Below are 144,179 nucleotides of genomic sequence, written 5' to 3'. Positions count from 1 at the left end.
AAGACGAGCTTCGGCTCCTGCCAGCGGGGCTCCAGTGGACTTCTCCTGTCGAAGTTGCGTACAAAAACGAAGTTTCCCGGTGTGATCTCGTGCGGCTTTACCTCGGTGTTGTCGGGAAAGGCTGCAGCTACCTGTGAACGACATGATTGTAGTGCAGACATCAAGGAGGCAAGGTAATCTGTCAACATATTACTATCAACATCAGTAATTTTTCGAGGCATAGGCGTCCCCCACATATTCGGTGGCCTGCCAAAGACCACCTCGTACGGGGATAGCCCTGTTCGGGAGTGTGCAACCATTCTCATGTAAAACAATGCAACTGGCAAGGCGACTATCCAGTCTACCCCTTTCTCGGCACAGATTTTAGCAAGACGTGTTTTCAATGTCTGATTGTGGCGTTCCACGAGACCTGCTGCCTCGGGATGTCGGACGCAGTGGAATCTCCACTGATATCCTAGCAGGAGTGAAACCTGCCTCATTAATTCGGACGAGAATGGTTGGCCGTTATCTGAGTACACGACACGAGGCAAACCGTACCGTGGGAAGAATTCACGAACCAGCTGCTTGGCAGTGGTCGGAGCAGTGTAATCTGGGACTGGATATGCTTCTGTCCAACGGGAAAGTGCACAAACAACTACGAGGACATATTTGAATCCTCGACATCGTTCCATCTGGATATAATCCATCTGGAGGACTTCAAAAGGGTAATCGGGAGGATTGAATCCACCTTGTTCTACGGGAATGCTTTTACCTGGATTGAACTGACAACAGATCATGCAAGTACGCACTTTCTGTTTTGCTGCTGCTCGTAAATGTTTGTTGTACCAGAGATTCTGTAAACTGTCTAACATGGCTTTTTCTCCCAGGTGCGCTGGACTATGTGCAGTGTTGATCATAACTTGAACCATAGAGTCGGGGAGAAACCATGTGGCTTTTCCCTTTGTCACCCATCCCTGATCTGTCTGGATCCCTCCTAATTCAGTCCATTTCTTTATTTCATCTGGAGTAGCATGTGTCTGTGTAGTGTAGTTCCTAGTTTCCCACTAGGCCCTGCGCATTGGAATAACATAAACAGTAGTATCGACATGGAACTGCGGATATTCCAGGCCTCCACTGACTATGCTAAACTTAATTGGGTTGTGTTACCAACTAGCTCAGAGGTCACTGGAAACTTTCTTCTCTGCATAGGAAGTGATCAGTTTCCTTGGCACAGACAAGAAGGGATTCAGTTTTCCAACAACCGTGCAACATGACAACTTTGCTCCTCAGATCAAGAGTCGATCTCTAGGGTCGTGTGAAACAATAGACATAGATTTCACTCAGTCAGTCTAGTGCAGTTTACTTTCACAATATGTAGAGAATAGAGAGACGGGCGTTTATCAATAAAGGTTAACATTTATTGAACAGTCTTTCTTCTCGTACAAGAGAAATGTATTGCCACAATTGCAATAACTGTTATTATAAAAAGTACGTACAGTAAGATAAGTATTGCGAAATAGAACTGTAAAAGCATTGATATGGTTTCTTAGCCATACAATGGTTTAAAAGTAATAAAACATATATACAGTCATATATACATTAGGCTAACATACTCAACTGGTGCTTCTAACTAAGCCTACCCCAGTGTGCCTGACCTAAGCCTAACACGTGAGAAGGGGAGTAAGTAAGTAGCTTAAGTTAAGTTGGTTTTGCCAAGGTTTGTTTCAAGAATTCTCTTCTAAGGGTTTAGTCAACACCATACCTCTGAATAGAATGATGGAGGATTGGTATCTCCTTCAGGGGTCTCTCTCGATATCCCAGTCACCTGCGAGGGTAAACCGGAAGCGCCGGGACTGGATTTCTCTGCACGAGAAATGCAGCGGCTTCTCTCAGCGCGTCGAGGAAGGAGGGGTGACAGCGTCCGCGGGCAGCTGGGCTGGATGTCTTCGCAGAGGACGGCTGCACGGCTCCTCAAGCGTACTGAACCACAGTTCGCGCTGTAGCGGCGATAATGGTAATCAGTAGCTTCACCACCACAGGATAGCAGGCTGCAGCGACAGAGTGCTAGTTGTTACCAACACGGGGTCATGCAGGCAGCTGGCATCAGCAACAGGTTCGCTCATTGCTTAAGGCAACGTTGGTAATATTTATACCTGACAGGTGCCGGGTTTGACGCAAGTTTGCTGGACATAAGACGTCAATTAAAGATGTCACTAGGAAGTGACAGTTATCAGTTGCTCATTAGAGTTCCATTACTAATCAAAACATAGCAAGCGGGGATTTCCAGGTTTGCTAAGTTTTTATCTTGTTGAAGAACTCGGAGTGTTATCTAGGAATATCAGATAGTGACTGCTGCTCTGTCATTGCACTAATTGGTCGCAAAGGAAGTAGCAGAGAGTCATGCTGGAATGTGGCTCTGTTCGTGTGAGGCCAGAGATGACTTTACAGAAAATCGCACTTGAACGGTTATGCCAATATAGGGAATAAAGGGCTTTATAGCCGAATAGGGGCATAAGGTCACAGTATCGATCAGGAACCTAGATAAGCACGCAACACCCACTCCACGTATACATGTCCATCAAAATTACTAAAACTAAGCAATTAGATGTATGTGTAACATTGCCCACCCCAAAATACATAAATGCATTCGAAATAGGCGTACTTGCAATACATGGAATTTAGGTACTGTACGTTTTTTTAAAGCATAGTAATCATTCAAAAGGTTATTGCATATAAAATCAATGAACGATTATGCAAAAAGAATTACACATGAAGTATCTCTGACAGAAGAAATGCGAGATAAATCATCACATAAAAATGCATTGTAATAACATGTGTGCTAGAGGCTGGTGTTATGTTGTTATGTCTCTAGATGTGTTTAGAAATAGAAGTGTGAAGCTTCTGTTCTCTAAGAATAGTTTTTACGTTAAGCAAAGAATTGTTCGTGCCAAAAAAAGGGTCAATATTAAAAAAAATTGTCCAATTCAAAGAAAATAGATTTCCAAAGCTCCTGGCAGTTTTTTGTTGATCAAAACTGAAGGCCGAATTCAGAGTTCATGGGAACGCTGTGTGTCGGAAAGCTTTTCAAAAGTTATTGTTTCTCTATGGGTGAGAACATCGTATCAGACAGGCTCGCAAAGAATTGGTCTACAAAATCAGGTGATAGTTCAACCAAATTAGATAGCGCTGTAACTTGGCAGGTGTGAGAATGATTGCTGTCATCGAAGGCAGGACCAGCAATGCTCACAGAACGTTGTACCTGGATGATGTTGCTTTTGTCACTCGCTCCACTGTTACCACTTGGCTGTAGTACAGGAGTCTCCACGAATGCCGTCATCAGGATTGGTAGCCGCTGGGGACAACACAATGCGTGAGCCGTTATTGGACTTAGCAAAGTATCGACGTCCATTGGTACTGCTGATGGAAGTGAAAGACAGATGTCCAACACGCATTCCTCGCCACAAAGCATACACCGTAGCACAGGTAAAATGCAATTTTGCCATATCGGTCTGAATGAAAGGAACCAGGTCATGTTTAGATCTCTCAGCCTGGCCAATCCGAGGACGTTAGTTATCCTGTCCCTGTAGCGCATTGCTAGGATTGTCTCTTCCATTCCCATGGGAGCTATGTCTGAGCCGAGGCTTGCCATAACGTAGCAGGATGGTCAAAAATAGAATCCCTGCGATGAGTCCCAAAAATAGTGGAATACCACCAAAGATGGAGTGCACAAAATTAGGAAAGATTCCCAAAATTGCCTGGAAGGGTGTTAGCAGTCCCGTAAAGACTGTCTTAAATATGCCTGGGATGCTTGTTGCACTAGACATGTTAAGGAGTTGGCTAAACATTTCTACGAAATGCACGGGGCAATTTGTTGATAAAAGGTCATGGACCTCAGTAGCCGTCCTTGCGACTAGAAGATCATACGTCTCTTTAGATGACGTTATAGGCACTGTTGTCTGTAAAAGCACAGATTTCATTTTGCTTAATGTATCAATTCGTATAGAATAGAGATTCAGACGAGGCCAGAGGGGAGTCACTATGTCTGGAGGCCCGCTCGGGAACAATGCTTGCATACAGCATTTGACCATGGACGTTACTTGTACTAGATAACTTAGTCCGGGCGCGAGGCCACAGCACCTGTGATCCGTTCTAAGAATGTAACTCCCGTTTGAAAGTTGCATAAAGAAGGGCTCTATCTGAGTTGCAGGTGTGACTAGCTGGTGGCATGAGAGGTTGTTTGAATTTCCATCACATGCTCCGTGTAAATTAATACCCTGACACAAAAGTATACCGCTTAGTGAGTGTTTACAGTTGTCACCACTAAGAAATACATTTTTGTCGCTGTCACTATAGCAAGAATGAGTGTATGGTAATTTCCATTCGGATTTAATATATTCCTTACCCAATTGTTCATACTGGCCAGCAGGTATGTACTCAAGGCATTTATGAAATCGGAAAGTTGTTATCGGAATTGTGATAATTCCGTGTATTATCCATTCAATGACAGGGCTCTCTGACATTGTCAATGGTAATCTCTCGAGTTTCTCGATGCTCAAGATTGTATAGTCTGCTCCTTTCTGTGCCAAACTGATCTGTTTATCAGTAAGGTTAAAAATGGAAAATAATGACGTTGTGTTTATCAAACGCCAAGGCACATAGCCTGAACGAAGATTTTGCAGCGTCCAGCCTAGTTCTATAATAGAGCGTAATTGAGACTGGCCATGTTGTAACATTAGCAAATCTCTGTCTATCACATCAAAGGCAGAGGATACAATATTGTCCAAAGAATATATTCTGGAAGACAGAGTCATTAACCCATTGTCTACCACAGAAAGTGATTTCTCCAAATTAATACGATCAATTTCTCGTATTTTTTCAGCAGTTTCAATTTGCTTTACTTTCCAAGCCTCGTTGTAAGCAGCATAGATACTGGTCGCTATGAAACGCTTTTGACGCTGTTTGCGTGGTCCAAGAATGAAATCGCGCAAATCAGCACCATCTTTTAATAAAGACAAGTGTTGCTTAATTTCAGCCAGTGTGGATGTAGTTAGCCATTCTAGGCAGAGTTTCCCTACACTGTATGTGGTTATAATCCCTGAATGTTGTCTCTGGGAGTATCTAGGGTCTAATCTGGTCATTTTTAAACCATGTGTTTTATTCAGGAACCTATCTTGACAGTTATTTGTGTCTGTAGGCCTGATTAACCACTTATTCCAATCAGGATGTGTTCTGTTGAAATGTAAAATGTGTGACACGTCTAACTCATTATCTGCAGTTGCATTCTCAGCTATTGGCTTTGGTATAGACGGTGTTTTAAGGTCTTTGTTCTTAGCTAGGCCAAGACAAGATGTTTGGTGTACAGTGTCATTTAAAAATAACATTTGTTCTGGTATCATGCAGGTTCTAAACAGTGCTTCTAAGCCTTGCACCTGCCAATCTTTTGTACCCCAAATTGTTTTCGTTTCAATATTATTTTTCCAATAATCAAAACCAAATGTCATCATTTTATCATAAAATGCTTCTGAATATATCAATTTTGAATTTGTCAGCATTGTTTTCATTCCTGTTTTATCTAACAGTTTGTAATAAAACGTTTCTGCATCACTGGTGTTAAACCCTGAGAAGTATTTGAATTTCTCAAAAAATGCTTTAGAACTGCTTTTAGGTGGTGTAGAACAATGTTCCCATTGATTATACATAAAAACATTTCTAGGCTGTGCAGATTTATGCAAGTAATGATCCCCATAGTGGGTGTAACAGAATAACTGCTCATAACTAGATGAACCTTGTAAATAATCATGATCTGTGAATCTAGCTGACATTACTAAATCAGACATCATGTCATTAATACTGTTAAAGTCCCAATCATCAGAAAATGTACTTGGTGTCACAAAGTCACTTAAGGAAACCTTTAGTTGATGAGGATACTTCAGGATTTCGACCGGACCATAGATCTCATAGTCTGTTTTCTCCCATACTACCCCACCAGGTATTGGAATTGCTGTGACATTTACTGTTGACAGTTCTCTTTTCTTCACGTGGGATGATCTGTGTGGTTTCAGGACTAGGTTGATGTTCTGACTTGCTGTGTCCATTCAATTGTAATGAACTTCCCTAAAATTAAAACTAAAATTAGGCATAGTAGGAGTATGAATACCCCTGAGATAATCCAATGCTCAATCAACGGTGAATCCAGATATAATTCTTTGATTTGTTGAAGGAGTCCTGTTGAATTTTCTTTAGAATACTTTTTTGTTTCTGGCATCACTTCGTGGTCGTTAAAATCTTCAGAGAAGTTGTCGAAGTTGATGAAATAACCAGAGGCAGTTCTGTCAATTGATGCGATTGTTCTTTCAATCTTTCTCTCGGTAGCACTTTCTGATGCCACATCATTGTAGACTGGTGTTGTTTCCTGACGAACTGTTTCAATCTGTGTTTCAAGAGGCACGAGTTCCATGGCATTATTGCATAGTCCTTCATTGTGCACTGCAGGCTGATCGAATGTGATGAGTCTTTCAGTTTGAACCTCTTGAATTGTTGCAAGTTTGGGTATTCTGTTGTTTCTTGGGAGTCCACTGGGCCTACTGTTGATTATAGGCCACATGCTTGTGGTTTTACCAGATCGATGGACACGATTCTGTTCTCCTTTTTACCAGCAAGGGGCGGTAGCACAACTGATCTTGTTCCGGTGACTGCCAAGACAGGTACTGCTTTTCTGTAAGAAGGCCCAAATTCCTTCTTAACCGCGATCTTTTCTCTGACTAGATCCCCAATCTTTGGAATCCAGACAGGCCTTGCTGGGGCTGTTGCGGGTGGTGCCTCGTCAGTGGTACTTGGCTGTTGCTTTAACTTTATGTTGCTTAATGATTTTCTTGTTTCATTCAGTTCCTGTAAAACAGCCAAACGGTCTTTTACTTCAAACTGCTTTTTTTCTTCTTGTACCACTGACATCTGACTATCGAGGTCCTGAACGTTCATTCTAATTCCGAACAATAGTTCGTATGGGCTGAAACCTTTTAGAGAATTTCTTGGCATGTTGTTAAGACTAGTCTGGACACTTATTAAATGTTTGACCCACCCAGCGCCTGAACCTAATACCTTCGCTGTTATAGATTGCTTTATGTCCCGGTTTTTTCTTTCTACCACACTATTCCCTTCGGGATGCGACGGACAAGAATACCGCAACCCAATTCCCATGCTGGCCATGGCCTCCCTATAGGCTCGAGAGCTGAAAGCAGGACCCTGGTCAGAATGGAACGTGGTAATTGCGTATGTGCCGATATGGACTCGCTAATCTTTTATAACTTTTCTAGCGTCAGCCGAGCGCTGGAGGCCTCATTATTTAAGTGTATTTCGTCTTAAACGTTGTACACAGGGACGCGCTTCTCTTCTTTGATTGCGCAGATAGACCGCCTTATGCTGTCTAGAAGGGATCCTGAAACTACACTGGCCTGTTCATTACTGCGATCTCTGTTGCAGTCTTCACAATTTTGAGCAAAACATTGAATATCTATACTCATTCCTGGCCACCAGTACTCTGATTGCAATTCTTTCAGAGAGGCTTTGATTGTTTGGTGTTTCAGACCCAACCCCATGTGTGCTTCCAGTAGGAGGAAGCCCCTCCTGCTCCTGTTTGGAATTACTCTGTCCCCCACTCCAGGGATTCGAGCAAAAGGAACGGAGTTTGCATCGATTATGTATGCATAATTGAGTGGATAGTTTACGGGTAGTGCTGCACAGTCGCCTTTTACGGTCGTTCTTACTGCCAGCATGGTTTCCCCGTCTATGTACTTATCTGTACGCTTTTTTGTGGCTACGGAAGCCGGTTTAGTTGCTTCCGCTTTGGCTGTATTAGCCAATGAATTCCCTGCAACGTGAACGCCATCACGTTGAAGACTCTGTGCGTGAATCACGTGAGTCTTTTGTAGTTCTTTGTGAAAAAGAGCTACTTGTTCCCAAGGCAATTTATGCTTTATTGTGGCACCTGTGTCATCTTTGTAGTCGTTTTCGATCCAAGTCTGCAGCTTATTGTTGTAAGAGTTGATGCAAAAATGAGAATCGCACACTATAAGTGTCGGGAATTCGCGTTCTGCATTTTCGAGCGCCACCTTTAAAGATCTGATTTCAGTTCTTTGAACCGAACAGTACTTTACTGATTCAGTTTTTGTTACTTTCGGTCTGAATTTACCGCACAGCCAACGACCTTTAATAATCGCACATGCTGCATCGTAGGATTTTCTCTCTACGTTGAAATGCTGTACAAAGCTATCTGTATAGATTATACAGGCGTATTGTGGGAGAGGCAGGATTTCGATTGGCAGAGGATATTCTTCTTCATATTCTAAATCATTCAGTTCTTCGTATTGAGGGGCAAAATAGTATTTCACATCTTCCGCTCCTAGAGAATCTATACACTGTATCCATTTCGGATCCAATGACACAGTAGGCAGGTTTACTGGGCTGAATAGCGCCTCGAAGGCGGATTCCGCTGTAAGGATATTAATCCGTTTGCCGTGTGCTAGTTCTCGTTCATTTGCTAATGCGATCTGCACTGCGTTCACAGTTCTTTCTGTGTGACTGAATGTTTTTTCTGCTTGTGTGTACAAGTGAGATTTAATTGAAATTGGTACCTTTTCTCCTTCATTAGAGGTTAGGGACGTGAATCCGCATCTTCCTGGGATGACTCGGATTACAAGATCACGTGTGTTGTCACGTGTGTCTAATTTTGTTTTTGCTAACATGTCTGTTTGCAGTGATCTCAAAATTTCAGTGTGTTTTTGAGTCCAATTGATTTGTTTTAAATCAGGTTTAATTAGTTCGTAGAGAGGTTTAACCCTCTCTGCGTAATTTATAATGTAAGTTCTTCCGAAATTCAGAAAACCTAGTATTGATTGTAAATTCTTCAGCGTTTTTGGAGCTTGGAGTACAGCGCACTTCTCTAAGAAGTTGTCCGCTAGGCTTTTCCCTTCACTTGATAATTCGTACCCTAAAAATAGTACTGTCAGATGGGCAATTCGGGACTTTTTAAAGTTGAATTTGTAACCCTCTGCTGCGAACCCAAGTATGATGGTGTTCACTCTTTTCAAGTGAGTATCCAAGTCGTCGTCTGTGAGATAAATATCATCTACGTAAGATAATGCTTCATCATCATAGATTTGTAGTAACTCTGTTACCCTAGCTGAGAATAGTCCTGGGCTGTTCTTGAACCCCTGTGGGAGTCGACAGAATTTTTTCTGCGACCCAAATGCGGAGAAAGCGGTCAAGTATCTGCTTTCTGGTGCAATGTTTTGACAAAAGAAACCATTAGAAATGTCTAATGTCGTTTTGTATTTTTTCCTAACTATGTTATTCATTAGGGCTGCACTATGCGAGTTTTGTACTGCAAAAGTTTTGCAACATGTATTAAGATGTCTGTAGTCCAAAACTAGACGATATGAATTGTCTGGCTTGGAGACAGGAAACAAAGGATTGTTCATTTGAGAGGTGCATGTTTCAATCACCCCCTGGTACTCAAGTTGATCTAAGATCTCCCTGACTTGTTTTTTAGCTTCTTGCTTTATGGGATACTGCCGTTGGGCAGTTGGTTCACTTTTTAGCTGGATTTTGTGAGGCGGAGAGTCCTCATCCCATCCTACATGATTTTTATACAATGCAGGTGCCTGGGCTACTGCCCATTTCCTTGCATATGTGTATTTTTTATGAATCGGTATGTGATTCGAGAAGGCAGGCATAATCACTTCTTCGCCACGAGGGCACTCCCTGACAAACTCCGGGGGCCAATCTTTTTCAGCTAACAGAATATCATAGCCTTTTGAGAGCTTATCCCAAAATAGACCCTTAATTTTCCTAGTCTTATCACCCTCCATACGCAATGTTATTTCGTATATTTTATGGGGCTCGCTAAGTCTGGCGTCGGCAGTTTCAACCTGAATGTATTCATTCGTGTCCACTGTCTCCAGATGACTCATCAAGTTCTTGCGCGCTATACTGATTTCTGCTGCACTGTCCAACATTGTCAATGCCCACTCCCCGTTTTTCAACTGTGTCCTCAGTATTCTTGGCATGGTTGATTACTCTAATACTGGCTACCTTCTTTTTCTGAAATTGAGATTTCTTATTTTGAGCAGGTTCCTTGTCTTTGGACTTGGTGTGCTCTCCTGGGTCTGACCGTCCTCTTCTTTCCGAATTCTGTGGAGAAGATCGAGAGGGACGTGTATCAATACTTTGATATCTGTCAGGTTTTTTTATATTATCCCTATTTCTAAGGTTATATCTTTTCTCAGAGGGCTCCCGTTGGGGAGACTGGCGTTCTCGAGTCGGAGTTCTTTCCCTCCGTCGAGGAGACCTTCCTCTGGACTGGAAAACTTTTTCCTTGGGAGTGGATTGTTTATTTCCATCCCAGCTCTTTTTAGGAGTGTTTAAATTATTTTTAATAAATAATTTTTCAGGATTTTCGAGCAGTTGGGGCTTAACTGGTTTTCCACCCAAGCTGTCTCTACCTAATTCTTCATAGCATTTTTCTATGATTTTTGCTAGCTCAACAGGATCTTTTATATCTGTTTCCTTCAACTTCTGGCGGATCGCCACAGATGCTGCTTCTCCCTTTACGTTGGCTAATAATAAAGCCGTGACCTGCTTGAAGTCTTTCAGTAATTTCATACCTAGATTTAAAGCGGGCTCTGGACCGAATTCATTTTGAATCTGTTTTAGCACGTCTGGTATTACCGCCATAGACGGAACACCGTGTGTTTTTGTGTAAATGGAAGCAAAGACTGTACCCCAAGTGTCGCAGTCCTCCACGTGTGGTGCGATTCCCATAGGAAGGCAGATGGTCAAGATTCTGTGTTTCTCAATAGGGGTAGTATCAGGAAACACTGCCTCTATTTGAGTGATTTTCTGGGCTAACCAGAAAGGAATTTGTTCCCGTTTTATGGGTGTTTTACCAAGACATGACTGTATGTTCTGTGGTGTAATTTTATTTGTGTTCCCCTGATGAGGGGTCAGCTGGTGTGAATTAACAGCTGGCTGGACTGTTGCAGTCCGTATTACATATTGGACTAATTGCCTATGTATTTTTATTAATGTGTTTAGCTGTGCTAACAGCTCTTCTCTAGACATTCTTGCAATGTCAGGATGTGGTGTGTAGCTGGCTAGAACCGGCCACGTGGCTCCTGGTCTACCTAGTGGACCGAGCCTGGTAATGTGATCATTGTGTTTTAGGGCGCCATTAAACCAGAGCAGGTGCTCTTGAAATTTAAGTGGAATTTCAACCTCCTCGAAAGGGGCGTACTCATCCGGAGGTTCCTCTATTTTGTAATAGTGAAACTCTTGTGTTATAGCGTTTACCGCTGGAAAGTTTATCCATGAATAGAATACCTCTGTCTGCCGATACTCGTGAGCCTCTATCACGAAAATTACTGTACCACCTTGAGGTGGCAGTCCGTTATCTATAAGTTTTAAAGTTATAGATCTTCTTAACTGGACCGGGATGATAATAGCATCCGGGTCTGTGTATTCGGGACCTTGCTGAGTCGCATCTACTGCGGCCCCAGAGGTGCCGTTGTTTTCTACTGACATTGTATGAATGCAGTTTTTGCAGAGTAGGTCTCCAAGGAAACAAAGATTAGGTGCACAATATTTTGGAACACTGTATCCTTCAACGTTGAATAAACCAGAGCTTTACATAGGAATCTCTTCCTACTAAGGTCGGGCGGATTTTAACCTTTCACCCACTCCAGACGTCTATTGGAGTATTTACGGGAGAAAGGGGTGTGAAATATGCACGACTGAGTTACTCTACAAGTCTTACGTTAGTTTATCGCCTTACCAAACGTTAGGGCGCCATGTAGTGTAGTTCCTAGTTTCCCACTAGGCCCTGCGCATTGGAATAACATAAACAGTAGTATCGACATGGAACTGCGGATATTCCAGGCCTCCACTGACTATGCTAAACTTAATTGGGTTGTGTTACCAACTAGCTCAGAGGTCACTGGAAACTTTCTTCTCTGCATAGGAAGTGATCAGCTTCCTTGGCACAGACAAGAAGGGATTCAGTTTTCCAACAACCGTGCAACATGACAACTTTGCTCCTCAGATCAAGAGTCGATCTCTAGGGTCGTGTGAAACAATAGACATAGATTTCACTCAGTCAGTCTAGTGCAGTTTACTTTCACAATATGTAGAGAATAGAGAGACGGGCGTTTATCAATAAAGGTTAACATTTATTGAACAGTCTTTCTTCTCGTACAAGAGAAATGTATTGCCACAATTGCAATAACTGTTATTATAAAAAGTACGTACAGTAAGATAAGTATTGCGAAATAGAACTGTAAAAGCATTGATATGGTTTCTTAGCCATACAATGGTTTAAAAGTAATAAAACATATATACAGTCATATATACATTAGGCTAACATACTCAACTGGTGCTTCTAACTAAGCCTACCCCAGTGTGCCTGACCTAAGCCTAACACGTGAGAAGGGGAGTAAGTAAGTAGCTTAAGTTAAGTTGGTTTTGCCAAGGTTTGTTTCAAGAATTCTCTTCTAAGGGTTTAGTCAACACCATACCTCTGAATAGAATGATGGAGGATTGGTATCTCCTTCAGGGGTCTCTCTCGATATCCCAGTCACCTGCGAGGGTAAACCGGAAGCGCCGGGACTGGATTTCTCTGCACGAGAAATGCAGCGGCTTCTTTCAGCGCGTCGAGGAAGGAGGGGTGACAGCGTCCGCGGGCAGCTGGGCTGGATGTCTTCGCAGAGGACGGCTGCACGGCTCCTCAAGCGTACTGAACCACAGTTCGCGCTGTAGCGGCGATAATGGTAATCAGTAGCTTCACCACCACAGGATAGCAGGCTGCAGCGACAGAGTGCTAGTTGTTACCAACACGGGGTCATGCAGGCAGCTGGCATCAGCAACAGGTTCGCTCATTGCTTAAGGCAACGTTGGTAATATTTATACCTGACAGGTGCCGGGTTTGACGCAAGTTTGCTGGACATAAGACGTCAATTAAAGATGTCACTAGGAAGTGACAGTTATCAGTTGCTCATTAGAGTTCCATTACTAATCAAAACATAGCAAGCGGGGATTTCCAGGTTTGCTAAGTTTTTATCTTGTTGAAGAACTCGGAGTGTTATCTAGGAATATCAGATAGTGACTGCTGCTCTGTCATTGCACTAATTGGTCGCAAAGGAAGTAGCAGAGAGTCATGCTGGAATGTGGCTCTGTTCGTGTGAGGCCAGAGATGACTTTACAGAAAATCGCACTTGAACGGTTATGCCAATATAGGGAATAAAGGGCTTTATAGCCGAATAGGGGCATAAGGTCACAGTATCGATCAGGAACCTAGATAAGCACGCAACATCTGTATGTCAATTACATCTAGTGTGGGATCCTTAACTGTCATGCAATGTGTCGGTGTCGGAACTATTGTCTTTGTCATGTCGGCAGCATGTGTATGAGTCAGAGCTGTGTGTTTCGCGGTTTGGTCTGCCAGGTCATTACCCTGGGAAATGGTGTCGGTAACTTTAGTATGTGCCTTGCACTTCATGATGGCTATGGCAGAAGGCAAATGTATTGCTTCCAATAATTCTTGAATGAGGGGACCATGTTGTATTTTGGCTCCGTGAGAGGTCAAGTAACCTCTTTCCTGCCAGAGTACACCGAAATCGTGAACGACTCCAAATGCATAACGTGAATCTGTGTATATGTTAACATTCCTATTTTTGGCTATTATACAGGCTCGGGTCAGAGCAATAAGCTCTGCAGCTTGAGCAGACAGTGTATCAATGCGGTGTGTTTCTTTGACTTCAGTTTCAGTGGTCACTGCATATGCGGCCACTAATTCTCCTGTGCTTGTTCTCATACATGAACCATCCACGTAAAGTGTCAGGTCTGGGTTTGTCAGTGCAACATCTGTCAAGTTTCGTCGGGGCTTTGTTACTGCATTAATAATCTCTATACAGTCATGTGGAACTGGATCTGTAATGTTCGAAGGTAACAATGTGGCAGGATTGAGTATGCTACAGCGTCTGATTTCTATGTGTGGTTGGAATAATGTCAATTCATAACCTGTCAGTCGTGCTATGGTCAAGTGTTGAGTCTGTGTTCTGTTTAGAAGAACTTCCACAGAGTGTGGAACTTGTACTGTCAGGGGATGTCCTAACACTATGGAATCACTTTGTCGGATTGCTAAGGCTGTTGCTGCAACTGATTTCAAGCACGCAGGCAGAGCCTGGGCTACTGGGTCTAATGTACTTGAAAAATAAGCACAAGGCTTATGTGAACCTGCCTGATCTTGTGTGAGGACAGATAGAGCTGTGCCATCACGTTCTGTAACAAAGAGTGTAAAAGGTTTGCTGTAACATGGTGTTGCTAAAACTGGTGCTTGACATAATGCTTTCTTTAATTCATCAAAAGCCTGTGTGTGTTCCTGAGTCCAAGGGAGGACAGTCGAAGTCGCTGCCTCCTGTGTTGTCAACTGTATAAGTGGCTTGGCTAGAAATGCGTATTGGGGAATCCATTGCCTGCAGTAAGAGGTGAGGCCAATGAAAGCCCGCACTTCCTTTTGTGTCGTGGGTTGCGGTAAGTGTGCAATTAACTTGATGCGGTCAGGTGTTAGCTGTCTCCCCCTCTTGGACAGCAAGTGCCCAAGGTACACCACTTGCTGAACACAGAATTGTAACTTTGAAGGGGAAACCTTGTGTCCTTTGTCAGCCAGAAAATGTAAGACTGTCAGTGATGCATGTTCACATTCAGGTTCGCTACGAGCGGTGATCAGCAGATCATCGACGTACTGCAGTAGGGCAGTGTTAACTGGCATTTGAATACTGTCAAGTTGTCTTTTCAATGCTTGGCTGTAGATGCTGGGGCTTTCTGTGAATCCTTGAGGTGCGCGTGCAAATTTGAAGCTTCGGCCATTTAAACAGAATCCGAAAAGATATTGGCTCTCCGGATCAATGGGGACACTGAAGAAGGCGTTCTTGAGGTCAATTACAGTAAAGAACGTCGCCTCTGAATCAATAGCAGTCAATAGGGATGAGATGTCGGGGACCACAGGGTACTGTGGCACAATGCATTTGTTTAGTTCTCGCAGATCAATCACCAACCGATAAACTGGTGGTGCATTCGGATCAGTACGTTTAAGAATCGGAATGATAGGGGAATTACATAGATTGGAGTCGGTTTCTACAACCACTCCCTGTGCAATGAGCTCTTCAATTATTCCCAGTAAAGCCACTACAGCATCGGGTGGTAACTTGTATTGTCGGATTCGGGGCAGTACAACTCCTGGCTTGAGTGTCACTCGGTATGGTGTAATGTGCATACAACCTACATCAGTTGGGCCTTTCGCCCACAAATGTTCTGGTACATTTTTCAATCTGTCATCAAAATTTCGTAATACATAGTGACCTTTAAAGTCACGTAGAAATAGTCTAACTCCTTCCGGAGAACAACATATTACTGCTCCTAGAGCCTTCAGTGTCTTGATACCTAACAAGTTTTCCGGACATGACTTCGTGAGTAGTAAGTCTGTAGTGCGTGACAATGGACCAACTGTTAGGGGGACTGGTTCCGATACTTCATTAACAATAGGCTGTCCTGAAAAACCAAGGGAAACATTCTGTGAGCCTGAGAGGGGTGCCCCTGGAACCTCATTGTGACTTATTGTGGTTCGACTTGCCCCTGTGTCAATCAGAAACTTTCTATCCTTTCCTAATACTTGACTATGTACATAAGGACCCTCTTGATCTACAGGTATTTCAATAAGAGGCAAGCCAACCTCCCTCTCTAGGCTGTTTCATGTGTATCGCTGATAATCGGGATAATCAGATTGTGCATACTGGTACATCTGTTGTGATACTTGCTGTGTCGCGGCAATAGGCTGTGGCTGTGGTACCGTTACTGTCTGTACTGTCTGTTGGGGAACATGCATTGGCTGGGTGTTCTGTGGAACATGTTGCTGGACCTGATGTTGGATCTGGTCCTGTCTAGGCTGACGGGGTCTTTCTTTAGTTTTACCTGTGGCTATGTTGTGTTTCAGGACTGTACATTCATTAACATAGTGACCTGGCTGTTTACAATAGTTGCATGTCCCTTTAACGGGAGCCGCCAAATTATTAGACTGTGTCATACCCCTTTTCTGACCGTCAGCTGGGACTGACTGAGCAACTAGCATTTTCATTTTCGTATCTTTCATACGTCTTTGTTCGTGATCTTGTTCTTCTCTGATTCTATTCTGGTGGTACTGTAACATATGTAACATTTGGGATGGCGTATTTGCTTGCCATGTGCTTTCGACCTTATATACACGGTTCTTAACCTGTGGCAGGGAATTCTCGACTAATTTGGTGACAAAAAGGTGCGGGTATGACTCGCTACTTGGTTTCAGGCCACTATTAATAATAAAACATTTCTCGAATCTAGAATAGAAGTCACTAGTGTCTTCATCGTGTTTCTGCTTACAGGCTGAGATTGCGTCCCAGTCTTCCTTTTTCGTTGTCAATAATCTTGGCAAAACCTGTACAATTAATCCTGGTAATGCTTTAGCTTTTTCCCCAAGGCCTAACCCTGGAGTGCGACCATTTTCCTCGTCTTCTATTTCAGTCCAATTAATCTTTTTATCTCCCACCTCCCATTCTTTCTCTTTGAGTTTCTCGTAAATGCCAGCTGGCAACAGTACTTTTAACATTTTCATAATATCTGAGTACGTGTAGTCACCCATGAGTAGCATATCTTTAATTTCTCGGTGAAAACCTGCAGTGTCTTTATCGTGACAGGGTACTAGTTTCTTCATTTCTAGCAATTCTATTTTAGTGAGGGGTGTATATACATATACCCGTTCTAGTGTGTCATCTTCTTTTCTTACTGGATGTACTTCTCGTAAGGGATTCTGTCTGTCGAAGTAAAACATTTTTCTTTCTGGGGGTGGTGGAGCTGGCATGAACTGTGGTTTCAGAAAAGTACTATACTTGTGTCTATGTTCTAGAATTTCTTTAATTAAATCAGTACCTAGGCCTCTCCATCTATTAGAGAGCAGTTCTATTAATATATCTGGTAAGGGACCTGGATCAGAATGTTGGCTTTTAAACAACGTAATGAGATGCTGAATCATGTATACACTAGCTAATTTCTGTTCATCAGAGGAAAGGCCCAAAAACGTCTGAACTACTGCATCATCATTGTACGTACTAGAATTGTCAGCCCATTGTACGGCGGACCGGGCTAGTTCTTGTTCATCCATGGAATTGAGTACATGGTACCCCATTCGGTCTTGAAGTATTTTATCGGTAGCCTGAAACAAATGTTCAGGAGTCCTCGGATTTGACATGGCTGCTTGAAAAAGTCTCTTACTTTCTGGACGTACCGGACGTGTTGTATTATTAAAGGGTCTTCCCTTACCTACGTATGCTATCATTTCTCTAGCTGGTAATTGCAATGTTTGTGCTGTGGTCTCTGGTTGTTCCTCCTCCTCCTCCGAGGATTCATTCTTGTCTGTATCTATTTCTCTTTCAGGCTGTCTTCTTTCGTGTATTTTTACTACAGCTTTTCGGATCCTTCTGTACATGTTTTCTATACAACTCTGTTTATCATGCTTTCCGTCTGCTATATTCTGACCCCATTTATTAAGTGCTTTCATCTCTTCCTTGTCTACACCAGGCCTATCTTGATCTCTTATCAAACAGTTTATGAAGAAGCGTAATATCATACCTTGAGTGTCAACTTTCTGGTATGCCATGGCCTCGCCAATACTTTCAGGACCTTCCCCCGTTTGCACAAAATGATATATTCTGTCTAGATGATCAATCATTCCTGGTAGTAACATTAAATAGTTTGCAACTCGTCGTAGACGTACTGATGCTAGCATCATTCTGTCTTCTTTACCGGGTACTGGATTATATCTACAGTCTGTGAGAGGCTCTTTAAGTACGTCGTAACTCGCTGTTTGAGGTGTACGTTGTTTTGCTAAATCCCTATAAGTCAGTCTATGTGTTTGTGGCGGTGTTTGGAAACCTCCTGTCGCACCCCCTGAGGTGCCAGGTCCAAAAGGATTTAGTGGATGTATACCAGGAATAATAGGTGCGGGAAGGGCTGGAAAAACAGGCGCAGGATGTGGAACGGGAGGAGGAGTTTGTTGTTGCGGAAGTGGGTGTAGATCATCTCGGGGTGGGGTGCCGTCAGCAGGTGGTGCCTGGACACGTGGATTTGTATATGCGGGAGCTACGTCGTCTAAATAGGAAGAAAGGAATATGTCCTTTGCGGTCTTGTGGCGTAATTTAGTCGGAACTAATGGAGGGGGCAGATCTTTCGGTACTTCCGGGGTGGCCTTAGGTAAACCCTCGGCCAAAAGAGGATACATACCATTCGCAAGAGTATTTCGCTGTCGGTCTACTTGTTCTGTTTTGACTCGTATACCTTCCTCAACTAATTCATTTTCTCGGGCTTTTTCTGAATCTTCCCTATGTTTTTCTGCTTTTCTGAATTCCTTTTCTGTTCGTTTATGTGATTCTTTACGCCACAATTCTATGGCATCTTTCTGAGATTGTCTGGCTTTCTTTTTCCATAGTGCTTCTTCTACTCTCATGATGCAATCTGCATCCCATGTCCCTGTAACGGGCCATCTATATTTCTCTTCTAGGTTCTTAGTATAATCGGCCCATAAATCTAGGTATAAGATGGCATCTAAGCCATGCTTATGGTACATAAAATTTCCTGGAGTATCCCTGGGTGGGACAGGAATTGCTTCCTTTAGTATCCCTTTCCTAGTTCCTATCTGTTTTAATTTACTGAATAATGGCATCTTGGTACTTGATACTTGATACTTACTTGAACCTGAACACACCTTTGACACAGAAACACAGTAATGTATATCAAACAGTCACTCATACCATGACATTAATCACATAAAAACATTTTGAACACACATAGACTACCCTAGAACTCTAAAACGAGAACAAAATCGAACCCTTGAATGTCTGAATTTCTTGATATACTGCTAAACAGTACAGATACACTGCTAAAACAGTGCAGACCGGGTCTGTGTACCCAAACCCGTCTTTACCGGATACATAGTAATGCACCCGTCTAGATGCGTCCCCAGCAACGGTACTCACCGGGAAGCACGGAACGGAAGGCCTCGGAAACTCGACTGGACTGGACCGGACTGGACTCGACTCGACTCGTGACGTAGATACTTCGGAACTGGTGGGCCTCTAGATACCTCGGACCTTGTTCTCTTTGGCTGGGCTCTGGTCGGGATCCTCCGCACTCCTCACCGCCTCGTCTGGGTGCTGATCGCAGTCTTCGTCACCTCCGTAGGCCTGAGGGAGATACAGGAAATCCTGCGGGTACGCGTAATTGTCCGTCTTGGCTGGGGCAGGGGGCAAAGCCTGCAACGCACATACCGGCGCGTGGGGTGGGGGAGGGTCCCTGTTCGGGCACCAAATTAATGTGGTAAATAGTAATTTACCGTCGGAATTTCTATGCGGTAAAGTTCAATAAAAATAACTCAATCGGAAATAAAGAGACAAAAGCCGTGGCATCTGAGTTCCAAAATGGGTTTTATTCCATAAAATGGAATGGTTCGAACCAGGATATCATGTTCCTTTCACCATAAAGGATCAGGAAGGGATAGAGCATACTTTATTGACAGAGTACAACTTATATAGTTAATGCACATAATGGTGAGAAATACAGAGGGCGTAACAGCTGAGAGAAACGAGATAAGAACACATGTGCGTAACAATACGTAATCAGAAGGCGTGCACTAGGGCGTACACAGAGGTGTGTGCTAGAAATGTCACATGAAAGTGTCACAAGTGGGTGGATACGTAGCGGAATCTTGCATTGTCAGCAGAAATCTGTAGCAAGGATGCGCGCGCAGCAGCATGACGTGTGACTGACGTGAGGCTGGAGGGTGCATGGGACTTTGACATTTAGCACTAGAGGAAAGAGACAGAAGTCTGGCATGTCAGATCAACTCGTTCCTAAATCATATCTGATATCTTGTGTTTGGGGAACTACATTATCTAGAAGGAAAGGTCTCTCGGGCAGAGGCTACTCTATACTGACTATTAATGCGTGCATATGTGGCTACGTGTCTGCGTGAAATGCGAGGGGCCATGGGCCTACCATGGTAACAGGAGCAATGAATTACTTGCATGGAGACAGAGAGGCCGGGCCCTTTGCTCTGCAGCCGGGGAAATGTTTATCTATTCTGCTAGACTGGAATGTGTTTTCGAGGAGCTGAACTCTGCTATACTGATAACTTGAAGGCAAAATACTGTCTTTGGCAGGCAAGCAGGCCGAGCCGGGCACCGCTCGCCGCGCAGGGAGTAGGACAGAGGTCAGGGAGGTATCCCACGTTGCAGCTTTCAGGAGACAAAATGCAAGAAAGGGCTCAGTGGCAGAAATCAGGGCCTAGCTCTGCAAGACTAGGAAAAACGTGAAAGTGTACCATGGAAAGACGTTGGCAAGGCATACTTAGTAACCGAATTATCGATCCATTCATGGTGGATCTGAAAGAGGACATGTTAACGTTGGACGCAAATGTATTTGCGTCTTCATAGCAGGTCGAGGAGGGAAGTTACATGCACTTTAAGCTCGTACATGGAGACGGCGGGGTTCACGTTAGGGGACACAATTGGCTATAAAAATTTATATTACCTCACCACGAAGGATTCCGAGTACTAAGGGGTCAGTGTCCGGCGGGAGCACCAACAAGCCTTGGCAAATGCAACCAATGCAGGAATCAAAGAAGGAGCAACGTCGGGATCAGCAAGGTCCTGGGGACTCACGGACAGCAGGGGAGTCAGGGCAGGACCGAGCAATCAGGAGAGTCCAGACGAAACAAGTGTGACCCTCAAGTGGACCCACAGGCGGGAGGCTCTTGAGTCGAGAGAGGACCTCAAGCAGTTCACCAAAAGATGCAGGTCACGATGCACACAATGCACTCAATGCAGTGTGGCTGAAGAGCGTGGTCACTGGAGGTGCTCGAGCTTGGAAAAACCTGAAGCCCGTAGATCTTCTTGGAAGAAAGCCAACAAGCCTTTGCAACTGCAAGTTGGACGCAGTGCACAGGGGTTAGGTTATTGCAACTCCCACAAGGGATACTGGCCTCAAGCTTGGAGAGAGGCCAGGGCAGGCCTCTGAAGATGTGGAAAACCACCACCTGTGTTTCAGAGCCCACGGAGTGCAGAGGATCTCACGATCCTTAGACCGTTCAACTTAGTTACGGTTACTGGGAATGCAGGGGGGTGACTCCTGACCCCTTCACTCCAAGGGAGATTTCTTCAAGTGTCTTTGATGCTTAACAGACCTTGGAAGGCTCCTGTATGATGCGCAGGCACAGACGATCCAGCAGACTGGAAGGGAGATGAAGTCAGGCCCAAACGAAGTCCAGCGAAGTCTAGAGGGCCCAGACAGTAGAAGTAGAAGTGGTGTCTGATCTGAATCTTATCCCACGACAAATCTAGGGACCTCAACCCAGGTAAGCCCTTAAGTACCCTAGGTAAAGGGTTGGGAAGATTCAGGGGACCCTCCCTAGGGAGGGCCTGGACAGGGGAGAGGTTACTCCCATGTCCATTGTCCAGTTTTGCACCAGAGCGGGAGCCAACCAGGTTCCAAAACACTAAATCCTGCCTAGGAGGTCATCACACCTCCCTGTTACCGCATGCCTATTGTTCCACCTTCCTCTGATCAAGCTTGGCATAGCAGCATGAGGGCAGAAATGTATCTCTGGTTGGCAGCAACCATCTTGTGCTACCTGGGTCTAGTAGGTTGGCACAGAGAACACTGAGAGCCTAACGGAGGGCTCTTCCAGTGCTTGGAATTGTCCCTTCCACACTATTACTGTGTGGGGGTATGATTTAACATGTTTGATAGGAAACATGATAGGATTCGTTGCAGCCGTTTTTCTAGATGGTCATCGCATAATTACGCTATGCTCCTCCATATAGTAAATGCATGCTTCACTGACAACCTGGATGAATGGACTCTGAAGGCTGCAGGGGTGCCCTGATCATGCAGGGGCACCTTCTCACCAAGCACCCTGCCTTCAGGATTGCAAAGGCCTGCTATAGGGGTGACTCGTCGGTTTTAAGTGCAGTGACCCTTAGATATAGGAAACCTATATCTTAAGTAAGTGGTGCAAGCACCAACTTACACAGGCTGCAAGGGAGGGCCTGTAGTTCCATTTTGCATGGTCTGCCATGGGTGGCAAACAGGGCCAGACTGGTAACTGAAACCAGCCCTGGCAAACTGCTTGGCAGGGGTACCCCCAGGGGGGGATTGGGTAGTGTTGCTGAGTTGTATGTTAGGACCAGTTTTGGCAGATTTTGTTTCAGGGGGCCGATATTGCCAGCCCCGGTAACAAAGACGGCCCCCAGGGGCCCAAAACCGGTCCCCACCATGGCGGCCAACCGGGGAAATGCCCTGTGCCCGCTACGGCCAGTCCAGCCCTAGTGGCATAATGCATGCTTCAGTCCTTTGGAGACACCTGGATACCTTAGTACCATATACTAGGTTCTGATAAGGGTACCCTGGTATCCAATCTGGGATTGTATCTAGGTACTAACACAACATTTTAGGGAGAACACAGATAGACTGGGGTACTGATTAGCAGGATCCAACTCAGACTAGTCAAAAACAGCATCACATCAAGCAAATTGTGGGGGCAACCATAGAAGCAGATCCGACTTTCCAACAGGTACCGATTACCTATGGGGGAGAACCACAGCCTTTTTGAAAGTTGGATACATATAGTGGTTTTTTGCAACAAGTTTACCAGCATATATCAAAATGCCTCAACTTTCAGGGATGTAAAAAGCTGGTCTTACAGTCAATGGTCGAAGTGCACACATAAAAGTATGGGAATTGTGATGCTGCACAAAAACGGGGCAGTGTGAGCGAGCATGGACGGATTAAAAGGCGTAGCTAAAAAAAAAAACCATTGTTTCGCTCTTCCCCCTTCAAGTAACTATATACATAATAAGGCACAGCTTAAATGAAAATTACATACAAGTTAAGTTATTCGATGGGAAATGTACTATGGTCCCTTATGAAACCTCTGTTAGTTAAAGCATTGCGGAGATCTGTGTTTCACAAAAGGTTAGGCAAGTCGTAATTTCTTATACTGCACAACAGAGAAACAATGCCATATGTAGCGCCACAGTCATGTATTTACAAGTTAAAGAATAATGCAGTGCGTATCACCATCAGCATGCCCTGTACCAGGAAGAAACAAAGCAATGCGTCACGCTGCAATCCTGACCAGTGCAATAAAGTAATAATACACTGTGCCACGTTATACTCAGATACTGTGCACTGAAGAACTAATGGAATACGCCACGTTACAATCAAGTAATATGCAATGGAGAAATAACGTAGTGCGTAGCGCACCAAGCATAAAGTTTGTCAGGCACAAATGTGGTCAGGCGTCATACGACAGTTAAATAGCAATTATACAAAGTGTAATACAACAGTTTTATGTGCTCCGTTAGCAGTGCCCCTGTTATGGATCAAATGTTGACACACTAAAAGTACTGCTTCCCACTCCGTCCCCAGTACTGCCCCGTCCTGACTCAGCACGTGGTGGGATCTGAGCTGAAGCAACGGCTTGCGCAGCTGACTGAAGCTGGAGGCCGAGAGTGTGTCCCTCCAGGCAGGCACCCCACCCCAGGTGTTGATCCACATTACCTAGGGGGGCGTGATCCCACTCTCCTCCCCGATGTCAGCGACTTGGGCCTTGATCCAGAACTCTGTCACCGATTGCAGCGGATTCGGGCTGGCGGCTCAGTTCTTCAGTGGATGCCGGTACTGGCCGCTGCTGACTGACTCTGAGTGCCCCAATCAGTTGGCCCTCACCCCGGCGGTCTCAGACCACATCAAGACCTGCCCTCGGCACTGTGGAGACTTTACGTCAATTTGGTGCACACCCAAACCTGGCACTCCTCACCAGCACCTTCGGGTTCCACTTCGACATGCACACCGCACGTCCGAGACTCGCCTCTTCTTTGGTGCTCCCGATGATCCGGCGCTCTTCACCAGTGCTCCGCTTGCACCTCAACACGCACCCTGTGTATTCGAGCCTCTCCTCTTCTCCCAGTGCACATGATGTCTAGGTGCTCTTCCCCAATGTCCTGGCTGCACCACAGTGACAAAACCACATTCACAGAAAGATGCAATATGACACTGTGAGTCCATACATACCAAACTTCATCTCTCCATTATAAACTGACTGGAAACTAGGCTAACAAACACAACACCCCGCCTCCCCCATTCTGTCCTATGGGCAGAATGGCCTTTCAGCAGTAAAAAACGAAAAGGAGAGTTTTTCACTGTCAGAACACAACACAAACACAGTTTATGTTCTGCCTTTTACCTACACTGCACCCTGCCCAGGGGTTACCTGGTACCTACCACAGGAGTGCCCCATGTGTATGTAAAAGGGAAAGTCAGGCCTGACAAGTGTTTGCACGTGTCAGGACAACATGCTAACTTTGAATTCTGCGCGCAAGCCCTACACTGAAGGCCTGAGTTCCCTTCTCTGCGCGCCCTTGCATTACTAGCCCTTGCACACACAGTTCACATCACTAGCGACTTTTACTAGTAAGGCAACATACCAATCATGGCCAACCAATCACCATTACAGTTTACATAGGGAACTCCTGTACTTTGACACTGATCAGCAGTGGCAAAGTACCCAAAGCATTTAAATTGGCATCTCTAGGTCAGGAAAACGGTCTAGTGAGATAGCAAAAGGTTTAGGGAACTTTAAGCAGAAAGACCAGTCCTACAGGTCCCATTCGGTGATAGAAGGCACTGTGAATATATGTCATTATTTTAACCCCTTGTGTGCTTATGACGGAACCGTTCCGTCACGAGCCTCAGGTGGGCTGTGCTGGTGACGGAACGGTTCCGTCACGGCCCGCTCGCTGCACCTGCGCTGCGCAAATTCCGCACCTGCGCAGCGTGTTCTTTTAGGTGGGCGGGGCCGTGACTGAACCGTTCCGTCCCAAGCACAGCCCACCCGAGGCTCATGACGGAGCGGTTCCGTCACGAGCACGGGAGCGCCACGCCGCCCCCCCCTCCCCCTTAGCACTGCGGCGGAATAGCCGCCGCAGTGAAGGGGTTAAACATGCCTTTTTTTAAGGAGCTTTATATAGCGCAAACGTGACCCAAAGATATCGGGTATCAGAGCGCTTTACAATGAGCACCAGTTACGTTACATGAGGACACATTCATTTTTGTTGGGCACACGGATATTAAGTGATTTGCCAAGAATCACAGGATGTTGCTCGTTCCTGCCAAGACTCAAACCCAGCTCCCCAGATTTGATGTTGACCACCCCAGCCGTTAGGCCAACTCCTCTCCTCTTGCATTACACACAGTATAATAGGTTGCTACAAAATAAGCAAAATGGTTTAAGTTAAAGTGCTTCCAAAATATAGATTTTAGCCATACCTACACTGTACATAATGCAATGTTTTATAACTGTCCATTAAAAGCACACACTTCACAGGTCAGCTGGTAAACCCTTTGCAATTACAATCAAAAAGAATAAATCTGTGTCATCAGGAAGCTTCAAGTGATTCCATCAATTAAAGCAATATCGGCTTCCAAGCATCCTTTCCATTTGCAGATTAACCAGTTGTGCATATTTAGATTTCTTTCAGTCCCGCAGGCACATTGGAAAAAGGCTTGTTCAGCTGTCTGTCACCTACCTCAGTTACACAGCAAAGGAGAGTCTCTGCCTTACATTTCAGCTAAGCATTTCAACTCTCGGAACTAACCATCCCGGGATGTTGATCTTTTCACAAAAAGTAGGGGAACTGTTTTTCTCAAATTAGAAAAGTATGGGCAGGTCGTACCCCTCAGGTCCGGCCTACTTCGACCAGTGCTTACAGTGCACTTTGGCCTCAAGCAGTGCTTAATTTTAGCTAGCAGGTCCTCTGCACCGGCACTTACGACAGTCTGCCACATGGCAGCGCTGTTCGTCTACTTTAGAGATGAGCACCACGGTTGTTTAAAAAATCAATATACATAAAATAATAATTCTCTTCCTCAGTCCTTGCGCACGGAATCGTGCTTTCTGAAATTCCGTAAGGGAATAAAGACCTGGCTTTTCAACAACTAACGTTCCTCCCCCCTTTCACTGATCAGTTTGCTCTAGCGCCGGGAAACCTCCGGGTAGCTGCGCGCTTAATAAATGTAATAATAAATAAATAAATAAAATAAATAAAGCCGGCCTCACAGCCGCGAGAGAGCTCCGAAGCTGACCTTGATGTTCTTCGCCTACAGGAAACATCTAGCGTGAACCGGATACATGCTGTGGGGGTTTCTTCACATTCTTTAGGCGCTATACCATCTTTTGCTGGGCGGGCTAAGGGAGGGTTACAGATTCGCATTTCTAATAGGCTCCCTATACATTGTTAAAAAGAGCACAACTGTAGGACCTCATTCCCAGTTGATGTGGCCTAATATCAAGGGAGGGTGTGATCTGGTCTTGATCAATTTTTATATCAATGTGTTTGATTCTACGCAAAGTAAGGTGGCACATGCTCTTGACCTCGGTCTGGAAGCCTTTCTCCGCCCTATTCATTCCAACTTTGTGCTACTTTGGGCAGGAGATTTTAACCAACAGGTTGTTCCCTTGCGGCATCTTCCGTGTGTGGACTCTGATAAAGACGGGGTGGGTGACACAGACTTTTGTCGTAATGAGTACGGGAAAGCCCTTAATTTAATTATTGCCAATTATGATTTTCATTTATTGACGGGGGAGAATGGGGATTTAATCCCTACTTTTAAGGGAAGAAATGCTGCCATGATTATTGATCGTAAAGTGGTGCCTGTCTTTCATAGGTGAGGTACCCCTAGTGTGGTTTAGACCTCAATTAGTGACCGTAACCCTGGTATGTTGCCTTTTTTTATTTTGGGGAAACACAAATGCTATTTCATCTGTAGTTAGTAATATCATTCCCTCAAAGCCAACCGGGGTGAGAATTAAATGGGCAGTTGATCTGATTAGTTTAACTCAAGACATTTAATTAGTAATTTTATGGAATTTAACCATTGTTTAAATGATGAGCTAATACCTTATTTGTTATTGGATAATTTTAATCACAAAGTAAGTTCCATTAATGCACTTCTGATATTTAAAGAGCATCCTTCTCGAGTAAAAAATAAGGGATGGTTTGACCACCCATGTACTCTGACATCCCGGTGACTGAAGGTCGCCTTACATAGTTCTCTTTGGGATAATATGTTAATTACATCTCTCTGCATTGAATATTATCAGGTAAGTGGCATAACGAAAAAATCTCTCCGAGAAGAGGCATAGGCTAAGAACTCAAAGATAGTAAACTATTCTGGGACACAGTTAACACCACATTCTTAAAATAATTATGACACTCCTGAGTTTAACTCGTTTGTTTCTTGTGAAGCGTGGGTGGTACATGTTTCTAGTATTTTACAATGTAGACATAAGGAAGGTAGAGTAGAGGCTTTTGTGGCGATGCTTAATCAACCCCCTTCCACAAAATATTTCAGTTGCTGAGGTGATCTTGGCCCTGTTTGAAGATGCCAGCGGAAGGGCTCCTGGACCCAAGAGGGTGCCTGTAGATGCATTTAAAACTGTCACAGATTCATGGGGACTTGTCTTGACCAGGGTGTTTAATGGTGCTGCTATTTGTACGATCCCACCTTCATGGGGCATTTCAATTGTGGTGCCAATTTATAAGAAGGGTGATAGGTCAAACCCAAAAAACTATCAACCTATCTCACTTCTGGACTCCTCAGTAAAAGTGATGCACAGAGTTTTATTGATGAGGCTAGAGGACTGGTTAGAGGAGAATTATGTTCTATCCCCAGTACAGTTTGGCTTTAGAAATTGTTTAAGGACAATAGAGAAATGCGTTAACTTGGATCTGCTGATATACCCGGGCCAAATCGGGGTCCCTTTATCTTTGGTTTGTGGATCTAAGTAGCGCATTCCATCTAGTTTATGGTCAATGTTTTACTTTGCTTGCTGCTCCAGTTGCAATTGTTAGTTTTCTTGCACGTCTGTACTTAAATGTATCTGGTAAAGTATGCTACGGAACACAGAGTGAATGCTCACCCACTTTCAAAGGGGAACAAGGAATTCAACAGGGAGCATTATTATTTCTTTTTAATTAATGGAGTATACCATTTTTTACAGGCCCTACAAGTCGATGCTCCTTGTGTTGATGAAGCATCCTATACAAGTGTTATTATATGCTGATGACGCAGTTCTGTTATCTAGGACCCCAGTGGGCACATAGAAATTTATGAGTGCCTTTGGGGAGTTTATGGCCTCAAATGGTATGGTGATCAATAAATCTAAAACTGTTACAATGATCTGGGGTTACAAACCAAACAAATGCAGATCTTTCTTCATCAATAATACGCCTATTGTTGGTGTAAACACTTTCTGTTGCTTGGGAGTCCTATTTACAAGCAATGGATGCTGTACCCAACATGTTCCTAATGCTAAATCTAAAATGGCCAGAAATATTAATGGATTTTTTTAGTTTTCAACTAAGTTGGGTAGCTGGCCAATTATAGAAATGGTAGGGTTAGATAAGGCTAGAGGTGTGGCTACTTGCTACCTATGGGGCGGTCTTTGGAGATATACCTCTAGTAAGCAATTACAACTAGAGAAAAATAGCTTTATCAAACACTTACTTTGTTTACCAACCTCTGCTTCTAATTTTATTGTCCACCAAGAGCTTGGATTACATTAGTTAGAGGATCTGTTTTTGGGTAAACCTCTGCTTCTTTGGCTTTTTATCTGGTCAAAAGCGGAGACTAGTTTTACTAAATCGATCATTTTTTAATGTTTAACCTTGGATAATGCTTCACGCATTTTGCGATTGTCGGATATGAATTCTTCTTTTAGCCCCGTTTTTAAATTGTCATTGTGGGGCGATCCTGTTAAGGTCCTGACATTTACCAAGAATCTGATTAAAGTTACTTTTATTAGGCATAGGATGGATTTTAGAGTGAGTTCGGAACTGATGAAATCAACAGTCCGCATGCATATGTATTTCTCTTTGGAGGAGGCATACCAATACTATTTGTCCTAAGTTACCCATAATCATCATCGATATGTGTTGATAAGGCTCCAGCTCGGCATTGTGCACCACCTGGTAGCTTTCCCCTCAACGAAGTTGTGTCCACCTAAGTCTACCCCATACACATGTGATGGTGTAAGTAAACAAAGCATGATGAACTTTACTTTTTTTCATAGTTTTTATTATTATAGGTATAGGTGTTACTATTTGAAACCAATTTTTGCCCACAGATTATTAGGAATTACACAGTGACCTTGCATTTTTTATATTTATAAATGATCATCTAGTGTGTTTTAATGTCACTGTTTTTATTCCGAAGGCTATCAATTTGAGGAAGAGAACTATGTACTATGTATTGGACTGTGTTGGTTGTAGGAATTAGCAAATTATGTATTAGAGTTATGTGCTGTTTCCCATGCACTTTATTTAATTATGTTATATTGTGGTGTTTTAAAATATGTTTTATGTACTTTTATGGCTGTTTTTTAATCAGCCGAATAAAGTTTGAAACTGACTGACTAAAACCTATAGCCACACCAATCTTATATCTATGGGGGCCTGAAATAGGCGGAATTGTCACACGATTAGGAGTGGATAGTTGTGTTGGTACTGTGTCATTGGCGATGGTGCAAGCTGCAGTGGCCTCCTGACGAGGGCCTTGGCACTTATTTTTTTTTTTACAAATTAAGCACAGCCCTCAAGTGATGGGAAGAGCAATCAGTGAACATTGAATGGATAATAATGAGAAAGATACCAGCACGCTACTGACTTCTTTACACTTAGCTTATTTTTCCATCAACTTGAATTCAATATTGGGTCTATTTTACAGAAACCCTTTAAGGACAATGTCTCTATGTTCTACACAATTCTCCTTACCCAGTGTCCTTGAGTATATTTACACAGGCATGTTTAATGGAAGAAGGCAGACCCCTATATTTGAAATCTGTTGCAGTGTTTTGCCAGTGGGCAGCATTTGTTGCCATTTTTGCTTCAAAATTGTGTACTGTCATGTAAAAAAGTATGCAAATATGCCTATTGTCTTCATGGTAATGCAATCAACACTAAGCATTATGCAACATTACTGTTAACTCAGCATGTGGAGGTCTTTCCTAGAAACACAAAAAACATTGCCAATAAGTCTGGCTTTAAAAGATAGCTATATGGTAATGTGAAGCATTACAAATAGATAGCATGGGAATGGATATGTATTTGTGTGGGAGCAAGGATAAATAGTGAGGTGACAGTTGTAGTTTAATGATTGTACTCTTCACATCTGTTCTGCTGCTAGAAAAAACGCCATAAATTATCTAGTTCTCGAAGTTACTTTAAAAGCATTACTATCATGTGTGTCTCTGAACGTTCAAGTTCAGGCAACTGGATATATAAATGCAAAGATCACAGCTGTGTGAGTGGTAAGCATTTTTGAAGAAGCACACAGCTTCTGCCCTATCAAAACATATACTCCTGGGTCCAGACATGTGGGTGGAGCCAAAGCCCCTCTTCTGGCGATTCTCAGTTAACTATCAGTTCGTCTGCTGTGCAGTCAATCCAGACCCAAAAAATACTAGCTGAGGGCAATTGATGAGCTGCTGATCTACAGCTAATAATTTCTTTGATGTGTAATCACAGATTTTAGGTTGTGATGTTCCATGTATGCCTCAGCAATACTTGTGAACCGCGCACGCTGGAATTCAGTTCACATATCTGCTGGTTTGTAAGTGTTCATAAGTGTCTAATCAGAACATTGCTAAGTTAGCTGCAGTCGATTCCCCCCCCCCCCCCCCCCCCCCACTTTATTGTAAGCAAGTGACTGACATGTGTATCTGCCAATCTTGTGGGCTATTGTTCCATCGTTCTCAACACATTGCTTGACTTTGGGTTGTCTGTTTAAGCCCTGAGTTGTGTAACAAGCTATCAAACGTTCTTAAAAGGCCCAATGATGCACCTCCCAAAAGTGTAAAAGTAGGAATGCAATGAACAAAGTTCTCTGGTTGCAGGATCTCTCTGTTAGGGGCTGTACATTTCCCAGTGCACCACAAACACTCACTGCCAGTCTTTCATGCTGGGGTTAGGCACTTCGAGGAGGCCTCTCAGGGTCAATAGTAGAGTCAGACTTACTTTTCTGTGGTTGAGCTAGACTTGATAGAGTGTTGGGCCCACTATTTAAACTTCCCTCACACTCCTTCACCATTTCCAGGGCTAAGGGGTTTGTTTTGTAGTCCACAGGCACATGGTCTCGCTGTCGTAGGTTACACACGTTCTTCAGCAGGTTCCAGACATGAGGCCTGCTTGGCCCCAATTCAAGGACTCTGTGCTGAAGGCTTTGCATGTTCCTCTCAAGCATTAAGACCCAGGACTGCTCTCGACAAACTGTGCAATCTACAAAAGACTGGATAATAAACACATTTCTTTAAAACACATCTCAGAGTGGGAGATCTTAAACTAATCATGTATTTTAAGGTTTGCAACATACCCAGGATTGTTGTTCTTCAACAGCAGCAAACTCATTGATTTGCCCAGTAGGGACACTGGATGGACAAGAAGAATGCATACAGCCCAAAAGTATTGTGCTTCTCTGCCAGAGTCGGCTCGTGCATGCTGCAGAATGTGGGTTTAATTTGTGCGCCGGTATATGCACAAACATTGTGTGTAGACCTCCTGCAGAGCTGATAATAGCCCTGGTGGGCCAAGTCTCTTCTGGAGGCCATACAAGGACCTCCATGGATTGACTGGTCTGCTGGTAGGTATGTGCGCAAAACTGGTGCATTGGGCCTTTTGATGGATGCTGTACATGCATCACCATGGCACTGGCCTAACTGCTTGGAGCTCTGTGGGTTGTAAATCATTAATATTTTTTTTCTTATATGTTTCAATGAGGCTAACCCTTGATTCTCCTTCTGTGTTATGTTTCCTTTCTAACATCAGGCAAATGCAGGGCATGAGAGAGAATATGCAAGAGACCCCTGGTTTAGCTACTGCTGCACCTCAATTGTTTTACAAATAATAAAGCAACATTTGTACTTGTGATTTTTACTACGTTAGATATGCATTTTTCACTCAAAATATATATGTATACATATATGTATGAAACTCAACCATCAGGATGGCTCTATGAGCTGAGTGGTTAACTTTAACAAATTGCTCTGAAGGTCAGGAAGTTTGAATCCTGAGAACACAGATTCAACTTATTAGAAATCGGACAAGGCTGATTCAATCTTTTCGAGATCCTCAAGAGAAGGAAAACATTTTTTTAAGAGGGTGCTGCAGCTGTATGCAAGCACCTCATGCTGCAGCATTTCTTACCAATCTAACTTTTTCGTGCACACCGGCAGCAAATGTTGTCACTTACTCCATCCAGAGATTCTAGACCCTAGAAATCAGTTGGCGTGTAGGTAGTGTAATGTGTACACTCTACCTCTGGGGGAGTCATCTCACCTACTGCAGTGACGTGTTTCCGTGCTCCTCCCTTGGAGTGAAGACATGCACGGGGCCGGCACTTCAGTTGGTGTGCTGTCACCAATGAAGGCAGATCACCCAGTTCAGCGATATTATAATACTGTGCAGTTCCCTTATGGACCTTTAAAGTAAGAGGCCGTGCATGCTTTATCAAATACACTTAAGTGATTGCCCATGAGTTTGTTATATCTGTAATTCCACCTTAACAGTCACATGTGAATAAAGGAATGATTCAAGTTTCAAACAGTTGCATGCACGTGCCTAACTGAACAAGAACTGAAGGAACTTGTGATGACAAACACTGACTTTGCCACACTAATGCATAAACTTCACCTAAATGGCACTGATGTAAGAATATATGCCTATGGATCACAATGCCTCCTCAAATGTCTAGGGGGCCCATTAGGATCTCGGGCGGATCGTCATCGCCCGCATGGCGGTGGTGATCTGGGCCGAGATCCGTCCGGTCGAGACCCGTCCCTGCCCGCCAGCCATTTCCCTCGCCATATTACCATGGTCGGGGGGACCGCGGCGGACGGAAACACCGTCTGCCGTTTTTCCGGCCGGTCAACAAGTTGACCAGGCGGAAAAGGGTTTAATATGGTGGCGGTGTCTGTTAGACACCGCCAAACATATTACTATGGGTGCGGAAACATGCCATTCTGTGGCGCCAATGTGGAAATTGACTGTGGGAGCTAGTTGCGGGCCCCCAGGGACTCTGGGGGTATGGGGGGTGCACATGGGGGGTACCTATGGTACCCCCCTGCAGTTCCATGCACAACATGGCAGGCACCACGTTTTAAACATGGTGGTCACTCTGTGCATACTGAGGTATACATCATTGAAGCCACTACAGGAACTGAACAGATGTTGCGTTTCAGATCCGCAGTTAAGATTAGCCTCCTCAAGGTTTTATGTTGCATTGTTCAATAGATTCTAGAGGACGAGTCTAAGTGCCTTGAAGAGCTTTTCCCAAAGATGTTTGAAGCTGGAAGATCACCTGATTCATCTATACATTGACACTGATGTAATACCAGTTGCACAACACTTTAGAGGCATTCTGTTTAGTATTCAAAAATAGGTTGAGTACCTTATGAAACTTGACATCATTGAACCCATTCAAGGTCCCACACCGCCCATTGTCCCTGTTCCCAAGAAACAAGCAGGAGGCAGCATTGCTTGTGAGAGGACATGCAGCAACCTAATCAGTCAGAGAAAGACATCTTACTCCTATAATACAAGACATGGTGCATCAACTGAATTGTGCCCTTGCCTGTGTCTGTTCTAGCTCCGATCCGAACAAAGGTTACCGTCAATTGGAGTTCGTAGAAGAATCCAGTTATATCACCACTTTCGCCCCTAATCTCAGTATACACTGCTATGAAAGGCTCAGTTTTGACCTCTTATCAGTGACTGAAATCTTTCAAGAAGAGATAAGAAAAGTCATACATGGTATTCATAATTGCTTCAACTACTGTGATGACACGCTGGTGTATGAAAAGAATCTAGAAGAACGTGATGCTTCACTTCTTAAAGTCTTCCAGGCATGGCATGCAGAAAGATAACCTGACACTCCATCCACCCTTTAACTGAACTCTGAAATTCTTTGAACATATTTTTATTGTTGATGCTCACATGAAGCCACCGTCAATCAGTAAGCTAAACACCCAGCCAAATTCGATCACCTCCGAATCATCATCATTGGTTCTACCCCTACCATTCAGTTTGGGTGACATATGTATCCTGGGACCCAGATGAATGCTGATAGAATAGAGACTTCAATGTGTGTACAGGGTCTATAACCATTTAGAACTGTGAGACCGGGCGTCTCCCCTGACCTTGTTGGCTCCCGACCTCCTGTTTGGACCTTGTTTTACTGGCATAGGACTTTGAGCACTTTGGCACTGCTATTTAATGCCAAAGTGCTGTGCTTGTCATATACATACTGGTGATTGGTGTATATGTGTTTGGCTGATTTGAGTTAGCTTTAAGACATATACCTAGGGCATGTAACTCAAATGCTCTACCGTGATCCTGCAGCACTGGTTGTTTCACCCACAGAAGTAGCTCTACAAACCTGCCACAGGACTCCCAGGCAGGTGTGTGCAGTTTACTGTTAGCTTGGCATTTAAAAAGCTACTTGCCAAGGTTCTGCATGTCTCATGCTACATTGGAGTACTCCCTGGGGGCAGGGGCAATGTCTGGAAGAGGCAGGGAATGGGCGCAGGTGCACTACATGCACTAGTAGGGAATGGCATTAGAGGGCGTGTTTGGTATGGGAGGGCATGCTTCTCGCATTGATTAACATGGGGGACCAGTGGAAAGGCTATTGAGCAGTATTTCCTATGTGCAGAAGAGTAGCAGTACAGTGTTCGATATTGATGAGTTAGTAATAGCAAATCCTCTCTGGTCGTGCAAGTGGATTCAACATTACTAATGTGGAAATGCCACTTTGAGAAATTGCCACGAAAACAAACTCAAATTATCTCCAGTTTGGTTCTCACAAATGGTAGGACTCCAATAAATGGTAAAGTTAGTCACAACACTGATTTTATCAAAACAAACCACTTGCACCAAATGGAACTAGTTTTGCGACCCCCAGCGTACGCTTCTTTAATCAACTCTGAGCGAATGACACCGGAAGTTTAAAGGTAGCAAGCTTGCTCCTGGGCACCTGACGATCTTTTTGTGCGGAGGCTGCAGGCCCCAATTTCTCCAGTATTAGGGTGTCTTTCATAGATTCACATTTCTGAATCATTCCCTGTTGTCGGAGTGGGAGCCCCACGTTACATACAAAAGCAATAATATGCCTATAGAAAAACCAAACCCTTGGTAATAACAAACCAGGAAGTAAAGTAGCCCTAGGCTACAGTGAAAAAAAGCTCCCACACTCATGACTATCCTAGTCATTTTATATAGACCAAACTGCAGCCAATCAGGCGACAACACCCACCAGAATGTTCTCCCCAGAGGCTCAGGCTCTCAGATTTTCTACCACACGTCGTGTGAAGGGAGTCTCCCTGAGCTCTGCTCATTTCTTCATAACTTTGGTTGGTTTTTACCTTCTATAAGATTTCATCTTCTAAATCCCTCTTCAGGGCTTGTGATTCTTGTGGGAAGCTGAGGTTTTTTAACCCCTTCGCTGCTCATGACGAGCTCAGCTCGTCATGAGGTACACCTCTCGTGTGCTCATGACGAGCTGAGCTCGTCATGTAAAAGGGGATTCTGTAAATTTCAGCACAGGAGGGGGATCTGCTTAGCAGCCAAGGTGTTAAGGAGGATCCCCACAAAAAATGTATTTATTGTCTGTATCCAGATCATGAGGTGTAGGAGTGTGAGATCTGCAGAACCTTTCCTCAGAAAACCCTCAGAGACAGGGAGGGCCGTCTTCTCCTGTGGCTCCAGAAGATCAAGGACCAGGATAACCCCTTTCTGAGGTAGGAAGTACAGCTTCGGGGTCAACTATGTCCTCTAGAAAGAGGAAGGCTGAGATAGAGAAGACTTCTCCTGGGACAAAGGTGTTAAAGAAAGCCCAATCCCTTAGTGGAGAAGTGTGGCTCACCGGTTAGAGGCGGCAGACCCAGAAGCAGAGGTCGGCCCGGGACCAGGGTTCAATTCCCGACGCGGCAGGGTACGGAACCAATGTCAGCGGGCTCGATAAATCTCGCCTTGGTGCCTCTCTAACCATGGGTCCCACGCTGCAACTCTGGGCAATAGCTTGCTTAATCTCCACAACGGCCCCCTCGCTGCTGGGGATGCCTGGCTTCACCTTGGGGATGCCCAATAAGGACCATCTCACAGGGAAAGCCAGGACGGGTTCCCCAGCGGTACACAGCCCCAAGAAACCCTGGGGAGAACGTGCGCTCTACAAATTCATACTAACATAACATAACATAAGGATTCTGGCATGACTTTGAGTTCTACCTCAAAAAAGGCATCTCCAACTTCTAAATCTGGACCTGGTACGACCCCGAGAAAATCTGGAAAATCTTCATCTTCCAAACAAACTTCTCATAAAATTTTACCTCAGAAAAAGACATCGTAGACTACAGCGTCGACGATCCTCAAAGTCTACGCATCTTCGACGTCGACGGTTACCTTCTCCTCACCTAGACCTGAGATGGTAATGTCTTCAGCATCTTCACCGTCGATGCTGGTCCATGTAGCGATTCGTCCCATCTCGTCGAAGAAAATAGTACCTTCGATCGTCGACGCCCCTCCGTCGTCGAAGATTTTGAAGATACCGTTGACGAGCTCATTGTCGTCTAAACATTCGTCGGCGAAAGTCATCCCGTCGACTAGCTCATCGTCGGCGAAGATCACCCTCCCGTCGACGTCATCCTCGTCGACAAAGATTATCATACCGTCGACGAAGTTGACACTCCCGTCAACGACTTTATTGTCGGCCGAAGAAGACACTCCCCTCGACGACTTTATCGTCGACGAAAATTACATTGTCGACGGCCACACCGTCGACGAAGACTACCTCGTTGTCGAGATCATCGTCGACGAAGATTGCCTCGTCGACAAAAACATCATCGACGTCGACAAAGATTACTATTCCACCAACGGCTACTGGTCCTTCTCCGTTGACGACACCGACGACGGTAGCACCGTCGACGCATCCTCTATCATCATGTAGAGAATTACAAGTATGGTCAGCTATGCCGTCTGCAGTCCCTTTACCATCGCCGTCTACGACAGCTTCACTGTTGGAAAGACAAGGCTCATCCTTATTGGTTCTTTCACTGTTAAAGTTGCCAGAGCAATTATTAGATTCTGAAGAGGAAGAAGAAGAGGAATCTTATGAAGATGAGTTTTCGTGTAGCTAGAAGTCCATCTGAGCTGCTAATACAATATCAGGATGAGGATCAGCTAGAAGAGAAACAGTTCCTTGAGCCTACTAGTCGGGCTCCTGCGTCGGTGCCTACGGCGCAGATGCCATCGGATCTTCTCCATAACTTACAATAAATGCTGAGTGATTATTATCGCTGGTTCCCACCATCCGAGTCTGGAGAATCACGCCTTTCAACGCCTATGCCACAAACAACTACGGCAGCGTTAAGACCTCCAAGGCAATCTTCTCCGTTGCCAGTCTCAGATACGCAACCTACAGTTCCACCTTCGCCAATACCATCTCACCATGCCCAGGATGATGTCACCCCTGAGGAGGAAAGAGCAGAGGGAGAAGTGGGTGGCAAATCAGTATTGTTGGAGTGGGACAAATATCAAGCTCAAACCCCTTCTCTAACTGGCCCACCTACTGCGGACTCTCCGCCTGTAGACATCGGGAGTTTTCATCAGATCATAGAAAGGGCAACGAATAGATTTTTTATTACCATGGAGACAAAGCAGGATGACTGTTTCCTATATGATTTTAAGAATCAACCACAAAAGCAGGTTAAAACAATCTGAATAATTGACTTTATTTGGAAGGAGGGATTAAAGATAATGGCTATGCCAAACTCTCTCCCTTCAGTACAACCTCGAGTAGATAAAAAGTATAAGGCGCCTCTCACTTCACCAGCATGCCTTATTGGACAAGCTAAAAAGGATTCAGTTGTCAGCCAAGCGCTCAGAGGCGAGCCAGAAATCCATCTTCACAAGTCACTTCTCCCCCTGACAGGGATGGGAGACGTATATCAAATGGATGGTACACCAAAACAAGATGTCCGCAGCAGGTATAATAAAGTTCCTTTATTATTGTAAATCTTTAAAAGGCCTCAGCCAACGCGGTTTGTTCCTGTAGGAACTCCGTCAGGGCTATATGATTATTTAGCAGTCTCCCATGGAGTAACCAAGGAAAGGCCGATCACAAAAATCATCCACGTTGTGGGCTAATACACCTCTAATCTTCTAACTATTGAAAGAGGCGTGGTTAGTCGGGTAGCAGAAAATCACAATTGCATCAAGTATGCAAAAAAGTGGTGACAGTCCCAATGAGCGAAGAGAAGTAATATTCCAAAGCAGTTAGTCATAGGATCAAAACTGCCGGTAGGTTAATCATAGGGCCATATATTGGAGGCGCAACTGTTGCAAATGAGCAAAGATCAAGGTGGGATGAAGCATGTATAACTCCTAATCACCACATCAGTAAAGTACTCCCCTTCTTGTGGGTATTTACTAGATTCTGCGTGGCCGAGTCCGGACAAGCAAAGATTAAAAAAAAATGGGATGGGAGACGCCTTGATTCAATTGGCAAGAAGGTCTCAACTATAGTTGCAACTACAGTCCGTGCTGCGAACTCCCCAGTGATACTAGGGAGGTCTGAAAGACAAATGTGGGCTGACATAGCGCCATATATTTAGAAGCTTCCAGAGCCTGATAGGTCTGAAGCCAAGAAAATATTGCAAGAAGGAGAATGAACATCTGCTGAAATGATCGATGCAGCAGTGGATGTGGCAGCTACAGGTTTCAGACAGTTGGCGGGTGCAGCGGTGCTGAGAAGGCAAGGATGACTCATATCAACATCCTTTCGCCTAGAAATCCAAACTAAGATCATGGACATGGCTTATGACGGCGAGTACCTCTTTGGTCAGCACGTGGATGAAGCTTTGCAGACCATAAAGAAGGACACAGAGACAGCGCGATCGCTGGGAAGTCTATATTCTGTAAGTCGTCCTTTTGTGGTGAAAAAGGACGAGCCAATTTCTCTAATAGAGGAGGATACTCTCAGCAACGTTCATATAACAACACACAAGGTAACCAAAGATACCAATCGTACAAACAACAGACGTACGGTCAGGGAGGAAACAATTATTCGCAGACAAGAATGAAGTCTTCTTTTCGAGGACGAGACACCGACAAAAGCAAGTGAGACGGAAAACCTGCCACCACCTCAACCCATTCCAAACTTAAAAATTGGAGGAAGAATATCCCATTTCTTATCAAATTGGTCAAAAATTACTACAGACAGATGGGTCCTGGACGTTGTAACCAGAGGCCACATTCTGGAATTTGTCAAAGCCCCTCCAAATTCTCCCCCAAAAGGCCCACCTCCAGCTCATCTCAAGGAGCTGTTCTCCCAAATATTTGTCATGATTCGGAAAGGAGCGATCGAAAAAGTACTTCAATTGCAAAGCGGGAGACGTTTTTATTCGAGATTTTTCCTCATGCGCAAGAAGTCAGGAGAGTGGCGTCCTATCCTCGACCTGCGTGCCCTCAACAAATATCTAAAAAAACTATCCTTCCAGATGTTAACACTTCCAGAAATCCTCCAGTTCCTCTCAGAAGGGGATCACATGGCAACCTTCGACCTTCAGGATGCATACTTCCATGTGCCCATCCTTCCCAGGCACAGGAAATTCTTAAGGTTCGAAGTGGCTGGCAGGGACTTTCAGTTCAAAGTTCTCCCATTTGGACTACGTTCAGCTCCCCGAGTTTTCACAAAGATGTTAGCTCATGTAGCAGCTCATCTTCGTTTGGAAGGCATTCAGATTTACCCATACTTGGACGACTGCCTTATCAAGGCCAATTCTCTTGACATAGCAAGAGCGCACGTTTAAAGATGCCTGTCGCTATTTCAGAACCTGGGGTTCTCAGTCAATTTAAAAAAATCCCATCTGACTCCGTCTCAGAGAAAGTCTTTCTTGGGAGCAACATTGGACACTCAACTCTCTCAAGTTGTTGTTTCAAAATAAAGGCAGATAAAATTTCACAGAATGGCTTCCATACTACTGAAAAAAAGAGTCAGTTTCTGTTCACAGATTCAAATGTTTCCTAGGGATGATCTCCTCCTGCATCCCTCTCATTCCCAACTGTCGTCTCAAAATGAGGCCCTTACAAGAAGAGCTCAGTCTTCAATAGGTGCAAGCGGTCGGATCATTCAAAGACATGGTCAATATAACTCCTCGGATGAGGAACACTATTCAGTGGTGGATGCAAAGAAGCAACTTAAAGGTGGGATGTGCATTCCTGACGGAGGTGCCCAGATTTATCGTTACCACGGATGCTTCTCTGGAGGAATGGGGCGCTCACCTCCAAGGAATGACGGTCAATGGAAAATGGGACGTACAACAGAACAAGTGGCACATAAATCTCCTAGAACTACGAGCCATCTTTCTATCTCTGAAATCTTTTGGGACGATCATCGAGGGTTCCACGGTTCTAATTCGAACAGACAATACAACCAGTATGCATTATCTGAACAAACAGGGAGGTACAAGGTCAGCACTACTATCTCGTCAAGCGCAAGAGATTTGGAATTGGGCCCTGGATCACGACATCAATCTTTCAGCGGTCCACGTTCCAGGGGTCTCCAAAGTGCTAGCAGACTCCCTCAGCAGGTCTGCAGTATCCAATCATGAATGGGAGATCCATCAGCCGACCCTGGATCGAGTTTTCCGAGAGTCGGGTCACCCCGACCTGGATTTGTTTGCAACGAATCAGAACCAGAAATGCCCACACTTTGCAAGCTGGATTCCCCACAAGAACTCATGCGGGGATGCGCTTTCGATGAGCTGGTTTCAGATATTTGCACACGCCTTTCCACCAATTCCTTTGGTCCCCAAGGTCATCTGGAAGATGAAGAGACAGCCATGTCGCCTAATCCTCATTGCTCCCAGGTGTTCTCGGCAATATTTGTTCACCGAGCTTCTCCTCCTCTTGGAGTGCAATCCCATTCAGTTGCCACAAATACCCAAATCTCCTAGCAATTCAAGGGGGTCAAGTTTGCCATCCGGACCCAGCTTCCTTGAAATTAGCAGCTTGGCTCCTCAACACAATGAGTTCACCAACTTAGACATCCCTGCGGATTGTCAAGAAGTTCTGGCCAATGCTAGAGCGCCAGCCACGGTTAAGACCTATAAACTCAAATGGAAACAATTTTGTGCCTAATGTGCCAATCTTCATCCCATTCATTCTAAACCGGAACAGATCTTGCCTTTCTTTCTCCATCTGGCTAGATCGGGCTTATCGCATTCAACTCTGAAAGTATTTTTGGCAGCCATTTCCAGATTTCGTCAGGATGGATCTACTTCTATTTATTCATCAATGATAATTCAGCCATTTTTTAAGGGGCTATTCTGTATGTTTCCTCCGAATCGACGTCCACCTCAATCTTGGTACTTGAACGTGGTGCTCGATCAACTCATGCGTCACCCTTTTGAACCCATTCATAAAATTGATCTCAAGTTCCTTTCATGGAAAGTCTCTTTGCTTTTAGCATTGACGTCAACAAGAAGAGTCAGTGACATTCAAGAATTCACAACAAAATCTCCTTTCTTGCCATTTACTTCATATTCAGTGGTATTGCGGACTAATCCAAGGTACATGCCCAAAGTTCCCTCTGACTTTCATCTTAATGAGCCGATAATTCTCAAAACATTCTTTCCAAATCCACAATCAGCGGCTGAAAGGGCCTTACATTCGTTAGACATCAGGAGATGTCTCAAGTTCTACCTCCAACGAACTGCCACAATTCGTAAAACGGACCAACTGTTCATAGCCTACGGAAAATCGCGGCAGGGATGCGCTGTATCCAAACAGACTGTAGCCCGAAGGGTCTCCTCAGCAATTGGACTCTGTCATCAACAAGCAGGAAGACCTCAACAGTCTTTACCAAGGGCGCATTCTACAAGAGCGGTCTCCTCTTCTACCTCTTTCTTCGCTGGTGTGCCTCTTCATCAGATCTGCAGAGCTGCAACTTGGTCCAGCAGGCACACCTTTACCAAACATTACTGTTTGGACACTGCAAGTGATGCAGATGCTTCGGTGGGAAGAGCAGTTCTTCGCAATCTTTTCAAATAAGCTGAGCCTCTGTTCTCCCTCCTCCTCTATGCTCCTTTTAGACGCTTATAACATGTTATTCTCTTTGCTGTTATGCATGTATACTGTGATACAAGTAGTGTCTAATGAGCATGATATGTTTTGGTACTGTTATCTATTCTGATTTAGGCATGTGAATCTATGAAAGACACCCCAATACTGGAGAAGAACAATAGTTACTTACCTTTAATCTGTGGTTCTCCAGTATTGGTGTCTTACATAGATTTACATGCACCCGCCCACCTCCCCTCAGAGGCTCCTTTAGGCAATTATGTTGATTTCACTCCTGTGCGAGAAAATCTGAGAGCCTGAGCCTCTGGGGAGAACATTCTGGTGGGTGCTGTCGCCTGATTGGCTGCAGTTTGGTCTATACAAAATGACTTGGAAATTCATGAGTGTGGAAGTTTTTTGCACTGTAGCCTAAGGCTACTTTACTTCCTGGTTTGTTATTACCAAGGTTTCGTTTTTTCTATAGGCATATTATTGCTTTTTTATGTACCGTGGGACTCCCACTCTGATGACGGGTAATGATTCAAGCATAGGAATCTATGAAAGACACCAATACTGGATAACCACAGATTACAGGTAAGTAACTATTGTTCTTACTCATCAAGTCCTGAACAGCCGTTGATTGTGAATAACAAATTACCCATTCGCCCGAGCACATGACGCCGGAGAGCTTTATGGAGCATGCTATGCCCCTCATCTTGGAATAGATTTATCAGTGGTTTCTAGCACTGAACTTCGGAGGAGATATAAGTTCCTCTACGAGGATGTGTTCACCACATCATCAGCCTCCATCTATACTACAAATTATTCAGTCTTTTTTAGTTTAGCAGAACAGCCACCATTTGGCCTCCCTAGCAAGGCTAGTTACTTGTAATTGCAGATACAGTTCGCCTTTTACTGATGACAAGGTCAACCAATTGGGCATTTCTTTGAAACAACTTTAGAAGGCGATACACAAATATTGTTTATAGACCTGATGAAGACCCCATGGTGATGTTTTTTCATAGTCACACGTTCTAAAGGGGTCAAAACATGCCGCCCAACCAGACCATCATAGCCAGAAGGATAAACTCTAGGTCTTGTTGAGGGTGTTTCATTGTTGATATCAGGCTGGGCTAAACCAACTATGTTGTTATATGTATCATTGGTTATGTTCCAACTGTATTGTGACATATGTGTAAAACACTCATTATTTTCACCTCCCCTCTGTTTCACCAATGTAAAAAACAAGTTTGGTAATTGTCTTTTTGTGTATATGTCTTGTGCGTTATCACTAATTCTTAAAGGAATATGATTTTCCTATATAAACGTTAACCACATTTCATTTAGTGCAAGTGGTTGATTTGATAAAATCAGTGTTGTGACTAACTTTACCATTTATTGTAGTCCTACCATTTGTGAGGACCAAACAGGAGATAATTTGAGTTTGTTTTCGTGGCAGAACCACTTCCCAATTAATGTACCTATCAGCACATGACTGGGTCACCCCATTGATAATAATACTTTAGGAAATTCAGCATTTCTGTGTCTTGAAGAACTTTTCCCAAAGATGTTAGACAAGCTCAAAGATCACCTGATTCATCTACACATTGACACTGATGTAAAAGCAGTTGCCCAACACTTTAGAGGCATTCTATTTAGTGTTCAAAAACAGATTTACACCCTTATGAAACTTGGCATCATTGAACCCGTTCAAAGTACCACATTACCCATTGTCCTTGTTTCGATTAAACAAGCTGGAGGCAGCATTGTTTGTGTGTGGACATGCAGCAACCTAATCAGACAATTCAAAGAGAGAGTCATTTTACTTCTTGAATTCAAGACATAATACATCACCTGAATTGTGCCTGTGTATTTTCTAGCTTTGAACTGAACAAAGGCTACCATCAATATGAGTTAGCCGAAGAATCAACCTCTTTCGCCCTTCACTGCACTTTAAACTATTATGAAAGGCTCTTTCCAGAAGAGATAAGAAAAAGTGTACATGCTATTCAAAATTGCTTCAATTGCTGTGATGGCATGCTGGTGTATAAAGAGAATCTAGAAGTATGTGATGCTGCCCTTCTTAAAGTCTTCCTAGCATTTCAGGATGCTGATCTGACACTCAATAAAGACAAATGCACCCTTTGAACAAACTCTGAAATTCTTTGAGCATATTTTCAAGTCTGATGGCATGAAGCATGAAGCCAGACTATATTAAGGTCACCACTCTTGTAGGTATCTGCCTAGTTTTGCCTCAAGAAGTAATTCTTTAAAGGATGCTCTTTTAAGTGCTTCTAAGAGTGTCATCATGCATTTCAATTCATCAAAGACAAAACACCAGCAGCCAATAACATTGCGTACTATAATGTGTTTTTTTTACCCACTCAACTGACAGTTAAGGCAAGCCCCATAGGACTTGGAGCTATCCTAGCCCAGCGAGACACTGACTCTGAAGCACCCACTAGAGTTATTGCATATGATAGTAGCAGTGTAACTAGGCCAAGCACATCATATTGAACGGCCAAGATAGTGTGGGCCTGTGAGTATTGTCATCCTCTCCTATATGGAAAATCCTTTGCAGTTGTGACTGACCAACAAGCTTTGACATCAATATTTGGCAACCGAAAGTCCAAAATGCCTCGTCACATTGAGAGGTGAGTTTACATTTGTAGGACTACTGGTTCAGAATAATTCCCATGCCTGAAAAAGACTGGAATCCTGTATACTGTGTCTCGTTTTCTGCTCCATCCAATGTTTAGATATGCCATTGGCAGTCATGTGCCCTGTAGCTTCCTGAATTAATACACGCATCCAAACATGACACCATTATCAGTACGGTAAAGGCTCTGATCAAGTCTCAGAGATGGATTGAATGGGAGAAGGTTCTCATAAGACGCATACCCAGAGTACAATGAAAGATCTACAAGCTTTCAAAAACATAAAGAAAGAGCTGGCTTGCTACCTAAAAGGACTTATCTTGTGGGCATCAAGACTTATCTTTTACCGATCACTGCAAAGTCATATCATGGATCTTGCACTTGAAGCACATCGAGGAGTGGTGGCCACAAAATGACTTGTAAGCCAGAAGGTGTGGTTCCCATATATAGATCGACACGTAGAAAATTCATCACTTGTCATATCTGCCAGGCATTAAGTAACAAGAGAGCTTCAGAACATTTGCAGATGTCCAAAATTTCAATGCAAACGTGTAAAGAGGTTACTATCAACTTCAATGGGCCCCTACCTAATATTCAGTATTACTTTGTGTTTGTCAATGAATGTTCTAGTAATGGCAGCACCCAGCACTTCATGCACTGAACAAATATTTTCATAATTTGGCTTCCCAGGTAGTTTAAAGTCAGACAACGCACCCCCCTTTTCACAAAAGGAACTCAAAGACTTTGAAAGCAAGTTAGACTTTAAATACTGACAAATCACGCTCCTGTGGTTGTGGGCAAATCGTATGGTTAAATGTAGCCAAGCTCACTCACCAGTCTCTATCTGAAGTCCTATGTCAGACATTATGTCACTCCAGAGACACTCTTTATAGTACCACAGCCATATTTCCTGCTGAACTGATGTTTGGGCGGAAAATCTGCTCCATAATTTCACATCGTGGATATGATCATAAATTCCATGTATTGCAGGAAGTGCTACATTGAGATCCTGAGGCCAAGAATAAAATAAAGCAATATGCAGACAAAAGAGGAGCGGCCCAGGTTTCCACTTACAACAAGGTGACCTAGTATCTGCCAAGTCAAGAAGTCATCAGGAAGAGGATTCTAACTTTAAACCCCAGCCTTATGAGATTATTGAAATCAATGGTGCCATGGTAACCGCCTGGAAAGATGGACACATCGTCACGTAAAACTTCATATTTCAAGTTATTGCAGAGAGTGGAGTGTGGACAAATAATGACTGGTGAGGATCAGGGAGAAAGCCTTGACTCAGTCTGGAAAAACACTGGCTGCAAAAGTTCTGATAGTAACTACAGACCACCTGCCAAACATCTCAGTGACAACTCTTCCTGCTCCCTGAACAGGCTTCCTTACATTTTACTTTCTCCTGTTTCTGTATCTTAACTGTCTTACAATCATGATGCTTCAATGGCAAACGGTTGTGTCCTCAACTAAATAATCGACCCCTAGTACATCACATATAACTTTAACCCCTTCGCTGCTAGGCCTTTTCCCCTCCTGTGCTAAGCCTTTTTTTGGCGATTTGGGGTAGTGTGCGCTTAGGCCCCTGTAACTTTTTGACCACATAAGTTATCCACGCCAAATTTGCGTCCTTTTCTTCCAATATCATGTGGATTCTAAAGGTGCCCAGGGTTTGTGGATTCCTGTCGGGGGGTCCCAGAAATTAAGCAAAATACAGTGACATTTTAGCTTTTTCAGAAAAAATGGAAAAAAGGGCTGCTAATGAAAGCCTCTGGGGTTTTCCCTGAAAATGTTATCAAAAAAGGGTTTGTGGGGCTGAAATCTCCATTTTCTCAGCTTTTAGGGAATGACAGTCTTTTGTGGGAGAACCAACATTTTTTACACAGTTTTGGCATTTTTCTGGGACATAGCCTATTTTTGCTATTTTTAGAGCTTTCAACCTCCTTCCAGTTAATGGTAGAAATGAGTTTAAAAGCAATAATGGATCCTGGAAAGCTATACATTTTCAAAAAGTAGACGACATTTTGAATTCAGAAAGGAGTCATTTGTCTAAATCCATTAAGGTTTCTTTATAGAAACTAACAGTTAAATATTGGAATAATTGAAAATTTGTTGAAAAAAACAGCCTTTTGTCTCAACGTTTTCATCTATAACTTCTTGTAATTTTGACAGCTCTTGGAAAGCAATATACGGTTACATCCGTTTACCCCTCCTAGTTGTGGGGATATATAGGACTTGTAGTTTCACCAAGAACCCGACGAACCCAGAGCCAAAAACTGAGCAGCAACTTGCAATGGTATTGTATTATTTACTGGGTATAGAGCACTTATTCTTGGAAAATGTATACATGGAAAATTCGGTATGAAAGACACCTATGTATTTCTGAATTGGGTACAAATTATAGAGTTTAGAAACAGTATATATTTGCACATTTTCAAAATTTGGAATACTCATACTTGATTGAGAATTATTGGTCATTTTTCAAAAAGATTTTTTTTACACAATGTCTTTCATTGGGAAGGGAGAAATGCCTGAAAACTCAATAGGTAATAACAGTTGATTTACAAATCTTAATTACCATAAGTCTCCCGATAAAAACAGTACCTCACTTGTGTGGGTCGGCCTTCTGCCTGCGACAGGAAACGGCGCAAAATGCAACGTGGTCACACCTCAATTTTGCAGTTAAAAATTGTCCCTTTTATGGCAAAGTGCCTAGCTGTAGTTTTTGCACCCTAGCTCTGCCGGCACCTAGGGAAACCTAGCAAACCTATACATTTTTGAAAACTACACACCCAGGGAAATTCAGGATGGGGTGACTCGACTGCCTCCCACCAGGTTCTGTTACCCAGAATCCCTTGCAAAGCTAAAGAAATTGACAAAACAACACATTTTCCTCACATTTCTGTGGTGTAAAGTTCTGGAATCTGCGTGGATCAACAAATTTCCACCCACCCAGCGTTCCCCCAGGTCTCCCAAAAACAATGGTACCTCACTTGCCTGGGTCTGCCCAGTGCCTGTGACAGGAAACAGCGCAAAACGCAACGTGGTCGCACCGCAATTTCGCAGTGAAAACGTGCCCTTTTTTGGCAAAGAGCCTACCTTTCGTTTTTGAACCCTAGCTCTGCCGGCACCTAGGGAAACCTAGCAAACCTATACATTTTTAAAAAGTAGACACCCTGGGCAATTCATGATGGGGTGCCTCGACTGCCTACCACCAGGTTCTGTTACCCAGAATCCCTTGCAAAGCTAAAGAATTGACAAAAAAAAGCATTTTCCTCATCTTTCTGTGGTGGAAAGTTCTGGAATCTGCGTGGATCAACACATTTCCACCCATACAGCGTTCCCCCAGGTCTCCCAAAAAAAAATGGTACCTCACTTGCCTGGGTTTTCCTAGTGCCTGCGATAGGAAACAGCGCAAAACACAACATGGTTGTACCGCAATTTCGCAGTGAAAATGTGCCCTTTTTTGGCAAAGAGCCTACCTTTCGTTTTTTAACCCTAGTGAGGTTCCGTAATGATCGTAAGTGGTGTTTTTGACTCGCACGAATATGGTCGAGTCTGGTATCTATGAACCGCAAATGACGAGTTTAGTGGGTGTACGCAGTTTCGCTGTGCTAGCCTAAACCGTTCGTTTGTTTTGTGGGTTTCTCTATCTGTACCCACGGGTTCCATCTTAGATACGGCATCCATTTTGTTTCTTGCCCTCAAGTAGCCAGTGAACGGACGCTGTCCGCTTCGCAACCCTGGGATTTCCAAGACTCTTGCGGAAGACACGTTTCCTTTGAAAGTGTCTTTATGATGAGGGGGATGACACTGTAAGGCAGATGGCCCCGCTCGAGGCTCATCTTGCCGTGCCGGTCTATTGTCCTAGTCGTGCATCTCATTAGGCACGTCCCTTTGATGCCTGCAGCTCGTGTTTCCCGATACCACCCCTTTTACACCCTTTCCGATCTCCCCACTGTTTCTGCCTTCCTCTGCACCTGTCTCTGTTCCTTCTTCGATCTGTTTACTACCAATTGGAATGTACTAATGGTGGGAAGATGGGTTTTACAGTTGGGAACCACCAAATGTTTCCGTACTTATGTTCCGGGCCCTGAATGCATCAAAGCAACCCCTTCTGGTGATTACGATGGGAACCGAGTTGTAAACCTTTGTGTACCATGTTAACCTATGAGAGAAATGTGTATAAAAGGAGCGACCTACAGTAGCAATTCGAATCAGGCTCCGCGAACCTACATGCTATGTACTTCTCGTGACTTCTGTGTTCCCTGCAGTAAATAAACCTCGAAATCTTTGACGCCGAAGGAAGTGTCCCGTGTCTCTGTCATTTGTACGCCGGAACAGGTTACCCACGAAGGTTTCAGGTGTTGTCCCCTGGCACCGCTGGGTCTTAGAAGAACCCAGTCCTTCAGTTGGCGCCCAACGTGGGGCTGCATCAGTGGTACCGGTCCAAGCCCGACGATCGTGAGGAACTTCGTGTGAAATCTCCGAGGGAAGGTGCACCCCGCTTCATCGATTCTGTTGTCGAAACAAGTGGCCCGACGACTTTTCCCGCGAAGATTCCCTCCTCCTGACGGCTGCGACAGACTGCTGCCCTGACTGTAGACCTGTTTTGGCGCCTGGCGTAGACCTTGGTACAGCGAGACGATTGACGGGCCTTCCTGGTGACGCCATCGATCTTTGAGTTAAGTATTTGTGGGCCTCTCCCAGAGTCCTTAGTTGTGGTTGCTTAGTTGTTGCATGGTTCCATTGCATTTGTGGTTCTTAGTACTTGGTTCTTTGTTGTGATATTTGACGTCTGCAGCCGCCAAAAACCGAGGGTTTTTGCTCTTTGCAGGGACTTGGTAAATCCCGTAACCCTTGAAGTTTGTGAAACTCGGCTAGTGTGCAAGATGCCTGGTCGCAGTACTTTGTTCAGTTGTTTTAGACGTTGTGGTACGGATTCCCGACTGGAGGACTCGTGTCCGATACCTCCGGTTGGAACTCCAACTTATGAGCTCTATAGTAAGCACGGGTTAGGTCCGATTACCTTTAATGAATATTGGATCCGCTATACTAAAAAGGACGGTGTCCTTAGTTGGCCACCTCATGGTAGTTTCGAGACCCCGATATTAGATAACCTTGAGGCTAAATTGTTTAAGAAAAAATCAAGGCCCGCCATGTTTGATGCTTTTCGGTTATGGCGTAAAGAAGCCAAACAAAGAGAAATCAGACTGTTCAAACGTAATCAGAGAGATGGAGTTGCTACCACGGTAAGAAAAGCAGAACAATTCCAGCGAGATAAGGAGGAAAAGGAAAAGGAAGTTTTCGATAGACTTCAGCGCATGTCTGTAGATAAATGTTATCCTGCTTTGCCGACAGAGTCGGATAAGAAAGGGGAATCAGTTGAGGATCCTTTACTGTCCTATCTCCTGAAGTCACCACCTCCGTACGCACAGGGTACCACAGCTCCTGTGGTTCCTCCTGTACCTGCTCTTGTACCTGTTCCTCAACCTGTTCCTCAACCTGTTCCTGTTCTTCCGCCCGTTCCTGCTCCCTTGCCTACTTCTGTTCCTACTGCTCCTCCGCTTGTACTTCCTCATACTCCTGCTCCCGCTGCTGCTCCTGTTCTACTTACTCCTACCGTTCCTTCTGTTTCCGACTCTTCTCTTGTTAATCCCTTATGTTACACTTCTCCATCTACCCGACGTCGTACTCCTTTAGTTGCTGCTAACTTTTCCAATTCCCTTGGACCTATTTCTGAGTCCGCTGGTTCGGACGGTCCTCAAAGACGTAGTCAGCTTCCCGATAATAGGGAACGTGCCGCACTGTATAATATGGCGATGGCTTGGATGCAATACCCCATTAGGAATCCTCCACGTTCGGTATTGAATACGTTTGGTCAATTCAATATACCGACACAAAGATATGTTTTTGAAGAAATGTGCAAGGTTTTACGTGACCAAATATCGGCTGATGCATCTGACGATGTAATGACTGCTTTGACTAATCTACAGCTCCAGTTTTCGAGCGGAATGATAGTAGGTTCTAATGTTCGACGCGCTGTTGAGCAGCTGTTATCTTTTCGTCCCTCTCTAATGCCCCGAGCATTGTTCGTGGAAGACATTGAGGGACCGCTAGGAGCGCCTGGTCAGTATCCCATGCGCGTAGTTCCACCGGTGTGGATGCCTGGTGATGCGCAGGCTGTTCCTATTATTCCGCCACATTTTCAGAGAGTGTGGATACATCTTCCATGGAAACGATCAGAAGTTTTGCAGGTGAAGCAATCTTTGCCTGACCCTCGCAAAAATCCTGCAGGGTATTATAAAGAATTATCGCAGCTCGTAGATGCTACGATAATGAATCTTGCCGATATCGATATGCTGTTTGGCAATGTCGTACCGCAACCGGTATGGGCAAAGATTCGTCAGGAAAATCATGCAAACGAATTAGGTGGTGATTGGGCTGCTCTTATAGCGGCTGATGGTTTGCAAGTGGGTGGGGCTAAACCTGAACAGCTTATTACCGATCTCCCTCAGAGAATCATTACCCTAATGAAAACGCTTATGCCAGCTATGAAAGTGAACTGGGATAAGTTGTCCGCTTGCAAACAGAAGAAGGACGAGAGTGTCTCTGATTTCTTTACAAGATTTGAGGAGGCATTCATCGATCATAGTGGTCAGGATATACAGGTACCGAGGGTGGTCAGAGGTTGTTCGTGGACAAATTTGTCTCTAACTTATTGCCTGACTTGAGCAACAAGTTGAAAAATTCTGAGAGTGCATGGGCTGTCTCTACTTCTGCTCAAATATTGGCTACGGCACAGTATTATGAGAATAGGGAGAAAGAAGAAAATTATCGCGCCGACAAAAAAAGACGAAAGAACTCAAAACTAAAGTGTTGTTGCAGCAGGCGTATCCTCCGCGTTCGAATCAGAATGATTCGCAACAGCGTAATCGATCGGAGTCTCAGTCTAATAGATCACAATCTCGAAATGACTCCTCTTCGCAGAGATCTTCGTTGGGGTACAATCAGTGTGCCTATTGTAGACATGAGGGTCATTTGAAATTCGATTGCCCAGTCTTACGTGATCGAAATAGTGGCAGTACATCTAGAGGAGGTCGTAGTGGTCCTCAACAGGTATCACGGGGTAGGGGTCGGGGTACTCAAAATGATCGTTCAGATAATTCGTCAGATTCAAACAATTGTTTTGATCAACGTGGATCATCGCAAGGAAGATCTGCGCAGTACAATGTAGATGATTACTACGTCGATCAGGGAACTGACGACGGTAACTACTAGGACAGCCATAGACAAGGAGAGGGAGTAGTATCAGTTCCGGTTGATCAGAGAGGGCCTTACGTCGCAGTTGCCACCTCGGGCGTCGTTGAGCCTTTTCTGTTGGACACTGGTGCAGCAAAAAGTTCTATCATGCATTCGAAACTCCCTGGCGCACCTTTGTCTGGCTTAACAAATGTTTCCGTTGGATTCTCTGGTGCCCCCGTTAGCAATCCAGTTTCGTGCCCTTTGCCTCTTACCGTTGGGCCTCGTGAGCTGAAAGCTCCGTTGATTCTGACCACTGGTTGTGGTGAAAATCTCTTGGGCCTGGATTTGCTAAAACGTCTGTATGCGACTTTGTATTGTTCTCCTGCGGGAGTAAAGCTTACTTTGGGTGAGAGAGTTATCTCTCCAATGTACTTGTCTCTCGATAAGCTTCCACCGGAATTGAGTTCTCTTCCTGCATCTTTGTGGGCAACAGGTCCCAATGACGTGGGCCTGCTTGACATCTCCCCTTATGTTGTTCACTTTAAATCTAATGTGCGACTGCCACGTATTCCCCAGTATCGTATCTCTCTTGACGGTGAACGAGCATTGTTAGCAATCATCTATGACCTGATCGAGAAAGATGTCATTGAGGAGACTCGGGGAAACGTGTGCAACAGCCCTGTGCTGCCCATTTTGAAACGTACTGACCCTTCGAAACCACCTGTTTATCGTTTTGTTATCGATTTACGGGAGGTGAATAAAATTGTGATTCCTCAGTTTCCTGTGGTGCCTGACATTACGGCTCTACTGACTCTGATTCCAGCTTCTGCATCTTGGTTTTCAGTGATCGATCTGAAGAATGCGTTCTTCAGCATACCGATTGCTGAAGAGAGTAGAGACCTTTTCGGTTTCTCTCTTGGAGGCCGCAGCTTCCGGTTTAAACGTGCTCCTCAGGGCTACTGTGAGAGTCCATCGATATACAGTCAAGCCTTGAAGGGCCAACTTGATGCATTTGTGTTGCCGGCTGGTGCAGCCTTGATCCAATACGTCGACGACCTATTGGTGGCCGCAGACACTCAGGACATTTGCAAAATTGCTACAGTGTCGTTGTTGCAACATCTCTGTGACTTACATCACAAGGTGTCACCTTCTAAACTACAATATTGTTGTCAAGAAGTAACCTATCTAGGTCACTTATTGTCAAAGGAGGGAAGAAGGTTGACCCCAGAGAGAATTGCAGCGATTGCGCGAATGACTGTGCCAACGACTCAGAGAGATGTGCGTGCCTTTTTAGGTATCACGTCATACTGCAGGCAGTGGATTCTAAATTTTTCATTGCTAGCGAAACCATTGGTAGCTCTTACATGCAAGGATGTTCTAACTCCTTTACCATGGACGGAAGAATGTCAGAAAAGTTTTTCTGAACTGCGTGACGCGTTGTGTTCGGCTCCTGTGTTAGGTACCCCTGACTACAGCAAGCCGTTTACATTATACGTTCACGAGAGGGAAGGTTGTGCGTTGAGTGTCTTGACGCAACCTTTTGGTGGTAAGCAGCGTCCATGTGCATATTTTTCATCGACCTTGGACCCGGTAGCTAGAGCATCGCCGAGTTGTTTGAGAGCAACAGCGGCAGCTGCGGTGTCCATCCGACAATCTGCAGGATTGGTCATGGATAATATGCTTACGGTGATGGTTCCGCACGCAGTTGACACTCTTTTGAATCATACTAAAACCCAACACTTGACGAGTGCGAGGTTGTCTGGGTACGAATTGACGCTGTTGGCAAGTCATATTCAGATAAAACGTTGTAATGTCCTGAATCCAGCGACTTTATTGCCAATTAGTATGGAATCAGATGAAGTAGCACCTCATGACTGCTACTTACGGACTGAGGAGGAAACAAAAGGTCGTGTGGACCTTAAAAACACTCCTTTGGAAGATCCCGATGGGACCTTGTATGTGGATGGTTCATGTTTTAAATTGTCGAATGGTGATGTAACAACTGTGTATGCTGTGGTAACCTTGAATACTGTTGTGGAGACAGCGAGATTGAATCAGAATTCTGCCCAAGCTGCAGAACTGATCGCCTTGACTAGAGCGTGTGTGTTGTCGAAAGGGAAATGTGTGAATGTGTTTACCGACAGCCAATATGCCTTTGGCGTCGCTCATAGCTTTGGACGATTGTGGAGAGAGAGAGGTTTTATGACGTCGCATGGTACTAAGATACAGCATGGACAGCTTGTGAATGATCTTTTGGATGCACTTACATTGCCTAAGCAGGTGGCGATTGTCAAATGTAGTACGCATCGTAAGGTGACGGATGATGTTGGTCGTGGTAACGCGTTTGCGGATGAGACTGCTAAGGAGACTGCCCGGAACCTTAGCACTAGAATGTATGTGACGAGTTCGGTTAGGTGGCCTACAGAGACTGGTATGTGTGAGGATACCATCGAGAGTGTGAACGCGATACAGAATGAGGCCACTGAGACTGAAAAGACGAAGTGGAAAGAGAGTACGGGAAAGTTGGATGCGAATGGTTGTTGGACTGATTTGTCGGAGCATAAGAGATGGATGTTGCCAGATGCGTATGTGCTAGCTGTTGTGACGATGGCACACGGGTTAGCGCATATTAGTGTGAAAGGTATCTGCAAGTTGTTGTCCCCTGTGTGGAAGAATGATGGTATTACTAAGTGTGCTGAGAGATTGGTTAAGAATTGCATGACATGTATGTTGTACAATCCTGGAAAGGGAACCCCTACACCTCCTGGCCATTTTGCTCCCCCTTCATGTCCCTTTGAGGTCATCCAGCTGGACTTCATCCATATGGAGCGATGCAATAACCTGAAGTACGTTTTAGTTGTGGTTTGCGCATTCTCCCGATGGATTGAAGCCTACCCTCTCAAAGACAATACTGCCCTGTCCACTGCGAAAATCCTACTGAAGGAATACTTTCCTCGGTATGGAATGCCACGAATTGTATGGTCTGATAACGGAAGTGAGTTTGTGGGGAGTGTGATGAAGAATGTGTGTAAGGGCCTTGGAATTACTCAAAAGTTCCATAGTGCCAATCATCCCCAGTCAGCAGGTTTGGTTGAAGGGTATAATGGCACCCTTAAACTAAAACTAGCGAAGATTCAGGCTACGACTGGTCTCTCGTGGCCTGACGCTTTGCCTCTAGCTCTGTTGTCAACAAGGGCGACTGTACACTCCCGAGTAGGGCTCAGTCCCTACGAAATAGTGTTCGGCCGTCCCGCGAATGTTTGGGGGGTCCCTAGACCGAGTGTGTTTTCTGATCTTGAATATCCAATGTTGATCGATTATCTTCATGATCTGACTGCTAAACTGAGGTTAATTCACCAACAGGTCTTTGAAGCACTGCCGACGCAGACGGAGGGTCCAGGCCACCAGCTCCAGCCCGGAGACTGGGTGGTGACGCGGAACTTCGGACGCAAAAGAAATCTTGAGCCCCGCTTTACTGGACCCTACCAAGTTCTTCTCGCCACGAGGACTGCTGTCCGTTTGGAAGGTCGAAAACACTGGGTGCATGCCACCCATACTAAAAAGGTTCCAATACCTTTACCAGCGGACTCGTGGGTGAGGAAAGGCATTGCCTCGTCTGAAACTGAAACATCGCAGACCTTTGTACCTTTTAGCGACGCTCAGCCTGTCGGAGAATCCTCAGTGCAGCAGAAAGACATTGTTGAACATTTGCCATCACAAGATTCAAGATCTGAACAATTGACTGATCAACAGAACTCTGTTCCCTCATCGGATCCATTCCTGGGAGAAGCCGCTACTCTTTGCGATCTAATACCAAGGACAAATAAAATTTTCGTTTTTGTCCCTCGACATCTACGTTACCCCCTTTGCCACGATCAGTCTAAACACACGTACAACTGTGATTTTTGTAAATATTGAGTTTTTTTTCCATATAAGTATTTTTGCTTCCACAGCTGAGAGACTTTGTACATATTTGTGAATTAGAATACCTTGCATCCAGGTGAGCCGTAGGGCCGCGCGTGTACTTCCTTCTGGTTAGTAGGTCTAGACACTAGGTCAGAGACCGTCGGTTCCTGAGAACTCCTGGGGATTGACTACTGCTACACAGAACGAAGTCCGTCAAGAAACGTTGCGGACGGTTTTAGAGGATGGGGTTTTCAAAGCTGATGGACTTGGAAAAAGCTCAGGCGCAAAGATTCAAACTGCAACAGATTACTCGTACAAAATGCTTTATGATTCAGGTGTTCCTTCTGTTTCTACTTGTTTCATCGTTATTGGCGGGTGGGGTGTATTATATGATACAGTACTTCCTACCTTCTGCCATACCTACTCCTACTTCTGAACCTAAAACTATCTCCACTGTGTCCCCTCATTCCTTCCATATTCTACCCCAACACAAACAGGCTAGACGTGCGGAATTCAGAAATAATTCCTTCATTCAGCTCCTTCATCAGCATCAGTTAGTGGTTAACACTACTAATTGTTGGGTGTGTGGGTTAATGCCACATACCACGGATAAAGGAATTCCATATCTGGTCCTTCCTTATAGCTCCCAGGGTTCAGCTTGAGCATTGCAAACAATGTTTCGAAGTGCACTAGATTCCTACCCCAATCGAGAGCCACGTCCTCCGCACTTTGGTCCTGGTCCGTACCACAAGCCTTTGGCCATAGCGATTGCCGATTTAGATAGGGATATCTATGAGCCGTCGCTCATCCCAGAGGAAGAGGTGCGAGCCTATAGGGATCTGAGTGAGGCTGAGTATAGTGCGCTCGTGGGTGAAAGACAGCTTAAAAGCTCGTCTCCAATATGGATCGTACCCCACCTTGGTAATTTCTGTCTAAAAGGTCGTGGCCGAAGCCCGAGAGCTCATCTTGGAGAGAGTGCTTGCTCCGAGACATATGTCTTGCCGATGCTCTCTTCCCCTGTGTTTCTGACTGCCAAGGGTACGTACTTTGTCTGCCATGATCGTGCGTATACGTGGTTGCCCTCCGACTTTGCGGGCACATGTTATATTGCAAATTTCTTGCCTCCGACGTTTACCGTTGATGCAGACTACCACAAGACTAGAGTTGTGAGAGGCGTGATTAGCGAAGAGGACACTGCCGGTCAAGAGGCAGGAGACTTTTTCAAGGGTTTCTTTCCGTTTTGGGGGCCTATGGTTAATAGTAGGAACTTGAGACAGTTGACTCGAGTGGTGGAATCGACAGCTAATATCACTGCCAGTGCCCTTGGTAATATCACCGCAGAACTTCAGGCGGACAGGCTTATGACGCTACAAAACCGTATGGTTTTAGACGTAGTTTTAGCAGATCGAGGTGGAGTATGTAAAGTGATCCATTCGAGCTGCTGTATTTTCATTCCAGATAACGCTCCGACTGTCTATCAAGCCATCTCAAAGTTGCATAAGATCTCTGAGTCCATACACGTGGACGTAGGGGATTGGACGCTACTTGGGTGGTTTTGGGGCCTGATGTCGACTTGGGGTTGGAAAATTCTGATGATCATCGGAGTTGTCGTAGCATTTCTGTTCACGTGTTGCCTTTGTGTGCAGTGTGGTCCTGCCTTATGTGGCCTCTGTGCTACAACGTGTATGAGACAGCCACCTGTTACCAAAGGAGCTCAGATGGACAGAGTTATGTTGCAGCAACATCTAGATGGTCTGATGAATATCGAATATGATTCCGACTAGTGCTTGCCTACATGAGGGCAAAAGGAGCGTCTGAGGTTCCGTAACGATCGTAAGTGGTGTTTTTGACTGGCACCAATATGGTCGAGTCTGGTATCTATGAACCGCAAATGACGAGTTTAGTGGGTGTACGCAGTTTCGCTGTGCTAGCCTAAACCGTTCGTTTGTTTTGTGGGTTTCTCTATCTGTACCCACGGGTTCCATCTTAGATACGGCATCCATTTTGTTTCTTGCCCTCAAGTAGCCAGCGAAAGGACGCTGTCCGCTTCGCGACCCTGGGATTTCCAAGACTCTTGCGGAAGACACGTTTCCTTTGAAAGTGTCTTTATGATGAGGGGGATGACACTGTAAGGCAGATGGCCCCGCTCAAGGCTTATCTTGCCGTGCCGGTCTATTGTCCTAGTCGTGCATCTCATTAGGCACGTCCCTTTGATGCCTGCAGCTCGTGTTTCCCGATACCACCCCTTTTACACCCTTTCCGATCTCCCCACTGTTTCTGCCTTCCTCTGCACCTGTCTCTGTTCCTTCTTCGATCTGTTTACTACCAATTGGAATGTACTAATGGTGGGAAGATGGGTTTTACAGTTGGGAACCACCAAATGTTTCCGTACTTATGTTCCGGGCCCTGAATGCATCAAAGCAACCCCTTCTGGTGATTACGATGGGAACTGAGTTGTAAACCTTTGTGTACCATGTTAACCTATGAGAGAAATGTGTATAAAAGGAGCGACCTACAGTAGCAATTCGAATCAGGCTCTGCGAACCTACATGCTATGTACTTCTCGTGACTTCTGTGTTCCCTGCAGTAAATAAACCTCGAAATCTTTGACGTTGAAGGAAGTGTCCCGTGTCTCTGTCATTTGTACGCCGGAACAGGTTACCCACGAAGGTTTCAGGTGTTGTCCCCTGGCACCGCTGGGTCTTAGAATAACCCAGTCCTTCACTAGCTCTGCCGGCACCTAGGGAAACCTAGCAAACCTATACATTTTTGAAAACTAGACACCTAGGGGAATTCAGGATGGGGTGACTCGACTGCCTACCACCAGGTTCTGTTACCCTGAATCCCTTGCAAAGATAAAATATTGTGAAAAAAACACCTTTTCCTCACATTTCTGTGGTGGAAAGTTCTGGAATCTGCGTGGATCAACAAATTTCTACCCACCCAGCGTTCCCCTGGGTCTCATGAAAAAAATGGTACCTCACTTGCCTGGGTTTGCCTAGAGCCTGCGATCAGAAACAGCGCAAAACACAACATGGTCGTACCGCAATTTTGCAGTTAAAATGTGCCCTTTTTTGGCAAAGAGCCTACCGTTTGTTTTTGAGCCCTAGCTCTGCCGGCACCTAGGGAAACCTAGAAAACCTATACATTTTTGAAAACTAGACACCCAGGGGAATTCAGGATGGGCTGCCTCCCACCAGGTTCTGTTACCCAGAATCCCTTGCAAAGCTAAACAATTGTGAAAAAATCAACCTTCGACCTTCAGGATGCATACTTCCATGTGCCCATCCATCCCAGGCACAAGAAATTCTTAAGGTTCAGAGTGGCTTGCAGGGACTTTGAGTTCAAAGTTCTTCCATTTGGACTACGTTCAGCTCCCCGAGTTTTCACAAAGATGTTAGTTCCTGTAGCAGCTCATCTTCGTTTGGAAGGCATTCAGATTTACCCATACTTGACCGACTGCCTTATCAAGGCCAATTCTCTAGACACAGCAAGAGCGCACGTTCAAAGATGTCTGTCGCTATTTCAGAACCTGGGTTTCTCAGTCAATTTCGAAAAATCCCATCTGACTCCGTCTCAGAGAAAGTCTTTCTTGGGAGCAACATTGGACACTCAACTCGCTCAAGTTGTTGTTTCAAAAGAAAGGCAGATAAAAATTCACAGAATGGCTTCCATACTACTGAAAAAAGAGTCTGTTTCTGTTCGTAGATTCAAATCTTTCCTAGGGATGATCTCCTCCTGCATCCCTCTCATTCCCAACTGTCGTCTCAAAATGAGGCCCCTACAAGAAGAGCTCAGTCTTCAATGGGTGCAAGCTGTATGATCATTCGAAGACATGGTCAATATAACGCCTCGGATGAGGAACACTATTCAGTGGTGGATGCAAAGAAGCAACTTAAAGATGGGATGTGCATTCCTGACGGAGGTGCCCAGATTTATCGTTATCCCAGATGCTTCTCTGGAGGGATGGGGCGCTCACCTCCAGGGAATGACGTTCAATGGAAAATGGAACGTACAACAGAAAAAGTGGCACATAAATCTTCTAGAACTACGAGCCATCTTTCTAGCTCCGAAATCTTTTCGGACGATCATCGAGGGTTCCATGGTTCTAATTCGAACAGACAATACAACCAGTATGCATTATCTGAACAAACAGGGATGTACAAGGTCAGCACTACTATCTCGTCAAGCACAAGAGATTTGGAATTGGGCCCTGGATCACAACATAAATCTTTCAGCGGTCCACATTCCAGGGGTCTCCAACGTGCTAGCAGACTCCCTCAGCAGGTCTGCAGTATCCAATCACGATTGGGAGATCCATCGGCCGACCCTGGATCTAGTTTTCCGAGAGTGGGGTCACCCCGACCTGGATTTGTTTGCAACGAATCAGAACCAGAAATACTCACACTTTGCAAGCTGGATTCCCCACAAGAACTCATGCGGGGATGCGCTTTCGATGAGATGGTTTCAGATATTTGCACACTCCTTTCCACCAATTCCTTTGGTCTCCAAGGTCATACGGAAGATGAAGAGACAGCCATGTCGGCTAATCCTCATTGCTCCCAGGTGGCCTCGGCAATATTTGTTTTCCGAGCTTCACGAAATTCATGAGTGTGGAAGTTTTTTGCACTGTAGCCTAAGGCTACTTTACTTCCTGGTTTGTTATTACCAAGGTTTCGTTTTTTCTATAGGCATATTATTGCTTTTTTATGTACCGTGGGACTCCCACTCTGATGACGGGTAATGATTCAAGCATAGGAATCTATGAAAGACACCAATACTGGATAACCACAGATTACAGGTAAGTAACTATTGTTCTTACTCATCAAGTCCTGAACAGCCGTTGATTGTGAATAACAAATTACCCATTCGCCCGAGCACATGACGCCGGAGAGCTTTATGGAGCATGCTATGCCCCTCATCTTGGAATAGATTTATCAGTGGTTTCTAGCACTGAACTTCGGAGGAGATATAAGTTCCTCTACGAGGATGTGTTCACCACATCATCAGCCTCCATCTATACTACAAATTATTCAGTCTTTTTTAGTTTAGCAGAACAGCCACCATTTGGCCTCCCTAGCAAGGCTAGTTACTTGTAATTGCAGATACAGTTCGCCTTTTACTGATGACAAGGTCAACCAATTGGGCATTTCTTTGAAACAACTTTAGAAGGCGATACACAAATATTGTTTATAGACCTGATGAAGACCCCATGGTGATGTTTTTTCATAGTCACACGTTCTAAAGGGGTCAAAACATGCCGCCCAACCAGACCATCATAGCCAGAAGGATAAACTCTAGGTCTTGTTGAGGGTGTTTCATTGTTGATATCAGGCTGGGCTAAACCAACTATGTTGTTATATGTATCATTGGTTATGTTCCAACTGTATTGTGACATATGTGTAAAACACTCATTATTTTCACCTCCCCTCTGTTTCACCAATGTAAAAAACAAGTTTGGTAATTGTCTTTTTGTGTATATGTCTTGTGCGTTATCACTAATTCTTAAAGGAATATGATTTTCCTATATAAACGTTAACCACATTTCATTTAGTGCAAGTGGTTGATTTGATAAAATCAGTGTTGTGACTAACTTTACCATTTATTGTAGTCCTACCATTTGTGAGGACCAAACAGGAGATAATTTGAGTTTGTTTTCGTGGCAGAACCACTTCCCAATTAATGTACCTATCAGCACATGACTGGGTCACCCCATTGATAATAATACTTTAGGAAATTCAGCATTTCTGTGTCTTGAAGAACTTTTCCCAAAGATGTTAGACAAGCTCAAAGATCACCTGATTCATCTACACATTGACACTGATGTAAAAGCAGTTGCCCAACACTTTAGAGGCATTCTATTTAGTGTTCAAAAACAGATTTACACCCTTATGAAACTTGGCATCATTGAACCCGTTCAAAGTACCACATTACCCATTGTCCTTGTTTCGATTAAACAAGCTGGAGGCAGCATTGTTTGTGTGTGGACATGCAGCAACCTAATCAGACAATTCAAAGAGAGAGTCATTTTACTTCTTGAATTCAAGACATAATACATCACCTGAATTGTGCCTGTGTATTTTCTAGCTTTGAACTGAACAAAGGCTACCATCAATATGAGTTAGCCGAAGAATCAACCTCTTTCGCCCTTCACTGCACTTTAAACTATTATGAAAGGCTCTTTCCAGAAGAGATAAGAAAAAGTGTACATGCTATTCAAAATTGCTTCAATTGCTGTGATGGCATGCTGGTGTATAAAGAGAATCTAGAAGTATGTGATGCTGCCCTTCTTAAAGTCTTCCTAGCATTTCAGGATGCTGATCTGACACTCAATAAAGACAAATGCACCCTTTGAACAAACTCTGAAATTCTTTGAGCATATTTTCAAGTCTGATGGCATGAAGCATGAAGCCAGACTATATTAAGGTCACCACTCTTGTAGGTATCTGCCTAGTTTTGCCTCAAGAAGTAATTCTTTAAAGGATGCTCTTTTAAGTGCTTCTAAGAGTGTCATCATGCATTTCAATTCATCAAAGACAAAACACCAGCAGCCAATAACATTGCGTACTATAATGTGTTTTTTTTACCCACTCAACTGACAGTTAAGGCAAGCCCCATAGGACTTGGAGCTATCCTAGCCCAGCGAGACACTGACTCTGAAGCACCCACTAGAGTTATTGCATATGATAGTAGCAGTGTAACTAGGCCAAGCACATCATATTGAACGGCCAAGATAGTGTGGGCCTGTGAGTATTGTCATCCTCTCCTATATGGAAAATCCTTTGCAGTTGTGACTGACCAACAAGCTTTGACATCAATATTTGGCAACCGAAAGTCCAAAATGCCTCGTCACATTGAGAGGTGAGTTTACATTTGTAGGACTACTGGTTCAGAATAATTCCCATGCCTGAAAAAGACTGGAATCCTGTATACTGTGTCTCGTTTTCTGCTCCATCCAATGTTTAGATATGCCATTGGCAGTCATGTGCCCTGTAGCTTCCTGAATTAATACACGCATCCAAACATGACACCATTATCAGTACGGTAAAGGCTCTGATCAAGTCTCAGAGATGGATTGAATGGGAGAAGGTTCTCATAAGACGCATACCCAGAGTACAATGAAAGATCTACAAGCTTTCAAAAACATAAAGAAAGAGCTGGCTTGCTACCTAAAAGGACTTATCTTGTGGGCATCAAGACTTATCTTTTACCGATCACTGCAAAGTCATATCATGGATCTTGCACTTGAAGCACATCGAGGAGTGGTGGCCACAAAATGACTTGTAAGCCAGAAGGTGTGGTTCCCATATATAGATCGACACGTAGAAAATTCATCACTTGTCATATCTGCCAGGCATTAAGTAACAAGAGAGCTTCAGAACATTTGCAGATGTCCAAAATTTCAATGCAAACGTGTAAAGAGGTTACTATCAACTTCAATGGGCCCCTACCTAATATTCAGTATTACTTTGTGTTTGTCAATGAATGTTCTAGTAATGGCAGCACCCAGCACTTCATGCACTGAACAAATATTTTCATAATTTGGCTTCCCAGGTAGTTTAAAGTCAGACAACGCACCCCCCTTTTCACAAAAGGAACTCAAAGACTTTGAAAGCAAGTTAGACTTTAAATACTGACAAATCACGCTCCTGTGGTTGTGGGCAAATCGTATGGTTAAATGTAGCCAAGCTCACTCACCAGTCTCTATCTGAAGTCCTATGTCAGACATTATGTCACTCCAGAGACACTCTTTATAGTACCACAGCCATATTTCCTGCTGAACTGATGTTTGGGCGGAAAATCTGCTCCATAATTTCACATCGTGGATATGATCATAAATTCCATGTATTGCAGGAAGTGCTACATTGAGATCCTGAGGCCAAGAATAAAATAAAGCAATATGCAGACAAAAGAGGAGCGGCCCAGGTTTCCACTTACAACAAGGTGACCTAGTATCTGCCAAGTCAAGAAGTCATCAGGAAGAGGATTCTAACTTTAAACCCCAGCCTTATGAGATTATTGAAATCAATGGTGCCATGGTAACCGCCTGGAAAGATGGACACATCGTCACGTAAAACTTCATATTTCAAGTTATTGCAGAGAGTGGAGTGTGGACAAATAATGACTGGTGAGGATCAGGGAGAAAGCCTTGACTCAGTCTGGAAAAACACTGGCTGCAAAAGTTCTGATAGTAACTACAGACCACCTGCCAAACATCTCAGTGACAACTCTTCCTGCTCCCTGAACAGGCTTCCTTACATTTTACTTTCTCCTGTTTCTGTATCTTAACTGTCTTACAATCATGATGCTTCAATGGCAAACGGTTGTGTCCTCAACTAAATAATCGACCCCTAGTACATCACATATAACTTTAACCCCTTCGCTGCTAGGCCTTTTCCCCTCCTGTGCTAAGCCTTTTTTTGGCGATTTGGGGTAGTGTGCGCTTAGGCCCCTGTAACTTTTTGACCACATAAGTTATCCACGCCAAATTTGCGTCCTTTTCTTCCAATATCATGTGGATTCTAAAGGTGCCCAGGGTTTGTGGATTCCTGTCGGGGGGTCCCAGAAATTAAGCAAAATACAGTGACATTTTAGCTTTTTCAGAAAAAATGGAAAAAAGGGCTGCTAATGAAAGCCTCTGGGGTTTTCCCTGAAAATGTTATCAAAAAAGGGTTTGTGGGGCTGAAATCTCCATTTTCTCAGCTTTTAGGGAATGACAGTCTTTTGTGGGAGAACCAACATTTTTTACACAGTTTTGGCATTTTTCTGGGACATAGCCTATTTTTGCTATTTTTAGAGCTTTCAACCTCCTTCCAGTTAATGGTAGAAATGAGTTTAAAAGCAATAATGGATCCTGGAAAGCTATACATTTTCAAAAAGTAGACGACATTTTGAATTCAGAAAGGAGTCATTTGTCTAAATCCATTAAGGTTTCTTTATAGAAACTAACAGTTAAATATTGGAATAATTGAAAATTTGTTGAAAAAAACAGCCTTTTGTCTCAACGTTTTCATCTATAACTTCTTGTAATTTTGACAGCTCTTGGAAAGCAATATACGGTTACATCCGTTTACCCCTCCTAGTTGTGGGGATATATAGGACTTGTAGTTTCACCAAGAACCCGACGAACCCAGAGCCAAAAACTGAGCAGCAACTTGCAATGGTATTGTATTATTTACTGGGTATAGAGCACTTATTCTTGGAAAATGTATACATGGAAAATTCGGTATGAAAGACACCTATGTATTTCTGAATTGGGTACAAATTATAGAGTTTAGAAACAGTATATATTTGCACATTTTCAAAATTTGGAATACTCATACTTGATTGAGAATTATTGGTCATTTTTCAAAAAGATTTTTTTTACACAATGTCTTTCATTGGGAAGGGAGAAATGCCTGAAAACTCAATAGGTAATAACAGTTGATTTACAAATCTTAATTACCATAAGTCTCCCGATAAAAACAGTACCTCACTTGTGTGGGTCGGCCTTCTGCCTGCGACAGGAAACGGCGCAAAATGCAACGTGGTCACACCTCAATTTTGCAGTTAAAAATTGTCCCTTTTATGGCAAAGTGCCTAGCTGTAGTTTTTGCACCCTAGCTCTGCCGGCACCTAGGGAAACCTAGCAAACCTATACATTTTTGAAAACTACACACCCAGGGAAATTCAGGATGGGGTGACTCGACTGCCTCCCACCAGGTTCTGTTACCCAGAATCCCTTGCAAAGCTAAAGAAATTGACAAAACAACACATTTTCCTCACATTTCTGTGGTGTAAAGTTCTGGAATCTGCGTGGATCAACAAATTTCCACCCACCCAGCGTTCCCCCAGGTCTCCCAAAAACAATGGTACCTCACTTGCCTGGGTCTGCCCAGTGCCTGTGACAGGAAACAGCGCAAAACGCAACGTGGTCGCACCGCAATTTCGCAGTGAAAACGTGCCCTTTTTTGGCAAAGAGCCTACCTTTCGTTTTTGAACCCTAGCTCTGCCGGCACCTAGGGAAACCTAGCAAACCTATACATTTTTAAAAAGTAGACACCCTGGGCAATTCATGATGGGGTGCCTCGACTGCCTACCACCAGGTTCTGTTACCCAGAATCCCTTGCAAAGCTAAAGAATTGACAAAAAAAAGCATTTTCCTCATCTTTCTGTGGTGGAAAGTTCTGGAATCTGCGTGGATCAACACATTTCCACCCATACAGCGTTCCCCCAGGTCTCCCAAAAAAAAATGGTACCTCACTTGCCTGGGTTTTCCTAGTGCCTGCGATAGGAAACAGCGCAAAACACAACATGGTTGTACCGCAATTTCGCAGTGAAAATGTGCCCTTTTTTGGCAAAGAGCCTACCTTTCGTTTTTTAACCCTAGTGAGGTTCCGTAATGATCGTAAGTGGTGTTTTTGACTCGCACGAATATGGTCGAGTCTGGTATCTATGAACCGCAAATGACGAGTTTAGTGGGTGTACGCAGTTTCGCTGTGCTAGCCTAAACCGTTCGTTTGTTTTGTGGGTTTCTCTATCTGTACCCACGGGTTCCATCTTAGATACGGCATCCATTTTGTTTCTTGCCCTCAAGTAGCCAGTGAACGGACGCTGTCCGCTTCGCAACCCTGGGATTTCCAAGACTCTTGCGGAAGACACGTTTCCTTTGAAAGTGTCTTTATGATGAGGGGGATGACACTGTAAGGCAGATGGCCCCGCTCGAGGCTCATCTTGCCGTGCCGGTCTATTGTCCTAGTCGTGCATCTCATTAGGCACGTCCCTTTGATGCCTGCAGCTCGTGTTTCCCGATACCACCCCTTTTACACCCTTTCCGATCTCCCCACTGTTTCTGCCTTCCTCTGCACCTGTCTCTGTTCCTTCTTCGATCTGTTTACTACCAATTGGAATGTACTAATGGTGGGAAGATGGGTTTTACAGTTGGGAACCACCAAATGTTTCCGTACTTATGTTCCGGGCCCTGAATGCATCAAAGCAACCCCTTCTGGTGATTACGATGGGAACCGAGTTGTAAACCTTTGTGTACCATGTTAACCTATGAGAGAAATGTGTATAAAAGGAGCGACCTACAGTAGCAATTCGAATCAGGCTCCGCGAACCTACATGCTATGTACTTCTCGTGACTTCTGTGTTCCCTGCAGTAAATAAACCTCGAAATCTTTGACGCCGAAGGAAGTGTCCCGTGTCTCTGTCATTTGTACGCCGGAACAGGTTACCCACGAAGGTTTCAGGTGTTGTCCCCTGGCACCGCTGGGTCTTAGAAGAACCCAGTCCTTCAGTTGGCGCCCAACGTGGGGCTGCATCAGTGGTACCGGTCCAAGCCCGACGATCGTGAGGAACTTCGTGTGAAATCTCCGAGGGAAGGTGCACCCCGCTTCATCGATTCTGTTGTCGAAACAAGTGGCCCGACGACTTTTCCCGCGAAGATTCCCTCCTCCTGACGGCTGCGACAGACTGCTGCCCTGACTGTAGACCTGTTTTGGCGCCTGGCGTAGACCTTGGTACAGCGAGACGATTGACGGGCCTTCCTGGTGACGCCATCGATCTTTGAGTTAAGTATTTGTGGGCCTCTCCCAGAGTCCTTAGTTGTGGTTGCTTAGTTGTTGCATGGTTCCATTGCATTTGTGGTTCTTAGTACTTGGTTCTTTGTTGTGATATTTGACGTCTGCAGCCGCCAAAAACCGAGGGTTTTTGCTCTTTGCAGGGACTTGGTAAATCCCGTAACCCTTGAAGTTTGTGAAACTCGGCTAGTGTGCAAGATGCCTGGTCGCAGTACTTTGTTCAGTTGTTTTAGACGTTGTGGTACGGATTCCCGACTGGAGGACTCGTGTCCGATACCTCCGGTTGGAACTCCAACTTATGAGCTCTATAGTAAGCACGGGTTAGGTCCGATTACCTTTAATGAATATTGGATCCGCTATACTAAAAAGGACGGTGTCCTTAGTTGGCCACCTCATGGTAGTTTCGAGACCCCGATATTAGATAACCTTGAGGCTAAATTGTTTAAGAAAAAATCAAGGCCCGCCATGTTTGATGCTTTTCGGTTATGGCGTAAAGAAGCCAAACAAAGAGAAATCAGACTGTTCAAACGTAATCAGAGAGATGGAGTTGCTACCACGGTAAGAAAAGCAGAACAATTCCAGCGAGATAAGGAGGAAAAGGAAAAGGAAGTTTTCGATAGACTTCAGCGCATGTCTGTAGATAAATGTTATCCTGCTTTGCCGACAGAGTCGGATAAGAAAGGGGAATCAGTTGAGGATCCTTTACTGTCCTATCTCCTGAAGTCACCACCTCCGTACGCACAGGGTACCACAGCTCCTGTGGTTCCTCCTGTACCTGCTCTTGTACCTGTTCCTCAACCTGTTCCTCAACCTGTTCCTGTTCTTCCGCCCGTTCCTGCTCCCTTGCCTACTTCTGTTCCTACTGCTCCTCCGCTTGTACTTCCTCATACTCCTGCTCCCGCTGCTGCTCCTGTTCTACTTACTCCTACCGTTCCTTCTGTTTCCGACTCTTCTCTTGTTAATCCCTTATGTTACACTTCTCCATCTACCCGACGTCGTACTCCTTTAGTTGCTGCTAACTTTTCCAATTCCCTTGGACCTATTTCTGAGTCCGCTGGTTCGGACGGTCCTCAAAGACGTAGTCAGCTTCCCGATAATAGGGAACGTGCCGCACTGTATAATATGGCGATGGCTTGGATGCAATACCCCATTAGGAATCCTCCACGTTCGGTATTGAATACGTTTGGTCAATTCAATATACCGACACAAAGATATGTTTTTGAAGAAATGTGCAAGGTTTTACGTGACCAAATATCGGCTGATGCATCTGACGATGTAATGACTGCTTTGACTAATCTACAGCTCCAGTTTTCGAGCGGAATGATAGTAGGTTCTAATGTTCGACGCGCTGTTGAGCAGCTGTTATCTTTTCGTCCCTCTCTAATGCCCCGAGCATTGTTCGTGGAAGACATTGAGGGACCGCTAGGAGCGCCTGGTCAGTATCCCATGCGCGTAGTTCCACCGGTGTGGATGCCTGGTGATGCGCAGGCTGTTCCTATTATTCCGCCACATTTTCAGAGAGTGTGGATACATCTTCCATGGAAACGATCAGAAGTTTTGCAGGTGAAGCAATCTTTGCCTGACCCTCGCAAAAATCCTGCAGGGTATTATAAAGAATTATCGCAGCTCGTAGATGCTACGATAATGAATCTTGCCGATATCGATATGCTGTTTGGCAATGTCGTACCGCAACCGGTATGGGCAAAGATTCGTCAGGAAAATCATGCAAACGAATTAGGTGGTGATTGGGCTGCTCTTATAGCGGCTGATGGTTTGCAAGTGGGTGGGGCTAAACCTGAACAGCTTATTACCGATCTCCCTCAGAGAATCATTACCCTAATGAAAACGCTTATGCCAGCTATGAAAGTGAACTGGGATAAGTTGTCCGCTTGCAAACAGAAGAAGGACGAGAGTGTCTCTGATTTCTTTACAAGATTTGAGGAGGCATTCATCGATCATAGTGGTCAGGATATACAGGTACCGAGGGTGGTCAGAGGTTGTTCGTGGACAAATTTGTCTCTAACTTATTGCCTGACTTGAGCAACAAGTTGAAAAATTCTGAGAGTGCATGGGCTGTCTCTACTTCTGCTCAAATATTGGCTACGGCACAGTATTATGAGAATAGGGAGAAAGAAGAAAATTATCGCGCCGACAAAAAAAGACGAAAGAACTCAAAACTAAAGTGTTGTTGCAGCAGGCGTATCCTCCGCGTTCGAATCAGAATGATTCGCAACAGCGTAATCGATCGGAGTCTCAGTCTAATAGATCACAATCTCGAAATGACTCCTCTTCGCAGAGATCTTCGTTGGGGTACAATCAGTGTGCCTATTGTAGACATGAGGGTCATTTGAAATTCGATTGCCCAGTCTTACGTGATCGAAATAGTGGCAGTACATCTAGAGGAGGTCGTAGTGGTCCTCAACAGGTATCACGGGGTAGGGGTCGGGGTACTCAAAATGATCGTTCAGATAATTCGTCAGATTCAAACAATTGTTTTGATCAACGTGGATCATCGCAAGGAAGATCTGCGCAGTACAATGTAGATGATTACTACGTCGATCAGGGAACTGACGACGGTAACTACTAGGACAGCCATAGACAAGGAGAGGGAGTAGTATCAGTTCCGGTTGATCAGAGAGGGCCTTACGTCGCAGTTGCCACCTCGGGCGTCGTTGAGCCTTTTCTGTTGGACACTGGTGCAGCAAAAAGTTCTATCATGCATTCGAAACTCCCTGGCGCACCTTTGTCTGGCTTAACAAATGTTTCCGTTGGATTCTCTGGTGCCCCCGTTAGCAATCCAGTTTCGTGCCCTTTGCCTCTTACCGTTGGGCCTCGTGAGCTGAAAGCTCCGTTGATTCTGACCACTGGTTGTGGTGAAAATCTCTTGGGCCTGGATTTGCTAAAACGTCTGTATGCGACTTTGTATTGTTCTCCTGCGGGAGTAAAGCTTACTTTGGGTGAGAGAGTTATCTCTCCAATGTACTTGTCTCTCGATAAGCTTCCACCGGAATTGAGTTCTCTTCCTGCATCTTTGTGGGCAACAGGTCCCAATGACGTGGGCCTGCTTGACATCTCCCCTTATGTTGTTCACTTTAAATCTAATGTGCGACTGCCACGTATTCCCCAGTATCGTATCTCTCTTGACGGTGAACGAGCATTGTTAGCAATCATCTATGACCTGATCGAGAAAGATGTCATTGAGGAGACTCGGGGAAACGTGTGCAACAGCCCTGTGCTGCCCATTTTGAAACGTACTGACCCTTCGAAACCACCTGTTTATCGTTTTGTTATCGATTTACGGGAGGTGAATAAAATTGTGATTCCTCAGTTTCCTGTGGTGCCTGACATTACGGCTCTACTGACTCTGATTCCAGCTTCTGCATCTTGGTTTTCAGTGATCGATCTGAAGAATGCGTTCTTCAGCATACCGATTGCTGAAGAGAGTAGAGACCTTTTCGGTTTCTCTCTTGGAGGCCGCAGCTTCCGGTTTAAACGTGCTCCTCAGGGCTACTGTGAGAGTCCATCGATATACAGTCAAGCCTTGAAGGGCCAACTTGATGCATTTGTGTTGCCGGCTGGTGCAGCCTTGATCCAATACGTCGACGACCTATTGGTGGCCGCAGACACTCAGGACATTTGCAAAATTGCTACAGTGTCGTTGTTGCAACATCTCTGTGACTTACATCACAAGGTGTCACCTTCTAAACTACAATATTGTTGTCAAGAAGTAACCTATCTAGGTCACTTATTGTCAAAGGAGGGAAGAAGGTTGACCCCAGAGAGAATTGCAGCGATTGCGCGAATGACTGTGCCAACGACTCAGAGAGATGTGCGTGCCTTTTTAGGTATCACGTCATACTGCAGGCAGTGGATTCTAAATTTTTCATTGCTAGCGAAACCATTGGTAGCTCTTACATGCAAGGATGTTCTAACTCCTTTACCATGGACGGAAGAATGTCAGAAAAGTTTTTCTGAACTGCGTGACGCGTTGTGTTCGGCTCCTGTGTTAGGTACCCCTGACTACAGCAAGCCGTTTACATTATACGTTCACGAGAGGGAAGGTTGTGCGTTGAGTGTCTTGACGCAACCTTTTGGTGGTAAGCAGCGTCCATGTGCATATTTTTCATCGACCTTGGACCCGGTAGCTAGAGCATCGCCGAGTTGTTTGAGAGCAACAGCGGCAGCTGCGGTGTCCATCCGACAATCTGCAGGATTGGTCATGGATAATATGCTTACGGTGATGGTTCCGCACGCAGTTGACACTCTTTTGAATCATACTAAAACCCAACACTTGACGAGTGCGAGGTTGTCTGGGTACGAATTGACGCTGTTGGCAAGTCATATTCAGATAAAACGTTGTAATGTCCTGAATCCAGCGACTTTATTGCCAATTAGTATGGAATCAGATGAAGTAGCACCTCATGACTGCTACTTACGGACTGAGGAGGAAACAAAAGGTCGTGTGGACCTTAAAAACACTCCTTTGGAAGATCCCGATGGGACCTTGTATGTGGATGGTTCATGTTTTAAATTGTCGAATGGTGATGTAACAACTGTGTATGCTGTGGTAACCTTGAATACTGTTGTGGAGACAGCGAGATTGAATCAGAATTCTGCCCAAGCTGCAGAACTGATCGCCTTGACTAGAGCGTGTGTGTTGTCGAAAGGGAAATGTGTGAATGTGTTTACCGACAGCCAATATGCCTTTGGCGTCGCTCATAGCTTTGGACGATTGTGGAGAGAGAGAGGTTTTATGACGTCGCATGGTACTAAGATACAGCATGGACAGCTTGTGAATGATCTTTTGGATGCACTTACATTGCCTAAGCAGGTGGCGATTGTCAAATGTAGTACGCATCGTAAGGTGACGGATGATGTTGGTCGTGGTAACGCGTTTGCGGATGAGACTGCTAAGGAGACTGCCCGGAACCTTAGCACTAGAATGTATGTGACGAGTTCGGTTAGGTGGCCTACAGAGACTGGTATGTGTGAGGATACCATCGAGAGTGTGAACGCGATACAGAATGAGGCCACTGAGACTGAAAAGACGAAGTGGAAAGAGAGTACGGGAAAGTTGGATGCGAATGGTTGTTGGACTGATTTGTCGGAGCATAAGAGATGGATGTTGCCAGATGCGTATGTGCTAGCTGTTGTGACGATGGCACACGGGTTAGCGCATATTAGTGTGAAAGGTATCTGCAAGTTGTTGTCCCCTGTGTGGAAGAATGATGGTATTACTAAGTGTGCTGAGAGATTGGTTAAGAATTGCATGACATGTATGTTGTACAATCCTGGAAAGGGAACCCCTACACCTCCTGGCCATTTTGCTCCCCCTTCATGTCCCTTTGAGGTCATCCAGCTGGACTTCATCCATATGGAGCGATGCAATAACCTGAAGTACGTTTTAGTTGTGGTTTGCGCATTCTCCCGATGGATTGAAGCCTACCCTCTCAAAGACAATACTGCCCTGTCCACTGCGAAAATCCTACTGAAGGAATACTTTCCTCGGTATGGAATGCCACGAATTGTATGGTCTGATAACGGAAGTGAGTTTGTGGGGAGTGTGATGAAGAATGTGTGTAAGGGCCTTGGAATTACTCAAAAGTTCCATAGTGCCAATCATCCCCAGTCAGCAGGTTTGGTTGAAGGGTATAATGGCACCCTTAAACTAAAACTAGCGAAGATTCAGGCTACGACTGGTCTCTCGTGGCCTGACGCTTTGCCTCTAGCTCTGTTGTCAACAAGGGCGACTGTACACTCCCGAGTAGGGCTCAGTCCCTACGAAATAGTGTTCGGCCGTCCCGCGAATGTTTGGGGGGTCCCTAGACCGAGTGTGTTTTCTGATCTTGAATATCCAATGTTGATCGATTATCTTCATGATCTGACTGCTAAACTGAGGTTAATTCACCAACAGGTCTTTGAAGCACTGCCGACGCAGACGGAGGGTCCAGGCCACCAGCTCCAGCCCGGAGACTGGGTGGTGACGCGGAACTTCGGACGCAAAAGAAATCTTGAGCCCCGCTTTACTGGACCCTACCAAGTTCTTCTCGCCACGAGGACTGCTGTCCGTTTGGAAGGTCGAAAACACTGGGTGCATGCCACCCATACTAAAAAGGTTCCAATACCTTTACCAGCGGACTCGTGGGTGAGGAAAGGCATTGCCTCGTCTGAAACTGAAACATCGCAGACCTTTGTACCTTTTAGCGACGCTCAGCCTGTCGGAGAATCCTCAGTGCAGCAGAAAGACATTGTTGAACATTTGCCATCACAAGATTCAAGATCTGAACAATTGACTGATCAACAGAACTCTGTTCCCTCATCGGATCCATTCCTGGGAGAAGCCGCTACTCTTTGCGATCTAATACCAAGGACAAATAAAATTTTCGTTTTTGTCCCTCGACATCTACGTTACCCCCTTTGCCACGATCAGTCTAAACACACGTACAACTGTGATTTTTGTAAATATTGAGTTTTTTTTCCATATAAGTATTTTTGCTTCCACAGCTGAGAGACTTTGTACATATTTGTGAATTAGAATACCTTGCATCCAGGTGAGCCGTAGGGCCGCGCGTGTACTTCCTTCTGGTTAGTAGGTCTAGACACTAGGTCAGAGACCGTCGGTTCCTGAGAACTCCTGGGGATTGACTACTGCTACACAGAACGAAGTCCGTCAAGAAACGTTGCGGACGGTTTTAGAGGATGGGGTTTTCAAAGCTGATGGACTTGGAAAAAGCTCAGGCGCAAAGATTCAAACTGCAACAGATTACTCGTACAAAATGCTTTATGATTCAGGTGTTCCTTCTGTTTCTACTTGTTTCATCGTTATTGGCGGGTGGGGTGTATTATATGATACAGTACTTCCTACCTTCTGCCATACCTACTCCTACTTCTGAACCTAAAACTATCTCCACTGTGTCCCCTCATTCCTTCCATATTCTACCCCAACACAAACAGGCTAGACGTGCGGAATTCAGAAATAATTCCTTCATTCAGCTCCTTCATCAGCATCAGTTAGTGGTTAACACTACTAATTGTTGGGTGTGTGGGTTAATGCCACATACCACGGATAAAGGAATTCCATATCTGGTCCTTCCTTATAGCTCCCAGGGTTCAGCTTGAGCATTGCAAACAATGTTTCGAAGTGCACTAGATTCCTACCCCAATCGAGAGCCACGTCCTCCGCACTTTGGTCCTGGTCCGTACCACAAGCCTTTGGCCATAGCGATTGCCGATTTAGATAGGGATATCTATGAGCCGTCGCTCATCCCAGAGGAAGAGGTGCGAGCCTATAGGGATCTGAGTGAGGCTGAGTATAGTGCGCTCGTGGGTGAAAGACAGCTTAAAAGCTCGTCTCCAATATGGATCGTACCCCACCTTGGTAATTTCTGTCTAAAAGGTCGTGGCCGAAGCCCGAGAGCTCATCTTGGAGAGAGTGCTTGCTCCGAGACATATGTCTTGCCGATGCTCTCTTCCCCTGTGTTTCTGACTGCCAAGGGTACGTACTTTGTCTGCCATGATCGTGCGTATACGTGGTTGCCCTCCGACTTTGCGGGCACATGTTATATTGCAAATTTCTTGCCTCCGACGTTTACCGTTGATGCAGACTACCACAAGACTAGAGTTGTGAGAGGCGTGATTAGCGAAGAGGACACTGCCGGTCAAGAGGCAGGAGACTTTTTCAAGGGTTTCTTTCCGTTTTGGGGGCCTATGGTTAATAGTAGGAACTTGAGACAGTTGACTCGAGTGGTGGAATCGACAGCTAATATCACTGCCAGTGCCCTTGGTAATATCACCGCAGAACTTCAGGCGGACAGGCTTATGACGCTACAAAACCGTATGGTTTTAGACGTAGTTTTAGCAGATCGAGGTGGAGTATGTAAAGTGATCCATTCGAGCTGCTGTATTTTCATTCCAGATAACGCTCCGACTGTCTATCAAGCCATCTCAAAGTTGCATAAGATCTCTGAGTCCATACACGTGGACGTAGGGGATTGGACGCTACTTGGGTGGTTTTGGGGCCTGATGTCGACTTGGGGTTGGAAAATTCTGATGATCATCGGAGTTGTCGTAGCATTTCTGTTCACGTGTTGCCTTTGTGTGCAGTGTGGTCCTGCCTTATGTGGCCTCTGTGCTACAACGTGTATGAGACAGCCACCTGTTACCAAAGGAGCTCAGATGGACAGAGTTATGTTGCAGCAACATCTAGATGGTCTGATGAATATCGAATATGATTCCGACTAGTGCTTGCCTACATGAGGGCAAAAGGAGCGTCTGAGGTTCCGTAACGATCGTAAGTGGTGTTTTTGACTGGCACCAATATGGTCGAGTCTGGTATCTATGAACCGCAAATGACGAGTTTAGTGGGTGTACGCAGTTTCGCTGTGCTAGCCTAAACCGTTCGTTTGTTTTGTGGGTTTCTCTATCTGTACCCACGGGTTCCATCTTAGATACGGCATCCATTTTGTTTCTTGCCCTCAAGTAGCCAGCGAAAGGACGCTGTCCGCTTCGCGACCCTGGGATTTCCAAGACTCTTGCGGAAGACACGTTTCCTTTGAAAGTGTCTTTATGATGAGGGGGATGACACTGTAAGGCAGATGGCCCCGCTCAAGGCTTATCTTGCCGTGCCGGTCTATTGTCCTAGTCGTGCATCTCATTAGGCACGTCCCTTTGATGCCTGCAGCTCGTGTTTCCCGATACCACCCCTTTTACACCCTTTCCGATCTCCCCACTGTTTCTGCCTTCCTCTGCACCTGTCTCTGTTCCTTCTTCGATCTGTTTACTACCAATTGGAATGTACTAATGGTGGGAAGATGGGTTTTACAGTTGGGAACCACCAAATGTTTCCGTACTTATGTTCCGGGCCCTGAATGCATCAAAGCAACCCCTTCTGGTGATTACGATGGGAACTGAGTTGTAAACCTTTGTGTACCATGTTAACCTATGAGAGAAATGTGTATAAAAGGAGCGACCTACAGTAGCAATTCGAATCAGGCTCTGCGAACCTACATGCTATGTACTTCTCGTGACTTCTGTGTTCCCTGCAGTAAATAAACCTCGAAATCTTTGACGTTGAAGGAAGTGTCCCGTGTCTCTGTCATTTGTACGCCGGAACAGGTTACCCACGAAGGTTTCAGGTGTTGTCCCCTGGCACCGCTGGGTCTTAGAATAACCCAGTCCTTCACTAGCTCTGCCGGCACCTAGGGAAACCTAGCAAACCTATACATTTTTGAAAACTAGACACCTAGGGGAATTCAGGATGGGGTGACTCGACTGCCTACCACCAGGTTCTGTTACCCTGAATCCCTTGCAAAGATAAAATATTGTGAAAAAAACACCTTTTCCTCACATTTCTGTGGTGGAAAGTTCTGGAATCTGCGTGGATCAACAAATTTCTACCCACCCAGCGTTCCCCTGGGTCTCATGAAAAAAATGGTACCTCACTTGCCTGGGTTTGCCTAGAGCCTGCGATCAGAAACAGCGCAAAACACAACATGGTCGTACCGCAATTTTGCAGTTAAAATGTGCCCTTTTTTGGCAAAGAGCCTACCGTTTGTTTTTGAGCCCTAGCTCTGCCGGCACCTAGGGAAACCTAGAAAACCTATACATTTTTGAAAACTAGACACCCAGGGGAATTCAGGATGGGCTGCCTCCCACCAGGTTCTGTTACCCAGAATCCCTTGCAAAGCTAAACAATTGTGAAAAAATCAACCTTCGACCTTCAGGATGCATACTTCCATGTGCCCATCCATCCCAGGCACAAGAAATTCTTAAGGTTCAGAGTGGCTTGCAGGGACTTTGAGTTCAAAGTTCTTCCATTTGGACTACGTTCAGCTCCCCGAGTTTTCACAAAGATGTTAGTTCCTGTAGCAGCTCATCTTCGTTTGGAAGGCATTCAGATTTACCCATACTTGACCGACTGCCTTATCAAGGCCAATTCTCTAGACACAGCAAGAGCGCACGTTCAAAGATGTCTGTCGCTATTTCAGAACCTGGGTTTCTCAGTCAATTTCGAAAAATCCCATCTGACTCCGTCTCAGAGAAAGTCTTTCTTGGGAGCAACATTGGACACTCAACTCGCTCAAGTTGTTGTTTCAAAAGAAAGGCAGATAAAAATTCACAGAATGGCTTCCATACTACTGAAAAAAGAGTCTGTTTCTGTTCGTAGATTCAAATCTTTCCTAGGGATGATCTCCTCCTGCATCCCTCTCATTCCCAACTGTCGTCTCAAAATGAGGCCCCTACAAGAAGAGCTCAGTCTTCAATGGGTGCAAGCTGTATGATCATTCGAAGACATGGTCAATATAACGCCTCGGATGAGGAACACTATTCAGTGGTGGATGCAAAGAAGCAACTTAAAGATGGGATGTGCATTCCTGACGGAGGTGCCCAGATTTATCGTTATCCCAGATGCTTCTCTGGAGGGATGGGGCGCTCACCTCCAGGGAATGACGTTCAATGGAAAATGGAACGTACAACAGAAAAAGTGGCACATAAATCTTCTAGAACTACGAGCCATCTTTCTAGCTCCGAAATCTTTTCGGACGATCATCGAGGGTTCCATGGTTCTAATTCGAACAGACAATACAACCAGTATGCATTATCTGAACAAACAGGGATGTACAAGGTCAGCACTACTATCTCGTCAAGCACAAGAGATTTGGAATTGGGCCCTGGATCACAACATAAATCTTTCAGCGGTCCACATTCCAGGGGTCTCCAACGTGCTAGCAGACTCCCTCAGCAGGTCTGCAGTATCCAATCACGATTGGGAGATCCATCGGCCGACCCTGGATCTAGTTTTCCGAGAGTGGGGTCACCCCGACCTGGATTTGTTTGCAACGAATCAGAACCAGAAATACTCACACTTTGCAAGCTGGATTCCCCACAAGAACTCATGCGGGGATGCGCTTTCGATGAGATGGTTTCAGATATTTGCACACTCCTTTCCACCAATTCCTTTGGTCTCCAAGGTCATACGGAAGATGAAGAGACAGCCATGTCGGCTAATCCTCATTGCTCCCAGGTGGCCTCGGCAATATTTGTTTTCCGAGCTTCTCCTTCTCTCAGAGTGGAATACCATTCAGTTGCTACAAATACCGAATCTCCTAGCGGTTCAAGGGGGTCAAGTTTGCCATCCGGACCCAGCTTCCTTGAAATTAGCAGCTTGGCTCCTCAACACAATGAGTTCGCCCGCTTAGACATCCCTGCAGTTTGTCAAGAAGTTCTGGCCAATGCTAGAGCGCCGGCCACGATTAAGACCTATAAACTCAAATGGAAACGATTTTGTGCCTGGTGTCACTCTGCTAATCTGCATCCGATTCATTCTAAAGTGGAACAGATCTTGCCTTTCTTTCTCCATCTGGGTTTATCGCATTCAACTCTGAAAGTATTTTTGGCAGCCATTTCCAGATTTCATCAGGATGGATCTACTTCTCTTTATTCATCAAGGATAATTCAGCAATTTTTTAAGGGGCTATTCCGTATGTTTCCTACGATTCGACGTCCACCTCCATCTTGGTACTTGAACGTGGTGCTCGCTCAAATCATGCGTCACCCTTTTGAACCCATTCATAAAATTGATCTCAAGTTCCTTTCTTGGAAAGTCTCTTTGCTTTTAGCATTGACGTCAACAAGAAGAGTCAGTGACATTCAAGCATTCACAACAAAATCTCCTTTCTTGCAATTTTCTTCAGATTCAGTGGTATTACGGACTAATCCAAGGTACATGCCCAAAGTTTCCTCTGACTTTCATCTTAATGAGCCGATAATTCTCAAAACATTCTTTCCAAATCCAGAATCAGCGGCTGAAAGAGCCTTACATTTGTTAGATATCAGGAGATGTCTTAAGTTCTACCTCCAACGAACTGCCACAATTCGTAAAACGGACCAACTGTTCGTAGCCTACGGAAAATTGCACCAGGGATGCGCTGTATCCAAACAGACTATAGCCCGATGGGTCTCCTCAGCAATTGGACTCTGTCATCAACAAGCAGGAAGACCTCTACAGTCTTTACCAAGGGCGCATTCTACAAGAGAGGTCTCCTCTTCTACCGCTCTCTTCGCTGGTGTGCCTCTTCATCAGATCTGCACCTTTACCAAACATTACTGTTTGGACACTGCAAGTGATGCAGATGCTTCGGTGGGAAGAGCAGTTCTTCACAATCTTTTCAAATAAGGTGAGCCTCTGTTCTCCCTCCTCCTCTATGCTCTTTTTAGACGCTTATTACATGTTATTCTCTTTGCTGTTATGCATGTATATTGTGATACAAGGAGCGTCTAATGAGCATGATATGTTTTGGTACTGTTATCTATCCTGATTCAGGCATGTGAATCTATGAAAGACACCCCAATTCTGGAGAAGAACAATAGTTACTTATCTGTAATCTGTGGTTCTCCAGTATTGGTGTCTTTCATAGATTCACATGCACCCGCTCACCTCCCCTCAGAGGCACCTTCAGGCAATTATGTTGGTTTCACTCCTGGGCGAGAAAATCTGAGATCCTGAGCCTCTGGGGAGAACATTCTGGTGGGTGCTGTCGCCTGATTGGCTGCAGTTTGGTCTATACAAAATGACTAGGATAGTCATGAGTGTGGAGGTTTTTTGCACTGCAGCCTAGGGCTACTTTACTCTCTGGTTTGTTATTACCAAGGTTTTGGTTTTTCTATAGGCATATTATTGCTTTTTTATGTACCGTGGGACTCCCACTCTGACGACGGGGAATGATTCAGGCATGTGAATCTATGAAAGACACCAATACTGGAGAACAACAGATTACAGGTAAGTAACTATTGTTCTTACTCATCAAGTTCTGGACAGCCGCTGATTGTGAATAACAAATTACCCATTCGGCCGAGCACATGACTCCGGAGAGCTTTATGGAGCATGCTATGCCCCTCATCTTGGAATAGATTAATCAATGGCTTCTAGCACTGAAAATCGAAGGAGATATAAGTTCCTCTATGAGGAGGTGTTTACCACATCATCAGCCTCCATCTATACTATGAATTATTCAGTCTTTTTCAGTTTAGCAGAACAGCCACCATTTGGCCTCCCTAGCAAGGATAGTTACTTGTAATTGCAGATACAGTTCGCCTTTTACTGATGGCAAGGTCAACCATTTGGGCATTTCTTTGAAACAACTTTAGAAGGCGATACACAAACTTTGTTTATAGTCCTGATGAAGACCCCATGGTGATGTTTTTTCATAGTCACACATTCTAAAGGGGTCGAACCATGCTGCCCAACCAGACCATCATAGCCAAAAGGATAAACTCTAGGTCTTGTTGAGAGTGTTTCATTGTTGATATCACGCTGTGCTAAACCAACTATGTTGTTATATGTATTATTGGTTATGTTTGAACTGTATTGTGACATATGTGTAAAACACTCATTATTTTAACCTCCCCTGTGTTTCACCAATATAAAAAACAAGTTTGGTAATTGTGTTTTTGTGTATATGTCTTGTGCGTTATCACTAATTCTTAAACGAATATGATTTTCCTATATAAACTTTCACCACATTTCATTTAGTGCAAGTGGTTGTTTTGATAAAATCAGTGTTGTGACTAACTTTACCATTTATTGGAGTCCAACCATTTGTGAGGACCAAACAGGAGATAATTTGAGTTTGTTTTCGTGACAGAACCACTGCCCAATAAACTTACCTATCAGCACATGACTGGGTCACCCCATTGATAATAATACTTTAGGAAATTCAGCATTTCTGTGCCTTGAAGAACTTTTCCCAAAGATGTTAGACAAGCTCAAAGATCACCTGATTCATCTACACATTGACACTGATGTAAAAGCAGTTGCCCAACACTTTAGAGGCATTCTATTTAGTATTCAAAAACAGATTTACACCCTTATGAAACCTGGCATCATTGTACCCGTTCAAAGTCCCACATTACCCATTGTCCTTGTTCCGATTAAACAAGCTGGAGGCAGCATTGTTTGTGTGTGGACATGCAGCAACCTAATCAGACAATTCAAAGAGAGAGTCATTTTACTTCTTGAATTCAAGACATAATACATCACCTTAATTGTGCCTGTGTATTTTCTAGCTTTGGACTAAACAAAGGCTACCATCAATATGAGTTAGCCGAAGAATCAACCTCTTTCGCCCCTCACTGCAGTTTAAACTATTATGAAAGACTCAGTTCTGACGTTTCATCGGCAGCTGAAATCTTTCCAGAAGAGATAAGAAAAATGGTGCACAGACAAAATATCGACTCCAAAATATCGAATGGACAAAATATCGAGTTAAAATTATCGACAATAATAAAATATCGATAACAAAAATATCGTTGGTCAAAATATCGATTAAAATAATGATAAAAAAATATCGAGTACAAAAATATCAACTCAAAAAAATTGACAAGACAAAATATATATAAATAGTCAAAGTAACAAATTTCGATAATATGTAGAAAAAAGGTTAAAAAAAACATTTTTATTAATAGTAATATAAATTGTAGTTAATGTTTAGGAGCGGGATGTTGGGTTAATAGGGGATAAGGGTGGGGAGTAATTTAATATTAATGAATTAATAATATATGTTTGTAAATATTTTTAATTAATAATTAATTGGTAATTAATTAATATTAATTAGTTAATTAATTAATATAATTTTGTACATATTTTTAATTAGTAATAATTGGTAATTAAATAATATTAATTAGTTAATTACATTAATTAGAGTAATTTATTTATATATATAATTTTTAGTTATTTTTAATTAATTAATTGAAAAAATAATATTAATTATTAAATTAAATTAATTACAGCTAATGTGCTAATATATTTACTTTATTGTTATTGTTAATTAATAATTAATTGGTAATTAAATAATATTAATTAATTTTGGGTAAAGGAGTTTTTTTAGGGTTCAGGGTCAGTTTTCAGTTTTTGGGTAAAGGGGTATTTTTAGGGCTCAGGGTCAGTTTTCAGTTTTTGGGTAAAGGGGTATTTTTAGGGTTCAGGGTCAGTTTTCAGTTTTTGGGTAAAGGGGTATTTTTAGGGTTCAGGGTCAGTTTTCAGTTCTTGGGTAAAGGGGTATTTTTTGGGTTCAGGGTCAGTTTTCAGTTTTTGGGTAAAGGGGTATTTTTAGGGTTCAGGGTCAGTTTTCAGTTTTTGGGTAAAGGGGTATTTTCAGGGTTCAGGGTCAGTTTTCAGTTTTTGGGTAAAGGGGTATTTTTAGGGTTCAGGGTCAGTTTTCAGTTTTTGGGTAAAGGGGTATTTTTAGGGTTCAGGGTCAGTTTTCAGTTTTTGTGTAAAGGGGTATTTTTTGGGTTCAGGGTCAGTTTTCAGTTTTTGGGTAAAGGGGTATTTTTAGGGTTCAGGGCCAGTTTTGGGTTTTTGGGTAAAGGGGTATTTTTAGGGTTCAGGGTCAGTTTTCCCTACTGTTGCACCCACTGGAGTGGGAATAGTAATTTTAACCCCTACGCTATCCAACGCTTTCCCTACGCTTGCACTCTTTGGAGTGGGAATAGTATTTTTTACACTTCCGGTACCGTACGGTAATATAATAGTATCTCATTTAATTATAGTATGTTACTATATATATATGTTTCAACAAATAAGATTGTAAAAAATTATTTTTATTATTTTCATTTATTATTTAATTAATATGAGTTAATTTAAGTATTTTTAAGTATATTTTAGTAATTAAATTTTAATATTAATTTAATTTAACACTGTTTTTATTAAAGTCGATATTTTTTACAACTATATTATTGTAAACGATATTTTGTACTCAATATTTTTGTACTTACCTGTTTGTAGATACAAACTCGATATTTTGACTGTCGATATTTTGTCCACGATATGTTTGCAAGTCGATATTTTGTCCCTCGATATTATTTCAGTGATCCAAGAAAAATTGTACATGCTATTCAAAATTGCTTCAATTGCTGTGATGGCATGCTGGTGTATAAAGAGAATCTAAAGGTATGTGATGCTGCCCTTCTTAAAGTCTTCCTAGCATTTCAGGATGCTAATCTGACACCCAATAAAGACAAATGCACCCTTTGAACAAACTCTGAAATTCTTTGAGCATATTTTCAAGTCTGATGGCATGAAGCATGAAGCCAGACTATATTAAGGTCACCACTCTTGTAGGTATCTGCCTAGTTTTGCCTCAAGAAGTAATTCTTTAAAGGATGCTCTTTTAAGTGCTTCTAAGAGTGTCATCATGCATTTCAATTCATCAAAGACAAAAAACCAGCAGCCAATAACCTTGCGTACTATAATGTGTTTTTTTACCCACTCAACTGACAGTTAATGCAAGTCCCATAGGACTTGGAGCTATCCTAGCCCAGCGAGACACTGACTCTGAAGCACCCACTAGAGTTATTGCATATGATAGTAGCAGTGTAACTAGGCCAAGCACATCATATTGAACGGCCAAGATAGTGTGGGCCTGTGAGTATTGTCATCCTCTCCTATATGGAAAATCCTTTGCAGTTGTGACTGACCAACAAGCTTTGACATCAATATTTGGCAACCGAAAGTCCAAAATGCCTCGTCACATTGAGAGGTGAGTTTACATTTGTAGGACTACTGGTTCAGAATAATTCACAAGCCTGAAAAAGAGAGGAATCCTGTATACTGTGTCTCGTTTTCTGCTCCATCCAATGTTTAGATATGCCATTGCCAGTCATGTGCCCTGTAGCTTCATGAATTAATGCACGCATCCAAACATGACACCATTATCAGTATGGTAAAGGCTCTGATCAAGTCTCAGAGATGGATTGAATGGGAGAAGGTTCTCATAAGACGCATACCCAGAGTACAATGAAAGATCTACAAGCTTTCAAAAACAAAGAAAGAGCTGGCTTGCTACCTAAAAGGACTTATCTTGCGGGCATCAAGACTTATCTTTTACCGATCACTGCAAAGTCATATCATGGATCTTGCACTTGAAGCACATCGAGGAGTGGTGGCCGCAAAATGACTTGTCAGCCAGAAGGTGTGGTTCCCATATATAGATCGACACGTAGAAAATTCTTCACTTGTCATATATGCCAGGCATTAAGTAACAAGAGAGCTTCAGAACGTTTGCAGATGTCCAAAATTCCAATGCAAACGTGTAAAGAGGTTACTATCAACTTCAATGGGCCCCTACCCAATATTCAGTATTACTTTGTGTTCGTCAATGAATGTTCTAGTAATGGCAGCACCCAGCACTTCATGCACTGAACTAATATTTTCATAATTTGGCATCCCAGGTAGTTTAAAGTCAGACAACGCACCCCCTATTCACAAAAGGAATTCAAAGACTTTGCAAGAAAGTTAGACTTTAAATACTGACAAATCACGCTCGTGTGGTTGTGGGCCAATCGTATGGTTAAATGTTTTATGGCAACTCTTAATAAAATGTACAAGTAGCCAAGCTCACTCACCAGTCTCTATCTGAAGTCCTATGTCAGACATTATGTCACTCCAGAGACACTCCTCATAGTACCACAGCCATCTTTCCTGCTGAACTGATGTTTGGGCGGAAAATCTGCTCCATAATTTCACATCGTGGATATGATCATAAATTCCATGTATTGCAGGAAGTGCTACATTGAGATCCTGAGGCCAAGAATAAAATCAAGCAATATGCAGACAAAAGAGGAGCGGCCCAGGTTTCCACTTACAACAAGGTGACCTAGTATCTGCCAAGTCAAGAAGTCATCAGGAAGAGGATTCTAACTTTAAACCCCAGCCTTATGAGATTATTGAAATCAATGGTTCCATGGTAACCGCCTGGAGAGATGGACAAATCGTCACTTATTTATTTATTTATTTACAAGCTTATATAGCGCTGGAATCGACTCCTTCAGGAGTATCTCTGCGCTTTTGGGCCAGTCAACAAATACAGAGAAGAACACTAATAAGGATTAGATCTCATTTTTAAATAAGACAGTTTTGAGAAGTTTTCTAAACTGTATGTGAGAGGTGCAGATCCTGAGATTTAAGGGGAGTCGATTCCATAGCTTGGGTCCCGCTACGGACAGTGCTTTGCCTCCGTGTCTGGTCTTTTTGACACGAGGAACCACCAGTTGGTGGCTTGTGCTGGATCTAAGTGACCTGGACGGGATGTAGGGAATGAATTTCTGTTGCAGGTAGGTAGGGCCTTGTCCATTTATGTTTTTATGTATTATACAGCAGATTTTAAATTTTACTCGCTGTCGTATGGAAAGCCAGTGGAGTTTTTGTAAAAGAGGTTTGGATGCTGTTCTTGGAGGGGCATTCAGAACCAGGCGCGCCGCTGTGTTCTGGACTACCTGAAGTCTGGCCAACACTCCCTCGTTGGCAGATAGGAGCAGGCCGTTGCAGTAGTCAATACGACTTAGAACCAGGGCTTGCACTAAGGTCTTCCTAAACGTGTCAGGCAGCAGAGGGAAAATTTTTCGTAGCATGCTGATGACATGAAAACATGAACCTGCAACAGTGTTAGTGTTTTGCTTTAATGACAAATCCTGATCGAGGCGGATCCCCAGGTTTTTCACGACCTGTTTAGGTTCTGGGACCGCACCAAGATCAGAAGGCCACCAGTCTGGAGCCCATAGGAGCTTAGCTTCGCCAAATAGCATGAGTTCTGTTTTGCTAACGTTGCACTGCAGATAGTTAGTGGACATCCACTGTGCAACGGCCTTCATACCAGCAGAAAAGGAGTTTTTTATTTCAGTAGTGAGAGTTTCAAAAGGGAAGAGGAGCTGCGTGTCGTCCGCGTAGGATACGGGGATGAAACCAAATCTTCGCATCACTCTTGCCAGGGGAGCCACATAGATGTTGAAGAGTGTTGGGCTCAAACAGGAGCCCTGTGGCACCCCTTTTGAAATCTCCACCTCTGCTGAGCGGTGAGCACCCATGGTGACAGTCTGGGTGCGCTCAGTTAGAAAACTCCTTATCCAATCAAGGGCTCTGTTCTTAACTCCTACGTTCGACAACCGGTCAATAAGGATGTTGTGTGACACGGTGTCGAACGCTGCCGACAGATCTAGTAACACTAGAATCACGGAGTAGCCTTTGTCTTGAAGCATATGTAAGTCATCGGTGACAGACAAGAGGGCAGATTCCGTGCTGTGTTTCGGCCTAAACCCAGATTGGGAATAATCAAGGCCTCCATTGTTTTCCACATACTGTGAAAGATGTTGATTTACATGTTTTTCAGTCAGCTTGCTCAAAAACGGAAGCAGAGAGATGGGCCTAAGGCTTGTTAGTTCCGTCCATGGAATAGCGGCATTTTTTCTAATAGGCCTGACTAACGCCTGTTTCCATTGTCTTGGGACAGTGCCTGATTCAAGAGAAAGATTAATGAGTTTTTCCATAGTGGGGCCTAATACCTCCAGCAAAGAGGGCATAAGTCTGGCAGGGATAGTATCATTAGGACTACCACTTTTAATTTGAATGGTGAGTGCTGACAGCTCCTTGGAAGTTATAGGGGGAAAAATATCCAAAGAAAGGTCATTATGGTTACTCTCTATGTCATATGAAGCAAAGTCTGCCTCACAAGTCATGATTTTGTTAGAGTGCATGATTTTCGTGTAGATCAGATCTATCTTGTTAGAGAAGAATTGGGATGTCTCATCACAAAGTTTTTGAGATGAAATGTCAGGACTTTCGCTAGCTGTAGGTTTGACAAAGGACTGTAATATTTGGTACAAAACCCTGGGGGAATTATCTGCTTCAGAAATAAGAGATGTTATATGGGTTTTCCTTGCAGTGCGAATAGCTTTGTGGTATGTGCTTAAAGATTCCCAATAGATGCTCCTATCGATATCTAAGTGAGAGCTTCTCCACTTTTTCTCTAACTTCCTAGCTGTTAGTTTTAGTTTCCTAAGATTGTCAGAGAACCACACTTCCTGTTTTTTTGCTGGCCGTGGATTAAACTTTTTCATGGGGGCTACAGCATCTATGGCAGATGTTAAGGCTTTTTCGAATTTATTAAGGGCATTTTCTATCTGATCCATTGAGGTGAGGGATGGTTCAATGTATTTATTCGAAAAGGCAGTTAAAACTTCATATTTCAAGAATATTGCAGAGAATGGAGTGTGGAAAAATAATGACTGATGAGGATCAGGGAGAAATCCCTGACTCAGTCTGGGAGAACACTGGGTGCAGAAGTTCTGATAGTAACTACAGACCACCTGCCAAACATCTCAGTGACAACTCTTCCTGCTCCCTGAACAGGCTTCCTTACATTTTACTTTCTCCTGTTCCTGTATCTTGCTTGTGAGTTTGCCGATGCTGGCGTTTCAACTGAAAGAGTTGTTTGTGATTTAAGGACAGAATCAAGTTCCAAACATTTGTTTCCTGTAGGTTGCAGGTACTACCGCACCAATAAGATGTTTCCACTTCTTTACAGCTGGCACCAAGTACTGCCTGTAGGGTTGTGTCTCTGACAGCCCTACGCAAGCTCCTCTCTTCTCTGACGTCAGCACTGCATTAACTGCATAAGTCCCCGGACGGTCACATGTCCTACCTCGACTCTTCAGACACAGACATGGGACACAGACCTTCAGGCTGGTGTGCAGCAGCACTCTGAATACTTGTTGAACTTTATTGCATTGCTGTTGCTCACTGCTTGCTTCTCAGATTACTTGTGTACCAGTAGCCAGCTGGCAGGACCTTCACCATCTGGGGTAGCTGGACTTTGGAGGTTGTTGGTGTGAGAGTCGTTATGGTCAGCATCTGTTAGTTGGCAGCTGCAGTGCCAGATGGTGTCTGCTGCATGGCTACTTTCACTTGGGGACTCAAGGAAGACGTTTAAGAGTCCAGTAATGTAGAAAGTGGGCATGAGGGCAGCGTCAAGTGTGACTGGTGATTATCTGCAGTTGATTAAATTAGTACTCAAGATAGAGCAGAAATGGCTACTCTAGAGCAATTTTGTAGTCTTGAATTCAGTCAATTTCTGTCTTGGGATGACATTATCATGTAAATAAAAGTGAACAGTACAAGCAAAAACAGAACAATAATCATAAGCATTGGAGATGCTCCCTAATGTTTTTTAGTGGTAAATTGGTGGTAAATTGCTGAGGGTGCTGTGGGTGCTCATTGAAGATGCCTACATTATTTTAATTTCAAGCTCATTTACATTTATTTATTTTGGTTTTCATATTCCCTAAAGGCTTAGACTAAAGGCTGGCAAATTGGCTGATACTTGGGGCCTGTGTGATTTTTACTACTATAAACTCGTCCAATATTTCTTCAAGAATTGTTACTGAGTAGCAGAATGTTTTGCTAAGGGAACAATAGATATGTTAACATGTTAGCTTGAGTAAGATTTGTATTGATAAAACATTAAGCTCATAAGCCCACTCACAGATCTTGTTACACCTTCTGTTGCAGCAGTGTCTGAGGAGATTACTGGATCCCATGGTGGGCAAGTCAAAAGAATTGGCCAATTGCCAGTGATTTAGGTAACTCATATGTATGTTTCATCAAAACTAGACCAAACGCTATATTTTGCATCATTCTGCTTGTCGTAAATATTTAATTTACCATCTTAATTTCTATGCAGGTAAGTACTTAATCAATAATAACTCAATCGGAAGAAAGAAAACAGAGTCCGTGGTGTTAGAGTTCTTAGGGGTTTTATTCCTTAAAAAGGAATCGTTCCGGAACTGGGTATCAGGTTCCTGCAACCACACAGGGTCCAGGAAGGGATAGAGCCATGTTTTATTGACAGTACATAGCTTATATACTTAATTTACATCATAGAAAACAGTGTGGTAGGCGTAACAGCTGAGAGTAGACAAGATAACAGCATCCACGTGTTACTAGTACGTAATCAGAAGGCGTGGACTAGGCGTAACTGTAGGTGTGTTTTAGAAACGTCACAGGTAGGTGTCACATGTGGGTGGCACTAAACAGAAATGTTGCAATGTCAGCAGAAATCGGAAACTTGGATGCGCGCGCAGCTGTATGACGTGTGCTTGGCGTGAAACTGGAGGGTGCAGGGGACTTGACATTTCAACTAGCGGAAAGAGACAGGAGTCTGGCATGTCAGATCAACTTGTGCTTCTATCATATCTGATATCTGATGTTTAGGAACTGGACTATCTGGGCGGAAAGGTCTCTGGGGCAGAAGCTATTCTATACTGACTGTGAGTGCGTGTATAAGCGCCTGAGTGTCTGCATGAGAGGCGTGGGGGCATGGGCCTTCCAGGGTAGCGTGGTAACAGAGGCTATGAATTACTTGCACGGAGACAGGCCGGCCCTTCGGCTCTGCAGCTGGGGAATGTTTACTGAAACTAGTAGGTAGGAATGTATTTTCGAGGAGCGGAACAGATAACTCGAAGGTTGTAGTCAGTCTTGGCAGGCAGCAGGCTGAGCTAAGCGTGGTGGGCCGCGCTGGAAGTAAGGCAGAGTTCACGGGTACGGGGGCAGCCTGGGCTGAGGCTTTCAGAGTCAGAAGGAAGGAAAAGCTCGATCGCAGAAATTCAGGGCCTACTTTGCCAGAGCTGAAAAACATGTAGAGTACACTACAAAAAGACGTTGGCATAGCATACTTAGGAACGGGCTATCCAACCCATTCAGGGTGGGTCTGAAAGAGGACATGTTAACGTTGGACGCAAATGTATTTGCGTCTTCATAGCTGGCACAGGAGGGAAGTTACATGCACTTTAACTCGTACATGGAGACGGTGGGGTACACGATAGGGAACATAACTTGACCAAAAATTTATATTTCCTCATTCCCTCCTTGTTCCCTACGGACCCTTCATGATATATCGATCATCATAAATTGATCAGTTTGTTCTTGTAACATAATTTGCTCGTCTCTCTTCCGTTGTCGGTTTGAGAGAAAACTGGAATGTTCAATGCATGATGTGGCACACAGTCCACATATCGCCGGCCCACACTGTAGGCACAGGCAGCAACTGAATACTATAACAAGGCCAACGCCTAGGAAGGATAGGATCTTCCATCCCCAAGCGGACAACGTTGTCCAGAACCAACCGGACCAAGTCCAGGTGCCTGGATTCTGATGTATTAAACTTGCAATTTTGTGAAGACGTGTAATAGCTTTGTATACAGATGGCGCGTTTTCTGGAATGAAAACACAGCAACTTGACCCGATGACCTTACAGGCTCCACCTCTATCTGCCAAGATGACATCAATAACAAGGCGATTCTGAAGGACAACAACCCGCATGGCGGACTGCTCCTCAGTTAAGTTACCTAAAGCGGAGGCAGTTTCATGTACTACAGCTTCAAGGGTTCTAGTTAATCTACGTATTAATTTACTGTTTTGGACGGGGCCTAAAAAGAAAAAGAATCCTTTATTGAAATCGGTGTATTGTTTCCATGCCGTTTCTGTATAGTCAACAAGCGGGAGATCTCTTCGGAATCTATTTTTTTCTAGATGTGTGTTTCTGTGATAATCAGGAGGGGCTAAGAAAACAGGTGGCAGAAGGAATGCAATATAACAGGTACCATCCCAATCTGGAGGTAAACGTATGTATGCGGTATGACCACAAACAAAATAAGAATGACGGGTAGCTTTAAAGGATGACTTACCATGATCACTGAATTCGATCACAGTAGTACATTTACTATGACCTAAGTGTACTGAACCTTTCTTCCTGACACATAATTCACCAGTGACTGGTAATACTGACATAGCGGGCAGAGCTGGTGCAGCTTCGGATTCAACAGTAAGAATCATAAGGTTAATTGTATAATTACCTAATCCATATACTTCATTTTCTAGATCAGTTCCTATTCTAATGGGGAGTCCCTCCTTATCAGGGTAACAGACGTTGAGCAGGACTAAGTTCAGGTTTCCCCAAACCCAGGTCCCGTCGAAAACAGCAATATCAGGATCTAAAGAATTAATTATTTTAAACCATGAACCACAGGAGCCATTGTGAGTGAACGGGTACGGAAAGAGGGGCAGAGCTCCCTTGTAATTCTGGTAGGGAGGGAGTCGGCCACATATCCAGCAGTTTGTAGCGTTATTAGTCTGATGGGAGTGATGTAGCATACTAATGAATGTGTTGTTGCGCAGCGCAAGTCTGTAAGAAAGTTCATGTGGAGGTAACTCACTAAAAGAATGTTCAGCAGAAACGTTGTAAGCAGATTGTTCACGCTTGAAAATAGGGCAATAGATTGGAAGAAGTATACTTGCAACAATAATCAGAATACTTAGAAAAAACATTATTAATAATGTCACTATACAGTGACTACGCAGTGATTTGCAGTATGTACGTTTCTTGAATTGTCTCTCTCTCTCTCTATCTCGATCTAGGGGATACATGTCAGAAACTATTTAACCGATTCACCTAGGGGAGGACTTAAACAATTAAACTGTCTGACTTGCTAGATCGAAGCTTGAGTCGGTACTCTTCTTGGGGAGTTTTCTCTCGTTCAGGTAATTTAAAGTCACTAGGTTTAATACAGTCTTTGGTGGGGGTGGGCGAGTCAGGGTCTGGTTTCAGTTCATTACATAATTTAATATGACTCGTGTGGACCCACCCCTTTCTGCCCTCCAACTTCACTGCGGTCCTCGTGGTAAGAAGGACGGTCTTCGGTGCTTTCCAGCGGGGCTCCAGCGGGCTTTTCCTGTCAAAGTTCCTCACTAGGACTATGTCGCCAGGACGGACATCATGTGGCTTTACATCAGTGTTGTCAGGAAAGGCTGCGGCAACCTGTGAACGACATGATTGGAGTGCAGACATCAAGGAGGCAAGGTAATCTGTCAACATATTACAATCAATATCGGTAATTTTCTTAGGAATGGGCGTCCCCCACATATTCGGTGGTCTGCCAAAGACCACTTCGTACGGGGATAGTCCTGATCTCGAATGTGCAACCATTCTCATATAGAACAGTGCAACTGGCAGGGCGACTATCCAGTCGACCCCTTTCTCCTGGCATATTTTGGCAAGGCGTATCTTGAGTGTCTGGTTATGCCTCTCTACAAGGCCTGCGGCTTCGGGATGTCGGACACAATGGAATTTCCACTGATATCCTAGCAAAAGGGAGACATGCTTCATAAGTTCGGATGAGAACGGCTGTCCGTTATCTGAATACACGACACGAGGCAGGCCGTATCGTGGGAAGAATTCTCGAACCAGCTGCTTGGCAGTGGTCGGGGCAGTGTAATCTGAGACTGGGTAGGCTTCGGTCCAACGAGAAAGTGCACAAACAACTACGAGGACATATTTGAATCCTCGACAACGGTCCATCTGGATATAATCCATCTGGAGGACTTCAAAAGGGTGATCGGGAGGATGAAATCCACCTTGCTCTACAGGAACGCTTTTACCTGGATTGAACTGACAACAGATCATGCAAGTATGCACTTTCTGTTTTGCTGCTGCTCGTAAGTGTTTGTTGTACCAGAGATTCTGTAAACTGTCTAACATAGCTTTTTCTCCTAGATGTGCAGGACTATGTGCTGTATTTATCATGATTTGAACCATGGAGTCGGGGAGGAACCATGTAGGTTTTCCCTTTGTGACCCATCCTTGATCTGTCTGGATCCCTCCTAGTTCAGTCCATTTCTTTATTTCATCTGGGGTAGCATGTGTCTGAATATCGATTACGTCTAGGGTGGGATCCCTGACTGACATACACTGAGTTGGTACTATTGTCTTTGTCACATCAGTAGTCTGGGTGTGAGTCAATGCTGTATGTTTTGCTGTCTGGTCTGCCAGGTCGTTACCCTGGGAAACAGAATCTGTAACTTTAGTATGTGCTTTACATTTCATGACGGATATGCCTGAAGGCAGATGTATTGATTCTAACAGTGCTTGAATGAGGGGACCGTGTTGGATCTTGGCACCATGAGAGGTCAAGAAACCTCTTTCTTGCCATAACATGCCGAAGTCGTGTACGACTCCGAACGCATAGCGGGAGTCAGTGTATATGTTAACATTTCTGTTTTTGGCTAGAATACAAGCTCGGGTCAGAGCGATGAGCTCCGCTGCTTGAGCAGACAGTGTGTCAATACGGTGTGTTTCTTTAACTTCAGTTTCAGTGGTCACTGCATACGCGGCCACTAATTCTCCTGTACTTGTTCTCATGCATGAACCGTCCACATAAAGTGTCAGGTCTGGATTTGTCAGTGGAACATCTGTTAGGTCTCGTCGAGGTTTTGTTACTGTATCGATGATCTCTATGCAATCATGCGGGGTTGGATCTGTCATAATTGTAGGTAACAATGTTGCGGGGTTCAGAATGCTACAGCGTCTGATTTCTATGTGTGGCTGGAATAGTGTTAATTCATAACCTGTCAGTCGTGCTATAGTCAAGTGTTGAGTCTGGGTTCTGTTTAAAAGAACCTCTACAGAATGTGGAACTTGAACTGTTAATGGATGTCCTAAAACAATTGAATCGCTCTGTCTGATTGCTAATGCTGTTGCTGCTACTGACTTTAAGCACGCAGGGAGTGCCTGGGCTACTGAATCCAATGTACTTGAAAAATAAGCGCAAGGCTTATATGAACCTGCTTGATCTTGAGTGAGGACAGACAGTGCTGTACCCTCACGTTCTGTAACAAAAAGTGTAAAAGGTTTGCTGTAACATGGTGTCGCTAGAACTGGTGCTTGGCATAAAGTTTTCTTTAATTCTTCAAAAGCCTGTGTATGTTCCTGAGTCCAAGGAAGGACAGTCGAAGTTGCTGCCTCCTGCGTTGTTAACTGAATGAGTGGTTTAGCTAGAAATGCATACTGGGGAATCCATTGTCTGCAGTACGAGGTGAGGCCTATGAAGGCCCGCACTTCCTTTTGTGTCTGGGGTTGTGGCATGTTTACGATTAACTGAATGCGATCGGGAGTGAGCTGTCTCCCCACTTTGGACAGCAAGTGACCCAAGTACACAACTTGCTGAACACAGAATTGTAGCTTCGAAGGAGACACCTTGTGTCCCTTGTCGGCCAGAAAATGTAAAACTGTCAGTGATGCTTGTTCACATTCGGGCTCACTTCGTGCGGTGATCAGCAGATCATCGACGTATTGCAGTAAAGCGGTGTTAACTGGCATTGTGATGCAATCAAGTTGTCTTTTCAGTGCTTGGCTATAGATGTTGGGGCTTTCTGTGAATCCTTGAGGTGCGCGCGAAAATTTGAAACTTCGTCCATTTAAACTGAATCAGAAGAGATATTGGCTCTCTGGATCAATAGGTACACTGAAGAAGGCGTTCTTGAGGTCAATTACAGTAAAGAACGTCGCTTCTGAATCAATAGCAGTCAATAAGGATGAGATGTCGGGAACCACAGGGTACTGTGGAATAATGCATTTATTCAGTTCTCTTAAATCAATCACCAGCCGATATACTGGCGGTGCATTGGGATCAGTACGTTTAAGAATCGGAATGATGGGTGAATTGCAGATATTGGAGTCGGTTTCTACAACCACTCCTTGGACAATGAGCTCTTCAATTATTTCCAGTAAAGCCACTACAGCATCGGGTGGTAACTTGTATTGTCTGATTCTGGGTAAAACTACACCTGCTTTGAGTGTAACACGGTATGGTGTAATGCGCATACAACCTACATCAGTTGGGCCTTTTGCCCACAGGTGATCTGGTACATTTTTCAACCTGACATCAAACTCACGTAACACATAATGACCCTTGAAATCCCGCAGAAAGAGTCTGACCCCCTCCGGGGAACAGCATATTATAGCTCCTAGAGCCTTCAATGTTTTAATTCCTAACAGATTTTCTGGACATGATTTCGTAAGTAACAAGTCAGTAACACGTGATAATGGACCCACAGCCAGGGGAACTGGTTCTGATACTTCATTTACAATGGGCTGTCCTGAAAAACCAAGGGAAACATTCTGTGAGCCTGAGAGGGGTGCCCCTGGAACTTCATCATGACTGATAGTGGTGCGACTTGCCCCTGTGTCAATTAAAAACTTTCTGTCTTTTCCCAATACTTGACTGTGTACATAAGGACCCTCTTGATCTACAGGAATCTCAATAAGAGGCAAGCCACCCTCCCTCTCTAGGCTGTTTCATGTATATCGTGGATAATCGGGGTAAGCGGACTGGGCATACTGGTACATCTGTTGTGAAACTTGCTGGGTCGCGGCAATGGGCTGCGGCTGTGATACCGCTACTGTCTGTGCTGTATGTGATGAAGCATGCGTAGGCTGTGCATTCTGCATGGGCTGTGTATTCTGTAAAGACTGATGCTGGTTATGGTCTTGTCTAGACGGATGCGGTCTTTCTTTAGTTTTACCTGTTGCTATGTTATGTTTCAGAACTGGGCATTCGTGTACGTAGTGACCTGGCTGCTTGCAATAGTTGCATGTCCCTTTAACGGGAGCTGCGGTGTGACCTGTCTGGGTCGTACCCTTTCTGTGGCCGTCGGTTGGGACCGACTGTGCTACTAGCATTTTCATCTTCGTATCTTTCATACGTTTCTGTTCCTGATCCTGCTCTTCTCTAATTCTGTTCTGATGGTATTGTAACATTTGTAACATCTGTGATGGCGTATTGGCTTGCCAGGTACTCTCGACCTTGTATACACGGTTTTTAACTGCTAACAGGGAATTTTCGACTAACTTTGATACAAAAAGATGCGGGTACGACTCGCTACTTGGTTTAAGACCACTATTAATAATGAAACATTTCTCGAATCTTGAATAGAAGTCACTAGTATCTTCGTCGGGTTTCTGTTTACATGCTGAGATTGCATCCCAGTCTTCCTTTCTAGTTGTCAATAATCTTGGCAGAACCTGTACTATCAAACCTGGTAATGCTTTAGTTTTCTCCCCAAGGCCTACCCCTGGGACACGTTTATTCTCTTCGTCTTCTATTTCTGCCCATACAATCTTTTTCTCTCCCACCTCCCATTCTTTTTCCTTGAGTTTCTCGTAGATGCCCGTGGGCAGCAGTACCTTTAACATTTTCGTGGTATCTTCGTACGTATAATCCCCCATCAGTAACATGTCTTTAAGCTCTCTATGAAAACCTGCAGGGTCTTTATCATGGCACGGGACTAGTTTCTTCATTTCTAACAGTTCTAACTTAGTCAGAGGCGTGTGTACATACACTCGTTTCAGGTTATGATCGTCACCCATAACTGGATGCACTTCTCGTAAGGGGTTCTGACTTTCAATGCCATACCGACGTTCTATATGATACATTTTTCTTTCTGGGGGCGGAGCGGGAACGTATTCGGAGCTTATGAAAGTGTCATATCTGTGGCGTTGTTCTAGAATTATTTGAATTAATTTGGTACTTAAACCTCTCCATCTGTCCATGAGTAGTTCTTCTAATATCTCGTGTAACGGACCTGGATCAGAATGTTTATTTCTGTATTTCGTGAGGAGGTGCTGAATCATATATACACCTGCTAATTTCTGCTCGTCTGGGGAAAGGTTCAGGAATGTCTGTGCTACGGTGTCATCATTGTATATATCCGGGTTTTCAGTCCATAATATGGCTGACCGGGCTAGTTCTTGTTCATCCATAGAATTGAGTACATGGTACCCTACTCGGTCTCGAAGCCTTTTATCAGTCTCCTGGAACTGATGTTCAGCAGAATTCGGGTTTGTTAAGGCAGAGAGAAAAACTCTCTTGCTTTCCGGACGAATGCCTTTCCTAAGGTGAGTTCCCTTACCTACATATGCTATAGTGCCTGTACTTTTTTCTGGTTCTTCAGGTTCTTCTTCCCCCTCGGAGGAAGCCTTTTCTTTCTCTACGTTGTGCATGTCTATCACTGCTTTTCTTATTTTCTTGTACATACTGGCTATACAAGTTCCCTTGTCGTGTTTTCCTTCAGATATATTTTGACCCCACCTGTTGAGTGCATCTAATTCACCCTGATCTGTCTCAGGCCTGTCTCGTTCTCTTATTAGGCAATTTATGAAAAAACGTAGTATCTGTCCTTGAACGTCAACTTTCTGATGCTCCATGGCATCCTTAATACTGTCAGGGTCTTTCCCAGTCTGTACAAACTGATATATTCTATCTAGGTATTCTTTCATTCCTGAAAACAACAGCAGGAAATCAGTAGCAGATCGTAACCGTAGTGATGCCATCATCATTCTATCGTCTTTGCCGGGTACTGGATCATATCTGCAAACTGTAAGTTGTCCTTTAAGCATGTCGAGACGGGGTGATTTGAACGTGAAGGGACTCTGCAAGTCCCCGAGCTGTAACCTGTGCGTTAGTGGCGGGTTCCGAAAACCTCCTGTCGCACCTCCTGAGGCGGAAGCTTGGACATTTTCTCTCTGTGGAGTCTGTGTCTGTACTTGAATTTGTCCTTTAGTAGGGTCAGGTATACGTGGTTTCGGTACATTAACTTTAGGTATGGGAGGTGGTGGAGGTGGTGGAACAGGGGGGATCTGTTGTGGTACTGGCGGAATATGATCTTGGGGCGGGTTACCGCCCCCGTCCCTGTCGTTAGGCAGGGTGCGGACAGGCAGGTTGGTGTAGGCGGGAGCTACATCCTCTAGATAGGAATTCAGGAATATGTCTTTAGTGGTTCTGTGAGTTACTTTAGTTGGAACTAATGGCGGCGGCAGATTTTTCGGTATTTCTGAAATGGCCTCAGGCGAACCTTCGGCCACAAGATACATACCATTTACAAGATTGTTTCGTTCGCGGTCTATTTGCTCTGTTTTTACTCGAATCCCCTCAGTAACTAATTCGTTTTCTTGGGCTTTTTCTGATTCTGTAAGTCTGTCCTCTCTACGTAGTTCTTTTTCAGCACGCTTATGTGATTCCTTACGCCAAAACTCTATGGCGTCTTTCTGAGATTGTCTGGCTTTCTTTTTCCATAATGCTTCTTCTACCTTCATGATGCACTCGGCATCCCATGTTCCATTAACTGGCCATCTGTGTCTCTCGTCTAGATGTTTAGTGTAATCGGCCCATAAGTCTAGATACAATATGGCATCTATGCCATGCTTATGATACATGAAGTTTCCAGGAGTGTCCCTAGGGGGGATAGGAATTTCTTCCTCTAGTATCCCTTTCCTAGTTCCTATCTGCTTTAACTTGTTAAAAAACGGCATCTTGTTTTACTTAGTACTGAACGCTCAATCCTTGCTACTTGATACTGGATACAGCTAGTTATACAGGAACACAATAATACACAAAAACAGTCACTCATACAACGACATTGATCACATAAAAAGACATTTGCGACATATATGACTACCCCCTATATCGGATGTACTGCTAAACAGCACAGATACACTGTCAGAAACAGTGCAGAAACTTGAATACCTGATGTACTGCTAAACAGTACAGATACACTGTCTAAAACAGTGCAGAAACTTGAATACCTGATGTACTGCTAAACAGTACAGATACACTGTCTAAAACAGTGCAGACCGGACTTGTGTACCCAAACCCGTCTAGATACGTCCCAGCAATGGTACTCACCGGGAAGCACGGAAAACAGAAGGCCTCGGAAAACTCGACTGGACTGGACTGGACTCGACTCGACACGTGGATACTTCGGAAAACTGGTGGGCCTCTTGACACCTCGGACCTTGCTTCTTTCGGCTAGGCTCTGGTCGGGATCCTCCGCGCTCCTCACCGCCTCGTCTGGGCACTGATCGCAATCTTCGTCACCTCCGTGGGCCAGAGGGAGATACAGGAAATCCTGCCGGTACGCGTAGGTTCCGTCTGACTGATGGCAGGGGACAGAGTCTGCAACGCACCAACCGGCGCGTGAGGTGGGGGAGGGGTCCCTATTCGGGCGCCAAAATGTCGTAAATATTTAATTTACCATCTTAATTTCTATGCAGGTAAGTACTTAATCAATAATAACTCAATCGGAAGAAAGAAAACAGAGTCCGTGGTGTTAGAGTTCTTAGGGGTTTTATTCCTTAAAAAGGAATCGTTCCGGAACTGGGTATCAGGTTCCTGCAACCACACAGGGTCCAGGAAGGGATAGAGCCATGTTTTATTGACAGTACATAGCTTATATACTTAATTTACATCATAGAAAACAGTGTAGTAGGCGTAACAGCTGAGAGTAGACAAGATAACAGCATCCACGTGTTACTAGTACGTAATCAGAAGGCGTGGACTAGGCGTAACTGTAGGTGTGTTTTAGAAACGTCACAGGTAGGTGTCACATGTGGGTGGCACTAAACAGAAATGTTGCAATGTCAGCAGAAATCGGAAACTTGGATGCGCGCGCAGCTGTATGACGTGTGCTTGGCGTGAAACTGGAGGGTGCAGGGGACTTGACATTTCAACTAGCGGAAAGAGACAGGAGTCTGGCATGTCAGATCAACTTGTGCTTCTATCATATCTGATATCTGATGTTTAGGAACTGGACTATCTGGGCGGAAAGGTCTCTGGGGCAGAAGCTATTCTATACTGACTGTGAGTGCGTGTATAAGCGCCTGAGTGTCTGCATGAGAGGCGTGGGGGCATGGGCCTTCCAGGGTAGCGTGGTAACAGAGGCTATGAATTACTTGCACGGAGACAGGCCGGCCCTTCGGCTCTGCAGCTGGGGAATGTTTACTGAAACTAGTAGGTAGGAATGTATTTTCGAGGAGCGGAACAGATAACTCGAAGGTTGTAGTCAGTCTTGGCAGGCAGCAGGCTGAGCTAAGCGTGGTGGGCCGCGCTGGAAGTAAGGCAGAGTTCACGGGTACGGGGGCAGCCTGGGCTGAGGCTTTCAGAGTCAGAAGGAAGGAAAAGCTCGATGGCAGAAATTCAGGGCCTACTTTGCCAGAGCTGAAAAACATGTAGAGTACACTACAAAAAGACGTTGGCATAGCATACTTAGGAACGGGCTATCCGACCCATTCAGGGTGGGTCTGAAAGAGGACATGTTAACGTTGGACGCAAATGTATTTGCGTCTTCATAGCTGGCACAGGAGGGAAGTTACATGCACTTTAACTCGTACATGGAGACGGTGGGGTACACGATAGGGAACATAACTTGACCAAAAATTTATATTTCCTCATGCTGCAAGATGAGCTGTTGGAAAACTCAGCAGGTGATAGCTTTAGTTTAGATATTTGTAGCAAAGACACAGATGTTTTTACTCCCTGAGTGTGTCTGATTTGGGTAGGGATATAAACTTAGATGGCTCACTGTCCTCTAATACATTCTGCTTAATAGCTATCCCTCCGAGAGGTGCATATTGAGGAAAGACTTCATACAGTGACATTACCATGGACATTATACCTGTTCTATTAATCAGACAGGTAGAAAATGGGACTGGTCCCTCTGCTTGGAATGTGTTGATAACTTGTAAACTTGTAAACTTGCAGATTTATAGTGCGCAAATTGTTGCCCGGAGGCGTCCAAGCGCTAGGATAACCATGACCTACTGATGAGCAGAGGAGGGGAGACCGGCAGTTAGTAGCCGGATGCAAATAAAAAGGTCTTTAGTTGCTTGCAGAACACAGTGAGGTTAGGGTTGGCTCTGAGATGGAGTGGCAGAGTGTTCCAAGTCTTGGACGCGTTGTATGCAAAAGTCCTTCCGCCAGATCTAGATCTTTTTATTCTTGGCACCACTGCCAAGAAAGTCTGGCTGGAACGAAGACTTCGGTTTGGGGTGTAGTGGGTAACCAGGTCACAGGTGATGCTGGGTCCCCTGTCCCAGAAGGCTTGATGGGCTATGCATAACACCTTAAACAAAACTCTCTGCCGAACCGGTAGCCAGTGAAGGCTAGTCAGTCCGGCCCTCACGGAGTGTCTACGGGGGACTTTGAGCAGAAGGCGTACTGCGCAGTTCTGTACAATCTGCAGCCTGCGTAGGGTGTATTCTGGGGCACCAAGGTAGAGTACATTATTAAAATCACGGCGTGATTGAATGAGACCTTGAATGACTGCCTGTTTGGCTTCCATGGGAAGGAGGGGAAATATTTTATTTAGCACTCTCATGATGCCAAAACAGGTGGCTGAAAGTTTTGTTGCTTGGACATTGAAGGATAGGGAACTGTCCAGCCACACTCTGAGGCTTTTGATGTTATTTTTGGGGGTTGGGGGGGCCTAGATAGGGGGGCCATAGAGAGGGAGGAAGGGCCAGATCTGAAGGTCCTAGGAGCATCAGCTCTGTTTTGTCCCTGTTCAACTTCAGGGATAATGACGACATCCAGTTCCTCACTTCCTCCAGGCATTCTCTAAGCCCGCCTGGCGCACTTCGGTTTGCCTCCTGTGCCAGTGAGACCACCAGCTGCGTGTCGTCCGCATATGAGATGATCTTGACTCCAAATGGGCGGACAACATTGGCCAGCGGTCCCATATACAGGTTGAAAAGTGCGGGGCTTAGAGAGGAGCCCTGAGGAACACCACACTTTAGAGGTCTGCTTTAGGACACGGATTCGCCATCAAAAACCCTAAAGGATCTGTTCTCCAAAAAAGATTTAAACCATGCCCAGGCTTTATCCTTAATCCCCGCACAGGACAGGCGGTTCAGTAGGGTGTCATGACTGACCGTGTCAAATGCCGCACTTAGATCAAGGAGGATCACTGCCACTGATCCTCCTTGATCCAGGATTTTTCTAGTTTCCTCTGTGACCATGAGGAGAGCGGTCTCAGTCCTGTGTTTTGGTCTGAAGCCCGTCTGAGTGGGAACTAGTATGTGGTGATCTTCTAGAAAGTTCACTAGCTGTTGGTTAATATATTTCTCAAGGACCTTGCTCACCCAAGGGAGCAGAGAGATGGGGCGATAGTTAGCCAAGTCAGAGGGATCCAAATTGGGTTTCTTGATTAACGACCTAACCATGGCTTGTTTCCAGACAGTTGGTACAGTGCTGGAGGAGATGGAAGTATTTAATACCTCCCTGATGACGGGCAGGGTGATCCGGGATGCTGCCATTAAGATGTCTGGAGGGGCAGGGTCGTCCGGCGAACCTGATTTGACACTGAGAGCTAGTGATTCAAGGGTGGAAAGATTCAGTGGGGGAAAATGGGTTAGGCTGTGTCGAGCGGGGGGAGGGGGGAGGCTAGGGGGGATGTTGGGTTGGTTAGATGAGTTGATGTTTGGGGGGGAAAAGCTGAGTAAATCTTGTTAATTTTCTGATAAAAGAACTTGGCAATGTTATTGCACTGAGTGACAGATTTCTCGACATGCAACGCGGGGGATGGGTTTGTTAACTTCTTAATGATCTGGAAGATCTCTCTGGGTTTAGATTTGGCCTTCAAAAATTAGGTCAGCCAAGTACGTGGACTGAGCTGCTTTTATTTGGGTTTTATACTCGCTAATAGTTTCACGGTAGCGGGTTTTGTTGTCTGCTGAGTTATCTAGACGCCAGCGTCTTTCCGCCCTTCTACAGAGACGCTTCTTGTCCCTAAGAGACTGCGTATACCAAGGGGCAGTTTTGTGGGGCCGCTTCAGTACGGTCTTGCTCATTGGGAGAGTGGTGTCAAGGGTGTGAGTGATCCAGTTGATATAAGCCTGATTTGCTAGGGAAGGATCCTCCTGTATCTCTGGTTGTGAACTGGCAAGTTTAATGCACCAGTTGTCAACCTCGAGGGCCGACCAGGCTCGCCTGAGCCTTGTGTTGGGGGCAGATGGTGGAGTTTTAAGCAAGGTCCACCTGAAGGGTATCAAAAGGTGGTCTGTCCAGGGCAGGGGAATGCCTGGGTCCACTGTGATGTCAGGACAGTTAGTGAAAATTGGGTCCAGTAAGTGGCCTTTCGCATGAGTAGGGGTAGTGACACGATGGGTGAGTTGTAGAGCTGCTAGATCCTCTAGTAAGATGGCGGCTGTGTGGTCAGAGGGGGAGTCAAAATGAAAATTCAGGTCACCTAGCACGGTGAAGTTAGAGGAGGTACTGGCTCTATCGGCCACACTAGATGGCAGTGTTTCATGGAACTGCTTCGGGTGGCCGACGGGCGATAGATAAGGGTGCCCGAAAAGCAGCTATTGGGTGAGAGGTCGATATTAAAACCGATGCTCGCGCAGTCCGATATAGTCTCAGAGATGACTCAGCAGTGATATTGTTCCTTGTGGATAATAGCCAGGCCTCCTCCTCTCCCTTTAGGCCGGTCTTGCAGTGTGATTTGGAAGCCAGCAAGGAGGGCCTCTACTATCGCAGGGTCGGACTCAGTAGTGAGCCAGGTTTCCGTAAGGAACAATATATCTGGGGTATGTTCCTCTATCAGCAGGGCCATTTCGGCGCTATGCTTGGGCAGTGAGCGGCAATTTAGTAGGAATATGTGGAATTCATGTGTAGGCGTCGAGCAAGGTTTAGGTTTGAGAGGTACGGAGCAAGTGGGGCAGGTTAGCGGTAGGTCCACGGCTTGAAGGATATGCAGAGTGCAAATGTTGGCGCAGGGCCTTAATCTATGGAGGGTTGCCGGGGTGTAGCATCTGCGCATTGATGGCTGGGATGCAGGAGGGGTGGCCCAGGGCCCGGACTCGGCGCGGACGAGCGCAGACGAGCTTGCCTTATGCGCGCCTTCGGCGCGCAATCGTCGCGCCCGCTGGGCTCGTCCGCTGCACTTCCTGTACATGCACATCTTTATAGGCCGGGAATACTAGAGGGGCGTGGCCTCGGAGTGGGCGTGTCCTGCTCCGGGCGAGGAGAATGGCGTAACAAACTTGCCAATTTTAGCCTTACCAGCGCTCGTTTGGCCGGAGGGACAGGTGCCTGCACACAGCAGTCGTGTGACAGGTAACAGGCGTGAGTGCTTTTAAAAATTCAATTTTTCAGTTATAACAATCAGGAAATGCAACAAACAACAACTCCCGGCTGTGCCTCAGGAGGAAAGCGTTATCAGCGCACTAGCGGGTCAGCGCTCTTTAAGTAGTGTCAGAGAAGGGGGCGTGGCCTCAGAGTGGGCGTGTCCTGCTCGGGGCGAGGAGAATGACGTAACAAACTTGCCAATTTTAGCCTTACCAGCGCTTGTTTGGCCGGAGGGACAGGTGCCTGCAAACAGCAGTCGTGTGACAGGTAACAGGGGTGAGTGCTTTTAAAAATTCAATTTTTCAGTTAAAACAATCAGGAAATACAACAAACAACAACTCCCGGCTGTGCCTCAGGAGGAAAGCGTTATCAGCTACATTAATACACCAAAGTAGATTGGTCTCCTTTAACAAAGTTAAATCTGCTTCACAGAATTTACTTTGACTTACAAAGGAGGAAGACACAGGCTATCAACCAAATGCTCATTTAGATCTCTGTCAGTCAGTCAGTCAGTCAAATATTCTTTATTTCGGCGTAGGCCATAAAAGAAGCAGCTAGAATATAACATTTACCAAATATTTAAAATTGTTAAAACCCCAAAATTCCAATATTTACAAAAGTGGCAATAAATAATTAAAAGTCATTCCATTTTTTAAATTTTTGTCCTAGTCCACCGCAGGCGACACAAGAACCAGGAAACCGCAAATACAATGTGCAGGTCTATAAACTTCCATGCAGTGCCCAGAACCCAAGTTCTTGCACAAGTTAATGAGCTCTTTCTGACGTAGTTTCAGTATCCTCAACAGAAAAAGAGCACATGCATGTCAGATTCCTCTTTAGCTGAACAAGCAGGGCAACCCAGGTCCCGCCCGGGTGCCCACTGATTAGTGTATGCATTAAGAGGGAGACAACCATGAAGAAACTGTAAATAAAGTTTCCTGGCCAGGGTTGGATAAATAACGTAAAGTACAGTCTCTAGCATATATCTACTTTTCACATCAAGGAATATTGATAGCCTGGAACCCGCCCTAGAATTGAGATACAATTTATCCATTTGAGCATCCCAATATCTCCTCATCAGGACCTTCCTAGTAATGGTTACACATGCTAGTCTGGGATTCTCCCACAGCTCACAAAATCATAGTGCAATCAAGCATTTCTTAACATACATACTCCATGGGAACTTGCTATTCCCTGAAATGCTAAGTATCTCCTCTAGCTCACTTCTATAGACAGCAAAATCAATCAATCAAGGCATTTGTATAGCGCGCTACTCACCCGGAGGGTCTCAAGGCGCTTGGGGAGGGCGGGTCCGCTACTGCTCGAACAGCCAGGTCTTGAGTTGCTTCCTGAAGGCGAGGTGGTCTTGGTCAGGCGGAGGTGGGTGGGGAGGGAGTTCCACGTCTTCGCGGCCAGGTAGGAGAAGGATCTTCCTAATGTTGTGGCTCTTCGGATGCGGGGGACGGCGGCGAGGGCGTGGCTGGTCGATCGAAGCTGGCGGGTGGGAGTGTAGAAGTTGAGGCGGTCGTTGAGGTATCTTGGGCCTTGGTTGTGGAGAGCTTTGTGTGCGTGGGTGAGGAGTCTGAACGTGATTCTGTTGTTGCGGGGAGCCAGTGCAGGTTTCTTAGGTGTGCGGAGATGTGGCTGTTTCGGGGGATGTCCAGGATGAGTCATGCTGAGGCGTTCTGAATCCGCTGGAGTCTTTTCTGGAGTTTTGCAGTGGTTCCGGCGTAGAGGGAGTTGCCGTAGTCCAGTCGGCTGGTGACGAGGGCCTGGGTGACCGTCTTCCTGGTTTCGGTGGGGATCCACTGGAAGATCTTCCGTAGCATGCGTAGGATGTTGAAGCATGACGAGGAAACAGCATTGACTTGTCTGGTCATGGAGAGGGAGGAGTCCAGTATGAAGCCAAGGTTGCGTGCGTGGTCCGTTGGTTTGGGTGCGCTGCCCAGGGCAGGGGGCCACCAGGAGTCGTCCCCACAACAGTGGCCTACATCCTACAACCTGAGTAATTTGTCTTACTCCTAGGTCCATGCGAAGGGGGAACAAAGGGGTACTCACCGCGAGGTCAACTATTTGTCTGAGAAATGTATTTTCAGTGATCAGCATTGTATTTGTATTATAGTGGCCCCACATCTCTGCACCATACAGTGTCACACTTCTCACCTGTGTTTTCTAAATTTCTAAGACAGGGCTCAAGGGTTTGTGATGGGTATCCTTAAAGACTTTAACCAGACCCCCTGAAATTTGAGTTAGTTTAAGATTAGCCTTTGTGACCTGGGGCCCCCAAGACATTTTCTCATTTAGGGTACAGATACTCAAATTCGCTAACCCTCTCTAATGGTGTGCCATTCAAATAGGGGCTGGGATAGAGCGTTTTCTTGGGGTTGAAAACCATATATTTGGTTTTCTGAACGTTTATTTCCAACCCCCTATTCTTACAGAAGAGTGAAAATCCATCCATTATTCTCTGTAACCCCATAGGGGACTTAGACAGGAGTAGCGTGTCGTCAGCAAACATCAACGCTGGCACACAAGCCCGAGCCAGCTTCAGGGCATCGATGTTCTTGCATTGACTCAGGGCGTGTACCAGACCGTTGATGTAAATGCAAAACAAGTTGGGGGCCAAGGATCACTGGAATAATATCGAGGGACAAAATATCGACTTGCCAAAATATCGTGGACAAAATATCGACAGTCAAAATATCGAGTTTGTATCTACAAACAGGTAAGTACAAAAATATCGAGTACAAAATATCGTTAACAATAATATAGATGTAAAAAATATCGACTTTATTAAAAACAGTGTTAAATTAAATTAATATTAAATTTTAATTACTAAAATATACTTAAAACTACTTAAATTAAATTATAATAATTAAATAATAAATGAAAATATTTACAATCTTATTTGTTGACCCTGAACCCTAAAAATACCCCTTTACCCAAAAACCCAAAACTGACCCTGAACCCTAAAAATACCCCTTTACCCAAAAACCCAAAACTGACCCTGAACCCTAAAAATACCCCTTTACCCATAAACTGAAAACTGACCCTGAACCCTAAAAATGCCCCTTTACCCAAAAACTAAAAACTGACCCTGAACCCTAAAAATACCCCTTTACCCAAGAACTGAAAACTGACCCTGAACCCTAAAAATAGCCCTTTACCCATGAACTGAAAACTGACCCTGAACCCTAAAAATACCCCTTTACCCATGAACTGAAAACTGACCCTGAACCCTAAAAATACCCCTTTACCATAAAACTGAAAACTGACCCTGAACCCTAAAAATGCCCCTTTACCCAAAAACTGAAAACTGACCCTGAACCCCAAAAATACCCCTTTACCCTAAAACTGAAAACTGACCCTGAACCCTAAAAATGCTCCTTTACCCAAAATTTATCAATATTATTTAATTACCAATTAATTATTAATTAACAATAACAATAAAGTAAATATATTAGAACATTAGCTGTAATTATTTTAATAATTAATATTATTTTTTCCAAATTAATTACTTAAAAATAACACAAAATTATATATAAAAAATGTACTCTAATTAATGTAATTAACTAATTACAATTAATTAACAATTAATTACTAATACAAAATATGTTCAAAATTATATTAATTAATTAACTAATTAATATTAATTAATTATCAATTAATTATTAATTAAAAATATTAACAAACATATATTAATTAATTAATTATTATTAAATTACTTCCCACCCTATTCCCCTATAAACCCACAACCCGCTACAGAATTACATTACGCAATTATTATAAAAACAAAATTCATTTAATAAAATATTTTATAACATTAATACACACTATTCACACATATTATTACCTAAAACTACACTATAAAATATTATATATTATTAAAAATTCGATATTTTTGCTATCTATATTTTATACAGTCGATATTACTTCACTTACCTGAAAAACAATATTTTTGTAGTCGATATTATGTCCAGTCGATATTTTGTCCAGTCTATATTTAAAACTCGATATTATGTCCAGTCGATATTTTGGAGTCGATATTTTGTCTGTACACCGGGGGCCAACACGCACCCCTGTCTAACTCCCCTATTAACTCAAATTGGAGCAGTGAGTTCCCCCCCTTTCCCATATCTAATATTAGCATCATTCCAAGTATGCAGCAGAATGATGATCTCGTGGAGATATGGAGGTATCCCAAACTCCCTCAAACTCTCCACAAAGTCTCCCTGGGGACCAGGTCAAAGGCACTTTGCAGGTTGACAAATACCAGATCAAGGCTCCCCCCTTCCGATACTACTGATTTCCAATGAAGGAGTTGGAGCCTAAATATCTGGTCCATAGTCGAAGTTTTGGTTTTGCACCCAGCCTGTAGATGAGACATTATTTTGTTATCATACAGCCAGGTCTGGACTCGATCAAGAATGATCCTTGCGAAGGCCTTTTGACATATGTCTATTAGACTGATAGGTCTATAGGTAGAGGGTTGACAAGGGCAGCCCTTCTTAAATACTGGGATTACCTCTGCCCCCAACCATGATTCAGGCAAGCCCATTCCTTTTAGGATGGCATTAAAAATCAGCCACAGATAAGGGGCCCAGATTTTTGGCGCCCTACTGTATAACTCTCTGGGAACATTGTCAAGCCCAGCGGCTTTTCCTGCAGAAATGTTTTTGATTGCAATTTCTACTTCAGCCAGAGAGATTTTTGGGGAATCAAAATCTATGTTAAGCACAATGGAAGGAGATATGGCTATTGTGGCACCATCGTCTGCTGTTGGAGTATACAAGACTTGGTAGTGGGTGACCCATCTCTCTGCCGCTATGTTTGCATCCAGGGAGGTCCGACCCTCACTACTACCATTCACAACAATGTTCCAAAATGTTCTTGGATCCCTGGATTCCAGGGCCGTTTTTAACCTATCCCATTTGTCTATTCCCCAAACAGCCTTGGCAGAAGCAATACATTTCTTATACTGGGCCCTGGCGGATTTGATGGCACTCTGGGATTTATGCTTAATAGCCTCCATATGGGTTTTCTTTGCCTGTTTGCAGCTGCTGTTAAACCACAAGCCCTTTTGTTTGTTCCTAATAGCCCGCGGCCAGGGTCTATAAAATGCTTCTCTTAGTTTACAACAGATGGAATGATTGGTGGCCCCTAATTTACTGTGAGTTTCAGATGGAACCCTATTGTCCACCAAATCTGTGAGGGTCATTAAGTCAAGAATAATACTTTCGTAGAGGAGAGCCAACTTCGCCTGGCAGTTTTCCCTCTCTGTCCACTTAACCTTCCTTTTGTTGTTTTTGTTGTTTGAGAGGAATAGCCCATCCCTGGCATGCTGTTCTAAATCATTTGTGCCCGTTTCCAAAGGGAACTCAAGAGTTGCTATCAGGGCGTTATGATTGCTATCATGCCTAGGCTGGATAGCTGGATAGTGAATTCAGTGACGAGAGACCAACCTCTAGTTTGTATTACGACGTAGTCCAATATTGACTCGTGTCCCACCCTGTTGAAGTTGTATTTACCAGGCGAGTTGGAACTAAATCGACCATTACAGGTGCGTAATGAATGTTTCAAGGTCAAAGCCTTGATCTGGAGCGGCAAAGAAGACCAGGCCCTGATCGGGGTTGAGTTTATCTCGGGAATGACCCATACCTCATCCTCTTCTCTACCACAGGAGTCATCAGCATCTTGTAGGGGTTCATATTGGCAGTTTAAGTCACCACCCAAAAGAGTCAGACCGTCTTTTGAGTCACCCAACATTACTGTATCTATAAGGTCTATTGTTTGTGACTCCTTCCCGTTTTTCATGGGCCTAGAGTACACATTAATCAATTTGATTTTGTGGTCTTTGTTAAAGGACAGGACAAGGCCCAAAATGTCTCTGCCAGTTTCTTCTAATTGCGAGACAGTACAACTTAGATGGATCCCAATCCATATAAGTAGCCCTCCAGATGGTCTTCCCTGGCCTTTCGAGATGACTAGTTTGTGATATGATGCAAATCCCGGACAGGTGTATTCCTCAACAGCCTGGGTTTCTTGAAACATAGAAATATCACAGGAGTCTACCAGTGTTTCTCAGTCCGGGCAGGTCGATTTATTTTTTATGCCTGCAATGTTCCATGAAAGAACCTTCAGTTTTAGACTGGGTTTTGATATGGAAAAGGAGATCTTATGAGTCCCTTCCATAGCAATCTCATTTGAAGCCATCAAGTGGGCCAACAGGAGAGGACAGGCAACGATGTCTGGAAGTGGTTCAGCCTTATTAGTGAACCCATTTCTTCTATTGAGCTTGTGCCCCTTTCCAGCCTGCAGCTTGGCCAGGGCCAAATTTGGGGGCAAGGAAACAGGAGGTGGAGCTTGTACAGAACTAGGATAGGCATCATTATGACTAGAGTCTAATTCCGCCTGCTCGGGTGTGGACTGACATTTTGATGTTGTTCACTGGCTGTCCCCTCTAGATTTCTGCCCGCTTGAGTCTCCAACCGTCAGTCTACTTCATCTTAATGCTTAAATCTATTTTGTAGAGGTAGAGTAAACTGGATGGGATTTTGGTAAGAGAACTTCTGTCGCCCTTGTGGGCGCACTCGGTGCCAATCGTATGTACCCTGATCTTCACCCCTTTTACTAGCATGATTTGGCACATAAAAGTAAGTAAAAGGAAGACATCTAATACGTTTGCCTCTCGCTTGGTGGACAAAGACAGGGTATAGAAGATGTTGTGTGATATGTAGCTTCCTTAGGTTCACTATTATGCACTCCCCTATGATATCTTTTGGTCTGAATTCCCACCCAACTTACTCTACTAGCCAGCAGAACATCATTTGCACTAACAAATTGGCCCCTGCTAGAAGAAAAATTTAGGCATTTGTTTTTTAGCTCGATGTGAGATTCCTTTGCCCCTGGACTAAGAGATGGAACTCATACAGGATTGAAGCTGGGGGGAGCATGGGGGTAGGCAACTCAAAACTACATGGTACGTCAGCCACGACCCCACTGGGGATAGTATTTGTGATTGGGCCGTCGGCCTCCAAGATCCCTACATCTGCTCTTTTTCCCATGGGACAAAAAGATTCCTCCTCTCTATGTGTAGTATTTTTCCCCCCAACCTGGTCAGGGACACTCACCCCTATCTCTGGTGGCACTAAGCCTACCACCTCTTTTGTGGCTGGTGGGGTGAGTCTAACTGTAGATGCGTTTCTAGGCCCCTGAAGGCTAGTTATTTTATCAATATGCCCTTGGATGTGTGCTAATTCTTCCCTTACTATCTCTCTAATTTGTATTTTTAGGAAACTCAGCAGGGAGGGAAACCAGATGGGTTCCGAGTCACTCTTTTTACGCTTTGCCTCACTCTGCTTGTTAGGGTCTAAGCCACTCTCAACAGGTAGTACGAGTTCTTTGGAATCACCATGGGTGGTTTTCCTCTTAGTCCCAGCTCTTGTGTTTGTACTATTAGGCTTGCAAGCGATGGGTTTCTTGACTCCTCGGGTCGGGCCTCTTTTCTTCGCAGGGGTTTTTAAAGTAGTACCCACTCCCTTGCCTTGAGGAGTACTGTGGCAAAGTTGTTCCGGGGTAGGGGAAGTAAAGTCAGGGGTAATTGAAGGGTTAGTAGGTGTGGACAATGGTTGAAAGTCAGGGGTCAGAGATAGCCTGCGCTCTGTATGTTCTATTTCTGTTGCAACCACCCCTATCGCTCTTTGAAGCATTTTATCAATAGATGTTTGGGCAAGAGGAGGGGGTACTGGTCGTGGAGATGCGTGGCACTGGACTTTTATATTATGTTTCCCCATATTAAAGTGCACAATTACTTGCTGCAATACAATACTAACCTAGATTTATAAAACTAATCGATTTGGCTGACATAATTAATCAATGTACAATGTATACAGAAAAGGGAACACACTCGGATAGCCGAACAAGGGTTTAGGGCCTCAGGTTCTTGATAACCTGTAACTGACAAAGTTCTTTGCCACCAAATCTTTATAATTAAATGGCCCTACCCTTGTGTGCAGTACCTTCATGGGTTCCAAATGAGACTTGAGCCAAGGGGGGTGGCCCAGCCCGGCCTCTTCCGGCCACTGATGGCCACTGACGGCCCAGCCCTTGTCCTGGGCTTCTCCCGGCGCCCGCCCGCGCGCGTTCCGCGTGGCGTAATAAGCCCTCCACTTTTCAAGCACCTCCGGGTGCTTCCTCCTGGCATCGGTGCTAAGTGCCGCAGGGGAGTGCTAGGACTTGGAGTCCTTACCCCCTAGGCGCGGTGATGGTGGTGGCGAGGGCGGGAGCACAAACGGGAACACAGCAAGCCCCCAGGTAGAATTTTTAGTGCAGCGGTCTCCGTGTGCCAAAAGGAAGGCTTCCTTGCACCACACAACCCGCCAAGCTTCAGCAGCCCTCCGCTTTTCAAGCGCCTCCCGGCGCCTCCTGCTGGCGTCAGTGCTAAGCGCCGCGGGGGGAGTGCTGGGACTTGGAGTCCTTACCCCCTAGGCGTAGTGATGGTGGTGGCGAGGGCGGGAGAACAAACGGGAACACAGCAAGCCCCAAGGTAGAATTTGAAGTGCAGCGGTCTCCGTGGCAAAAAGAATGCTTCCTTGCACCACGCAACTCTCTGTCAGTTAGTCACAATTTTGGGACAAATATCTTCACTTACCAATATTGCCACTAAAGATATTGGAAGAGACAATTGTGTTCCTGACAATAGATGTATTGAAGGTCATTCTTTGTATCAGTGTAAGAGTCTGAGTGTTACATCTAAGTGGAATTTTACACAAGTGGGGCCAAAAAGTGCACTCTCGCTAAATCTGGGAAAAGTCCATCAATTCACAAAAATGTCTGTATGCTGCCACCCCCACTTCATGTCAGCCACCCAGGGTGTAGACAGTAGTCCCATGTCAGAAAAGAGGGCTTGAGTGGTGCAGGTCTGGTCCTTGGATCTGGTCTTTGGAATCACCATGGTGAAATCAAGGCCTCAACACACACTAGGTTAGCTTGCTGGCTGCAAAAACAAAAATCTGGAGCATGTATTTGGGTTACTTAGGGCAGGAATACTTGCCTATTTTACCAAGCAGTGGAAATTTCCATCCCAACACTGTGCTTTCAACACATTAAAAACTGAAGATGGGATTTTAGTGAATATCACTGGGAGTTGCATGTCAAAACCAGATTTCCCAGCAATGGCATTGATGATAAAAATGTCAGTATGCGTTTTCATAGAAAAAACATTTCATGGAATACCATTTCATCTAAACTGTTTAATGGAAATTTTCAGATGAAATGGATTTGACCTATGTTGGACCCGGGCCCTTATGGCTGGTTCACCCCTGAACTTTTTGCTTTCGATGGCGACCTGGTGTTCATGATTTCTGGCTTGGCGCACTTTTTCCCTGAGTCCCAGAGTAAAAGTGCGTGCGTGTAGTATGGCTGGCCTGCCCTCCCATAGGAATGCATGGGGAATGTGTGTGTCCCTGGTAGTTTCTGATGCGTGGGGAGTGCAGGCTCGAGTTTGGTATGTGTAAACTCGTGAGAGTGAATGCTGCAAGATGGTGTCTGCGGCATGTGTGTGTCTAGTTGGGAAGTGCTACTTCTGGACATTGAGATATGTGTGCAGTGAGGGTACTGGAGCGTGATTGGCTGGAGCTGGCTGGCATGCCAGGCTCCAGGAAGTCTGGATGGGTCTGCCCGGTGGTGAGTGGGAGATTAGCATGAGTGATGTGTGGGAGGAGTGTACCTGTGTCCTGGATGGACTGGGTTTTCCCCACACAATGCTGGCTCCACCCCCCTGTGGTGTGTCTAACGACCCTAGCCTCCCCAGTGAATGAAATGGGTGGCTGGGCCATCAAGAGTGCTCCAGAACCAGTTGCGACTGGTTTCTCCCCCACCCTGCACCTACAGACAAAGGATTTCAGTGTATAAAAATGGGGCTGTGTCCCCACTGAAATTGTTCTCTTCTAGGATCTTGAGGGGGCTGCTGCTGCTGCTGCTGGGGCCAGGAGGAACCGCCACTTGGACTGCCTCCCTGCCTGGAGGGCCAGTGAGCTGGCCCCTGGCCCAGCCTTGCCCCCCTGCCTACCTAAGGACTTTGCTGGAACTCTGTCCTGCTGAGGGAACCTGGGAGCGCTGTGCTTGTGCTCCCAGCGCCTGGGAGCACGTTGGACTTTCCCTGGAGCGCCTGGAAGCGCTTTGTTTGCCTTTGGTGCTTGAGAGCGCTTTATTGTTGGTCCTAGCGCTGGGGAGCGCTGTTGTGCACAGCCGGTGCCCACCCGGCATTTGGCCGCCTGATCGGCCGATTCGCGGCGCGTAGCGAGTGCCACCTCGCTTTATTTTTAATTTGCCGAGCCGGTGCCCACCCGGCATTGCCCCGTACTTTGCTGTTGTAAATACCTCGAGGGAGCCCACTCCTCGGGTACTGGGAGCCCGCCTGCCTACCTGGAACGGGCCGCCGCGCTGCCCGCGATGACCCGGAAGTATCTGGCCGACCGGCCAATCGCAGCGCGGCCCCTGAGAGGCCGACCGGAAGTCCCGCCTGCGCAACCAGGCAAGCGAGGAGAGAGGCGCCGCCAGCGAGGCTCCGAGGAAGAGGAGCCCCGCGCTGAAGAGAAGGAGAGCCGGCAGTGTTCCTGCCCCCGCAGCACCAGCGAGGTACCGGTGAGTGCGGGGACAGGGTCCTTTGTTCTTCGAGCGGCCCGATTGGCAGAGGGCCGCTCCAACGCTGCTGCATTTCTTTGTGGAGCCCCGAGGCTCCTGGGGGCATTTCTTCGAGCCCGAAGGGCTCGTGGGCATTATCTGACCCTGAGTCCCCCGTGAGGGACTCCAACGAGCACAGGCTTCCCGAGTCTACGAGGGACTCCAACGAGAGGGGCCATTCTTTGTTCTTTGAGCCCCGAGAGGCTCTGGAGCCCGCAGTTGTTGCCGAGCCCAGCGAGGCTCATGGCCCACATCGAGTGAGAGCCCTGAGAGAGGCTCTGGGGGCATTTTCCTTGTTGATTATCCTGAGAGCGCTGAAGCTCTACCTTTGCACATTTTGCTTTGTGAGCCCCTGAGAGGCTCCTTGCCCAGTTGTTCTTGAGCCCTCCTGGCTCCAACGTGGTGCATCATATTTAACAACTGTCCAGCACTTAGTGGACAGTTGCTACGTTTAGGCTGGGTGTACTTTTGGCTTATTACAGCCTGCCCTGACTTTGGGACACAGGGACTGCCACAGGTTGTGGCTCATATGAAGTTTTGCGCAATTGCTTGTGCTCGCACCTCTGAATGTGTTCTGAAGCATCATGTGTCTTTCCTTGCATACACCGCTGAATGTAGGTTCTGCATCATGTGTTTTCTTGTGCTCGCACCTCTGAATGTGTTTGGATACATCATGTGTTTTCCTTCCCTACACCGCTGAATGTTAATGCATCATGTGTAATGTTCCTATGCTTCTACCCCTAGATGTTGGTGATTCCTAGGTGGTTGCTTTTCTCCTAGTACAGGTGTTGCTAGTTGAGGTCTTTTGTCCCCTGCGCAATAGTTTCCTAAGGTGGTTAGGGTTGCGTAGGAGGTTCTTATGCTTTACCAGTAATTAGTGGTTGTGTGCTAATTTGTGCTACATGTTCTATTTGATTCTAAAAGTATTCTATGTGCTAATTACTATTCCTAAAAAGTGATGATTCCTGACAGTGGTCCAGGTGGCCCTGTCTTGTAAATATCCCCCCTGTAAAGTCTGCCCGTGCCTGTTGGCACAGTGTAACCAAATGTATGTTTTTATCTAATGTGTTTTTGATATAATACAAAGGCTATTTTTATATAACCTTGTGTGGAGTTTCCTTTGTGGTGGGCCTTGGGTGTTGTTGCTGGGTGCGCGCGCAAACACTTAACCTACATAGCCTCCAAGTTTAGCCTTGCTGCTCGCACCACGTTACCTAGAGGGCGAGTAGGGGTTATCTTGGTGTGTGACTCCCTTGCCCTGACTTTAGAAATGGTGATCCCTGACTGACCTCGACGCGAGTCTTGGCCGGCCAGGGTCCCGTTTCTAACATTGGTGGCAGGCGGTGAGGATCCGGATTTGTGTTTGCGTTGTACTGCAGTGGCAACAGGCCACACTACAAAGCTCTGCATTTTAGATAATTACATGTTGGGGATTATTGTCCTTTGAAGTTCTAGTATTTCTTTTTCCAAAGAGTGTCCAGTACATTTGTCCCCTGCCCTGCCCCCAGAGTTTGGTACCTGTGTCACGTGTGGTCAGGTTGAGAAATCAGGGGTGGTAAAAACTGCCTTACCGGTCCGAGGGGGGGGGGTGTGCGTGGATGAATGGTGTGTTGCCTGGACAGATTAGTGTGAGTTCTCTTTAGTAGGGAGCTTGCTGAAATACTTTGAACCGTGTGCTCTTGCTTCAGCTCTGACAGTTAAGTCCCCTGTGTTGCACGTGTCTGTGAGCGTCCTGTCAAGATGGAATCTCCTTTTAACCTCTGTGGGCTGTTTAAGTACAGTATGCATGAGTTGGTACGGTTATGTAAGGAGAGAGACATCCCAGTGAGTGAGTCAGATACCCAGTCCAAGCTTAGGGATAACATGATCCTGTGGCAGAAGAGTGACTGGGAGCGTGAGCACAGTGAGAGGGAGAGGGCCCGGACCGCACACCATGAGGGTGGTGGGTCCGAGGGGAGCCCGGAAGAGTCTGAAGAGGAGGATGAGGATGACAGTGAATGGGCGCCAGCAGAGAGCGAGTACCCCCTAGATAGGGAGTCCCTTGCTGGGTCCAGTGTCAGATGTAGCACCCCATCCCTTTCTCTGTCCCCAGAGGAGTGGGTGGACAGGAGAGAAGAGAGGGAGCACCAGTTGGCCATGGAGAAGCTCAGGTTAGAGCATGCCAGAGAGATGGCGCAGCTGGGTGTGAATGAGCGGACTGCAGAGGCTAAGAGGGCCTTGGCCAGGGAGAAGATAGCCCTAGAGGGTAGGTTATCCCCTGACCGCAGTCATAGTTTTCTGGATTCCCCAGGGAGGGTTGGATCCAGTGGTGGCAGCAAGAGAGAGTTTGGTGCGGGAAGTGCCATGCCCCGTTTCCAAAGAGTGGTACCTTGTTCCCGAGAGGACACATACAGGTTGAAGTTCAGGAGCAGTAGGAGACTGCCTCACCAGGATTGGGCGGATTATGTGGATGATTGTCATGATGCCCTGCTTGATTGGTTAGAGGTTCATGGGGAACCTGATTTTGATGGACTACTTAACCTTGTTATCAGAGAGCAGTTGCTCAATTGTTTTGTGCCAGAGTTGCGCAAACACCTGTCGAGAGGTGACTACGTGTGTCCTTGGGACATTGCAAAGGAAGCAGACCGCTGGGAAGGTGCCAGTGGTTCTGACACGTCATGGGTGAGTGAACCCGAGAGTAGTGGGTTAGGTATCTTCCAGACCAGTGTGGTGGAAGAGGCTCAGAGTAGCCCAGCTAGGTCCCAGTGTAGCGAGAGGGGTGAAGGGGCTCACGTCTTGTCTCCGTGGAGTAAGAGTGAGTGGGGGACTGAGTGTTCCCAGGTGCCCGAAACCCAGTCTCAGAACCTGGATGGTTTCTTGAGGGAACACCAGGGTAGGGATCTAGGCTGTCCTGTTAGACCCCTTGAGGGTGATCCCCTAGTGTCTAGGGAACCTGGAGTATCTTTAAATAGTGTTCCAGTGGTTCTAGTGTCCGGCAGTGCTACTCCAGTTGGGGGGGCATGGAAGTCCGAAGTGAGGAGTGATTGGGGGAGTTCCCCAGTGGGAGAACCAGTGGGTCAGGGACTACCCAGTTGGGCGAAGTTCCCGTTTAGTGACCATGGTGACACCACTTCTGTTCTGGGGGATCTGCCCGCACTGTCAGGTGGACAGGGGTCGGGAGATCTGCGCCAGACAGACAGTCACACAGCACATGAGTCATGTGTTAGCCTCAGGGGGATGGTGAGTGAGTCCCCAGAAGTCCTGGAGTGCCAGGCAATTATCCCACCTAGGGGTTTAGACCGAAGGTTGGGAGGCCAGGTTCAGGATCGGCCTGACCTGAAGGGTGGGACTTCTGTAACCAGAGTCCTAGCCAGTGCTTCTTCCAGGGGTACCTCTCCAGTTGGGAGGGTGCAGAACGCTGGAAGGGGGTGCAGAGGGTGGGAGAGCCCACCTCTGACCCCGGCGCAACCTGAGGGGTTAAACCCTGGGTTGGAATGGCGTTCTAGGTGTACCCCTCGCAGGAGGTGGAGGAACCCTAGACGAAGAGGTAGGGGGAGGAGAGCCTTCCCTGAGACTCCTGGTCCGCCTGAGGTTGTAGACCCTAGGCTGGAGAACCAGTGGCAGTCTAGTCCTGTCTTGCAGACAGGGAGAGTAGAGAATGGACACTATGTGCCAGGGGTTACTACCCCCCGCTCTGTGAGTAGGCAGGAACCAGTGGCACCTGGGTGGCCCAGGGCCTGGTCCTGGCCGCGGACAGCTGAGGAGTACCTGTGGGGTAGCCCAGTTGTTCCAGATGGTGGTTTAAGAAGGAATCCCAGGGGTTCACAGTGGCGTGGAACAGGACGGTGTCCCGGCAGTGGCGGGCCCGTGTCCGTGTTCTTTCGCCCAAAGCAGGAAAGCCCATCACGGTGGTGATCGGTCTACCCTGCGTTTTGGCTGGAAGGGGGTTGTGTTGGACCCGGGCCCTTATGGCTGGTTCACCCCTGAACTTTTTGCTTTCGATGGCGACCTGGTGTTCATGATTTCTGGCTTGGCGCACTTTTCCCTGAGTCCCAGAGTAAAAGTGCGTGCGTGTAGTATGGCTGGCCTGCCCTCCCATAGGAATGCATGGGGAATGTGTGTGTCCCTGGTAGTTCCTGATGCGTGGGGAGTGCAGGCTCGAGTTTGGTATGTGTAAACTCGTGAGAGTGAATGCTGCAAGATGGTGTCTGCGGCATGTGTGTGTCTAGTTGGGAAGTGCTACTTCTGGACATTGAGATATGTGTGCAGTGAGGGTACTGGAGCGTGATTGGCTGGAGCTGGCTGGCATGCCAGGCTCCAGGAAGTCTGGATGGGTCTGCCCGGTGGTGAGTGGGAGATTAGCATGAGTGATGTGTGGGAGGAGTGTACCTGTGTCCTGGATGGACTGGGTTTTCCCCACACAATGCTGGCTCCACCCCCCTGTGGTGTGTCTAACGACCCTAGCCTCCCCAGTGAATGAAATGGGTGGCTGGGCCATCAAGAGTGCTCCAGAACCAGTTGCGACTGGTTTCTCCCCCACCCTGCACCTACAGACAAAGGATTTCAGTGTATAAAAATGGGGCTGTGTCCCCACTGAAATTGTTCTCTTCTAGGATCTTGAGGGGGCTGCTGCTGCTGCTGCTGGGGCCAGGAGGAACCGCCACTTGGACTGCCTCCCTGCCTGGAGGGCCAGTGAGCTGGCCCCTGGCCCAGCCTTGCCCCCCTGCCTACCTAAGGACTTTGCTGGAACTCTGTCCTGCTGAGGGAACCTGGGAGCGCTGTGCTTGTGCTCCCAGCGCCTGGGAGCACGTTGGACTTTCCCTGGAGCGCCTGGAAGCGCTTTGTTTGCCTTTGGCGCTTGAGAGCGCTTTATTGTTGGTCCTAGCGCTGGGGAGCGCTGTTGTGCACAGCCGGTGCCCACCCGGCATTTGGCCGCCTGATCGGCCGATTCGCGGCACGTAGCGAGTGCCACCTCGCTTTATTTTTAATTTGCCGAGCCGGTGCCCACCCGGCATTGCCCCGTACTTTGCTGTTGTAAATACCTCGAGGGAGCCCACTCCTCGGGTACTGGGAGCCCGCCTGCCTACCTGGAACGGGCCGCCGCGCTGCCCGCGACGACCCGGAAGTATCTGGCCGACCGGCCAATCGCAGCGCGGCCCCTGAGAGGCCGACCGGAAGTCCCGCCTGCGCAACCAGGCAAGCGAGGAGAGAGGCGCCGCCAGCGAGGCTCCGAGGAAGAGGAGCCCCGCGCTGAAGAGAAGGAGAGCCGGCAGTGTTCCTGCCCCCGCAGCACCAGCGAGGTACCGGTGAGTGCGGGGACAGGGTCCTTTGTTCTTCGAGCGGCCCCGATTGGCAGAGGGCCGCTCCAACGCTGCTGCATTTCTTTGTGGAGCCCCGAGGCTCCTGGGGGCATTTCTTCAAGCCCGAAGGGCTCGTGGGCATTATCTGACCCTGAGTCCCCCGTGAGGGACTCCAACGAGCACAGGCTTCCCGAGTCCACGAGGGACTACAACGAGAGGGGCCATTCTTTGTTCTTTGAGCCCCGAGAGGCTCTGGAGCCCGCAGTTGTTGCCGAGCCCAGCGAGGCTCATGGCCCACATCGAGTGAGAGCCCTGAGAGAGGCTCTGGGGGCATTTTCCTTGTTGATTATCCTGAGAGCGCTGAAGCTCTACCTTTGCACATTTTGCTTCGTGAGCCCCTGAGAGGCTCCTTGCCCATTTGTTCTTGAGCCCTCCTGGCTCCAACGTGGTGCATCATATTTAACAACTGTCCAGCACTTAGTGGACAGTTGCTACGTTTAGGCTGGGTGTACTTTTGGCTTATTACAGCCTGCCCTGACTTTGGGACACAGGGACTGCCACAGGTTGTGGCTCATATGAAGTTTTGTGCAATTGCTTGTGCTCGCACCTCTGAATGTGTTCTGAAGCATCATGTGTCTTTCCTTGCATACACCGCTGAATGTAGGTTCTGCATCATGTGTTTTCTTGTGCTCGCACCTCTGAATGTGTTTGGATACATCATGTGTTTTCCTTCCCTACACCGCTGAATGTTAATGCATCATGTGTAATGTTCCTATGCTTATACCCCTAGATGTTGGTGATTCCTAGGTGGTTGCTTTTCTCCTAGTACAGGTGTTGCTAGTGGAGGTCTTTTGTTCCCTGCGCAATAGTTTCCTAAGGTGGTTAGGGTTGTGTAGGAGGTTCTTATGCTTTACCAGTAATTACTGGTTGTGTGCTAATTTGTGCTACATGTTCTATTTGATTCTAAAAGTATTCTATGTGCTAATTACTATTCCTAAAAAGTGATGATTCCTGACAGTGGTCCAGGTGGCCCTGTCTTGTAAATATCCCCCCTGTAAAGTCTGCCCGTGCCTGTTGGCACAGTGTAACCAAATGTATGTTTTTATCTAATGTGTTTTTGATATAATACAAAGGCTATTTTTATATAACCTTGTGTGGAGTTTCCTTTGTGGTGGGCCTTGGGTGTTGTTGCTGGGTGCGCGCGCAAACACTTAACCTACATAGCCTCCAAGTTTAGCCTTGCTGCTCGCGCCACGTTACCTAGAGGGCGAGTAGGGGTTATCTTGGTGTGTGACTCCCTTGCCCTGACTTTAGAAATGGTGATCCCTGACTGACCTCGACGCGAGTCTTGGCCGGCCAGGGTCCCGTTTCTAACAACCTATATGTAGAAATAATACATAGAATGCTTTTTTGGTTGAATTTGTCTTTTGAATGCTTATTTTTAAGTGCAAATGCAATGGTTGCTGGTCTTACTTTAACAAATAGATTTGTCTTAGGCATTTATTTCAGTGCTTTTCTTCAGGGGACATTATTTCATATTCATTTCTTTTAGACTCTCAAACAATTACTTCAGGTACTTTTAATTTCGTGACTCATAACCACCCTTAAACACCCTCCACCGCTGATCTCTCACAAGCCCTAAACACCATCAATCAATGCCGCCCTAATACCCTTCACCACACCTAAAAGCCCTTTCTGTCCCAAAAATCCATCATCCCTGAACCATAAAATCACTCGCTATCCCTAACTCCACCCAACCTGAACCCTAAAAACGCATTTCTATGCCTAAAACCATACTGCTTGAAACACACCAGCACACCCAAAGTCCACCCATCCATGAACCCTAAAATTCCCTCACCACCCTTAAACACCAGCCATCCATGACCCTTAATGAAATGAAATGAAATGAAAAGGTGTTTTGTAAAGTGCGAATAGCTGCCCTGAGGCGTCCAAGCGCTAAAGAAAGTGGTGCTACCTGATGAGACCAGTCAGCAGGGGTTTATTAAAAAGGAAAGTTTTTAACTGTTTACGGAATGAGGACAGATTGGGGTTGGATCTGAGATGAAGGGGGAGTGAATTCCACATCTTGGCCGCATTATAGGAGAATGACCTACCTCCTGATCTTGCTCTCCTAATTTTGGGATCTGTAGCCAGAAAGGCATGGGTAGAACGAAGCTGTTTATTAGGATGGTATGGAGTAATTAAGGACTTAAGAACTACTCATCACCCTAACCCACTCATCCCTCAACCCTAAAAAATAACCTTTCTACATCTAAACTTCACCCATCCCTGAATCCTTAAAACCCCTCACCATGCTAAACTTCACCCCATCCTGAACCCTAAAAACTCTTCACCACCCCACCTGGTACCCACAACTGAACCTTAAACACCCTCACCAGCCCCAAACTCTGCTCATCCATGAGCAGTAAAACCCCCTCACACCTTAAAACCCCACCCATTCCTGACACGTAAACACACCTCAAACACCTAAACACTGCTCAGCCAGGAACCCTAATAAACCCTCAACATCCCTGCACTTCCTCCATCTCTGAACCTCAAACATGCATTTCTATGGCAAATCTCATATTCCTGGCTCCTAAAATACCCTCAGCAACCTAAACATTACACACTCCTGAACTCAAAAACCCCATAGTAGGTCTAGACTCCACCCAAGCTTTTTTTCGTTTTTTTTGTATTTCCTTAAATTGTCTTCACTTAAAATAGTGTTTCCATGTTTTGGTTTCCTCCAGTGTGGTTTTTGAATGTTCATGTTTCTTTCATTCACACACATCAAAGAAAAAGCAGCAGTGTCACACATACTTTTCTCTGAGTCTTCTCTCTTCTGCTATATTATGATCCTTTTGCGATGCCCACTCATGGCTGATCAATGCAAGTTAGATATTATGTTTGCCTGTTCAGAGTGCTGATGGGAAAACGTCACTTCAACCTGTGACTGACGTGAACTTTATAGCACTGAAGTCTGATTCAATTCTCCCACTGCACAGCTTTTAAGGTACAAGCGTGCATTGAAAGGTTGTCTGTGAGACCGTTCACTTTTATTTCTGTATCATGAGAATCCATATACAACTTTATTTCACACATGTACATTGTACGATCCCCATGCGGCCATACGGGTCCTATGCATTTCAAGCCTTCACCCTTCATCGGGGGCAAAATTAAGAAAACTATATAAAAAATAAAAAGAAAAGAAAGTCAAATGTTCAAAATCATGTCCATTTCGGTTAAAGCAATTTCGTTTGGTAGACAACGGCAGGAAGCACTATCTGTCAGGGCTCAAGTTGCTAGTCTGCAGCCTCCCCAACCCCCAACTAGAAATCCCCTGTAGGCAGCTTAATATGTCAGAGTTCACCCAGCAGCCAGGCTTTGTTTCCAATTTCTTACCAACCAATAAAGTTGCTATGCTCTCTGGTGTTGAACAATGGAACAAGACTGGATTTCCACAAAGAATGTAGTCCAAAATATGCATCCTCAGCTAAAGTCTTGAATATGGTATCCATAAGGATTAGAAGACATGGGGCTGTATTATGTATGTGGTTCATTTTCCTAGGCGCAACTTTCAAAAGGTGCACCCAGCTCTAATCAGGAAAATGTACTGCATTATAGAGAATGCGGTGACCCCAGGACAGCTGCGAACTTGTGCTGCCCTGGGGCAGCGCAGTCAGGTGAAAAAACTGTGTGGCTGCTTGGAAGCCCCTCCGTGTTTCACTGTCCGCCTGCTCTTTGAAGAGGGATTAACCCCTTCGATGCTGATGACGAGCTCAGCTCGTCATCACCCACGGGTGGCGTGTGCTGATGACGAGCTGAGCTCGTCATGTATCGCGGTAATTGAAAAATTGCCGCACAGCGCAAAAATCGCCACAACAGCGATGCGGTTAAAGATCACCCTGTAGACAGGTGCAGTGAGTGACTGCATCCGCCTGCCAGGGGATGTCTGGGGGGTTCATGGAACCCACTTTACCCCCCAGAGGGCTGCCATCAGGGACGCACTGACAGTGTGCCATCTTTTAGGTGGCACAATGTCAGTGCGCCTCTTGACAGCTTCTTTGCCTCTGTGCCCATTTCTGTAATACGGCGCTCACGCAGAGGCAAAGAGAAACCCTCATTTGCATGGGCCAAGCCCAATGCAAATGAGGGCACAGCCTCTGATGATAGCAATAGCGATTTATGTGTGCCAGCGCTATCAGTATTACAGATTCAGCCTCTTCTGAAATACCAAAGGTCACCAGGGGGGCAGGCAAAATGGGTGCAAGTGCCCATTACGCCCTCGGGGTACTTCAGTAATACGGCCTCAGGCAGCCACCTCTGGAAACATATATTTACACTGTAGTAGGTAACTGATTCATGCAGCTTCTGGATCATCTATCTATGCTGTATTACAATGATATGTCAGAATAGAAGCTAGGGAGATATGAGAAGTCGTTCTTAACAGATTTTTATGTTAACAATATATATATTTTCCAGCAGAATTTAGTCAAGCCCATGTTTTCAAACATATTGTGGATGTAAAAGCAAGTGCTGCAGCTTCTTTGCCTCCAGCAATTTTCAGGCAACAATAAAACTGTCATGAAAACTCTAGTGATTAATGGGTCTGCTGGAGATAGGAGTTTGTCTAATGGAAGTTTTGAGTTACTATAAGGTAGCGGAGAGGGTTAATATGCCTGCAGCAAAGAACGTGCGCCATGTAGATCACAGAAGTGCATATAATGTAAGTAGTTGAGTGAGGTACTGACTATGTCACAGAAATCCTTTTGTTACTTTCAGTTTATAAATTAAAATCCTATTATAAACCAGTGACCTATTAACTGTCATCAAAGAGCTGCATGCAGCCTGCAAAGTATAGGTTAGAAAGCTATATTTTCTTTCTCAGTCTTCCATTATCCTAATGTCCCAAAAGGGTTCATTTGGGTAGAAATCAATTTTTATTACTAAAGTCAACCCCGAGCTATAGTGTTATTCTTTAAATTCTGAGTTTGTGCTTCTCTAGACCAATCACTCTTAAATACACTGCCTACCAAAATGGATGATGTGACTCCTACACCTTGTAGTTCTCTGTCTTTATGTAACATTTCCTATGCATCACACACGTATGATTATTTGTCTTGTGTAATGTATCTGTGATGGAAAGTGCTCCGACACCCTGCCCTGGCTTAAGTGGGGCTATAAAACAAAATAAATGCATGTGAGAGAGTATTTATGGAGTCTTGAAGAGCACTGTTAATGGTGAAGGACTCCGTAGCAAAGGAGGTCATGAGGTGTGTCAACACATATTGTGGCACTGGGGACCACCAGCGCTAAAGTCGGCTCTGCCCAGCGGCCTCTATAGCCAGAGGGCAAATGAAGAGTGCCTCCCCATTTGTAGGAGAATGAATACAGTCATTTATATGGGCAATAGAGCAGGGGTTCTTAACCTTTTGACTTTTGTGGACCCTCTCTTAGGGGCCGATTATGATTGCGGTTTTTCCGCATCCTCTGGGCCGGCGGAAGCCACCGCCGGCCCGGAGGATGCGGGAAAACCGCTGCGGAGCCTCCAAAGACCCAACGCCATATTAGGATGGCTGGTGGGTCTTGAATTCTGTCTGGCGCTTTTTAAAAGCCCTAATATGGTGGAGGTGTCTAACAGACACCGCCAGCCATATTAGGATGGTGGAAAAAACATGCTTTTCCACAGCTGCTTTTCCGCTGTGGAAAAGCATACAGACTTTCACTTCGGGGGCCCGTTGCGGGCCCCCTGGGTGAAGGGTGGCTGGGGGGTGCACATGGGGGATACCTATGGTACCCCCCTGTATTTGCGTTCAGTCCGAAGGAACCTTCGAGGATCGGATTTCCATCACTCACCGTATGAAGGTGGCCATGTCATGGTGGAAGGTTCAGAAAAACTTAAGTCAGGGTCTGCATTTTGTGCCTCAGGATAACGATTATGTGATGACAACGGACGCCTCGTTGCAAGGATGGTGCGCACACCTTCAAGAGCTGGAGATTCAGGGCCTCTGGTCAGACTGGGAAGCACAGCTTCACATAAATATGTTGGAACTCAAAGCGGTGTTTCTGGGACTTCAAGCCTTCCTACCCAGAATCAGGCACTCGTCGGTGCTCATTCAAACGGACTGCACCAAGACCATGTTTTACCTTCTGAAGCAGGGCGGAACAAGATCCAAACAACTGTCTGCGTTGGTGCAGAGAATCTGGAAATGGCTGCTAAATCACGGCATTTCGATTCAGGTACAGCATATACAGGGCATCCTCAACACACGGGCAGATGCCCTGAGTCGCACAGCGAGCGTGACGCACGAGTGGGAACTGCACGACAATCAGCTTCACAAACTGTTTCAAAAGTGGGGCACCCCCACATTAGACTTGTTCGCAACCAGAGACAATTCAAAATGCGTCCAGTTTGCATCCAGGTACCCTCAGGAAGATTCCAGGGGAAATGCATTTCACATGGACTGGACGGGAAGGTTTGCCTACGCGTTTCCTCCGATTCCCTTAATACCACGAGTTCTTCGCAAAATGAGGTTAGAACCGTGTCATGTCATTCTGATAGCACCAGCCTGGCCGAGGCAGGCATGGTTTTCGGAACTGCTACAGATGTCAAGGGACAACAAAGTACAACTCCCGACATTCCAGAACCTCATTTCCATGAACAACGGTCAGATACTACATCCAGACCTACAATCGCTAAAACTGTCCGCATGGAACCTCATGAGCGGGAATTTCAAGATCTGAACATTCCACAAGACTGCAGACATATTTTGTCGCAAGCCAGAGCTATGTCAACCAACAAGACATACGCAGCAAAATGGACTCGTTTCTGCCACTGGTGTGCTAGTCAAAACCTACACCCGTTGAAGGTACCCCCGAAGGTATTCTGCCTTACCTGTTGTCATTGTCTAAGGCATGCCTCGGTGAAGGTGCATTTGGCGGCGATATCCCGTTTCAGGAGAAAGCCGGATGAGCCGTCTCTCTGGTCTACCAGGCTAATAAAGGAGTTTATTAGAGGACTCTTTAGAGCTTTTCCGCCCATTCGGCGCCCGCCAGTGCCCTGGCACCTCTATACAGTTCTGGTACAACTTATGAGGCCGCCTTTCGAGCCTATACACAAGACAGAATTACAGTTTCTCTCGTGAAAGACATCCCTGCTGCTCGCCCTTACTTCGGCAAAGAGGGTTAGCGAAATTCAAGCCTTTTCAGTGGAAGAGCCCTTTTTACAATTTCGCCAGGACAGAGTTATATTACGAACAAATCCAACGTTTATACCCAAAGTCCCTATGTCTTTTCACCTCAACTAACCAATTATTTTGCCTACTTTCTTCAGCATTCCCTCATCTGAAGCAGAAAGAGCACTGCACTCTTTGGACATGACTAGATGTTTAAAGTTCTACATTGAACGTACAAAGACATTCCGCAAATCCAAACAATTATTTATCGCATTTGAAGGACAAAGGAGAGGACTTCCTCTGTCAAGATTGAGTATTGCCAGATGGATATCATCGGCTATCTTGAAATGTCACGAAAAAGCAGGAAAGCCGCTTCTTTCCAAAGTGAATGCCCATTCGACAAGGACGATGCCGACATCAATGGCCTTGTTCGCAGGAGTGTCGCTGCCCGACATCTGCAGAGCGGCGACGTGGAAGAGTGTGCATTCATTTACCAAGCACTACTGTCTAGACACTGCGTGGAAAGAGGACACAGCAGTGGGACAAGCTGTTCTGAAACGTCTGTTTCAATAAGGTATACTTTGCTTCTGTTAATATTCTATTCAGTGCTTTGATATATGTTTATATTTATATAAATATTATGCTATTGTTTTAGATGATTCTATTATGTTTTCTTTCGAGAGATTACACAATATATTTTAAAGGGGAATTTAGTTCTTATTCCTGCCTGAATTGTGTATTTTAGATCATGTTCTAATATTGTTTACTGCAGAACTTCCTTCTGGGTTCTATCCTGGAAACGCTGCAGGTTTTGTGAGCACTACTACTCTGATACAAGCATGTGAATCTATGAAAGATGTAATACTGGAGAAGGAATTAGTTACTTACCTGTACACTATAGTTCTCCTGTATTATCTTTCATAGATTCACATGCGCCCGCCCACCTCCCCGTTTCTCAGGCAGAACCTGTTTCTCGGTATTTATCCATGTCTCTCACTCGGGGACGGAAATCTGAGGCCGGAAGCTTCTGCTGGGGAGTGTGAGGGCGATTTAGAAAAGGGGGTGGTGATGAACAGAGTGTCTGAGTTAAACAGACCACTCTTACCCAGTCCAAAGATCAGGGCTTGATCCATCACAGTTATTTATCTCACTGCCCCATCCCAGCTCAGAACCTGGCTATATGCAAATCAGTCTGTCCCTGGCCCAGTGCATCATGGGAACAGGGCAGACTAAACTACCAAGCCAATTCTTCACCAGAAAGGAGACAAGCTACCGGGGACCGGTTTCTGGCATTTCAGCCTTCTTCGGCCCGGCTTGCTTGAATCCTGATGGAGCAGTGAGAAAGGGACTCATGTCTGAGCATACCCTGCCACACCTATAGTGGCCAAAAACGATTTAGAAAAGGGGGTGGTGATGAACAGAGTGTCTGAGTTAAACAGACCACTCTTACCCAGTCCAAAGATCAGGGCTTGATCCATCACCGTTATTTATCTCACTGCCCCATCCCAGCTCAGAACCTGGCTATATGCAAATCAGTCTGTCCCTGGCCCAGTGCATCATGGGAACAGGGCAGACTAAACTACCAAGCCAATTCTTCACCAGAAAGGAGACAAGCTACCGGGGACCGGTTTCTGGCATTTCAGCCTTCTTCGGCCCGGCTTGCTTGAATCCTGATGGAGCAGTGAGAAAGGGACTCATGTCTGAGCATACCCTGCCACACCTATAGTGGCCAAAAACGATTTAGAAATGGGGGTGGTGATGAACAGAGTGTCTGAGTTAAACAGACCACTCTTACCCAGTCCAAAGATCAGGGCTTGATCCATCACCGTTATTTATCTCACTGCCCCATCCCAGCTCAGAACCTGGCTATATGCAAATCAGTCTGTCCCTGGCCCAGTGCATCATGGGAACAGGGCAGACTAAACTACCAAGCCAATTCTTCACCAGAAAGGAGACAAGCTACCGGGGACCGGTTTCTGGCATTTCAGCCTTCTTCGGCCCGGCTTGCTTGAATCCTGATGGAGCAGTGAGAAAGGGACTCATGTCTGAGCATACCCTGCCACACCTATAGTGGCCAAAAACGATTTAGAAAAGGGGGTGGTGATGAACAGAGTGTCTGAGTTAAACAGACCACTCTTACCCAGTCCAAAGATCAGGGCTTGATCCATCACCGTTATTTATCTCACTGCCCCATCCCAGCTCAGAACCTGGCTATATGCAAATCAGTCTGTCCCTGGCCCAGTGCATCATGGGAACAGGGCAGACTAAACTACCAAGCCAATTCTTCACCAGAAAGGAGACAAGCTACCAGGGACCGGTTTCTGGCATTTCAGCCTTCTTCGGCCCGGCTTGCTTGAATCCTGATGGAGCAGTGAGAAAGGGACTCATGTCTGAGCATACCCTGCCACACCTATAGTGGCCAAAAACGATTTAGAATAGGGGGTGGTGATGAACAGAGTGTCTGAGTTAAACAGACCACTCTTACCCAGTCCAAAGATCAGGGCTTGATCCATCACCGTTATTTATCTCACTGCCCCATCCCAGCTCAGAACCTGGCTATATGCAAATCAGTCTGTCCCTGGCCCAGTGCATCATGGGAACAGGGCAGACTAAACTACCAAGCCAATTCTTCACCAGAAAGGAGACAAGCTACCGGGGACCGGTTTCTGGCATTTCAGCCTTCTTCGGCCCGGCTTGCTTGAATCCTGATGGAGCAGTGAGAAAGGGACTCATGTCTGAGCATACCCTGCCACACCTATAGTGGCCAAAAACGATTTAGAAAAGGGGGTGGTGATGAACAGAGTGTCTGAGTTAAACAGACCACTCTTACCCAGTCCAAAGATCAGGGCTTGATCCATCACCGTTATTTATCTCACTGCCCCATCCCAGCTCAGAACCTGGCTATATGCAAATCAGTCTGTCCCTGGCCCAGTGCATCATGGGAACAGGGCAGACTAAACTACCAAGCCAATTCTTCACCAGAAAGGAGACAAGCTACCGGGGACCGGTTTCTGGCATTTCAGCCTTCTTCGGCCCGGCTTGCTTGAATCCTGATGGAGCAGTGAGAAAGGGACTCATGTCTGAGCATACCCTGCCACACCTATAGTGGCCAAAAACGATTTAGAAAAGGGGGTGGTGATGAACAGAGTGTCTGAGTTAAACAGACCACTCTTACCCAGTCCAAAGATCAGGGCTTGATCCATCACCGTTATTTATCTCACTGCCCCATCCCAGCTCAGAACCTGGCTATATGCAAATCAGTCTGTCCCTGGCCCAGTGCATCATGGGAACAGGGCAGACTAAACTACCAAGCCAATTCTTCACCAGAAAGGAGACAAGCTACCGGGGACCGGTTTCTGGCATTTCAGCCTTCTTCGGCCCGGCTTGCTTGAATCCTGATGGAGCAGTGAGAAAGGGACTCATGTCTGAGCATACCCTGCCACACCTATAGTGGCCAAAAACGATTTAGAAAAGGGGGTGGTGATGAACAGAGTGTCTGAGTTAAACAGACCACTCTTACCCAGTCCAAAGATCAGGGCTTGATCCATCACCGTTATTTATCTCACTGCCCCATCCCAGCTCAGAACCTGGCTATATGCAAATCAGTCTGTCCCTGGCCCAGTGCATCATGGGAACAGGGCAGACTAAACTACCAAGCCAATTCTTCACCAGAAAGGAGACAAGCTACCGGGGACCGGTTTCTGGAATTTCAGCCTTCTTCGGCCCGGCTTGCTTGAATCCTGATGGAGCAGTGAGAAAGGGACTCATGTCTGAGCATACCCTGCCACACCTATAGTGGCCAAAAACGATTTAGAAAAGGGGGTGGTGATGAACAGAGTGTCTGAGTTAAACAGACCACTCTTACCCAGTCCAAAGATCAGGGCTTGATCCATCACCGTTATTTATCTCACTGCCCCATCCCAGCTCAGAACCTGGCTATATGCAAATCAGTCTGTCCCTGGCCCAGTGCATCATGGGAACAGGGCAGACTAAACTAGCAGGGCAGGGCAGCAATGCTGATTGGCTAACTTTTGGACCAAACAATGAGGAGGTCTGGTTACCAAATACTACAGTCCCTAGGGGCTTTTCTATGCAGTTTTATTCTCTATGATACTGCTATGGTCATTCTGTTACCGTGAGACTCCCACCATGACGACGGGGAAGATACAAGCATGTGAATCTATGAAAGATAATACTGGATAACTATAGTGTACAGGTAAGTAACTAATTCCTTTCCATTTTCAACAGGTTCGAGAAGCACTACCTGATCGGTCCACAGGAGAAGGTCATAATCTCCGGCCTGGTGACTTTGTCCTCGTGAAATCCTTCGAGAGGTCGAGTAGCCTAGAGCCGAGGTGGTGTGGCCCTGAACAAGTCCTCCTAGTCACAAGAACAGCAGTACGAGTAACAAATCGCAGGAATTGGATTCATTCCATCCATTGTCGAAAACTGCAACCTGATCTGGTGGAACCTGCTGTATTGACTGATCATCGAGATATCCTTACTACGGAGAGAGGCCGTGCTGTGGTACCTGACGATTCTGAGGAGTTCTTCCCGGACCGGACAATGCCTGCATCGAGAAGATACAATCTACGACCAAGGAAAGAATCTGCAATTATATGAGAAGTTGTCAGAATGGTCCCTAGGTTAGTGAAACGGAGAGCCAATGAGGCAAGTGGGGGGGATCAGCCATGCATTAGAGTAGTGACACCCGTCTTGGCCCGATGGTGAAGAAAACAACGGCTACCTACGGGGTAAGAGTTCTGACAACACTTTAGTTTCAGGAAGATACTGTGTACATTTGCTCGAGATGGATAAAAGAAAGATTTTTGGTTTTGTAGGGTTCATTTTCGTTATAGCAGTCATTGCCACAGTCATGTGGTTTGTTGAGGAGAAGGCTCCTGCCCGTGAACTATATGTTGTTTCTACTCCAGTCCCTGATGTGCACTTTTTCTATACACTCCCATATCAAGAGTTGAAACATCGACAGTCATATTTGAATAATACCTTTATTCAGATGTTGCATCATACCCACGTTGCTACAAACGCCACAGATTGCTGGATATGTGGGATGATGCCAGCGCATCAAAAGAAAGGGGGGACACCGTTCATACCACTTCCCTTTTCTCACAATGGCTCTTGTAGAGCGTGGTACACTTTGCTTTTTGCCACAAGAAAGCCTACAGTAGGACGACTGATTTTCAAACTGAACAAGGAATGTCATCAAGATAAAGACGGCTATCCACAAGCCAACGGAACTATGTGGGAGTGGGAGGAGTATTGACCGGACAATGAATCGACCCCTTATGTCTTTACGAACACTAGAGACACTGTTGGGCAAGAGAAGTTTGTGATTTCAGTGGCCCAAGCACAAGCTGATTTATGTGCGCAGAGTGTAGGCCACATTCCTGTAGGTGTTAGTGACTGCATTGTTGTATTGAACATAGATGGCCTGAATAACAGTACTTTCCTTGCTTTACATAACACCTATTTTGTATGTGGGAATAAGGGCTATTATCAATTACCAGCCGGATGGTCTGGAGTATGTTATGTATCGTTTTTATTGCCACCTGTATTTTTGGCACCTGCATCATATCATAAAGATTTGAAATTATTGAATAATGTAACTGTGAACAGATTCAAACGGACTTTATCTATAGATGATGTTGATCAGACGGACACCAGTCTGCAACAATATATAGATTTCAACTTAGGATTGTTTTTCTTCGTGGGAGCTGCTCTGAAGAGCAGAAAGATACGACGATTAACAAGAGTAGTGGAAGCTGTTACTAATCAAACTGCTGCGGCTCTTGGGAACCTTACTGAAGAGCTACAAATTACTAGGATTTTTGCGTTGCAGAACCGGATGGTTCTCGACGTCATGCTAGCAGACAGAGGTGGAGCTTGTAGAATTATTGGGAGTAGCTGTTGTGTATTTATCCCAGACCATACCCCTTCTGTGTATAAAGCCATTAACAAATTACACAAGATTGCAGCTGATATACATCAAGAAAATGGATCTTGGACTTTCTCTGGGTGGTTCTGGACCTTGATTTCTACATGGGGTTGGAAGGTCCTCACTGGAATATGTATAATTGTTGCCATATTATTCACCTGCTGTGTATGTATTCAATGTAGCCCAATGGTATGCTCGCTATGTGTCTCACTTTGTGTGCCTAATAAACAAGCTGTTTTGGATGCTGCCTGTTAGAACCTGGGATGTCAGGTCACCTAGGGTAGCCTGGCCTAGGGGCAAGACATACAATTCTAGAGGCACAGTGTGAAGGTTGCAGACCACCCAGCAGTAAATCCACGCAAAAACACTTAAAAAGGACGCTACACCAATTGGTTAGGAAAATAAGTACTTGTTTATAAAAATAATATACTCTTTGCTCTCTTGGTTCTAGAATTTACAGTTCAATGTAATGCATTCAGTCAGGGAAAAACACCAGTACGTTTAGAAATGCCAAATAATGTTAAAAACGCAGTACTCTTAAATTTTCAGCACATTACATTTAAATGACTTATAATCGGTAACTCTATCCTCAGGGATGTTAACTTATTTCAGTATTTGTCATCAATTATACATTCAAACAACTCCCCAACATTGACCAGACCAGATTTAACTGCAATGAGGAGTTTCTGGTTTAATCAGAAGTTTAGTTAAAGGTCAGCAATCTCCATGAGGAATTTATTCCTTCACTTATCCAGCAGGCTCCTTTATGCTACTCCCCAAACTGTATTACACAGGGTTGAAAACGACCAGTGCCTTAATTACCTCACTGTAGGCGCTAGCGCCGCTTCCCCCTGCAATTCACCTCCTTACTTGCGAATAATCTGTTGCTGGGTCCTTCCTGCGCCAGTCGCTTGGTGGAATTCACCACCGATATGGCCAAGGAAAACGAAGGTGGTAAAGGCTCTCTCGCCTCACAAAGCTCCCCTGCTCCCCCCTCCTCACTCAGGCCAGCTCCTCTTGCTTGGCGCTCGAGTGGAAGGTAGGAACAATAACACAATGCCCCCTCAGTTCCCCCTCTCTGCTCGGCCAGCTCCTCCGTGTGGCGCGCGAGCAAAGGGGGGAGGCGGGACACTCATTCGGGCTGCTGAGGCAGCCGGCGCTCCTTCGCATTGTTCGACGGGGCCACTATCCTCGCGGACATGCGCGGTAGCGCTCGCGTCGATGCTGCTTCCCTCTGCACCCGCCCACAGGAAGGACGCGTTTCACACGGGCCTGCTCGATCCTAGGCCCCTCCTGCGCCAGGGATACCACAAGGCTTGGGCATGCGCGCGGAAGCAGCGTCTCCACACTGGAGATCGCGCACTCGCGTCAGCGTCTCCCCTCACTCTCCTGACCCCCGGGGACCGGGGAAACCACCTCAGGGCTGCTCTCTCGTCTAGCGACGGCCTCGCTTCCTCACGCCCCCAGCGACCACAGCGCTAATCCAGCGCTACTCCTAGGTGCTGAATTGGGGGTTAATCTGCACAGCCTTCCTCCGCTTCTGCCCCAGCCAGTAAGTGATGAGCCCTGGAGGGGGGGGAAAGGGTTCTGCCACAAGGAAAGTCACGGCAGCCAGAAGCAGGTTATAGTTGTCCACTGCACGAGGGGGGGAGGGCACAAGGATTAATCCTGCCTCTTCTAAACACTGCTCAATAAGAAGCCTCTCTACTGGGCAGAGAACTGCGCACTGCAGCACTACAGTCTCCTTCTCCTTCTCCCACCCCTGTATCTCTAGACTAGGGGCTAGTCAGGCGCCCAGGGTCTCCAGTCATACACCTCAGCGGGGTCAGGTTAAATAGCCCAAGGGAGGAGGGGTGGTGAAACAGTAAGTTAACCCTCTGTCTATCCTACCCCCACCTTCAACTACAGCCTGTCCTCCAGCTGACTCTCTCTCTGGTTAGACAAAATGGCTGCCCCGCATTCCGCCTTATATAGGCTGACCCTCAGTGGTCCAGAATGGACCAGAAGGTTCTGGAACGCCCTATGCTAGGCTATGGGCAAGTTCTGAGTTTGACAGTTAGGGCAGTTGGTAGCCACCATTTTGTGTGGTTCCAACTTTTCCTGTCAGAACAGGCCTCTGGGCCTGAGGTGAAAAATTATGAGGGGGGAAAAGAACACCTATCCCCTTGACCAACACCTAGAAAAACTCAGTGGACAAAAATTATTAAGGGTATGAGGGGCAAAAAGGGGACAAAATAAATAATAAATTGGAGGGACTACGCCAAAAAGCCAGACAGGTCTAAAACGCGTCCCCCCCAGCTGAAAGTGGGGAGAACTACCCAACCCCTTGGGAGTCCTCATCACTAAGGCGGAAATACCTGGAGAGACCGTCTGCATTGGCGTGGTCCACTCCAGGCCGATGTTCCACCCGGAAGTCCATTCCCTGTAGGGAGATGGACCACCTCAACAGCTTGGGATTTTCCCCCTTCATTTGCATCAGCCAACGAAGGGGTCGGTGGTCAGTCTGAACCAGGAAGTGCGAGCCAAAGAGGTATGGCCGCAGCTTCTTCAGAGCCCACACCACCGCAAAAGCTTCCCTCTCAATTGCACTCCACTTCTGTTCCCGGGGAAGCAGTCTCCTGGATAAGAAGACTACAGGCTGATCCAGGCCCTCTTCATTTAGTTGCGATAACACTGCCCCAATGCCATGTTCTGATGCATCTGTTTGGACAATGAACTCCTTGGAGAAGTCTGGGGCCTTCAGGACCGGTGCCGCACACATTACCTGCTTCAATTTCTCAAAAGCTTGCTGACAAGCTCCCGTCCAAACTACCCGTCGAGGTTGTTTCTTCGAGGTGAGCTCTGTGAGGGGAGCTACAATAGTGCCATACCCCTTCACAAAGCGACGGTAGTAGCCTGTGAGGCCCAGGAAAGCTCAGACCTCAGTCTGTGTCTTGGGGGGTTCCCAGGCCATAATTGCCTCAATCTTCGCCTGCAGGGGCTGCACAGTCCCCCTACCCACCAAGTGTCCAAGGTACACAACCGACCCCTGCCCAATCTGGCATTTGCTGGCCTTGATTGTCAATCCAGCTTGTTTCAGGGCCTGGAGAACTGCTTGCAAATGCTGCAAATGGTCCTCCCAACTGCTACTGAAGACAGCAATGTCATCCAGGTAAGCAGCAGAGAAACTCTCCATTCCAGAGAGGACCTGGTTCACCAGCCACTGAAAGGTGGCAGGGGCGTTCTTGAGCCCAAAGGGCATCACACAGAACTGGAAGTGTCCCTCAGGCGTGGAGAAGGCTGACCTTTCCCTTGCTCCATCTGTCAAGGAGATCTGCCAGTACCCCGAAGTGAGGTCAAAGGTACTCAGATATTGGGCAGCTCCTAGCCGGTCAATTAATTCATCCGCCCTAGGGATCGATGAGCATCAGTCTTTGTCACTGAGTTCAGTCCTCGGTAATCCACACAGAACCTCAGTTCGGGTGTGGTGCCTGGTGGTGCGGCTTTTGGCACGAGCACCACCGGACTGGACCAAGGGCTGTTGGAAGGTTCAATAACTCCCAGCTCTAGCATCTTGGCAACCTCTCCATGAATGCTAGCCTTCACCTTGTCGGACAGCCGGTAGGTCTTCGACTTCACTGGTGGGCTGTCCCCTGTGTCCACGTCATGGGTACACAGGTGAGTCCTTCCCGGGACAAGGGAGAACAACGTAGAGAACTGCTCCAGGATCTGGCGGCAGTCCTCCCGTTGCTCAGGAGTTAGAGTGGGAGAGAGAATCACTCCCTCCACTGATCCACCCTTCTCTTGAGACGAAAATAGATCTGGGAGAGGTTCGCTTTCCACTTCCTCTTCCCCGTCAGTCACCATCATCAACATGACTTCGGGCCTCTCATGGTGGGGTTTGAGACGGTTGGCATGCAGCACCCGTAGGGGCTGTCGAGGGGTCTTAAGGTCCACCAGATATGTGGCCTTACCCTTCTTCTCCAACACTTCAAAGGGGACTGTCCAGCGATCCTGGAGGGCACTAAGCTCCCCAGGCTCCATCACCCACACTTTCTGGCCAGGCTCCAATTCCACCTGGTGAGCATTGTGGTCATACCACTCCTTCATGACTGCCTGGCTGGCCTCCAAGTTGTCAGAAGCTTGCTTCCACAACTTCGCCATTTGGCTCCTGAAGGCCAGCATATAGCTCACCACATCCTGGGGGGGTTTCCTGGGAGACTTCTCCCAACCATCCTTCACCAGGCTGAGAGGACCGCGTACAGGGTGCCCATACAGAAGTTCAAAGGGGCTGAAGCCCACTCCCTTCTGTGGCACTTCCCTGTAGGAAAAGAGCAAACAGGGTAGGAGGACGTCCCATTTCCTCCGCAGGCTTTCGGGCAGACTTCTGATCATGCCCTTCAAGGTCTTATTAAACCTCTCAACCAGTCCATTCGACTGGGGGTGATAAGGAGTGGTGAACCTGTAGGTCACTCCACACTCCTTCCACATTGCCCGCATGTAAGCTGACATGAAGTTGGTTCCCCTGTCGGACACAACTTCCTTGGGAAATCCCACTCTGGTAAAGATCCCCATTAGGGCTCTCGCCACCACAGGTGCAGTGACTGTCCTCAGAGGAATTGCCTCTGGGTACCGTGTGGCATGATCCACCAGAACCAGGATAAACCTGTGACCAGCTGTTTTTGGTGGATCTAAAGGCCCTACAATGTCGATGCCCACCCTCTCAAAGGGTGTGCTAACGACTGGAAGTGGTTCCAGGGGAGTCTTTAGCTTCACCCCTGTTTTCCCACTGGCCTGGCAGGTTGCACATGTCCGACAGTAAGTGTTGGACGCCACTTTCATCTGAGTAAAAGTGGAGGACAAGCCGTGCAAAGGTCTGGTCCTGGCCTAAGTGTCCTGCCAGGGGTATGGCATGAGCCAATTCCAAAAGAAAGGCTCGGTATTGTTGCGGGACTACCAAGGCCCTTGATGAACCAGGCAAGGGTACCTTGGGTTCACTGTAGAGGAGTCCATCCTCCCAGTAAATATGGTAGTGTCCCGTAACATCACCTGCTGCTTGGGCTTCAGCCTGTCGCCTCAGTCCCTCAAGGGTGGGGCACTCCCTCTCCCCCTTACAGAATTCCTCTCTGGTAGGATCTCCCTCCACATGCCACTCAGCAGGGATGGGTAAATCCTCCAGAGAGTCTACTTCCCCCTCCACGGACTCCTGGTCCACCACCGCAGGTGGCCGATCTGTCACATGGGGTGTGGAAGCCGGAGCAGGCTCTCCCTGTCTCCGGGTCTGTCCCTTTTTAGCAGCGGGTTGGGCCATTGTTCCAGGCTCCAACCCAGGCGAACTCCCTCTCCGGGCAGTCGCAGACCATGTGCTTGCACAGGCCCAGTCAGGTGTACCCAGCATCGCAGAATGCGTCCGGTATTCCACCTCTCTCCAAGTGTTGTGTTCCATGTCATTCCCCAACAGACAATCGACTGGCACGGCAGGGCTTACGGCAACTCGAAGTGAACCTGCAACCCCCTCCCACTCAAAGGGAACCTCAGCACTGGATAGTGGCCCATTCTGCCGTCAGCCATCGCGGTGGGGTGGAGTACATTAGGAACAACCTGCTCTGGAGACACCAGTTGACTTCTCACCATAGTCATACTGGCTCCTGTATCTCTCAGAGCCTCCCCTCTCTGGCCATTGATGGTGACCCATTGCCCATACTTTGTAGTATTTGGGGGCACCTGGATCTTTGGAACCATCTCCCGCTCTCCCAGGGACACTAAGGTGACACCCGCCCACTCACCCCCCTTATCTAAGGGCAACTCTTCCCGAGCGCTACACTAGCTACTCCCGGTGACTTTCCTCCGGTGGGAGGGGGTGGTCTCTTTGGGCATCTGACATCTCCCTTATAATGTCCAACACCACCACATTCAAAACAGTGGAGAACCCTTGGCTGCTGGCTTTGGCCAGGATTAGGGTTTCTGGGCGGGTTTGCCCTAGGGGTGAAACCTGCTCCCTTTCCTTGGAAATTATTTTGGGGACCTTTGGCGAACTCCTTCTTTTTATCTCCCCCCTCCTTCTTCTGGGGGGCGCCCTGTCCGGCTTTTTGAGAATCCCCTCCAGTCCCCTTTGAGGACACCCGGGTACTTGCCCAAGTGTCCGCCTCCTCTGCAAGCTTCCGGGGATTGGTCAGCTTGCTGTCCACCAGGTGTTGGCGCAGCTCGGGAAAACATTTCTCGAGGAGGTGTTCTTTCAAAAACAGATCGTACAGCCCCTCATAATCCTTCACCTCGCTGCCCTTGACCCAACCCTCCAAAGCTTTCTTGGCGTAGTCTAAAAAGTCTACCCAATTCTGGGTACTCAGTTTGTGACTTCCCCTGAATTTCTGTCTGTACCTTTCAGGGGTAAGTCCAAACTTCTTCACCAGGGCCACCTTCATCGTAGGGTAGTGGGTCTGCTCCTCCTGCTCCAGAGCCAACAAGGTGTCTCTGCCAGCAGGTGGCATGTATTTATACAGCCCACCCCCCCAGTGAGTTTCGAGGATCCCGTGAGCCCTCAGAGAGACTTCGTAGGCGGCCAACCATTTGGCAATGTCATCGCCTGTGGTGTAACTGGCAACAACATCTTTGGGTAAATAGGGTCTGGATTCCCTGGTGTTCACCTTAGTTTCGCTGCCACCATTATCTGAATTGGAAGACCTTAGGGTTAAAGCTTGTAGGTCCATCTCTTTAATGGTTCGCTCATGGGCTAACCTCTTGTCCTCCCTTTCCATATCCATTCTAGCTAATTCCAACCTCATTCTCCTCTCCTCCCTCCTATCTTCTAGCTCGGCGTCGGTCAAACCCCTCTCTGAGACGCTGCTGCCCACCCTGGAAGGTGTCCTGGGACCTGTCAGTAGATCCCCCCCCCCAGCTTGGTACAACATTGCAGTCTCAAGGACAGTGTCCCTGTCACTCCCTTCCGTGTCCAGTTCCTCCCCTGAATGAGCTTCCACCCATGCCCTTATGCTGGTCAGCAACTCGCCTTTCCTGGCACCTTTTTTAAAGAATACCCCTTGTTGCTGACACCACTCCTTGAGTTGGGTCACGGTGTAGGATTCCAGCTCCTCAAAATTTAATTCCATCTTTTACTATGGAATAAAATTAACACACAGGAGAAAACCAAAAAGTGACCTGGGGTTAACCTCCACCCACCACCAGAAATAAATTTAGAAAAAACAAAATTCCAATTAGGAGGGCCGCAAGGAGAAAACTCCTGGTGTAGGTCAGTGTATTGCGTTGAATTACTATTGAGTAGCTACAACCAAGTCAGAATCCCACCGCTAGGCACCAATCTGTTAGAACCTGGGATGTCAGGTCACCTAGGGTAGCCTGGCCTAGGGGCAAGACATACAATTCTAGAGGCACAGTGTGAAGGTTGCAGACCACCCAGCAGTAAATCCACGCAAAAACACTTAAAAAGGACGCTACACCAATTGGTTAGGAAAATAAGTACTTGTTTATAAAAATAATATACTCTTTGCTCTCTTGGTTCTAGAATTTACAGTTCAATGTAATGCATTCAGTCAGGGAAAAACACCAGTACGTTTAGAAATGCCAAATAATGTCAAAAACACAGTACTCTTAAATTTTCAGCACATTACATTTAAATGACTTATAATCAGTAACTCTATCCTCAGGGATGTTAACTTATTTCAGTATTTGTCATCAATTATACATTCAAACAACTCCCCAACATTGACCAGACCAGATTTAACTGCAATGAGGAGTTTCCGGTTTAATCAGAAGTTTAGTTAAAGGTCAGCAATCTCCATGAGGAATTTATTCCTTCACTTATCCAGCAGGCTCCTTTATGCTACTCCCCAACCTGTATTACACAGGGTTGAAAACGACCAGTGCCTTAATTACTTCACTGTAGGCGCTAGCGCCGCTTCCCCCTGCAATTCACCTCCTTACTTGCAAATAATCTGTTGCTGGGTCCTTCCTGCGCCAGTCGCTTGGTGGAATTCACCACCGATATGGCCAAGGAAAACGAAGGTGGTAAAGGCTCTCTCGCCTCACAAAGCTCCCCTGCTCCCCCCTCCTCACACAGGCCAGCTCCTCTTGCTTGGCGCTCGAGTGGAAGGTAGGAACAATAACACAATGCCCCCTCAGTTCCCCCTCTCTGCTCGGCCGGCTCCTCCGTGTGGCGCGCGAGCAAAGGGGGGAGGCGGGACACTCACTCGGGCTGCTGAGGCAGCCGGCGCTCCTTCGCGTTGTTCGACGGGGCCACTATCCTCGCGGACATGTGCGGTAGCGCTCGCGTCGATGCTGCTTTCCTCTGCACCCGCTCACAGGAAGGACGCGTTTCACACGGGCCTACTCGATCCTAGGCCCCTCCTGCGCCAGGGATACCACAAGGCTTGGGCATGCGCGCGGAAGCAGCCTCTCCACACTGGAGATCGTGCACTCGCGTCAACATCTCCCCTCACTCTCCTGACCCCCGGGGACCGGGGAAACCACCTCAGGGCTGCTCTCTCGTCTAGCGACGGCCTCGCTTCCTCACGCCCCCAGCGACCACAGCGCTAATCCAGCGCTACTCCGCAGGTGCTGAATTGGGGGTTAATCTGCACAGCCTTCCTCCGCTTCCGCCCCAGCCAGTAAGTGATGAGCCCTGGAGGGGGGGGGGGGAAAGGGTTCTGCCACAAGGATAGTCACGGCAGCCAGAAGCAGGTTATAGTTGTCCACTGCACGAGGGGGGGGGGCACAAGGATTAACCCTGCCTCTTCTGAACACTGCTCAATAAGAAGCCTCTCTACTGGGCAGAGGACTGCGCACTGCAGCACTACAGTCTCCTTCTCCTTCTCCCACCCCTGTATCTCTAGACTAGGGGCTAGTCAGGCGCCCAGGGTCTCCAGTCATACACCTCAGCGGGGTCAGGTCAAATAGCCCAAGGGAGGAGGGGTGGTGAAACAGTAAGTTAACCCTCTGTCTATCCTACCCCCACCTTCAACTACAGCCTGTCCTCCAGCTGACTCTCTCTCTGGTTAGCCAAAATGGCTGCCCCGCATTCCGCCTTATATAGGCTGACCCTCAGTGGTCCAGAATGGACCAGAAGGTTCTGGAACGCCCTATGCTAGGCTATGGGCAAGTTCTGAGTTTGACAGTTAGGGCAGTTGGTAGCCACCATTTTGTGTGGTTCCAACTTTTCCTGTCAGAACAGGCCTCTGGGCCTGAGGTGGAAAAATTATGAGGGGGGAAAAGAACACCTATCCCCTTGACCAACACCTAGAAAAACTCAGTGGACAAAAATTATTAAGGGTATGAGGGGCAAAAAGGGGACAAAATAAATAATAAATTGGAGGGACTACGCCAAAAGGCCAGACAGGTCTAACACTACCCATAGGAAAACTATAACTAGAGAGATAGCGGATATGATGAGCATCAATATAAACGATGAGTATTTAGATTATCCGAGAAAACCGAATGTCTTCAGCAAATGCTGAAAGAGTCGTCTGTTGTAAATAAAACAGCGATAATGTTAAGCATTCGCTGAAGACATGCTATCCTGCCTTCATTTTAGTTTTCCCGCTTATACTCGAAAATACGGCCGGACTCCATTTTGTTTTCTGGCGTCCATCTTGTATGCTACACTTCGCCATGTGCTCGCCACGAGGCAAGTCCTACTTCACTGACTGTCACCCCTGGAGTTTGCCCAGCAACAGGCTATAAATAGTTTCAGTTTGCCTAGCGCATGCCCAGTACGTGTAACATCTGTTTCTGCTTAGAGGGGATTGGAATGTGCATTCGGTGGGCTTAATGAACCGTTAACTCCACCCATGTATCGATCATGTTTGAGAAATGTCCATATATGGTTGTAAATCATGCTTTTGAGCTGTAACCGCCCACTTATGAGCCCCTTCTTTGTGTATAAAAAGGGACCACATGTTCGAGTTCTTTGTGCTACCTTGTACAATACTGTAGAGTGTTGTGTGGGCTGTAGTACCACCTTTAAAGGTTTATTAAACTATGTTTTTGTATTTCCAGTTTCCGTACCAATTTCTTATGTAGTCTGAGGACTTTGCGTACAGAAGGGCGAACCCTTTCGCACTTGCAGGCCTTGCTGAGGCCTGTATTCATCAGTGGTCGAGTATAAAGTACGCGTTCTTGCTTATGCTGATGATATTGCTGTTGTGACATTGGATCCAGCGCCAGCGTTAAGCGAGGTTGAACGCTTAACGCAAGCGTTTGGACAGGTTGCTAGGTATAAACTAAACATCTCCAGAACTCAAGTTATTTGCACGATTGGGTTGTGTCCAGGCAAGCCACGAGTAACACCAGAGGCTAAGTACCTGGGGATTAAAATTAGGATGTCCATTCAGGAGATAATTGATGTAAACTTGACTGATATATTAGGGTCTGTTAAAAGACAGTTAGAAAAGTTAGAATGTTTACATTTGACAATGGTTGGATGTCGTAATGTGTTAAAGATGTGTATACTTCCCAAAGTGCTTTATTATTTTCGGACGGTTCCCTTCGAGTTGACAAGTGTACAATTAATGCAGCTTCAATCAATTACGGTATAGGTTTATTTGGGGGTGGAGGAAAGCCCGTCGGGCTTCAAAATGTATGACTTTACCATTGGCATGCGGTGGGTGGGAGGGTTCCAAATTTTATTTTTTATTATTTAGTATGTTTTACACAAAATATGCAGTATACGGTAATTGGGGGGGGGAAGACAAGACAGTTTGAATCGCCTAACATCTACCAGATGTTATTAGGGAACCAGGCGTGTGAAGCTCTGCTTAAATTCTTTGAGCCAAAGTATTTTAAACGCACCAGATTTAGCATTATGATTGCAGCCTATAAGGGGTGGAAATGGCTTTGTAAAATCTTGGTTATTAGACGGATTAATTTCTATACACCTCTTGA

The sequence above is a fragment of the Lissotriton vulgaris genome, chromosome 8 (genome assembly GCF_964263255.1).
Source record: "Lissotriton vulgaris chromosome 8, aLisVul1.2, whole genome shotgun sequence".
In the NCBI taxonomy this organism is placed as follows: domain Eukaryota; kingdom Metazoa; phylum Chordata; class Amphibia; order Caudata; family Salamandridae; genus Lissotriton; species Lissotriton vulgaris.
Note: the sequence above shows the minus strand (reverse complement) of the source record.